The sequence below is a fragment of the Lonchura striata genome, chromosome 23 (assembly GCF_046129695.1).
Source record: "Lonchura striata isolate bLonStr1 chromosome 23, bLonStr1.mat, whole genome shotgun sequence".
In the NCBI taxonomy this organism is placed as follows: Eukaryota; Metazoa; Chordata; class Aves; order Passeriformes; family Estrildidae; genus Lonchura; species Lonchura striata.
The window spans coordinates 6,821,033-6,961,407 of NC_134625.1; positions in this window are offsets into that span (position 1 = coordinate 6,821,033).

Genomic DNA, 140,375 nt, shown 5'->3' on the forward strand with positions numbered 1-140,375 from the left:
CTTTTTCCATTTTCCCTGGGAAAGAAAACTCAGCAGTCCAGGTTCCTGATGTCAGTTTGTAGGGCTCCCTTGGGTCTATCAGGGTAGCACAAGTTTGAGGTGGGGACAACTTCGGTGTGGGGTCCATCCTTCGATATAAGGATTTTTTGTAGTGAGGGCCCTGTCCAGGGCTATGGAACCCTGGGCACAACCTTTTTCCATTTTCCCTGGGAAAGAAAACTCAGCAGTCCAGGTTCCTGATGTCAGTTTGTAGGGCTCCCTTGGGTCTATCAGGGCAGCACAAGTTTGAGGTGGGGACAACTTCGGTGTGGGGTCCATCCTTCGATATAAGGATTTTTTGCAGTCAGGGCCAGGAGCCCCTGGGCACATCCTTTTTCCATTTTCCCTGGGAAAGAAAACTCAGCAGTCCAGGTTCCTGATGTCAGTTTGTAGGGCTCCCTTGGGTGTATCAGGGCAGCACAAGTTTGAGGTGGGGACAACTTCGGTGTGGGGTGCATCCTTCGATATAAGGATTTTTTGCAGTCAGGGCCAGGGGCCCCAGGGCACATCCTTTTTCCATTTTCCCTGGGAAAGAAAACTCAGCAGTCCAGGTTCCTGATGTCAGTTTGTAGGGCTCCCTTGGGTGTATCAGGGCAGCACAAGTTTGAGGTGGGGACAACTTCGGTGTGGGGTGCATCCTTCGATATAAGGATTTTTTGCAGTCAGGGCCAGGGGCCCCAGGGCACATCCTTTTTCCATTTTCCCTGGGAAAGAAAACTCAGCAGTCCAGGTTCCTGATGTCAGTTTGTAGGGCTCCCTTGGGTCTATCAGGGCAGCACAAGTTTGAGGTGGGGACAACTTCGGTGTGGGGTCCATCCTTCGATATAAGGATTTTTTGCAGTCAGGGCCAGGGGCCCCTGGGCACATCCTTTTTCCATTTTCCCTGGGAAAGAAAACTCAGCAGTCCAGGTTCCTGATGTCAGTTTGTAGGGCTCCCTTGGGTCTATCAGGGCAGCACAAGTTTGAGGTGGGGACAACTTCGGTGTGGGATCCATCCTTCGATATAAGGATTTTTTGCAGTCATGGGAGGGGCCCCTGGGCACATCCTTTTTTCATTTTCCCTGAGAAAGAAAACTCATCAGTCCAGGTTCCTGATGTCAGTTTGTAGGGCTCCCTTGGGTCTATCAGGGCAGCACAAGTTATAGGTGGGGACAACTTCGGTGTGGGTTCCATCCTTCGATATAAGGATTCTTTGCAGTCAGGCCCCAGCCCAGGTCCAGGGGCCCCTGGGCACATCCTTTTTCCATTTTCCCTGGGAAAGAAAACTCAGCAGTCCAGGTTCCTGATGTCAGTTTGTAGGGCTCCCTTGGGTGTATCAGGGCAGCACAAGTTTGAGGTGGGGACAAATTCAGTGTGCGCTCCATCCTTCGATATAAGGATTTTTTGCAGTCAGGGCCAGGGGCCGCTGGGCACATCCTTTTTCCATTTTCCCTGAGAAAGAAAACTCAGCACTCCGAGTTCCTGATGTCAGTTTGTAGGGCTCCCTTGGGTCTATCAGGGCAGCACAAGTTATACGTGGGGACAACTTCGGTGTGGGGTCCATCCTTCGTTATAAGTATATTTTGCAGTCAGGGCCAGGGGCCCCTGGGCACATCCTTTTTCCATTTTCCCTGGGAAAGAAAACTCAGCAGTCCAGGTTCCTGATGTCAGCTTGTAGGGCTCCCTTGGGTGTATCAGGGCAGCACAAGTTTGAGGTGCGGACAACTTCGGTGTGGGGTCCATCCTTCGATATAAGGATTCTTTGCAGTGCGGCCCCAGCCCAGAGCCAGGGGCCCCTGGGCACATCCTTTTTCCATTTTCCCTGGGAAAGAAAACTCAGCAGTCCAGGTTCCTGATGTCAGTTTGTAGGGCTCCCTTGGGTCTATCAGGGCAGCAAAAGTTTGAGGTGGGGACAACTTCGGTGTGGGGTGCATCCTTCGATATAAGGATTTTTTGCAGTCAGGGCCAGGGGCCCCAGGGCACATCCTTTTTCCATTTTCCCTGGGAAAGAAAACTCAGCAGTCCAGGTTCCTGATGTCAGTTTGTAGGGCTCCCTTGGGTCTATCAGGGTAGCACAAGTTTGAGGTGGGGACAACTTCGGTGTGGGGTCCATCCTTCGATATAAGGATTTTTTGTAGTGAGGGCCCTGTCCAGGGCTATGGAACCCTGGGCACAACCTTTTTCCATTTTCCCTGGGAAAGAAAACTCAGCAGTCCAGGTTCCTGATGTCAGTTTGTAGGGCTCCCTTTGGTCTATCAGGGCAGCACAAGTTTGAGGTGGGGACAACTTCGGTGTGGGGTCCATCCTTCGATATAAGGATTTTTTGCAGTCAGGGCCAGGAGCCCCTGGGCACATCCTTTTTCCATTTTCCCTGGGAAAGAAAACTCAGCAGTCCAGGTTCCTGATGTCAGTTTGTAGGGCTCCCTTGGGTCTATCAGGGTAGCACAAGTTTGAGGTGGGGACAACTTCGGTGTGGGGTCCATCCTTCGATATAAGGATTTTTTTGCAGTCAGGGCCAGGGGCCCCAGGGCACATCCTTTTTCCATTTTCCCTGGGAAAGAAAACTCAGCAGTCCAGGTTCCTGATGTCAGTTTGTAGGGCTCCCTTGGGTGTATCAGGGCAGCACAAGTTTGAGGTGGGGACAACTTCGGTGTGGGGTCCATCCTTCGATATAAGGATTTCTTGTAGTGAGGTCCCTGCCCAAGGCCAGCCGCCCCTGGGCACAACCTTTTTCCATTTTCCCTGGGAAAGAAAACTCAGCAGTCCAGGTTCCTGATGTCAGTTTGTAGGGCTCCCTTGGGTCTATCAGGGCAGCACAAGTTTGAGGTAGGGACAACTTCGGTGTGGGCTCCATCCTTCGATATAAGGATTCTTTGCAGTGAGGCCCCAGCCCAGGTCCAGGGGCCCCTGGGCACATCCTTTTTCCATTTTCCCTGGGAAAGACAACTCAGCAGTCCAGGTTCCTGATGTCAGTTTGTAGGGCTCCCTTGGGTCTATCAGGGCAGCACAAGTTTGAGGTGGGGACAACTTCGGTGTGCGGTGCATCCTTCGATATAAGGATTTTTTGCAGTCAGGGCCAGGGGCCCCTGGGCACATCCTTTTTCCATTTTCCCTGGGAAAGAAAACTCAGCAGTCCAGGTTCCTGATGTCAGTTTGTAGGGCTCCCTTGGGTCTATCAGGGCAGCACAAGTTTGAGGTGGGGACAACTTCGGTGTGGGGTGCATCCTTCGATATAAGGATTTTTTGCAGTCAGGGCCAGGGGCCCCAGGGCACATCCTTTTTCCATTTTCCCTGGGAAAGAAAACTCAGCAGTCCAGGTTCCTGATGTCAGTTTGTAGGGCTCCCTTGGGTCTATCAGGGCAGCACAAGTTTGAGGTGGGGACAACTTCGGTGTGGGCTCCATCCTTCGATATAAGGATTCTTTGCAGTGAGGTCCCTGCCCAGGGCCAGGGCCCCTGGGCACATCCTTTTTCCATTTTCCCTGGGAAAGAAAACTCAGCAGTCCAGGTTCCTGATGTCAGTTTGTAGGGCTCCCTTGGGTCTATCAGGGCAGCACAAGTTTGAGGTGGGGACAACTTCGGTGTGGGCTCCATCCTTCGATATAAAGATTCTTTGCAGTCAGGCCCCAGCCCAGGTCCAGGGGCCCCTGGGCACATCCTTTTTCCATTTTCCCTGGAAAAGAAAACTCCGCAGTCCAGGTTCCTGATGTCAGTTTGTAGGGCTCCCTTGGGTCTATCAGGGCAGCACAAGTTTGAGGTGGGGACAACTTCGGTGTGAGGTCCATCCTTCGATATAAGGATTTTTTGCAGTCAGGGCCAGGGGCCCCTGGGCACATCCTTTTTCCATTTTCCCTGGGAAAGAAAACTCAGCAGTCCAGGTTCCTGATGTCAGTTTGTAGGGCTCCCTTGGGTCTATCAGGGCAGCAAAAGTTTGAGGTGGGGACAACTTCGGTGTGGGCTCCATCCTTCGATATAAGGATTCTTTGAAGTGAGGCCCCAGCCCAGGTCCAGGGGCCCCTGAGCACATCCTTTTTCCATTTTCCCTGGGAAAGACAACTCAGCAGTCCAGGTTCCTGATGTCAGCTTGTAGGGCTCCCTTGGGTCTATCAGGGCAGACAAGTTTGAGGTGGGGACAACTTCGGTGTGGGGTCCATCCTTCGATATAAAGATTTTTTGCAGTGAGGGCCAGGGGCCCCTGGGCACATCCTTTTTCCATTTTCCCTGGGAAAGAAAACTCAGCAGTCCAGGTTCCTGATGTCAGTTTGTAGGGCTCCCTTGGGTCTATCAGGACAGCACAAGTTTGAGGTGGGGACATCTTCGGTGTGGGGTCCATCCTTCGATATAAGGATTTTTTGCAGTCAGGGCCAGGGGCCCCCGGGCACATCCTTTTTCCATTTTCCCTGGGAAAGAAAACTCAGCAGTCCAGGTTCCTGATGTCAGTTTGTAGGGCTCCCTTGGGTCTATCAGGGCAGCACAAGTTTGAGGTGGGGACAACTTCGGTGTGGGCTCCATCCTTCGATATAAGGATTCTTTGCAGTGAGGCCCCAGCCCAGGTCCTGGGGCCCCTGGGCACATCCTTTTTCCATTTTCCCTGGGAAAGAAAACTCAGCAGTCCAGGTTCCTGATGTCAGTTTGTAGGGCTCCCTTGGGTCTATCAGGGCAGCACAAGTTTGAGGTGGGGACAACTTCGGTGTGGGGTCCATCCTTCGATATAAGGATTCTTTGCAGTCAGGGCCAGGGCCCCTCGGCACATCCTTTTTCCATTTTCCCTGGGAAAGAAAACTCAGCAGTCCAGGTTCCTGATGTCAGTTTGTAGGGCTCCCTTGGGTCTATCAGGGCAGCACAAGTTTGAGGTGGGGACAACTTCGGTGTGGGGTGCATCCTTCGATATAAGGATTTTTTTGCAGTCAGGGCCAGGGGCCCCAGGGCACATCCTTTTTCCATTTTCCCTGGGAAAGAAAACTCAGCAGTCCAGGTTCCTGATGTCAGTTTGTAGGGCTCCCTTGGGTCTATCAGGGCAGCACAAGTTTGAGGTGGGGACAACTTCGGTGTGGGGTCCATCCTTCGATATAAGGATTTCTCGTAGTGAGGTCCCTGCCCAAGGCCAGCCGCCCCTGGGCACAACCTTTTTCCATTTTCCCTGGGAAAGAAAACTCAGCAGTCCAGGTTCCTGATGTCAGTTTGTAGGGCTCCCTTGGGTCTATCAGGGCAGCACAAGTTTGAGGTGGGGACAACTTCGGTGTGGGGTCCATCCTTCGATATAAGGATTTTTTGCAGTCAGGGCCAGGGGCCCCCGAGCACATCCTTTTTCCATTTTCCCTGGGAAAGAAAACTCAGCAGTCCAGGTTCCTGATGTCAGTTTGTAGGGCTCCCTTGGGTCTATCAGGGCAGCACAAGTTTGAGGTGGGGACAACTTCGGTGTGGGGTCCATCCTTCGATATAAGGATTTTTTGCAGTCAGGGCCAGGGGCCCCTGGGCACATCCTTTTTCCATTTTCCCTGGGAAAGAAAACTCAGCAGTCCAGGTTCCTGATGTCAGTTTGTAGGGCTCCCTTGGGTCTATCAGGGCAGCACAAGTTTGAGGTGGGGACAACTTCGGTGTGGGCTCCATCCTTCGATATAAGGATTCTTTGCAGTGAGGCTCCAGCCCAGGTCCAGGGGCCCCTGGGCACATCCTTTTTCCATTTTCCCTGGGAAAGAAAACTCAGCAGTCCAGGTTCCTGATGTCAGTTTGTAGGGCTCCCTTGGGTCTATCAGGGCAGCACAAGTTTGAGGTGGGGACAACTTCGGTGTGGGGTGCATCCTTTGATATAAGGATTTTTTGCAGTCAGAGCCAGGGGCCCCAGGGCACATCCTTTTTCCATTTTCCCTGGGAAAGAAAACTCAGCAGTCCAGGTTCCTGATGTCAGTTTGTAGGGCTCCCTTGGGTCTATCAGGGCAGCACAAGTTTGAGGTGGGGACAACTTCAGTGTGGGGTCCATCCTTCGATATAAGGATTTTTTGCAGTCAGGGCCAGGGGCCCCTGGGCACATCCTTTTTCCATTTTCCCTGGGAAAGAAAACTCAGCACTCCAGGTTCCTGATGTCAGTTTGTAGGGTTCCCTTGGGTCTATCAGGGCAGCACAAGTTTGAGGTGGGGACAACTTCGGTCTGGGGTCCATCCTTCGATATAAGGATTCTTTGCAGTGAGGCCCCAGCCCAGGTCCAGGGGCCCCTGGGCACATCCTTTTTCCATTTTCCCTGGGAAAGAAAACTCAGCAGTCCAGGTTCCTGATGTCAGTTTGTAGGGCTCCCTTGGGTCTATCAGGGCAGCACAAGTTTGAGGTGGGGACAACTTCGGTGTGGGGTCCATCCTTCGATATAAGGATTCTTTGCAATGAGCTCCCTACCCAGGTCCAGGGGCCCCTGGGCACATCATTTGGCCATTTTCCCTGGGAAAGAAAACTCAGCAGTCCAGGTTCCTGATGTCAGTTTGTAGGGCTCCCTTGGGTCTATCAGGGCAGCACAAGTTTGAGGTGGGGACAACTTCGGTGTGGGGTCCATCCTTCGATATAAGGATTTTTTGCAGTGAGGTCCCTGCCCAAGGCCAGCCGCCCCTGGGCACAACCTTTTTCCATTTTCCCTGGGAAAGAAAACTCAGCAGTCCAGGTTCCTGATGTCAGTTTGTAGGGCTCCCTTGGGTCTATCAGGGCAGCACAAGTTTGAGGTGGGGACAACTTCGGTGTGGGGTCCATCCTTCGATATAAGGATTTTTTACAGTGAGGTCCCTGCCCACGGCCGGGGCCCCTGGGCACATCCTTTTTCCATTTTCCCTGGGAAAGACAACTCAGCAGTCCAGGTTCCTGATGTCAGCTTGTAGGGCTCCCTTGGGTCTATCAGGGCAGCACAAGTTTGAGGTGGGGACAACTTCGGTGTGGGGTCCATCCTTCGATATAAGGATTTTTTGCAGTCAGGGCCAGGGGCCCCTGGGCACATCCTTTTTCCATTTTCCCTGGGAAAGAAAACTCAGCAGTCCAGGTTCCTGATGTCAGTTTGTAGGGCTCCCTTGGGTCTATCAGGGCAGCACAAGTTTGAGGTGGGGACAACTTCGGTGTGGGGTCCATCCTTCGATATAAGGATTTTTTGTAGTGAAGGCCCTGTCCAGGGCTAGGGGACGCTGGGCACAACCTTTTTCCATTTTCCCTGGGAAAGAAAACTCAGCAGTCCAGGTTCCTGATCTCAGTTTGTAGGGCTCCCTTGGGTCTATCAGGGCAGCATAAGTATGAGGTGGGGACAACTTCGGTGTGGGTTCCATCCTTCGATATAAGGATTTTTTGCAGTCAGGGCCAGGGGCCCCTGGGCACATCCTTTTTCCATTTTCCCTGGGAAAGAAAACTCAGCAGTCCAGGTTCCTGATGTCAGTTTGTAGGGCTCCCTTGGGTCTATCAGGGCAGCACAAGTTTGAGGTGGGGACAACTTCGGTGTGGGGTGCATCCTTCGATATAAGGATTTTTTGCAGTCAGGGCCAGGGGCCCCAGGGCACATCCTTTTTCCATTTTCCCTGGGAAAGAAAACTCAGCAGTCCAGGTTCCTGATGTCAGTTTGTAGGGCTCCCTTGGGTCTATCAGGGCAGCACAAGTTTGAGGTGGGGACAACTTCGGTGTGGGGTCCATCCTTCGATATAAGGATTTTTTGCAGAGAGGCCCCAGCCCAGGGCCAGGGGCCCCTGGGCACATCCTTTTTCCATTTTCCCTGGGAAAGAAAACTCAGCAGTCCAGGTTCCTGATGTCAGTTTGTAGGGCTCCCTTGGGTCTATCAGGGCAGCATAAGTATGAGGTGGGGACAACTTCGGTGTGGGTTCCATCCTTCGATATAAGGATTTTTTGCAGTCAGGGCCAGGGGCCCCAGGGCACATCCTTTTTCCATTTTCCCTGGGAAAGAAAACTCAGCAGTCCAGGTTCCTGATGTCAGTTTGTAGGGCTCCCTTGGGTCTATCAGGGCAGCATAAGTATGAGGTGGGGACAACTTCGGTGTGGGTTCCATCCTTCGATATAAGGATTTTTTGCAGTCAGGGCCAGGGGCCCCAGGGCACATCCTTTTTCCATTTTCCCTGGGAAAGAAAACTCAGCAGTCCAGGTTCCTGATGTCAGTTTGTAGGGCTCCCTTGGGTCTATCAGGGCAGCACAAGTTTGAGGTGGGGACAACTTCGGTGTGGGGTCCATCCTTCGATATAAGGATTTTTTGCAGAGAGGCCCCAGCCCAGGGCCAGGGGCCCCTGGGCACATCCTTTTTCCATTTTCCCTGGGAAAGAAAACTCAGCAGTCCAGGTTCCTGATGTCAGTTTGTAGGGCTCCCTTGGGTCTATCAGGGCAGCACAAATTTGAGGTGGGGACAACTTCGGTGTGGGGTGCATCCTTCGATATAAGGATTTTTTGCAGTCAGAGCCAGGGGCCCCTGGGCACATCCTTTTTCCATTTTCCCTGGGAAAGAAAACTCAGCAGTCCAGGTTCCTGATGTCAGTTTGTAGGGCTCCCTTTGGTCTATCAGGGCAGCATAAGTATGAGGTGGGGACAACTTCGGTGTGGGGTCCATCCTTCGATATAAGGATTTTTTGCAGTCAGGGCCAGGGGCCCCTGGGCACATCCTTTTTCCATTTTCCCTGGGAAAGAAAACTCAGCAGTCCAGGTTCCTGATGTCAGTTTGTAGGGCTCCCTTGGGGGTATCAGGGCAGCACAATTTTGAGGTGGGGACAATTTCGGTGTGGGGTCCATCCTTCGATATAAGGATTCTTTGCAGTGAGGCTCCAGCCCAGGTCCAGGGGCCCCTGGGCACATCCTTTTTCCATTTTCCCTGGGAAAGACAACTCAGCAGTCCAGGTTCCTGATGTCAGCTTGTAGGGCTCCCTTGGGTCTATCAGGGCAGCACAAGTTTGAGGTGGGGACAACTTCGGTGTGGGGTCCATCCTTCGATATAAGGATTTTTTGCAGTCAGGGCCAGGGGCCCCTGGGCACATCCTTTTTCCATTTTCCCTGGGAAAGAAAACTCAGCAGTCCAGGTTCCTGATGTCAGTTTGTAGGGCTCCCTTGGGTCTATCAGGGCAGCACAAGTTTGAGGTGGGGACAACTTCGGTGTGGGGTGCATCCTTTGATATAAGGATTTTTTGCAGTCAGAGCCAGGGGCCCCAGGGCACATCCTTTTTCCATTTTCCCTGGGAAAGAAAACTCAGCAGTCCAGGTTCCTGATGTCAGTTTGTAGGGCTCCCTTGGGTCTATCAGGGCAGCACAAGTTTGAGGTGGGGACAACTTCGGTGTGGGGTCCATCCTTCGATATAAAGATTCTTTGCAGTCAGGCCCCAGCCCAGGTCCAGGGGCCCCTGGGCACATCCTTTTTCCATTTTCCCTGGAAAAGAAAACTCCGCAGTCCAGGTTCCTGATGTCAGTTTGTAGGGCTCCCTTGGGTCTATCAGGGCAGCACAAGTTTGAGGTGGGGACAACTTCGGTGTGGGTTCCATCCTTCGATATAAGGATTTTTTGCAGTCAGGGCCAGGGGCCCCTGGGCACATCCTTTTTCCATTTTCCCTGGGAAAGAAAACTCAGCAGTCCAGGTTCCTGATGTCAGTTTGTAGGGCTCCCTTGGGTCTATCAGGACAGTACAAGTTTGAGGTGGGCACAGCTTCGGTGTGGGGTCCATCCTTCAATATAAGGATTTTTTGCAGTCAGGGCCAGGGGCCCCTGGGCACATCCTTTTTCCATTTTCCCTGGGAAAGAAAACTCAGCAGTCCAGGTTCCTGATGTCAGTTTGTAGGGCTCCCTTGGGTCTATCAGGGCAGCACAAGTTTGAGGTGGGGACAACTTCGGTGTGGGGTCCATCCTTCGATATATGGATTCTTTGCAGTCAGAACCAGGGGCCCCCGGGCACATCCTTTTTCCATTTTCCCTGGGAAAGAAAACTCAGCAGTCCAGGTTCCTGATGTCAATTTGTAGGGCTCCCTTGGGTCTATCAGGGCAGCACAAGTTTGAGGTGGGGACAACTTCGGTGTGGGCTCCATCCTTCGATATAAGGATTTTTTGCAGTCAAGGCCAGGGGCCCCCGGGCACATCCTATATCCATTTTCCCTGGGAAAGAAAACTCAGCAGTCCAGGTTCCTGATGTCAGTTTGTAGGGCTCCCTTGGGTCTATCAGGGCAGCACAAGTTTGAGGTGGGGACAACTTCGGTGTGGGTTCCATCCTTCGATATAAGGATTTTTTGCAGTCAGGGCCAGGGGCCCCTGTGCACATCCTTTTTCCATTTTCCCTGGGAAAGAAAACTCAGCAGTCCAGGTTCCTGATGTCAGTTTGTAGGGCTCCCTTGGGTCTATCAGGGCAGTACAAGTTTGAGGTGGGGACAACTTCGGTGTGGGCTCCATCCTTCGATATAAGGATTTTTTGCAGTCAGGGCCAGGGGACCCAGGGCACATCCTTTTTCCATTTTCCCTGGGAAAGAAAACTCAGCAGTCCAGGTTCCTGATGTCAGTTTGTAGGGCTCCCTTGGGTCTATCAGGGTAGCACAATTTTGAGGTGGGGACAACTTCGGTGTGGGGTCCATCCTTCGATATAAGGATTCTTTGCAATGAGCTCCCTACCCAGGTCCAGGGGCCCCTGGGCACATCATTTGGCCATTTTCCCTGGGAAAGAAAACTCAGCAGTCCAGGTTCCTGATGTCAGTTTGTAGGGCTCCCTTGGGTCTATCAGGGCAGCACAAGTTTGAGGTGGGGACAACTTCGGTGTGGGCTCCATCCTTCGATATAAGGATTTTTTACAGTGAGGGCCCTGTCCAGGGCTATGGAACCCTGGGCACATCCTTTTTCCATTTTCCCTGGGAAAGAAAACTCAGCAGTCCAGGTTCCTGATGTCAGTTTGTAGGGCTCCCTTGGGTCTATCAGGGCAGCACAAGTTTGAGGTGGGGACAACTTCGGTGTGGGGTCCATCCTTCCATATAAGGATTTTTTGCAGTCAGGGCCAGGGGCCCCTGGGCACATCCTTTTTCCATTTTCCCTGGGAAAGAAAACTCAGCCGTCCAGGTTCCTGATGTCAGTTTGTAGGGCTCCCTTGGGTCTATCAGGGCAGCACAAGTTTGAGGTGGGGACAACTTCGGTGCGGGGTCCATCCTTCGATATAAGGATTTTTTTCAGTCAGGGCCAAGGGCCCCCGGGCACAAACTTTGGCCATTTTCCCTGGGAAAGAAAACTCAGCAGTCCAGGTTCCTGATTTCAGTTTGTAGGGCTCCCTTGGGTCTATCAGGGCAGCACAAGTTTGAGGTGGGGACAACTTCGGTGCGGGGTCCATCCTTCGATATAAGGTTTTTTTTCAGTCAGGGCCAGGGGCCCCCGGGCACAACCTTTGGGCATTTTCCCTGGGAAAGAAAACTCAGCAGTCCAGGTTCCTGATGTCAGTTTGTAGGGCTCCCTTGGGTCTATCAGGGCAGCACAAGTTTGAGGTGGGGACAACTTCGGTGTGGGGTCCATCCTTCGATATAAGGATTTCTTGTAGTGATGTCCCTGCCCAACGCCAGCCGCCCCAGGGCACAACCTTTTTCCATTTTCCCTGGGAAAGAAAACTCAGCAGTCCAGGTTCCTGATGTCAGTTTGTAGGGCTCCCTTGGGTCTATCAGGGCAGCACAAGTTTGAGGTGGGGACAACTTCGGTGTGGGGTCCATCCTTCGATATAAGGATTCTTTGCAGTCAGGGCCAGGGGCCCCAGGGCACATCCTTTTTCCATTTTCCCTGGGAAAGAAAACTCAGCAGTCCAGGTTCCTGATGTCAGTTTGTAGGGCTCCCTTGGGTCTATCAGGGCAGCACAAGTTTGAGGTGGGGACAACTTCGGTGTGGGGTCCATCCTTCGATATAAGGATTTCTTGTAGTGAGGTCCCTGCCCAAGGCCAGCGGCCCGTGGGCACAACCTTTTTCCATTTTCCCTGGGAAAGAAAACTCAGCAGTCCAGGTTCCTGATGTCAGTTTGTAGGGCTCCCTTGGGTCTATCAGGGCAGCACAAGTTTGAGGTGGGGACAACTTCGGTGTGGGGTCCATCCTTGGTTATAAGGATTTTTTGCAGTCAGGGCCAGGGGCCCCAGGGCACATCCTTTTTCCATTTTCCCTGGGAAAGAAAACTCAGCAGTCCAGGTTCCTGATGTCAGTTTGTAGGGCTCCCTTGGGTCTATCAGGGCAGTACAAGTTTGAGGTGGGGACAACTTCGGTGTGGGCTCCATCCTTCGATATAAGGATTTTTTGCAGTCAGGGCCAGGGGACCCAGGGCACATCCTTTTTCCATTTTCCCTGGGAAAGAAAACTCAGCAGTCCAGGTTCCTGATGTCAGTTTGTAGGGCTCCCTTGGGGGTATCAGGGCAGCACAAGTTTGAGGTGGGGACAACTTCGGTGTGGGCTCCATCCTTCGATATAAGGATTTTTTACAGTGAGGTCCCTGCCCACGGCCGGGGCCCCTGGGCACATCCTTTTTCCATTTTCCCTGGGAAAGAAAACTCAGCAGTCCAGGTTCCTGATGTCAGTTTGTAGGGCTCCCTTGGGTCTATCAGGGCAGCACAAGTTTGAGGTGGGGACAACTTTGGTGTGGGGTCCATCCTTCGATATAAGGATTTCTTGTAGTGAGGTCCCTGCCCAAGGCCAGCGGCCCGTGGGCACAACCTTTTTCCATTTTCCCTGGGAAAGAAAACTCAGCAGTCCAGGTTCCTGATGTCAGTTTGTAGGGCTCCCTTGGGTCTATCAGGGTAGCACAAGTTTGAGGTGGGGACAACTTCGGTGTGGGGTCCATCCTTCGATATAAGGATTTTTTGTAGTGAGGGCCCTGTCCAGGGCTATGGAACCCTGGGCACAACCTTTTTCCATTTTCCCTGGGAAAGAAAACTCAGCAGTCCAGGTTCCTGATGTCAGTTTGTAGGGCTCCCTTTGGTCTATCAGGGCAGCACAAGTTTGAGGTGGGGACAACTTCGGTGTGCGGTGCATCCTTCGATATAAGGATTTTTTGCAGTCAGGGCCAGGGGCCCCTGGGCACATCCTTTTTCCATTTTCCCTGGGAAAGAAAACTCAGCAGTCCAGGTTCCTGATGTCAGTTTGTAGGGCTCCCTTGGGTCTATCAGGGCAGCACAAGTTTGAGGTGGGGACAACTTCGGTGTGGGGTGCATCCTTCGATATAAGGATTTTTTGCAGTCAGGGCCAGGGGCCCCAGGGCACATCCTTTTTCCATTTTCCCTGGGAAAGAAAACTCAGCAGTCCAGGTTCCTGATGTCAGTTTGTAGGGCTCCCTTGGGTCTATCAGGGTAGCACAAGTTTGAGGTGGGGACAACTTCGGTGTGGGGTCCATCCTTCGATATAAGGATTTTTTGCAGTGAGGTCCCTGCCCAGGGCCAGGGCCCCTGGGCACATCCTTTTTCCATTTTCCCTGGGAAAGAAAACTCAGCAGTCCAGGTTCCTGATGTCAGTTTGTAGGGCTCCCTTGGGTCTATCAGGGCAGCACAAGTTTGAGGTGGGGACAACTTCGGTGTGGGGTCCATCCTTCGATATAAGGATTTTTTGCAGTGAGGTCCCTGCCCAGGGCCAGGGCCCCTGGGCACATCCTTTTTCCATTTTCCCTGGGAAAGAAAACTCAGCAGTCCAGGTTCCTGATGTCAGTTTGTAGGGCTCCCTTGGGTCTATCAGGGCAGCACAAGTTTGAGGTGGGGACAACTTCGGTGTGGGGTCCATCCTTCGATATAAGGATTTTTTTGCAGTCAGGGCCAGGGGCCCCAGGGCACATCCTTTTTCCATTTTCCCTGGGAAAGAAAACTCAGCAGCCCAGGTTCCTGATGTCAGTTTGTAGGGCTCCCTTGGGTCTATCAGGGCAGCACAAGTTTGAGGTGGGGACAACTTCGGTGTGGGGTCCATCCTTCGATATAAGGATTTCTCGTAGTGAGGTCCCTGCCCAAGGCCAGCCGCCCCTGGGCACAACCTTTTTCCATTTTCCCTGGGAAAGAAAACTCAGCAGTCCAGGTTCCTGATGTCAGTTTGTAGGGCTCCCTTGGGTCTATCAGGGCAGCACAAGTTTGAGGTGGGGACAACTTCGGTGTGGGCTCCATCCTTCGATATAAAGATTCTTTGCAGTCAGGCCCCAGCCCAGGTCCAGGGGCCCCTGGGCACATCCTTTTTCCATTTTCCCTGGAAAAGAAAACTCCGCAGTCCAGGTTCCTGATGTCAGTTTGTAGGGCTCCCTTGGGTCTATCAGGGCAGCACAAATTTGAGGTGGGGACAACTTCGGTGTGGGGTCCATCCTTCGATATAAGGATTTTTTGCAGTCAGGGCCAGGGGCCCCTGGGCACATCCTTTTTCCATTTTCCCTGGGAAAGAAAACTCAGCAGTCCAGGTTCCTGATGTCAGTTTGTAGGGCTCCCTTGGGTCTATCAGGGCAGCACAAGTTTGAGGTGGGGACAACTTCGGTGTGGGCTCCATCCTTCGATATAAGGATTCTTTGAAGTGAGGCCCCAGCCCAGGTCCAGGGGCCCCTGAGCACATCCTTTTTCCATTTTCCCTGGGAAAGACAACTCAGCAGTCCAGGTTCCTGATGTCAGCTTGTAGGGCTCCCTTGGGTCTATCAGGGCAGACAAGTTTGAGGTGGGGACAACTTCGGTGTGGGGTCCATCCTTCGATATAAAGATTTTTTGCAGTGAGGGCCAGGGGCCCCTGGGCACATCCTTTTTCCATTTTCCCTGGGAAAGAAAACTCAGCAGTCCAGGTTCCTGATGTCAGTTTGTAGGGCTCCCTTGGGTCTATCAGGGCAGCACAAGTTTGAGGTGGGGACAACTTCGGTGTGGGGTGCATCCTTCGATATAAGGATTTTTTGCAGTCAGGGCCAGGGGCCCCAGGGCACATCCTTTTTCCATTTTCCCTGGGAAAGAAAACTCAGCAGTCCAGGTTCCTGATGTCAGTTTGTAGGGCTCCCTTGGGTCTATCAGGGTAGCACAAGTTTGAGGTGGGGACAACTTCGGTGTGGGGTCCATCCTTCGATATAAGGATTTTTTTGCAGCCAGGGCCAGAGGCCCCAGGGCACATCCTTTTTCCATTTTCCCTGGGAAAGAAAACTCAGCAGTCCAGGTTCCTGATGTCAGTTTGTAGGGCTCCCTTGGGTCTATCAGGGCAGCACAAGTTTGAGGTGGGGACAAGTTCGGTGTGGGGTCCATCCTTCGATATAAGGATTTCTTGTAGTGAGGTCCCTGCCCAAGGCCAGCCGCCCCTGGGCACAACCTTTTTCCATTTTCCCTGGGAAAGAAAACTCAGCAGTCCAGGTTCCTGATGTCAGTTTGTAGGGCTCCCTTGGGTCTATCAGGACAGCACAAGTTTGAGGTGGGGACATCTTCGGTGTGGGGTCCATCCTTCGATATAAGGATTTTTTGCAGTCAGGGCCAGGGGCCCCCGGGCACATCCTTTTTCCATTTTCCCTGGGAAAGAAAACTCAGCAGTCCAGGTTCCTGATGTCAGTTTGTAGGGCTCCCTTGGGTCTATCAGGGCAGCACAAGTTTGAGGTGGGGACAACTTCGGTGTGGGCTCCATCCTTCGATATAAGGATTCTTTGCAGTGAGGCCCCAGCCCAGGTCCTGGGGCCCCTGGGCACATCCTTTTTCCATTTTCCCTGGGAAAGAAAACTCAGCAGTCCAGGTTCCTGATGTCAGTTTGTAGGGCTCCCTTGGGTCTATCAGGGCAGCACAAGTTTGAGGTGGGGACAACTTCGGTGTGGGGTCCATCCTTCGATATAAGGATTTTTTGCAGTGAGGTCCCTGCCCAGGGCCAGGGCCCCTCGGCACATCCTTTTTCCATTTTCCCTGGGAAAGAAAACTCAGCAGTCCAGGTTCCTGATGTCAGTTTGTAGGGCTCCCTTGGGTCTATCAGGGCAGCACAAGTTTGAGGTGGGGACAACTTCGGTGTGGGGTGCATCCTTCGATATAAGGATTTTTTTGCAGTCAGGGCCAGGGGCCCCAGGGCACATCCTTTTTCCATTTTCCCTGGGAAAGAAAACTCAGCAGTCCAGGTTCCTGATGTCAGTTTGTAGGGCTCCCTTGGGTCTATCAGGGCAGCACAAGTTTGAGGTGGGGACAACTTCGGTGTGGGGTCCATCCTTCGATATAAGGATTTCTCGTAGTGAGGTCCCTGCCCAAGGCCAGCCGCCCCTGGGCACAACCTTTTTCCATTTTCCCTGGGAAAGAAAACTCAGCAGTCCAGGTTCCTGATGTCAGTTTGTAGGGCTCCCTTGGGTCTATCAGGGCAGCACAAGTTTGAGGTGGGGACAACTTCGGTGTGGGGTCCATCCTTCGATATAAGGATTTTTTGCAGTCAGGGCCAGGGGCCCCCGAGCACATCCTTTTTCCATTTTCCCTGGGAAAGAAAACTCAGCAGTCCAGGTTCCTGATGTCAGTTTGTAGGGCTCCCTTGGGTCTATCAGGGCAGCACAAGTTTGAGGTGGGGACAACTTCGGTGTGGGGTCCATCCTTCGATATAAGGATTTTTTGCAGTCAGGGCCAGGGGCCCCTGGGCACATCCTTTTTCCATTTTCCCTGGGAAAGAAAACTCAGCAGTCCAGGTTCCTGATGTCAGTTTGTAGGGCTCCCTTGGGTCTATCAGGGCAGCACAAGTTTGAGGTGGGGACAACTTCGGTGTGGGCTCCATCCTTCGATATAAGGATTCTTTGCAGTGAGGCTCCAGCCCAGGTCCAGGGGCCCCTGGGCACATCCTTTTTCCATTTTCCCTGGGAAAGACAACTCAGCAGTCCAGGTTCCTGATGTCAGCTTGTAGGGCTCCCTTGGGTCTATCAGGGCAGCACAAGTTTGAGGTGGGGACAACTTCGGTGTGGGGTGCATCCTTTGATATAAGGATTTTTTGCAGTCAGAGCCAGGGGCCCCAGGGCACATCCTTTTTCCATTTTCCCTGGGAAAGAAAACTCAGCAGTCCAGGTTCCTGATGTCAGTTTGTAGGGCTCCCTTGGGTCTATCAGGGCAGCACAAGTTTGAGGTGGGGACAACTTCAGTGTGGGGTCCATCCTTCGATATAAGGATTTTTTGCAGTCAGGGCCAGGGGCCCCTGGGCACATCCTTTTTCCATTTTCCCTGGGAAAGAAAACTCAGCACTCCAGGTTCCTGATGTCAGTTTGTAGGGTTCCCTTGGGTCTATCAGGGCAGCACAAGTTTGAGGTGGGGACAACTTCGGTCTGGGGTCCATCCTTCGATATAAGGATTCTTTGCAGTGAGGCCCCAGCCCAGGTCCAGGGGCCCCTGGGCACATCCTTTTTCCATTTTCCCTGGGAAAGAAAACTCAGCAGTCCAGGTTCCTGATGTCAGTTTGTAGGGCTCCCTTGGGTCTATCAGGGCAGCACAAGTTTGAGGTGGGGACAACTTCGGTGTGGGGTCCATCCTTCGATATAAGGATTCTTTGCAATGAGCTCCCTACCCAGGTCCAGGGGCCCCTGGGCACATCATTTGGCCATTTTCCCTGGGAAAGAAAACTCAGCAGTCCAGGTTCCTGATGTCAGTTTGTAGGGCTCCCTTGGGTCTATCAGGGCAGCACAAGTTTGAGGTGGGGACAACTTCGGTGTGGGGTCCATCCTTCGATATAAGGATTTTTTGCAGTGAGGTCCCTGCCCAAGGCCAGCCGCCCCTGGGCACAACCTTTTTCCATTTTCCCTGGGAAAGAAAACTCAGCAGTCCAGGTTCCTGATGTCAGTTTGTAGGGCTCCCTTGGGGGTATCAGGGCAGCACAAGTTTGAGGTGGGGACAACTTCGGTGTGGGGTCCATCCTTCGATATAAGGATTTTTTACAGTGAGGTCCCTGCCCACGGCCGGGGCCCCTGGGCACATCCTTTTTCCATTTTCCCTGGGAAAGACAACTCAGCAGTCCAGGTTCCTGATGTCAGCTTGTAGGGCTCCCTTGGGTCTATCAGGGCAGCACAAGTTTGAGGTGGGGACAACTTCGGTGTGGGGTCCATCCTTCGATATAAGGATTTTTTGCAGTCAGGGCCAGGGGCCCCTGGGCACATCCTTTTTCCATTTTCCCTGGGAAAGAAAACTCAGCAGTCCAGGTTCCTGATGTCAGTTTGTAGGGCTCCCTTGGGTCTATCAGGGCAGCACAAGTTTGAGGTGGGGACAACTTCGGTGTGGGGTCCATCCTTCGATATAAGGATTTTTTGTAGTGAAGGCCCTGTCCAGGGCTAGGGGACGCTGGGCACAACCTTTTTCCATTTTCCCTGGGAAAGAAAACTCAGCAGTCCAGGTTCCTGATGTCAGTTTGTAGGGCTCCCTTGGGTCTATCAGGGCAGCATAAGTATGAGGTGGGGACAACTTCGGTGTGGGTTCCATCCTTCGATATAAGGATTTTTTGCAGTCAGGGCCAGGGGCCCCTGGGCACATCCTTTTTCCATTTTCCCTGGGAAAGAAAACTCAGCAGTCCAGGTTCCTGATGTCAGTTTGTAGGGCTCCCTTGGGTCTATCAGGGCAGCACAAGTTTGAGGTGGGGACAACTTCGGTGTGGGGTCCATCCTTCGATATAAGGATTCTTTGAAGTGAGGCCCCAGCCCAGGTCCAGGGGCCCCTGGGCACATCCTTTTTCCATTTTCCCTGGGAAAGACAACTCAGCAGTCCAGGTTCCTGATGTCAGCTTGTAGGGCTCCCTTGGGTCTATCAGGGCAGACAAGTTTGAGGTGGGGACAACTTCGGTGTGGGGTCCATCCTTCGATATAAAGATTTTTTGCAGTGAGGGCCAGGGGCCCCTGGGCACATCCTTTTTCCATTTTCCCTGGGAAAGAAAACTCAGCAGTCCAGGTTCCTGATGTCAGTTTGTAGGGCTCCCTTGGGTCTATCAGGGCAGCACAAGTTTGAGGTGGGGACAACTTCGGTGTGGGGTGCATCCTTCGATATAAGGATTTTTTGCAGTCAGGGCCAGGGGCCCCAGGGCACATCCTTTTTCCATTTTCCCTGGGAAAGAAAACTCAGCAGTCCAGGTTCCTGATGTCAGTTTGTAGGGCTCCCTTGGGTCTATCAGGGCAGCATAAGTATGAGGTGGGGACAACTTCGGTGTGGGTTCCATCCTTCGATATAAGGATTTTTTGCAGTCAGGGCCAGGGGCCCCAGGGCACATCCTTTTTCCATTTTCCCTGGGAAAGAAAACTCAGCAGTCCAGGTTCCTGATGTCAGTTTGTAGGGCTCCCTTGGGTCTATCAGGGCAGCACAAGTTTGAGGTGGGGACAACTTCGGTGTGGGGTCCATCCTTCGATATAAGGATTTTTTGCAGAGAGGCCCCAGCCCAGGGCCAGGGGCCCCTGGGCACATCCTTTTTCCATTTTCCCTGGGAAAGAAAACTCAGCAGTCCAGGTTCCTGATGTCAGTTTGTAGGGCTCCCTTGGGTCTATCAGGGCAGCACAAATTTGAGGTGGGGACAACTTCGGTGTGGGGTGCATCCTTCGATATAAGGATTTTTTGCAGTCAGAGCCAGGGGCCCCTGGGCACATCCTTTTTCCATTTTCCCTGGGAAAGAAAACTCAGCAGTCCAGGTTCCTGATGTCAGTTTGTAGGGCTCCCTTGGGTCTATCAGGGCAGCACAAGTTTGAGGTGGGGACAACTTCGGTGTGGGGTCCATCCTTCGATATAAAGATTCTTTGCAGTCAGGCCCCAGCCCAGGTCCAGGGGCCCCTGGGCACATCCTTTTTCCATTTTCCCTGGAAAAGAAAACTCCGCAGTCCAGGTTCCTGATGTCAGTTTGTAGGGCTCCCTTGGGTCTATCAGGGCAGCACAAATTTGAGGTGGGGACAACTTCGGTGTGGGTTCCATCCTTCGATATAAGGATTTTTTGCAGTCAGGGCCAGGGGCCCCTGGGCACATCCTTTTTCCATTTTCCCTGGGAAAGAAAACTCAGCAGTCCAGGTTCCTGATGTCAGTTTGTAGGGCTCCCTTGGGTCTATCAGGGCAGCACAAATTTGAGGTGGGGACAACTTCGGTGTGGGTTCCATCCTTCGATATAAGGATTTTTTGCAGTCAGGGCCAGGGGCCCCTGGGCACATCCTTTTTCCATTTTCCCTGGGAGAGAAAACTCAGCAGTCCAGGTTCCTGATGTCAGTTTGTAGGGCTCCCTTTGGTCTATCAGGGCAGCATAAGTATGAGGTGGGGACAACTTCGGTGTGGGGTCCATCCTTCGATATAAGGATTTTTTGCAGTCAGGGCCAGGGGCCCCTGGGCACATCCTTTTTCCATTTTCCCTGGGAAAGAAAACTCAGCAGTCCAGGTTCCTGATGTCAGTTTGTAGGGCTCCCTTGGGGGTATCAGGGCAGCACAATTTTGAGGTGGGGACAATTTCGGTGTGGGGTCCATCCTTCGATATAAGGATTCTTTGCAGTGAGGCTCCAGCCCAGGTCCAGGGGCCCCTGGGCACATCCTTTTTCCATTTTCCCTGGGAAAGACAACTCAGCAGTCCAGGTTCCTGATGTCAGCTTGTAGGGCTCCCTTGGGTCTATCAGGGCAGCACAAGTTTGAGGTGGGGACAACTTCGGTGTGGGGTCCATCCTTCGATATATGGATTCTTTGCAGTCAGAACCAGGGGCCCCCGGGCACATCCTTTTTCCATTTTCCCTGGGAAAGAAAACTCAGCAGTCCAGGTTCCTGATGTCAATTTGTAGGGCTCCCTTGGGTCTATCAGGGCAGCACAAGTTTGAGGTGGGGACAACTTCGGTGTGGGCTCCATCCTTCGATATAAGGATTTTTTGCAGTCAAGGCCAGGGGCCCCCGGGCACATCCTATATCCATTTTCCCTGGGAAAGAAAACTCAGCAGTCCAGGTTCCTGATGTCAGTTTGTAGGGCTCCCTTGGGTCTATCAGGGCAGCACAAGTTTGAGGTGGGGACAACTTCGGTGTGGGTTCCATCCTTCGATATAAGGATTTTTTGCAGTCAGGGCCAGGGGCCCCTGTGCACATCCTTTTTCCATTTTCCCTGGGAAAGAAAACTCAGCAGTCCAGGTTCCTGATGTCAGTTTGTAGGGCTCCCTTGGGTCTATCAGGGCAGTACAAGTTTGAGGTGGGGACAACTTCGGTGTGGGCTCCATCCTTCGATATAAGGATTTTTTGCAGTCAGGGCCAGGGGACCCAGGGCACATCCTTTTTCCATTTTCCCTGGGAAAGAAAACTCAGCAGTCCAGGTTCCTGATGTCAGTTTGTAGGGCTCCCTTGGGTCTATCAGGGTAGCACAATTTTGAGGTGGGGACAACTTCGGTGTGGGGTCCATCCTTCGATATAAGGATTCTTTGCAATGAGCTCCCTACCCAGGTCCAGGGGCCCCTGGGCACATCATTTGGCCATTTTCCCTGGGAAAGAAAACTCAGCAGTCCAGGTTCCTGATGTCAGTTTGTAGGGCTCCCTTGGGTCTATCAGGGCAGCACAAGTTTGAGGTGGGGACAACTTCGGTGTGGGCTCCATCCTTCGATATAAGGATTTTTTACAGTGAGGTCCCTGCCCACGGCCGGGGCCCCTGGGCACATCCTTTTTCCATTTTCCCTGGGAAAGAAAACTCAGCAGTCCAGGTTCCTGATGTCAGTTTGTAGGGCTCCCTTGGGTCTATCAGGGCAGCACAAGTTTGAGGTGGGGACAACTTCGGTGTGGGGTCCATCCTTCCATATAAGGATTTTTTGCAGTCAGGGCCAGGGGCCCCTGGGCACATCCTTTTTCCATTTTCCCTGGGAAAGAAAACTCAGCCGTCCAGGTTCCTGATGTCAGTTTGTAGGGCTCCCTTGGGTCTATCAGGGCAGCACAAGTTTGAGGTGGGGACAACTTCGGTGCGGGGTCCATCCTTCGATATAAGGATTTTTTTCAGTCAGGGCCAAGGGCCCCCGGGCACAAACTTTGGCCATTTTCCCTGGGAAAGAAAACTCAGCAGTCCAGGTTCCTGATTTCAGTTTGTAGGGCTCCCTTGGGTCTATCAGGGCAGCACAAGTTTGAGGTGGGGACAACTTCGGTGCGGGGTCCATCCTTCGATATAAGGTTTTTTTTCAGTCAGGGCCAGGGGCCCCCGGGCACAACCTTTGGGCATTTTCCCTGGGAAAGAAAACTCAGCAGTCCAGGTTCCTGATGTCAGTTTGTAGGGCTCCCTTGGGTCTATCAGGGCAGCACAAGTTTGAGGTGGGGACAACTTCGGTGTGGGGTCCATCCTTCGATATAAGGATTTCTTGTAGTGATGTCCCTGCCCAACGCCAGCCGCCCCAGGGCACAACCTTTTTCCATTTTCCCTGGGAAAGAAAACTCAGCAGTCCAGGTTCCTGATGTCAGTTTGTAGGGCTCCCTTGGGTCTATCAGGGCAGCACAAGTTTGAGGTGGGGACAACTTCGGTGTGGGGTCCATCCTTCGATATAAGGATTCTTTGCAGTCAGGGCCAGGGGCCCCCGGGCACATCCTTTTTCCATTTTCCCTGGGAAAGAAAACTCAGCAGTCCAGGTTCCTGATGTCAGTTTGTAGGGCTCCCTTGGGTCTATCAGGGCAGCACAAGTTTGAGGTGGGGACAACTTCGGTGTGGGGTCCATCCTTCGATATAAGGATTTCTTGTAGTGAGGTCCCTGCCCAAGGCCAGCGGCCCGTGGGCACAACCTTTTTCCATTTTCCCTGGGAAAGAAAACTCAGCAGTCCAGGTTCCTGATGTCAGTTTGTAGGGCTCCCTTGGGTCTATCAGGGCAGCACAAGTTTGAGGTGGGGACAACTTCGGTGTGGGGTCCATCCTTCCATATAAGGATTTTTTGCAGTCAGGGCCAGGGGCCCCAGGGCACATCCTTTTTCCATTTTCCCTGGGAAAGAAAACTCAGCAGTCCAGGTTCCTGATGTCAGTTTGTAGGGCTCCCTTGGGTCTATCAGGGCAGTACAAGTTTGAGGTGGGGACAACTTCGGTGTGGGCTCCATCCTTCGATATAAGGATTTTTTGCAGTCAGGGCCAGGGGACCCAGGGCACATCCTTTTTCCATTTTCCCTGGGAAAGAAAACTCAGCAGTCCAGGTTCCTGATGTCAGTTTGTAGGGCTCCCTTGGGTCTATCAGGGTAGCACAATTTTGAGGTGGGGACAACTTCGGTGTGGGGTCCATCCTTCGATATAAGGATTCTTTGCAATGAGCTCCCTACCCAGGTCCAGGGGCCCCTGGGCACATCATTTGGCCATTTTCCCTGGGAAAGAAAACTCAGCAGTCCAGGTTCCTGATGTCAGTTTGTAGGGCTCCCTTGGGTCTATCAGGGCAGCACAAGTTTGAGGTGGGGACAACTTCGGTGTGGGGTCCATCCTTCGATATAAGGATTTCTTGTAGTGAGGTCCCTGCCCAAGGCCAGCCGCCCCTGGGCACAACCTTTTTCCATTTTCCCTGGGAAAGAAAACTCAGCAGTCCAGGTTCCTGATGTCAGTTTGTAGGGCTCCCTTGGGGGTATCAGGGCAGCACAAGTTTGAGGTGGGGACAACTTCGGTGTGGGCTCCATCCTTCGATATAAGGATTTTTTACAGTGAGGTCCCTGCCCACGGCCGGGGCCCCTGGGCACATCCTTTTTCCATTTTCCCTGGGAAAGAAAACTCAGCAGTCCAGGTTCCTGATGTCAGTTTGTAGGGCTCCCTTGGGTCTATCAGGGCAGCACAAGTTTGAGGTGGGGACAACTTTGGTGTGGGGTCCATCCTTCGATATAAGGATTTCTTGTAGTGAGGTCCCTGCCCAAGGCCAGCGGCCCGTGGGCACAACCTTTTTCCATTTTCCCTGGGAAAGAAAACTCAGCAGTCCAGGTTCCTGATGTCAGTTTGTAGGGCTCCCTTGGGTCTATCAGGGCAGCACAAGTTTGAGGTGGGGACAACTTCGGTGTGGGGTCCATCCTTCCATATAAGGATTTTTTGCAGTCAGGGCCAGGGACCCCAGGGCACATCCTTTTTCCATTTTCCCTGGGAAAGAAAACTCAGCAGTCCAGGTTCCTGATGTCAGTTTGTAGGGCTCCCTTGGGTCTATCAGGGCAGCACAAGTTTGAGGTGGGGACAACTTCGGTGCGGGGTCCATCCTTCGATATAAGGATTTTTTTCAGTCAGGGCCAAGGGCCCCCGGGCACAAACTTTGGCCATTTTCCCTGGGAAAGAAAACTCAGCAGTCCAGGTTCCTGATGTCAGTTTGTAGGGCTCCCTTGGGTCTATCAGGGCAGCACAAGTTTGAGGTGGGGACAACTTCGGTGTGGGGTCCATCCTTCGATATAAGGATTTCTTGTAGTGAGGTCCCTGCCCAACGCCAGCCGCCCCAGGGCACAACCTTTTTCCATTTTCCCTGGGAAAGAAAACTCAGCAGTCCAGGTTCCTGATGTCAGTTTGTAGGGCTCCCTTGGGTCTATCAGGGCAGCACAAGTTTGAGGTGGGGACAACTTCGGTGTGGGGTCCATCCTTCCATATAAGGATTTTTTGCAGTCAGGGCCAGGGGCCCCTGGGCACATCCTTTTTCCATTTTCCCTGGGAAAGAAAAATCAGCACTCCAGGTTCCTGATGTCAGTTTGTAGGGCTCCCTTGGGTCTATCAGGGCAGCACAAGTTTGAGGTCGGGACAACTTCAGTGTGGGGTCCATCCTTCGATATAAGGATTTTTTGCAGTCAGGGCTAGGGGCCCGTGGGCACATCCTTTTTCCATTTTCCCTGAGAAAGAAAACTCAGCAGTCCAGGTTCCTGATGTCAATTTGTAGGGCTCCCTTGGGTCTATCAGGGCAGCACAATTTTGAGGTGGGGACAACTTCGGTGTGGGCTCCATCCTTCGATATAAGGATTTTTTGCAGTCAAGGCCAGGGGCCCCCGGGCACATCCTTTTTCCATTTTCCCTGGGAAAGAAAACTCAGCAGTCCAGGTTCCTGATGTCAGTTTGTAGGGCTCCCTTGGGTGTATCAGGGCAGCACAAGTTTGAGGTGGGGACAGCTTCGGTGTGGGGTCCATCGTTCGATATAAGGATTTCTTGTAGTGAGGTCCCTGCCCAAGACCAGCCGCCCCTGGGCACAACCTTTTTCCATTTTCCCTGGGAAAGAAAACTCAGCAGTCCAGGTTCCTGATGTCAGTTTGTAGGGCTCCCTTGGGTCTATCAGGGCAGCACAAATTTGAGGTGGGGACAACTTCGGTGTGGGGTCCATCCTTCCATATAAGGATTTTTTGCAGTCAGGGCCAGGGGCCCCTGGGCACATCCTTTTTCCATTTTCCCTGGGAAAGAAAACTCAGCAGTCCAGGTTCCTGATGTCAGTTTGTAGGGCTCCCTTGGGTCTATCAGGGCAGCACAAGTTTGAGGTGGGGACAACTTCGGTGTGGGGTCCATCCTTCCATATAAGGATTTTTTGCAGTCAGGGCCAGGGGCCCCTGGGCACATCCTTTTTCCATTTTCCCTGGGAAAGAAAACTCAGCAGTCCAGGTTCCTGATGTCAGTTTGTAGGGCTCCCTTGGGTCTATCAGGGCAGCACAAGTTTGAGGTGGGGACAACTTCGGTGTGGGGTCCATCCTTTCATATAAGGATTTTTTGCAGTGAGGTCCCTGCCCAGGGCCAGGGCCCCTGGGCACATCCTTTTTCCATTTTCCCTGGGAAAGAAAACTCAGCAGTCCAGGTTCCTGATGTCAGTTTGTAGGGCTCCCTTGGGTCTATCAGGGCAGCACAAGTTTGAGGTGGGGACAACTTCGGTGTGGGGTCCATCCTTCGATATAAGGATTTTTTGCAGTGAGGGCCAGGGGCCCCTGGGCACATCCTTTTTCCATTTTCCCTGGGAAAGAAAACTCAGCAGTCCAGGTTCCTGATGTCAGTTTGTAGGGCTCCCTTGGGTCTATCACGGCAGCACAAGTTTGAGGTGGGGACAACTTCGGTGTGGGCTCCATCCTTCGATATAAGGATTTTTTGCAGTCAGGGCCAGGGGCCCCCGGGCACATCCTTTTTCCATTTTCCCTGGGAAAGAAAACTCAGCAGTCCAGGTTCCTGATGTCAGCTTGTAGGGCTCCCTTGGGTCTATCAGGGCAGCACAAGTTTGAGGTGGGGACAACTTCGGTGTGGGGTCCATCCTTCGATATAAGGATTTTTTGCAGTCAGGGCCAGGGGCCCCTGGGCACATCCTTTTTCCATTTTCCCTGGGAAAGAAAACTCAGCAGTCCAGGTTCCTGATGTCAGTTTGTAGGGCTCCCTTGGGTCTATCAGGGCAGCACAAATTTGAGGTGGGGACAACTTCGGTGTGGGGTGCATCCTTCGATATAAGGATTTTTTGCAGTCAGAGCCAGGGGCCCCAGGGCACATCCTTTTTCCATTTTCCCTGGGAAAGAAAACTCAGCAGTCCAGGTTCCTGATGTCAGTTTGTAGGGCTCCCTTGGGTCTATCAGGGCAGCACAAGTTTGAGGTGGGGACAACTTCGGTGTGGGGTCCATCCTTCGATATAAGGATTTTTTGTAGTGAAGGCCCTGTCCAGGGCTAGGGGACGCTGGGCACAACCTTTTTCCATTTTCCCTGGGAAAGAAAACTCAGCAGTCCAGGTTCCTGATGTCAGTTTGTAGGGCTCCCTTGGGTCTATCAGGGCAGCACAAGTTTGAGGTGGGGACAACTTCGGTGTGGGGTCCATCCTTCGATATAAGGATTCTTTGAAGTGAGGCCCCAGCCCAGGTCCAGGGGCCCCGGGGCACATCCTTTTTCCATTTTCCCTGGGAAAGAAAACTCAGCAGTCCAGGTTCCTGATGTCAGCTTGTAGGGCTCCCTTGGGTCTATCAGGGCAGACAAGTTTGAGGTGGGGACAACTTCGGTGTGGGGTCCATCCTTCGATATAAGGATTTTTTGCAGTCAGGGCCAGGGGCCCCTGGGCACATCCTTTTTCCATTTTCCCTGGGAAAGAAAACTCAGCAGTCCAGGTTCCTGATGTCACTTTGTAGGGCTCCCTTGGGTCTATCAGGGCAGCACAAGTTTGAGGTGGGGACAACTTCGGTGTGGGGTCCATCCTTCGATATAAGGATTTTTTACAGTGAGGTCCCTGCCCACGGCCGGGGCCCCTGGGCACATCCTTTTTCCATTTTCCCTGGGAAAGACAACTCAGCAGTCCAGGTTCCTGATGTCAGCTTGTAGGGCTCCCTTGGGTCTATCAGGGCAGCACAAGTTTGAGGTGGGGACAACTTCGGTGTGGGGTCCATCCTTCGATATAAGGATTTTTTGCAGTCAGGGCCAGGGGCCCCTGGGCACATCCTTTTTCCATTTTCCCTGGGAAAGAAAACTCAGCAGTCCAGGTTCCTGATGTCAGTTTGTAGGGCTCCCTTGGGTCTATCAGGGCAGCACAAATTTGAGGTGGGGACAACTTCGGTGTGGGGTGCATCCTTCGATATAAGGATTTTTTGCAGTCAGAGCCAGGGGCCCCTGGGCACATCCTTTTTCCATTTTCCCTGGGAAAGAAAACTCAGCAGTCCAGGTTCCTGATGTCAGTTTGTAGGGCTCCCTTGGGTCTATCAGGGCAGCACAAGTTTGAGGTGGGGACAACTTCGGTGTGGGGTCCATCCTTCGATATAAAGATTCTTTGCAGTCAGGCCCCAGCCCAGGTCCAGGGGCCCCTGGGCACATCCTTTTTCCATTTTCCCTGGAAAAGAAAACTCCGCAGTCCAGGTTCCTGATGTCAGTTTGTAGGGCTCCCTTGGGTCTATCAGGGCAGCACAAATTTGAGGTGGGGACAACTTCGGTGTGGGTTCCATCCTTCGATATAAGGATTTTTTGCAGTCAGGGCCAGGGGCCCCTGGGCACATCCTTTTTCCATTTTCCCTGGGAAAGAAAACTCAGCAGTCCAGGTTCCTGATGTCAGTTTGTAGGGCTCCCTTGGGTCTATCAGGGCAGCACAAATTTGAGGTGGGGACAACTTCGGTGTGGGTTCCATCCTTCGATATAAGGATTTTTTGCAGTCAGGGCCAGGGGCCCCTGGGCACATCCTTTTTCCATTTTCCCTGGGAGAGAAAACTCAGCAGTCCAGGTTCCTGATGTCAGTTTGTAGGGCTCCCTTTGGTCTATCAGGGCAGCATAAGTATGAGGTGGGGACAACTTCGGTGTGGGGTCCATCCTTCGATATAAGGATTTTTTGCAGTCAGGGCCAGGGGCCCCTGGGCACATCCTTTTTCCATTTTCCCTGGGAAAGAAAACTCAGCAGTCCAGGTTCCTGATGTCAGTTTGTAGGGCTCCCTTGGGTCTATCAGGGCAGCACAAGTTTGAGGTGGGGACAACTTCGGTGTGGGGTGCATCCTTTGATATAAGGATTTTTTGCAGTCAGAGCCAGGGGCCCCAGGGCACATCCTTTTTCCATTTTCCCTGGGAAAGAAAACTCAGCAGTCCAGGTTCCTGATGTCAGTTTGTAGGGCTCCCTTGGGTCTATCAGGGCAGCACAAGTTTGAGGTGGGGACAACTTCGGTGTGGGGTCCATCCTTCGATATAAAGATTCTTTGCAGTCAGGCCCCAGCCCAGGTCCAGGGGCCCCTGGGCACATCCTTTTTCCATTTTCCCTGGGAAAGAAAACTCCGCAGTCCAGGTTCCTGATGTCAGTTTGTAGGGCTCCCTTGGGTCTATCAGGGCAGCACAAGTTTGAGGTGGGGACAACTTCGGTGTGGGTTCCATCCTTCGATATAAGGATTTTTTGCAGTCAGGGCCAGGGGCCCCTGGGCACATCCTTTTTCCATTTTCCCTGGGAAAGAAAACTCAGCAGTCCAGGTTCCTGATGTCAGTTTGTAGGGCTCCCTTGGGTCTATCAGGACAGTACAAGTTTGAGGTGGGCACAGCTTCGGTGTGGGGTCCATCCTTCAATATAAGGATTTTTTGCAGTCAGGGCCACGGGCCCCTGGGCACATCCTTTTTCCATTTTCCCTGGGAAAGAAAACTCAGCAGTCCAGGTTCCTGATGTCAGTTTGTAGGGCTCCCTTGGGTCTATCAGGGCAGCACAAGTTTGAGGTGGGGACAACTTCGGTGTGGGGTCCATCCTTCGATATATGGATTCTTTGCAGTCAGAACCAGGGGCCCCCGGGCACATCCTTTTTCCATTTTCCCTGGGAAAGAAAACTCAGCAGTCCAGGTTCCTGATGTCAATTTGTAGGGCTCCCTTGGGTCTATCAGGGCAGCACAAGTTTGAGGTGGGGACAACTTCGGTGTGGGCTCCATCCTTCGATATAAGGATTTTTTGCAGTCAAGGCCAGGGTCCCCCGGGCACATCCTATTTCCATTTTCCCTGGGAAAGAAAACTCAGCAGTCCAGGTTCCTGATGTCAGTTTGTAGGGCTCCCTTGGGTCTATCAGGGCAGCACAAGTTTGAGGTGGGGACAACTTCGGTGTGGGTTCCATCCTTCGATATAAGGATTTTTTGCAGTCAGGGCCAGGGGCCCCTGTGCACATCCTTTTTCCATTTTCCCTGGGAAAGAAAACTCAGCAGTCCAGGTTCCTGATGTCAGTTTGTAGGGCTCCCTTGGGTCTATCAGGGCAGTACAAGTTTGAGGTGGGGACAACTTCGGTGTGGGCTCCATCCTTCGATATAAGGATTTTTTGCAGTCAGGGCCAGGGGACCCAGGGCACATCCTTTTTCCATTTTCCCTGGGAAAGAAAACTCAGCAGTCCAGGTTCCTGATGTCAGTTTGTAGGGCTCCCTTGGGTCTATCAGGGTAGCACAATTTTGAGGTGGGGACAACTTCGGTGTGGGGTCCATCCTTCGATATAAGGATTCTTTGCAATGAGCTCCCTACCCAGGTCCAGGGGCCCCTGGGCACATCATTTGGCCATTTTCCCTGGGAAAGAAAACTCAGCAGTCCAGGTTCCTGATGTCAGTTTGTAGGGCTCCCTTGGGTCTATCAGGGCAGCACAAGTTTGAGGTGGGGACAACTTCGGTGCGGGGTCCATCCTTCGATATAAGGATTTTTTTCAGTCAGGGCCAAGGGCCCCCGGGCACAAGCTTTGGCCATTTTCCCTGGGAAAGAAAACTCAGCAGTCCAGGTTCCTGATTTCAGTTTGTAGGGCTCCCTTGGGTCTATCAGGGCAGCACAAGTTTGAGGTGGGGACAACTTCGGTGCGGGGTCCATCCTTCGATATAAGGTTTTTTTTCAGTCAGGGCCAGGGGCCCCCGGGCACAACCTTTGGGCATTTTCCCTGGGAAAGAAAACTCAGCAGTCCAGGTTCCTGATGTCAGTTTGTAGGGCTCCCTTGGGTCTATCAGGGCAGCACAAGTTTGAGGTGGGGACAACTTCGGTGTGGGGTCCATCCTTCGATATAAGGATTTCTTGTAGTGATGTCCCTGCCCAACGCCAGCCGCTCCAGGGCACAACCTTTTTCCATTTTCCCTGGGAAAGAAAACTCAGCAGTCCAGGTTCCTGATGTCAGTTTGTAGGGCTCCCTTGGGTCTATCAGGGCAGCACAAGTTTGAGGTGGGGACAACTTCGGTGTGGGGTCCATCCTTCGATATAAGGATTCTTTGCAGTCAGGGCCAGGGGCCCCCGGGCACATCCTTTTTCCATTTTCCCTGGGAAAGAAAACTCAGCAGTCCAGGTTCCTGATGTCAGTTTGTAGGGCTCCCTTGGGTCTATCAGGGCAGCACAAGTTTGAGGTGGGGACAACTTCGGTGTGGGGTCCATCCTTCGATATAAGGATTTCTTGTAGTGAGGTCCCTGCCCAAGGCCAGCGGCCCGTGGGCACAACCTTTTTCCATTTTCCCTGGGAAAGAAAACTCAGCAGTCCAGGTTCCTGATGTCAGTTTGTAGGGCTCCCTTGGGTCTATCAGGGCAGCACAAGTTTGAGGTGGGGACAACTTCGGTGTGGGGTCCATCCTTCCATATAAGGATTTTTTGCAGTCAGGGCCAGGGGCCCCAGGGCACATCCTTTTTCCATTTTCCCTGGGAAAGAAAACTCAGCAGTCCAGGTTCCTGATGTCAGTTTGTAGGGCTCCCTTGGGTCTATCAGGGCAGTACAAGTTTGAGGTGGGGACAACTTCGGTGTGGGCTCCATCCTTCGATATAAGGATTTTTTGCAGTCAGGGCCAGGGGACCCAGGGCACATCCTTTTTCCATTTTCCCTGGGAAAGAAAACTCAGCAGTCCAGGTTCCTGATGTCAGTTTGTAGGGCTCCCTTGGGTCTATCAGGGTAGCACAATTTTGAGGTGGGGACAACTTCGGTGTGGGGTCCATCCTTCGATATAAGGATTCTTTGCAATGAGCTCCCTACCCAGGTCCAGGGGCCCCTGGGCACATCATTTGGCCATTTTCCCTGGGAAAGAAAACTCAGCAGTCCAGGTTCCTGATGTCAGTTTGTAGGGCTCCCTTGGGTCTATCAGGGCAGCACAAGTTTGAGGTGGGGACAACTTCGGTGTGGGGTCCATCCTTCGATATAAGGATTTCTTGTAGTGAGGTCCCTGCCCAAGGCCAGCCGCCCCTGGGCACAACCTTTTTCCATTTTCCCTGGGAAAGAAAACTCAGCAGTCCAGGTTCCTGATGTCAGTTTGTAGGGCTCCCTTGGGGGTATCAGGGCAGCACAAGTTTGAGGTGGGGACAACTTCGGTGTGGGCTCCATCCTTCGATATAAGGATTTTTTACAGTGAGGTCCCTGCCCACGGCCGGGGCCCCTGGGCACATCCTTTTTCCATTTTCCCTGGGAAAGAAAACTCAGCAGTCCAGGTTCCTGATGTCAGTTTGTAGGGCTCCCTTGGGTCTATCAGGGCAGCACAAGTTTGAGGTGGGGACAACTTTGGTGTGGGGTCCATCCTTCGATATAAGGATTTCTTGTAGTGAGGTCCCTGCCCAAGGCCAGCGGCCCGTGGGCACAACCTTTTTCCATTTTCCCTGGGAAAGAAAACTCAGCAGTCCAGGTTCCTGATGTCAGTTTGTAGGGCTCCCTTGGGTCTATCAGGGCAGCACAAGTTTGAGGTGGGGACAACTTCGGTGTGGGGTCCATCCTTCCATATAAGGATTTTTTGCAGTCAGGGCCAGGGACCCCAGGGCACATCCTTTTTCCATTTTCCCTGGGAAAGAAAACTCAGCAGTCCAGGTTCCTGATGTCAGTTTGTAGGGCTCCCTTGGGTCTATCAGGGCAGCACAAGTTTGAGGTGGGGACAACTTCGGTGCGGGGTCCATCCTTCGATATAAGGATTTTTTTCAGTCAGGGCCAAGGGCCCCCGGGCACAAACTTTGGCCATTTTCCCTGGGAAAGAAAACTCAGCAGTCCAGGTTCCTGATGTCAGTTTGTAGGGCTCCCTTGGGTCTATCAGGGCAGCACAAGTTTGAGGTGGGGACAACTTCGGTGTGGGGTCCATCCTTCGATATAAGGATTTCTTGTAGTGAGGTCCCTGCCCAACGCCAGCCGCCCCAGGGCACAACCTTTTTCCATTTTCCCTGGGAAAGAAAACTCAGCAGTCCAGGTTCCTGATGTCAGTTTGTAGGGCTCCCTTGGGTCTATCAGGGCAGCACAAGTTTGAGGTGGGGACAACTTCGGTGTGGGGTCCATCCTTCGATATAAGGATTTCTTGTAGTGAGGTCCCTGCCCAAGGCCAGCGGCCCGTGGGCACAACCTTTTTCCATTTTCCCTGGGAAAGAAAACTCAGCAGTCCAGGTTCCTGATGTCAGTTTGTAGGGCTCCCTTGGGTCTATCAGGGCAGCACAAGTTTGAGGTGGGGACAACTTCGGTGTGGGGTCCATCCTTCCATATAAGGATTTTTTGCAGTCAGGGCCAGGGGTCCCAGGGCACATCCTTTTTCCATTTTCCCTGGGAAAGAAAACTCAGCAGTCCAGGTTCCTGATGTCAGTTTGTAGGGCTCCCTTGGGTCTATCAGGGTAGCACAATTTTGAGGTGGGGACAACTTCGGTGTGGGGTCCATCCTTCGATATAAGGATTTTTTGCAGTCAGGGCCAGGGGCCCCTGGGCACATCCTTTTTCCATTTTCCCTGGGAAAGAAAAATCAGCACTCCAGGTTCCTGATGTCAGTTTGTAGGGCTCCCTTGGGTCTATCAGGGCAGCACAAGTTTGAGGTGGGGACAACTTCAGTGTGGGGTCCATCCTTCGATATAAGGATTTTTTGCAGTCAGGGCCAGGGGCCCCTGGGCACATCCTTTTTCCATTTTCCCTGGGAAAGAAAACTCAGCAGTCCAGGTTCCTGATGTCAATTTGTAGGGCTCCCTTGGGTCTATCAGGGCAGCACAAGTTTGAGGTGGGGACAACTTCGGTGTGGGCTCCATCCTTCGATATAAGGATTTTTTGCAGTCAAGGCCAGGGGCCCCCGGGCACATCCTTTTTCCATTTTCCCTGGGAAAGAAAACTCAGCAGTCCAGGTTCCTGATGTCAGTTTGTAGGGCTCCCTTGGGTGTATCAGGGCAGCACAAGTTTGAGGTGGGGACAACTTCGGTGTGGGGTCCATCCTTCCATATAAGGATTTTTTGCAGTCAGGGCCAGGGGCCCCTGGGCACATCCTTTTTCCATTTTCCCTGGGAAAGAAAAATCAGCACTCCAGGTTCCTGATGTCAGTTTGTAGGGCTCCCTTGGGTCTATCAGGGCAGCACAAGTTTGAGGTCGGGACAACTTCAGTGTGGGGTCCATCCTTCGATATAAGGATTTTTTGCAGTCAGGGCTAGGGGCCCCTGGGCACATCCTTTTTCCATTTTCCCTGAGAAAGAAAACTCAGCAGTCCAGGTTCCTGATGTCAATTTGTAGGGCTCCCTTGGGTCTATCAGGGCAGCACAATTTTGAGGTGGGGACAACTTCGGTGTGGGCTCCATCCTTCGATATAAGGATTTTTTGCAGTCAAGGCCAGGGGCCCCCGGGCACATCCTTTTTCCATTTTCCCTGGGAAAGAAAACTCAGCAGTCCAGGTTCCTGATGTCAGTTTGTAGGGCTCCCTTGGGTCTATCAGGGCAGCACAAGTTTGAGGTGGGGACAACTTCGGTGTGGGTTCCATCCTTCGATATAAGGATTTTTTGCAGTCAGGTCCAGGGGCCCCTGGGCACATCCTTTTTCCATTTTCCCTGGGAAAGAAAACTCAGCAGTCCAGGTTCCTGATGTCAGTTTGTAGGGCTCCCTTGGGTCTATCAGGGCAGTACAAGTTTGAGGTGGGGACAACTTCGGTGTGGGCTCCATCCTTCGATATAAGGATTTTTTGCAGTCAGGGCCAGGGGACCCAGGGCACATCCTTTTTCCATTTTCCCTGGGAAAGAAAACTCAGCAGTCCAGGTTCCTGATGTCAGTTTGTAGGGCTCCCTTGGGTGTATCAGGGCAGCACAAGTTTGAGGTGGGGACAGCTTCGGTGTGGGGTCCATCGTTCGATATAAGGATTTCTTGTAGTGAGGTCACTGCCCAAGACCAGCCGCCCCTGGGCACAACCTTTTTCCATTTTCCCTGGGAAAGAAAACTCAGCAGTCCAGGTTCCTGATGTCAGTTTGTAGGGCTCCCTTGGGTCTATCAGGGCAGCACAAGTTTGAGGTGGGGACAACTTCGGTGTGGGGTCCATCCTTCCATATAAGGATTTTTTGCAGTCAGGGCCAGGGGCCCCTGGGCACATCCTTTTTCCATTTTCCCTGGGAAAGAAAACTCAGCAGTCCAGGTTCCTGATGTCAGTTTGTAGGGCTCCCTTGGGTCTATCAGGGCAGCACAAGTTTGAGGTGGGGACAACTTCGGTGTGGGGTCCATCCTTTCATATAAGGATTTTTTGCAGTGAGGTCCCTGCCCAGGGCCAGGGCCCCTGGGCACATCCTTTTTCCATTTTCCCTGGGAAAGAAAACTCAGCAGTCCAGGTTCCTGATGTCAGTTTGTAGGGCTCCCTTGGGTCTATCAGGGCAGCACAAGTTTGAGGTGGGGACAACTTCGGTGTGGGGTCCATCCTTCGATATAAGGATTCTTTGGAGTGAGGCCCCAGCCCAGGTCCAGGGGCCCCTGGGCACCTCCTTTTTCCATTTTCCCTGGGAAAGAAAACTCAGCAGTCCAGGTTCCTGATGTCAGTTTGTAGGGCTCCCTTGGGTCTATCGGGGCAGCACAAGTTTGAGGTGGGGACAACTTTGGTCAGGGCTCCATCCTTCGATTTAAGGATTTTTTGCAGTCAGGGCCCAGCCCAGGGCCACAAGCCCTTGGGCACATCCTTTTTCCATTTTCCCTGGGAAAGAAAACTCAGCAGTCCAGGTTCCTGATGTCAGTTTGTAGGGCTCCCTTGGGTCTATCAGGGCAGCACAAGTTTGAGGTGGGGACAACTTCGGTGTGGGGTCCATCCTTCGATATAAGGATTCTTTGCAATGAGGTCCCTACCCAGGTCCAGGGGCCCCTGGGCACATCATTTGGCCATTTTCCCTGGGAAAGAAAACTCAGAAGTCCAGGTTCCTGATGTCAATTTGTAGGGCTCCCTTGGGTCTATCAGGGCAGCACAAGTTTGAGGTGGGGACAGCTTCGGTGTGGGCTCCATCCTTCGATATAAGGATTTTTTGCAGTCAGGGCCAGGGGCCCCCGGGCACATCCTTTTTCCATTTTCCCTGGGAAAGAAAACTCAGCAGTCCAGGTTCCTGATGTCAGTTTGTAGGGCTCCCTTGGGTCTATCAGGGCAGCACAAGTTTGAGGTGGGGACAACTTCGGTGTGGGGTCCATCCTTCGATATAAGGATTTTTTGCAGTCAGGGCCAGGGGACCCTGGGCACATCCTTTTTCCATTTTCCCTGGGAAAGAAAACTCAGCAGTCCAGGTTCCTGATGTCAGTTTGTAGGGCTCCCTTGGGTCTATCAGGGCAGCACAAGTTTGAGGTGGGGACAACTTCGGTGTGGGGTCCATCCTTCGATATAAGGATTTTTTGCAGTGAGGTCCCTGCCCAGGGCCGGGGCCCCTGGGCACATCCTTTTTCCATTTTCCCTGGGAAAGAAAACTCAGCAGTCCAGGTTCCTGATGTCAGTTTGTAGGGCTCCCTTGGGTCTATCAGGGCAGCACAAGTTTGAGGTGGGGACAACTTCGGTGTGGGGTCCATCCTTCGATATAAGGATTCTTTGCAGTCAGGGCCAAGGGCCCCCGGGCACAACCTTTGGCCATTTTCCCTGGGAAAGAAAACGCAGCAGTCCAGGTTCCTGATGTCAGTTTGTAGGGCTCCCTTGGGTCTATCAGGGCAGCACAAGTTTGAGGTGGGGACAACTTCGGTGTGGGGTCCATCCTTCGATATAAGGATTTTTTGCAGTGAGGTCCCTGCCCAGGGCCGGGGCCCCTGGGCACATCCTTTTTCCATTTTCCCTGGGAAAGAAAACTCAGCAGTCCAGGTTCCTGATGTCAGTTTGTAGGGCTCCCTTGGGTCTATCAGGGCAGCACAAGTTTGAGGTGGGGACAACTTCGGTGTGGGGTCCATCCTTCGATATAAGGATTTTTTGCAGTCAGGGCCAGGGGCCCCCGGGAACATCCTTTTTCCATTTTCCCTGGGAAAGAAAACTCAGCAGTCCAGGTTCCTGATGTCCGTTTGTAGGGCTCCCTTGGGTCTATCAGGGCAGCACAAGTTTGAGGTGGGGACAACTTCGGTGTGGGGTCCATCCTTCGATATATGGTTTTTTTGCAGTCAGAACCAGGGGCCCCCGGGCACATCCTTTTTCCATTTTCCCTGGGAAAGAAAACTCAGCAGTCCAGGTTCCTGATGTCAGTTTGTAGGGCTCCCTTGGGTCTATCAGGGCAGCACAAGTTTGAGGTGGGGACAACTTCGGTGTGGGGTCCATCCTTCGATATAAGGATTTTTTGCAGTGATGACCCTGCCCAGGGCCAGGGGCCCCTGGGCACATCCTTTTTCCATTTTCCCTGGGAAAGAAAACTCAGCAGTCCAGGTTCCTGATGTCAGTTTGTAGGGCTCCCTTGGGTCTATCAGGGCAGCACAAGTTTGAGGTGGGGACAACTTCGCTGTGGGGTCCATTCTTCGATATAATGATTCTTTGCAGTGAGGTCGCAGCCCTGGGCCAGGGGCCCCTGGGCACATTCTTTTTCCATTTTCTCTGGGAAAGAAAACTCAGCAGTCCAGGTTCCTGATGTCAGTTTGTAGGGCTCCCTTGGGTCTATCAGGGCAGCACGAGTTTGAGGTGGGTGCTCTTTGGGCCTGGGTTATATTTTTCTATGTTCATATTTCCTGCACTCAGTTGTCCACGCATGGACGCAAGGTTCTGTGCGCTAATTCCAGATCTTTTCCCTAGGAAAGCACGCTCGCCAGTCTTGGTTCCTGAAGTCAGTTTGCGATTTGTGCTTGGGATCATCAAAGCAACCCCTCATCGACATGAAAGCAGCTTGGGTCCACAACACATCCTTCTCCATTCAGATTTTCAAGGGGCAACCCTTTTTTCGTGGCCCCTGGCTCTTGGGCTCTGTCGCTGGCCCTATTCTGTGTGAAACATGGCTCACTCTCTACACTTCCTGATGTCAGTGTCAAGGAGGTGCTTGTCTCTTCCAGGGCAGGGAGAATTCTTGCTGGCAGCAGTTTTTCTCCTGGATAAATCCTGTGCCATTCAGAACAAAAAGATGTAGAAAGTCACTTGGGGCCACAGGCCTTGTGACCCGACCTCTGCCCATTTTCCGTGTAAAACCAACCTCACTCTCCCTGTGTGTTGATGTGTGTTTACTGGAGGCGTGCTGCTCTCCAAAGGCAGTGAGAGTTCCTGGTGGTGGCAGATGTGGTCTGCGAGAAATCATTCACTGTTTGCAATTTTGGTAGCACAATTCCTGTTTGGCCAGGGGAAAGATTGTTAATTATCTTGGCAATGAAAATCTGGCACCCCATTGTTTAAGGGTCTGGCAAAGGCCTGCGTAGGGAAGGGAACACCCCACAGGACCTTTCTTCACCTCATCCCCCGCTCCTAGGTGTAGCAGCTCCCCGTGTGAGCAGCTGCTTTCAGTGCAGCTACCTGGGCACACCTGCACAGGGAGCTGCTAATCCAGAGGGGCTAACAGGGGTATCCCAAGTGTCCCTCCAGGAGCTATGGCTGGAACATCCAGCAGGGATCGGGGAGCAGCCGGACCCACCCGGGCACGGAGCATCCCTTTGAGAAAATGCCGAGGGAAGAGCCCTCTTGCCAAGGGGCAGCACCTGAGTAGGCCGGGCAGCATGTGGGGTTCCACGGGAGAGCTTTCAACTTTCCCCTTTTATTGTGTCAGTCCCTCCTTAGAACCCCCAGACCTTCCACAGCGCTCCCAGAAAAATGAGGGGTTATGGAGAGAAAAGGGGTTTAACTTGTGGGAAAAAGCTTCCTTTTCCATTATTTCTTGTGTTCAAATCATGAAGGAATCCATTTCCCCTGCAATTTGTAATGCATGGTGTATTCAATATATATTCAAGTACTGTTTATAGAAAGATTTTTTTTTTGTTTTTGTTTTTATTTGGTTAGAGGCAGGGCATTAATGGAAAAAATATGTATATACATTTTATTTTGATATCGTTCTAAATATGGAAATATATATTCAATATATACAGATATATATAAAAATATAAAATAGAAATAAAAATAGTATTAGGAAGAGATAGACTATAAATAACACCATACATCAATCTACATTTAAAATGTAAATTTGACTATAAATGCTAAAAATAGAAATAAATTTAAATGGAGTTTAAATAAAGGGTTTTTTTAAAAGATTTTTACTTGGATAGAGTCAGGTTTTTATTTTAATCAATATAAACCTTTTAGAACTCTAAATCTAACTATAGAAATATGTAAGCAATCTATTAAGATATGTATAAAAATATAAAATATAATAAAATATAATAAATGGAATAAATGTAAGGAATTATGAAAATACAATTATATATCAATATACATTATAAATCCGAATGTGAATATAAATGTGAAAAATGTAAAAATAAACTCTGTTGAAATGCAGTTTAAGAGGAAAGGTTTTTTCTTTCGGTTCCTATCGGGTCAGAGGCAGGGTTTTTGTTCCGTTCTTTCCCGCGCGGATCTTTGGGGCATTCGCTGCTGACGGCTCAGTGCTGCCGCCGTGTGGGCAGAGAGCGGCACTGCAGCCCGCCGCCCGCGGCCGCCATCTTAGGAGTGGCGAGGACGTTGAAATTCGAGGACCCGTGTCTGTTTTTTACACTGCCTGAATTGCCCGCACCGCCGGCGCCCCGCAACGGGATTTTCCGCGGCGTTTCTGGTATCGTGCACACGGGCCGTGGGGTCAGCAGCGCCGCAAGCGTGCGGGTTTTTGGCGGGAGCCGACAGGCATCAGCAGAAACGCCTGTCACCATCACGGTCCCCACGGGCCGCCATCTTGTCACGGACTCACTTGACAAGTGCTGCCGCCTTGTGGACACAGGGCGGTACTGCAGCCCCGCAGCCAGCGCGACCCCAAAACCATCGGGACGGCCCTGGAACGCCCAAAATTCCTTTCGGGACCCCAAAAACACCCCTGGGACCCCCAAAATTCCCTTCGGGACCCAGAACACCCCCTGGGACCCCCAAAATTCCCTTCAGAACCCAGAAAACCCCCCTGGGACCACCAAAATTCCCTTCAGGACCCCGAAAACCCCCCTGGGACCCCCAAAATTCCAAGCAGGGTCCCCGAAATTCATCCTGGGAAGCCCCAAAACTCTTTGAGACCCCAAAATTCCCTTCAAGATGCCAAAATTCCTCATGGGACCCCCCAAAACCCCACTGAGACCCCCAAAATTCCCATCAGGGTCACCAAAATTATTTCTGGGACTCCCAAAAACTTGGTGAGACCCCAAAATTCTTTTCAGGACCCCAAAACCTCACCCAGGACCCAAAAAATTCTACTCCGGACCCCCAAAATTCCCCCCAAAAACCCCCAGAGACCCTCAAAATTCTCCCCAGGACTCCAAAAACCCCCTTGGACGCTCAAAATTCCCTTCGGGATGCCAAACGCCCCCCCTGGGACTCCCAAAATTCCATTCGGGCCCCCAAAAACCCCACTGGGACCCCCAAAATTCCCATCAGGGTCCCCAAAATTCCTTCTGGGACCTCCCAAAAACTTCGTGAGACACCAAAACTTCCTTCAGGACCCCAAAAGTCCTCATGGGACCCTCCAAAAAGTCCCAGAGACCCCAAAATTCTCTTCAGTAACCAAACTCCCCCCTGGGACTCCCAAAATTCTACACGGGACCCCCAAAATTCCTCCCAAAAACCGCCTGGGACGCCCAAAATTCTCCCCAGGACTCCAAAACCCCCCCTGGGACCCAAAAAAACCTATCAGGGACCCCGAAATTCCACCTGGGACCCCCAAAAACCCCCTGAGACCCCTAAAATTCCCTTCAGGACCCCAACCCACCCCCGTGGGATCCCCAAAATTCTACCCGGGACCCCCAAAATTCCTCCCAAAAACCCCCTGGGACGCCCAAAATTCCCTTCAGCACCACAAAACCCCCCCTGGGACTCCCAAAATTCCCATTAGGACCCCAAAACCCCCCCTGGGACCCCCAAAATTCCCTTCAAAACCCCAAACCCTCCCCCAGGACCCACAAAATTCTACTCGGGACCCCCAAAATTCCTCCCAAAAAAACCCTGAGACCCTGAAAATTCTCCCCAGGACTCCAAAACTCCCCCTGGGACAGCCAAAATTCCCTTTGCGACCCCAAAACCCCCCATGGGACCCACAAAATTCTATCCGGGACTCCCAAAATTCCTCCCAAAACCCCCCTAGAACTCCCAAAATTCCCTTCGGGACCCCAAAACCCCCCCTGGGACCCCCAAAATTCCCTTCAGGACCCCAAAATTCCTCCTGGGAGCCCACAAATACTTCCAGAGACCCCCAAAATTCTCTTCAGAACCCCAAACCCGCCCCAAGACCCACAAAATTCTACTCTGGACCCCCAAAATTCCTCCCAAAAAACCCCTGAGACCCACAAAATTCTCCCCAGGACTCCAAAACCCCCCTTGGGACTCCCAAAATTCCCTTCAGAACCCCAAACCCACCCCCAGGACCCCCAAAATTATAATCGGGACCCCCGAAATTCCTCCCAAAAAACCCCTGAGACCATCAAAATTCTCCCCAGGACTCCAAAACCCCCCCTGGGACTCCCAAAATTCCCTTCGGGACCCCAAAACCCCCCCTGGGACCCAAAAAATTCTACCCGGGACCCCAAAAATTCCTCCCAAAAAACGCCTGACACCATCAAAACTCTCCCCAGGACTCCAAAACCCCCTGTGGGACCCCCAAAATTCCCATCACGGTCCCCAAAATTCCCTCCTGGGATGCCCCAAAAACTCCCTGAGACCCAAAAATTCCTTTCAGGACCTCAAAACCTCTCCCAGGACCCACAAAATTCTCCCCAGGACTCCAAAACTCCCCCTGGGATGGCCAAAATTCCCTTTGTGACCCCAAAAGCCCCCCTGGGACACCCAAAATTCTACCCGGGACTCCCAAAATTCCTCCCAAAACCCCCCTGGGACGTCCAAAATTCCCTTTGGGACCACAAAACACACACTTGGACCCCCAAAATTCCCTTCAGGACCCCAAAATTCCTCCTGGGACCCCCCAAAAACTTGGTGAGACCCCCAAAATTCTCTTCAGAACCCCAAACCCCCCCTGGGACCCAAAAAATTCTACCCGGGACCCCCAAAATTCCTCCCAAAAAATCCCTGAGACCCTCAAAATTCTCCCCAGGACTCCAAAACTCCCCCTGGAACGCCTAAAATTCCCTTTGGGACACCAAAAACCCCCCTCGGGGAACCTAAAAATTCCCATCAGGGTCCCCGAAATTCCTCCAGGGACCCCCCAAAACTCCTTGAGACCCCCAAAGTTCCCTTCAGGTCCCCAAACCCACCCCCAGAACCCCCAAAATTCTACTCGGGACCCCAGAAATTCCTCCCAAAAAAACCCTGAGACCATCAAAATTCTCCCCAGGACTACAATCCCCCCCCCCGGGACTCCCAAAATTCCCTTCGGGACCCCAAAACACCCCTGGGATCCCCAGAATTCCCATCAGGGTCCCCGAAATATCTCCTGGGACCCCCCAAAAACTCCCAGAGACTCCAAAATTCCCTTCAGGACCATAAACCCCCCCCCAGGACCCCCAAAATTCTCCCCAGGACTCCAAAACCCCCCATCAGGGTCCCACAAAATTCCCTTCAGGACCCCAAACCCTCCCCAGGACACACAAAATTCTACCCGGGACCCCCAAAATTCCTCCCAAAAAACCACTGAGACCCCTAAAATTCTCCCCAGGACAACACAAGCCCCCCTGGGACACCCAAAATTCCCATCAGGGTCCCTGAAATTCCTCCTGGGAGACCCAAAACCCCACTGAGACCCCCAAAATTCCCTTCGGGACCCCAAAACCCTCCACTGGGAGCCCCAAAATTCCCATCAGGGTCCCCGAAATTCTTTCTGGGACCCCCCAAAAACTTCCTGAGACCCCAAAATTCACTTCAGGACCCCAAACCCCCCCACCCCCAGGACCCCGAAAATTCTACTCGGGACCCCCAAAATTCCTCCCAAAAACTCCCTGAGACCCTCAAAATTCTCCCCAGGACTCCAAAACCCCCCCTGGGACCCAAAAAAACCTATCAGGGACCCCGAAATTCCACCTGGGACCCCCCAAAACCCCCTGAGACCTCTAAAATTCCCTTCAGGACCCCAACCCACCGCCGTGGGATCCCCAAAATTCTACCCGGGACCCCCAAAATTCCTCCCAAAAAACCCCTGGGACGCCCAAAATTCCCTTCAGCACCACAAAACCCCCCCGGGGACTCCCAAAATTCCCATTAGGACCCCAAAACCCCCCCTGGGACCCCCAAAATTCCCTTCAAAACCCCAAACCCTCCCCCAGAACCCACAAAATTCTACTCGGGACCCCCAAAATTCCTCCCAAAAAAACCCTGAGACCCTGAAAATTCTCCCCAGGACTCCAAAACTCCCCCTGGGACAGCCAAAATTCCCTTTGCGACCCCAAAACCCCCCGTGGGACCCACAAAATTCTACCCGGGACTCCCAAAATTCCTCCCAAAACCCCCCTGGGACTCCCAAAATTCCCTTCGGGACCCCAAAACCCACCTGGGAGCCCCAAAATTCCCTTCAGGACCCCAAAATTCCTCCTGGGACCCCCCAAATACTTCCAGAGACCCCCAAAATTCCCTTCAGAACCCCAAACCCGCCCCAAGACCCACAAAATTCTACTCGGGACACCCAAAATTCCTCCCAAAAAACCCCTGAGACCCACAAAATTCTCCCCAGGACTCAAAAACCCCCCTTGGGACTCCCAAAATTCCCTTCAGAACCCCAAACCCACCCCCAGGACCCCCAAAATTATAATCGGGACCCCCGAAATTCCTCCCAAAAAAACCCTGAGACCATCAAAATTCTCCCCAGGACTCCAAAACCCCCCTGGGACTCCCAAAATTCCCTTCGGGACCCCAAAACCCACCTGGGAGCCCCAAAATTCCCTTCAGGACCCCAAAATTCCTTCTGTGACCGCCCCCCACAAACTCCCAGAGACCCAAAAATTCACTTCAGGACCCCAAACCCCCCCTGGGACCCAAAAAATTCTACCCGGGACCCCAAAAATTCCTCCCAAAAAACGCCTGACACCATCAAAACTCTCCCCAGGACTCCAAAACCCCCCGTGGGACCCCCAAAATTCCCATCACGGTCCCCAAAATTCCCTCCTGGGATGCCCCAAAAACTCCCTGAGACCCAAAAATTCCTTTCAGGACCTCAAAACCTCTCCCAGGACCCACAAAATTCTCCCCAGGACTCCAAAACTCCCCCTGGGATGGCCAAAATTCCCTTTGGGACACCAAAAACCCCCCTCGGGGAACCTAAAAATTCCCATCAGGGTCCCCGAAATTCCTCCAGGGACCCCCCAAAACTCCTTGAGACCCCCAAAGTTCCCTTCAGGTCCCCAAACCCACCCCCAGAACCCCCAAAATTCTACTCGGGACCCCAGAAATTCCTCCCAAAAAAACCCTGAGACCATCAAAATTCTCCCCAGGACTACAATCCCCCCCCCTGGGACTCCCAAAATTCCCTTCGGGACCCCAAAACACCCCTGGGATCCCCAGAATTCCCATCAGGGTCCCCGAAATATCTCCTGGGACCCCCCAAAAACTCCCAGAGACTCCAAAATTCCCTTCAGGACCATAAACCCCCCCCCAGGACCCCCAAAATTCTCCCCAGGACTCCAAAACCCCCCATCAGGGTCCCACAAAATTCCCTTCAGGACCCCAAACCCTCCCCAGGACACACAAAATTCTACCCGGGACCCCCAAAATTCCTCCCAAAAAAACCCTGAGACCCCTAAAATTCTCCCCAGGACAACACAAGCCCCCCTGGGACACCCAAAATTCCCATCAGGGTCCCTGAAATTCCTCCTGGGAGACCCAAAACCCCACTGAGACCCCCAAAATTCCCTTCGGGACCCCAAAACCCTCCACCGGGAGCCCCAAAATTCCCATCAGGGTCCCCAAAATTCTTCCTGGGACCCCCCCAAAAACTTCCTGAGACCCCAAAATTCACTTCAGGACCCCAAACCCCCCCACCCCCAGGACCCCGAAAATTCTACTCGGGACCCCCAAAATTCCTCCCAAAAACTCCCTGAGACCCTCAAAATTCTCCCCAGGACTCCAAAACCCCCCCTATGACTCCCAAAATTCCCTTCGGGACCTCAAAACTTCCCCCAGGACCCACAAAATTCTACTCGGGACCCCAAAATTCCTCCCCCAAAACCCCCCCTGGGACGCCCACAATTCCCTTTGGGACCCCAAAACCCCCACTGGGGGCCTCAAAATTCCCTTCAGAACCCCAAACCCTCCCCAGGACCCACAAAATTCTAGTCGGGACCCCCAAAATTCCTCCCAAAACCCCCCTGAGACCCTCAAAATTCTCCCCAGGACTCCAAAACCCCCCCTGGGACTCCCAAAATTCCCTTTGGGACCCCAAAACTTCCACTGGGACCCGCCAAATTCCCATCAGAGTCCCCAAAATTCTTTCTGGGACCCCCCAAAAACTTCGTGAGACCCCAAAATTCCCTTCAGAACCCCAAAACCTCTCCCAGGACCCACAAAATTCTCCCCGGGACCCCCAAAATTCCTCCCAAAAACCCTCCCCAGGACCCCCAAAATTCTCCCCAGGACTCCAATACCCCCCCCGGGACCCCCAAAATTTCCATCAGGGTCCTTGAAATTCCTCCTGGGAGACCCAAAACCCCACTGAGACCCCCAAAATTCCCTTTGGGACCCCAAAACCCCCTGCCCGGGAGCCCCAAAATTCTCATCAGGGTCCCCAAAATTCTTTCTGGGACCCCCAAAAACTTCGTGAGACTCCAAAATTCCCTTCAGGACCCCAAACCCACCTCCTGGGACTCCCAAAATTCTCTTCAGGACACCAAAACCCCCCCTGGGACTCCCAAAATTCCCTTTGGGACCACAAAACCCCCCCTGGGACCCCCAAATTTCCCTTCAGGACCCCTGTGGGAACTCATAATGTCTCTCAGACATTTTTAGTGGTTCCAGGCCTTGGTCAGAAGCATTTGGGACCCTGGCAGGCAGCTGAAAAACAGCTGTGATTTTGAGTTTGAGCCATGGAATGATTTACCAACTTTGGAGGTGGAACAAGCAGTCACAAAAGGTTAGATAGTACAGTAAAAGTAATTACAAAGTAGAGGGGAAATTTTTTTAGTATTGTACAGGGGGGTTTTAGCACCTGTACAGGGGGGTTTTCACTTTGTACATGGAGGTCAGAAGTTCTAAGATGGAGGAAAGTGGGCTGATCCTGTTCTTCCTCCTTCTTTTTCCTTACCTCCATGTTCTTGGTGATGTTGGCACTCACAGATTGGTTTAGAGTAGAAAAACACTTGGCAACGTAGGTAGTAGGTACTGGAGAATAATTGTAAACATGTTATACGTAATATATCTTATAAAAGATAGCAGCAGCCCTGGGCGGGGGGAGAGATGAAGAAGACAGCAGATAGAGAGGATGTCAGGGTGTGTGTGTGCCTCTACCCAGGCCGCTGATCAAACAGCCGCAGTCCAAGAACATAATCTGTTAGATAACTAGCGATAAACTGCCTTGAGACCGAACAGCTAAAGCCTGCGGAGTTTTTCTTTGGAAGCAGGGGTTGGAGGAGGAATTTCACCACATGAGACCCCAGAGAAAGGCTGGGGTTCTCACAAACCCCAAATTCCTCCTGGGACCCCCCACAAACTCCCAGAGACCTCCAAAATTCCCTTCGGGACCCCAAACCCCCCCCAGGACCCTCAAAATTCTAGTCGGGACCCCCAAAATTCCTCCCAAAAACCCCCTGAGACCATCAAAATTGCCTTCGGGACACCAAAACCCCTCCTGGAATGCCCAGAATTCCATTTGGGACCCCAAAAACCCCCCTAGGGCCTCCAAAATTCCCATCAGGGTCCCCGAAATCCCTCCTGGGACCCCCCAAGATTACTTGAGACCCCAAATTTCCCTTCAGGACTCCAAAATTTCTACTGGAACCCCCCAAAAACTCCCAGAGACCCCCAAAATTCCCTTCAGAACCCCAAACCCTCCCCAGGACCCACAAAATTCCACTCGGGACCCCCAAAATTCTACCCAAAAACCCCCTGAGACCCTCAAAATTCTCCCCAGGACTCCAAAACTCCCCCTGGGACGCCCAAAATTCCATTTGGAACCCCAAACCCCCCCCTGGGACCCCCAAAATTCCTATCAGGGTCCCCGAAATTCCTCCTGGGACACCCCAAAACCCCCTGAGACCCCCAAAGTTCCCTTCAGGACCTAAACCCTCCCCAGGACCCACAAAATTCTCTTTGGGACCCCAAAATTCCTCCCAAAAACCTCCTGAGATCCCCAAAATTCTCCCCAGGACTCCAAAACCCCCCCTGGGACGCCCAAAATTCCCTTTGGGACCCCAAAACCCCCCCTGGGACCCCCAAAATTCTCATCAAGGTCCCCAAAATTCCTTCTGGGATCCCCCAAAAACCCCTGAGACCCTAAAATTCCCTTCCGAAACCCAAAACCTCCCCCAGGACCCCCAAAATTCTACTCGGGACCACCAAAATTTCTCCCAAAAACCCCTGAGACCCTCAAAATTTTCCCCAGGACTCCAAAACCCCCCCGGGAGGCCCAAAATTCCCTTCAGGACCCCAAAACCCCCCTGGGACTTCCAAATTTCCCTTTAGGACCCCTGAAATTCCTCCTGGGACCCCAAAAACTCCCTGAGAACCCCCCAAAAACCTCTCCAGGACCTCAAAACCACCCCGGGACCCCCAAAATTCCCATCAGGATCCCCAAAATTCCTCCTGGGACCCCCCCAAAACTCCCTGAGACCCCAAAATTCCCTTCAGGACCCCCAAACCCCCCATGGGACCCCCAAAATTCCCTTCGGGACCCCAGAACACCCCCTAGACCCCCAAAATTCTACTCGTCACCCCAAAACACCTTCTGGGACCTCCAAATTTCTCTTTAGGACCCCTGAAATTTTTCCTGGGTCCCCAAAAACTCCCTGAGACCCCCCCAAAAACCTCTCCAGGACCTCAAAACACCCCCTGGGACCCCCAAAATTCCCATCAAGGTCCCCAAAATTCCTTCTGGGACCCCCCAAAAACTCTCTGAGACCCCCTAAATTCCCTTCATGACTCCCCAAAAACCCCCTGACACCCCAAAATTCCTCCTGGGATGCTGCAAAGACCTTCCAGAGCCCCCCAGGCCCCCCCCAATTTTGGGTCCCCCCCCAATTCGGGGTTCCCCCCGATTTTTAGGTCCCCAGGCTGGTGGCTCATGAGGACGACCCCAACTCGGACCCCGAACGCCCCCCGGATTCAGCCCTCCATGTGTCCTTGGTATCAGAGGCTGGAATTGCAGAGTTGCCACTTTACCCCCAGACGTAATTTTTGATGTGGTTGTGCCACTTGAACAGTATTTGAAATCTGTTTGTGCTCTTGCAGCAGCATTTCCGAACCACAATGGAAATTTAGCCCTTCTGCCTGGGGCTGCTCACAGAATCGTGGAATCCCAGAAGGGTTTGGATGGGAAGGCACCTTTATTTAAAGCTCGTCCCGTTCCACCCCTGCCATGGGCAGGGACACCTTCCACCATGCCAGGGTGCTCCAAGCCCTGTCCAGCCTGGCCTTGGACACTTCCAGGGATCCAGGGGCAGCCACAGCTTCTGTGGGCAACCTGTGCTGGACAGCAGCTTTGAAAGGCAGAGTGAAGTACAGCTGTGATTTTTGTGCTGCCCCTAACTTTGTATTGCCTGGCAAATGTGCCTTTGGGGTTTTTTGGGGTTTTTTGGGGTTTTTTTTTTAGTTTTTTTGGGTGTTTTTTTTTTTTTAAATTTTTGTGACTAAAAAGCTACCTTGTGTTCCTGGAATGTTGCATTCTACCTCTGTTGTTTTCCCAGTCAGTCTGGATCCTCTGCTTACATTTTTTCCTTCACTTATTAGATGTCATGGATGTGCTGGCTGTTCTGATGGAGGGCAGTGATGGCTTAGATGAAGGAACTGGGTTCTCTTTAAATGAAGACGTGATTATCCAAACATTTCCCTTCAGTGCTGTTGTCCCTGCTGCATGAGCAGCCAGGAATATGCTGTTGTTTCAGTCTGAAAATGGAACAGGTACAGGGGTTTTTTTATGTTTTATGTGTCATTTCTAGCAGTGGAGTGAAAGCGGCATCATTTCTACCCTCTTGTAATAATTTTTTACCATTTATCATTTTTTACCTTGAGGCATTTTATTATCTTCCCTGCAAGCAGCAGGAGGTGCAGATTCACGGTGCTTTGTGCTCAGGAGGGGCATTGAAGCTCTGTAGGTGCTTCTGCCCTTTTTCCCTGACCCTGAAGAGAAGGGACACTGTCCCTGCATGGACAGTCTTGGTGTGGAAGTAGCTGGCCTCAGTAACAGCGTTTTAAGGGCAGAGCGTGGCGATCAGGAGAGGAAGGTGGTTCCCGTGCCTGTGGGCAGCTCTTCCCGAGAGCAGGGAGAGGGGACTGCCTTGTTAAGTAGGAAATGGGTGCGTTTCCCAAGGAAAACTTCAGAAATTAAGCTCCAGGGGCAAACACTGTGAGGTTCTACCACCTCCTTGAGGACATCCTTAAAACCACAGGGGCATCAGCAGGGCTTGGAGCAGGACTGGCCAACCCCAGAGCACCTCACGAAGCCCTCTGTGTGTCTGTGGCAGTCGAGTAGCACCTGGGGGGTGCTGAAAGTCCCAGTTCTGAGAGAAAATTCTGTTTAACTCGTACACGTTGGCTGGGTGTGTCCCCCCAGTACAGCTCGGTTCTTCTCTGAGGCGGTGCCTGGCAGGGTCTCTCCCTGTTAAGGGCTGGGCGTGTTTTTGGCACAACACAGTGAAGGTGGATTATTTGCTTAAGCAAGAGCTGATGATGTCTGGAGGGTTTTTCAGGTACCTCAGCGGCCAGGAGCACCTGTCTAGGTCACTAGGAACACTTTTTGATCTCGATCAGTTCTTTTCTGCGTGAGGCTCTGTCGGCTGCTGGCAAGGCCCAAAGTAAGGAAGGTTGCCCCAGTGTCCGTGCTCATGTCAATAGTTTAATTTATTTGGCTTTTCTAGGAGCAGACATCGTGGAGGACCTTGGTGCTGTTTTCACTGGCCTCCTGCACTCTCTGAGAGAACCCCTTGCTCCCTGCGTGACGTTCCAGCTCTCTGACAAAGCTGCTAAGTATCCTCAGCTCTACCAGTTTAACCAATACTATAGACTCTGGATGCCCAAGCAGTCCCAGGCACCTGTGGTATGGAATCCCTGAAGTCACTGAATTCTTGAGCCAGTATTCCTATAAAATCCTCGCAGTCGACAGAGGTAACATTTCCATCAGAAACAGCGTTTTTATTGAGGAGGTAATTCTGCATCTCTTGTTGATCGTGCTGGGGACACATGTTTGCTCCAGGGCTTTTCTCTGATGACACAAGAGGTCTCTGTGGTGTTTGGGAGGCGATGCCAGGGCTCAGGGCTCATACAGAGACTCCTCACTGGGCACAGCAGAGCCTGGTGTGCGCTGTGGCCTCTGTTTACAGCGACCGGAGTTCCCCCGGGTGGGTGGAGGATCACAGGCCCCTGGGCTGGGTTTGGTGAGTTTTTCTCAGCTCAGCAGTGTGAACACTCCAGATGCCCCTGGGGACACTGCTGGACAGCATCCATCCACTCTCTCCATCCACTCATTTGTACCCAGGAATGTAGGAAACTCTGACTGGGGACGGGCAGTAGTTCTGAAAATCATGCCCTAGCCTTTTTCTTCAGGAACAAACCAAGCGAGTGCCCTGAAACCAGCGGAGCAGCTGCAGGGGCTGAAGGGAACAGAAAGGGCTCCCCGGCACCTTTTGCCTCCGTTCTCTGCCATTCCCCAAAAGGCGTCGCAGTCCCTGAAGAGGTGTTTGTCATGCAGCCTGCCAAAATAAAGACCTGTAAAATCCTAGCTCTGCCTTTTGTTTAACGTGTTCTTACTTCCTATTTATGTCATCACAGAAAGCAAGGAAAGAAGAAATGTGTCTGGTTCCCACTATTGCTCCGTGCAGGCATTTTTAAAGGCTGCTGTACTTCTGTCCTCTTTTTCCACTCCAAGCTTGACTTTTCCCCTCCTTTTTTGAGGTCTGCTGCTTTGGGTGTCCCAGGCAGGGCTGGGTTCCTCTGCAGGGGTCTTAGGAGTTGGTGCAGATTCTGCTTTTTCCGAAGGTGTATCAAAGTGTGCCGGCAAAAGGACTGTTTTCTCCAGGGGAAAGCTTTCTCTCAAAGACCATCAATGCATGTATGTGTTTTAATCGTGTAACCAGGTGGATTAAGAAAAGCCGACACCTGTAGCAGATTTTTGTTGGATCTGTGTCTGTGAGAAGTCGGCTGTGTGCTGGAGAGGGAGAGACCAAGAGACGCTGTTGGAGAGTGGATACAGTGCCAGGTGTGAGCTGTTAGCAGGATGAGGGCTCAGAGCAGCCACAGGTGTGAGCTGTTAAGTTGATGAGGGCTCAGAGCAGCCACAGGTGTGAGCTGTCAGGATGATGACGAGGGGCGGGGTCCCTCCGGGGGGAGGTTAATTAAGGGCGAGGCTTTGCCCCAGCCCGTTTTCGCATGGAGCTGCTGGAGAAGAGGAGTTTATGGGGAGCTCCCGGGACTGTCTCATGGAAGGACGGTGAGTGCTTTGGACTGGGTCCGGGGGATCACCTGGACACATCCTTTGCCACTTTCCCTGGGAAAGAAAACTCAGCAGTCCAGGTTCCTGATGTCAGTTTGTAGGGCTCCCTTGGGTGTATCAGGGCAGCACAAGGTTGAGGTGAGGACAACTTAGGTGTGGGGACCATCATTTGATATAAGGACTTTTTGCTGTCAGTCCCAGCCGAGTGTGGGGGGCCCCTGGGCACATCCTTTTTCCATTTTCCCTGGGAAAGAAAACTCAGCAGTCCAGGTTCCTGATGTCAGTTTGTAGGGCTCCCTTGGGTCTATCAGGGCAGCACAAGTTTGAGGTGGGGACAACTTCGGTGTGGGGTCCATTCTTCGATATAAGGATTTCTTGTAGTGAGGTCCCTGCCCAGGGCCAGGGGCCCCTGGGCACATCCTTTTTCCATTTTCCCTGGGAAAGAAAACTCAGCAGTCCAGGTTCCTGATGTCAGTTTGTAGGGCTCCCTTGGGTCTATCAGGGCAGCACAAGTTTGAGGTGGGGACAACTTCGGTGTGGGCTCCATCCTTCGATATAAGGATATTTTGCAGTCAGGGCCAGGAACCCCTGGGCACATCCTTTTTCCATTTTCCCTGGGAAAGAAAACTCAGCAGTCCAGGTTCCTGATGTCAGTTTGTAGGGCTCCCTTGGGTCTATCAGGGCAGCACAAGTTTGAGGTGGGGACAAGTTCGGTGTGGGGGGCATCCTTCGATATAAGGATTTCTTGTAGTGAGGTCCCTGCCCAGGGCCAGGGGACCCTGTGCACATCCTTTTTCCATTTTCCCTGGGAAAGAAAACTCAGCAGTCCAGGTTCCTGATGTCAGTTTGTAGGGCTCCCTTGGGTCTATCAGGGCAGCACAAGTTTGAGGTGGGGACAACTTCGGTGTGGGCTCCATCCTTCTATATAAGGATTTTTTGCAGTCAGGGCCAGGGGCCCCTGGGCACATCCTTTTTCCATTTTCCCTGGGAAAGAAAACTCAGCAGTCCAGGTTCCTGATGTCAGTTTGTAGGGCTCCCTTGGGTCTATCAGGGCAGCACAAGTTTGAGGTGGGGACATCTTCGGTGTGGGCTCCATCCTTCGATATAAGGATTCTTTGCAGTCAGAGCCCTGACCAGGGCCAGGGGCCCCTGGGCACATCCTTTTTCCATTTTCCCTGGGAAAGAAAACTCAGCAGTCCAGGTTCCTGATGTCAGTTTGTAGGGCTCCCTTGGGTCTATCAGGGCAGCACAAGTTTGAGGTGGGGACAACTTCGGTGTGGGGTCCATCCTTCGATATAATGATTTTTTGCAGTCAGGGCCAGGGGCCCCTGGGCACATCCTTTTTCCATTTTCCCTGGGAAAGAAAACTCAGCAGTCCAAGTTCCTGATGTCAGCTTGTAGGGCTCCCTTGGGTCTATCAGGGCAGCACAAGTTTGAGGTGGGGACAACTTCAGTGTGGGCTCCATCCTTCTATATAAGGATTTTTTGCAGTCAGGGCCAGGGGCCCCTGGGCACATCCTTTTTCCATTTTCCCTGGGAAAGAAAACTCAGCAGTCCAGGTTCCTGATGTCAGTTTGTAGGGCTCCCTTGGGTCTATCAGGGCAGCACAAGTTTGAGGTGGGGACATCTTCGGTGTGGGCTCCATCCTTCGATATAAGGATTCTTTGCAGTCAGAGCCCTGACCAGGGCCAGGGGCCCCTGGGCACATCCTTTTTCCATTTTCCCTGGGAAAGAAAACTCAGCAGTCCAGGTTCCTGATGTCAGTTTGTAGGGCTCCCTTGGGTCTATCAGGGCAGCACAAGTTTGAGGTGGGGACAACTTCGGTGTGGGGTCCATCCTTCGATATAAGGATTTTTTGCAGTCAGGGCCAGGGGCCCCTGGGCACATCCTTTTTCCATTTTCCCTGGGAAAGAAAACTCAGCAGTCCAAGTTCCTGATGTCAGCTTGTAGGGCTCCCTTGGGTCTATCAGGGCAGCACAAGTTTGAGGTGGGGACAACTTCAGTGTGGGGTCCATCCTTCGATATAAGGATTTTTTGCAATGAGGCCCAGCCCAGGGCAAGGGGCCCCTGGGCACATCCTTTTTCCATTTTCCCTGGGAAAGAAAACTCAGCAGTCCAGGTTCCTGATGTCAGTTTGTAGGGCTCCCTTGGGTCTATGAGGGCAGCACAAGTTTGAGGTGGGGACAACTTCGGTGTGGGGTCCATTCTTCGATATAAGGATTTCTTGTAGTGAGGTCCCTGCCCAGGGCCAGGGGCCCCTGGGCACATCCTTTGGCCATTTTCCCTGGGAAAGAAAACTCAGCAGTCCAGGTTCCTGATGTCAGTTTGTAGGGCTCCCTTGGGTCTATCAGGGCAGCACAAGTTTGAGGTGGGGACAACTTCGGTGTGGGCTCCATCCTTCGATATAAGGATATTTTGCAGTCAGGGCCAGGAACCCCTGGGCACATCCTTTTTCCATTTTCCCTGGGAAAGAAAACTCAGCAGTCCAGGTTCCTGATGTCAGTTTCTAGGGCTCCCTTGGGTCTATCAGGGCAGCACAAGTTTGAGGTGGGGACAAGTTCGGTGTGGGGGGCATCCTTCGATATAAGGATTTCTTGTAGTGAGGTCCCTGCCCAGGGCCAGGGGACCCTGTGCACATCCTTTTTCCATTTTCCCTGGGAAAGAAAACTCAGCAGTCCAGGTTCCTGATGTCAGTTTGTAGGGCTCCCTTGGGTCTATCAGGGCAGCACAAGTTGGAGGTGGGGACAACTTCGGTGTGGGCTCCATCCTTCGATATAAGGATATTTTGCAGTCAGGGCCAGGGGCCCCTGGGCACATCCTTTTTCCATTTTCCCTGGGAAAGAAAACTCAGCAGTCCAGGTTCCTGATGTCAGTTTGTAGGGCTCCCTTGGGTCTATCAGGGTACCACAAGTTTGAGGTGGGGACAACTTCGGTGTGGGGTCCATCCTTCGATATAAGGATTTCTTGTAGTGAGGCCCCTGCCCAGGGCCAGGGGCCCCTGGGCACATCCTTTTTCCATTTTCCCTGGGAAAGAAAACACAGCAGTCCAGGTTCCTGATGTCAGTTTGTAGGGCTCCCTTGGGTCTATCAGGGCAGCACAAGTTTGAGGTGGGGACATCTTCGGTGTGGGCTCCATCCTTCGATATAAGGATTCTTTGCAGTCAGAGCCCTGACCAGGGCCAGGGGACCCTGGGCACATCCTTTGGCCATTTTCCCTGCGAAAGAAAACTCAGCAGTCCAGGTTCCTGATGTCAGTTTGTAGGGCTCCCTTGGGTCTATCAGGGCAGCACAAGTTTGAGGTGGGGACAACTTCGGTGTGGGCTCCATCCTTCTATATAAGGATTTTTTGCAGTCAGGGCCAGGGGCCCCTGGGCACATCCTTTTTCCATTTTCCCTGGGAAAGAAAACTCAGCAGTCCAGGTTCCTGATGTCAGTTTGTAGGGCTCCCTTGGGTCTATCAGGGCAGCACAAGTTTGAGGTGGGGACATCTTCGGTGTGGGCTCCATCCTTCGATATAAGGATTCTTTGCAGTCAGAGCCCTGACCAGGGCCAGGGGCCCCTGGGCACATCCTTTTTCCATTTTCCCTGGGAAAGAAAACTCAGCAGTCCAGGTTCCTGATGTCAGTTTGTAGGGCTCCCTTGGGTCTATCAGGGCAGCACAAGTTTGAGGTGGGGACAACTTCGGTGTGGGCTCCATCCTTCGATATAATGATTTTTTGCAGTCAGGGCCAGGGGCCCCTGGGCACATCCTTTTTCCATTTTCCCTGGGAAAGAAAACTCAGCAGTCCAAGTTCCTGATGTCAGCTTGTAGGGCTCCCTTGGGTCTATCAGGGCAGCACAAGTTTGAGGTGGGGACAACTTCAGTGTGGGGTCCATCCTTCGATATAAGGATTTTTTGCAATGAGGCCCAGCCCAGGGCAAGGGGCCCCTGGGCACATCCTTTTTCCATTTTCCCTGGGAAAGAAAACTCAGCAGTCCAGGTTCCTGATGTCAGTTTGTAGGGCTCCCTTGGGTCTATCAGGGCAGCACAAGTTTGAGGTGGGGACAACTTCGGTGTGGGGTCCATTCTTCGATATAAGGATTTCTTGTAGTGAGGTCCCTGCCCAGGGCCAGGGGCCCCTGGGCACATCCTTTGGCCATTTTCCCTGGGAAAGAAAACTCAGCAGTCCAGGTTCCTGATGTCAGTTTGTAGGGCTCCCTTGGGTCTATCAGGGCAGCACAAGTTTGAGGTGGGGACAACTTCGGTGTGGGCTCCATCCTTCGATATAAGGATATTTTGCAGTCAGGGCCAGGAACCCCTGGGCACATCCTTTTTCCATTTTCCCTGGGAAAGAAAACTCAGCAGTCCAGGTTCCTGATGTCAGTTTGTAGGGCTCCCTTGGGTCTATCAGGGCAGCACAAGTTTGAGGTGGGGACAAGTTCGGTGTGGGGGGCATCCTTCGATATAAGGATTTCTTGTAGTGAGGTCCCTGCCCAGGGCCAGGGGACCCTGTGCACATCCTTTTTCCATTTTCCCTGGGAAAGAAAACTCAGCAGTCCAGGTTCCTGATGTCAGTTTGTAGGGCTCCCTTGGGTCTATCAGGGCAGCACAAGTTGGAGGTGGGGACAACTTCGGTGTGGGCTCCATCCTTCTATATAAGGATTTTTTGCAGTCAGGGCCAGGGGCCCCTGGGCACATCCTTTTTCCATTTTCCCTGGGAAAGAAAACTCAGCAGTCCAGGTTCCTGATGTCAGTTTGTAGGGCTCCCTTGGGTCTATCAGGGCAGCACAAGTTTGAGGTGGGGACATCTTCGGTGTGGGCTCCATCCTTCGATATAAGGATTCTTTGCAGTCAGAGCCCTGACCAGGGCCAGGGGACCCTGGGCACATCCTTTGGCCATTTTCCCTGCGAAAGAAAACTCAGCAGTCCAGGTTCCTGATGTCAGTTTGTAGGGCTCCCTTGGGTCTATCAGGGTAGCACAAGTTTGAGGTGGGGACAACTTCGGTGTGGGGTCCATCCTTCGATATAAGGATTTTTTGCAGTCAGGGCCAGGGGCCCCTGAGCACATCCTTTTTCCATTTTCCCTGGGAAAGAAAACTCAGCAGTCCAGGTTCCTGATGTCAGTTTGTAGGGCTCCCTTGGGTCTATCAGGGCAGCACAAGTTTGAGGTGGGGACAACTTCGGTGTGGGGTCCATCCTTCGATATAAGGATTTTTTGCAGTCAGGGCCAGGGGCCCCTGGGCACATCCTTTTTCCATTTTCCCTGGGAAAGAAAACTCAGCAGTCCAAGTTCCTGATGTCAGCTTGTAGGGCTCCCTTGGGTCTATCAGGGCAGCACAAGTTTGAGGTGGGGACAGCTTCAGTGTGGGGTCCATCCTTCGATATAAGGATTTTTTGCAATGAGGCCCAGCCCAGGGCAAGGGGCCCCTGGGCACATCCTTTTTCCATTTTCCCTGGGAAAGAAAACTCAGCAGTCCAGGTTCCTGATGTCAGTTTGTAGGGCTCCCTTGGGTGTATCAGGGCACCAAAAGTTTGAGGTGGGGACAACTTTGGTGTGGGGTCCATCCTTCGATATACGGATTCTTTGCAGTCAGGCCCCAGCCCAGGGCCAGGGGCCCCTGTGCACATCCTTTTTCCATTTTCCCTGGGAAAGAAAACTCAGCAGTCCAGGTTCCTGATGTCAGTTTGTAGGGCTCCCTTGGGTCTATCAGGGCAGCACACGTTTGAGGTGGGGACAATTTCGGTGTGGGGTCCATTCTTCGATATAAGGATTTCTTGTAGTGAGGTCCCTGTCCAGGGCAAGGGGCCCCTGGGCCCATCCTTTTTCCATTTTCCCTGGGAAAGGAAACTCAGCAGTCCAGGTTCCTGATGTCAGTTTTTAGTGCTCCCTTGGGTGTATCAGGGCAGCACAAGTTTGAGGTGGGGACAACTTCGGTGTGGGGTCCATCCTTCGATATAAGGATTCTTTGCAGTCAGGCCCCAGCCCAGGGCCAGGGGCCCCTGGGCGCATCCTTTTTCCATTTTCCCTGGGAAAGAAAACTCAGCAGTCCAGGTTCCTGATGTCAGTTTGTAGGGCTCCCTTGGGTCTATCAGGGCAGCACAAGTTTGAGGTGGGGACAGCTTCGGTGTGGGGTCCATCGTTCGATATAAGGAATTTTGCAGTCAGGGCCAGGGGCCCCTGGGCACATCCTTTTTCCATTTTCCCTGGGAAAGAAAACTCAGCAGTCCAGGTTCCTGATGTCAGTTTGTAGGGCTCCCTTGGGTCTATCAGGGCAGCACAAGTTTGAGGTGGGGACAACTTCGGTCTGGGGTCCATCCTTTGATATAAGGATTTTTTGCAGTGAGGCCCAGCCCAGGGCCAGGGGCCCCTCTGCACATCCTTTTTCCATTTTCCCTGGGAAAGAAAACTCAGCAGTCCAGGTTCCTGATGTCAGTTTGTAGGGCTCCCTTGGGTCTATCAGGGCAGCACAAGTTTGAGGTGGGGACAACTTCGGTGTGGGGTCCATCCTTCGATATAAGGATTTTTTGCAGTCAGGGCCAGGGGCCCCTGGGCACATCCTTTTTCCATTTTCCCTGGGAAAGAAAACTCAGCAGTCCAGGTTCCTGATGTCAGTTTGTAGAGCTCCCTTGGGTCTATCAGGGCAGCACAAGTTTGAGGTGGGGACAACTTCGGTGTGGGCTCCATCCTTCGATATAAGGATTTTTTGCAGTGAGGCCCCTGCCCAGGGCCAGGGGCCCCTGGGCACATCCTTTTTCCATTTTCCCTGGGAAAGAAAACTCAGCAGTCCAGGTTCCTGATGTCAGTTTGTAGGGCTCCCTTGGGTCTATCAGGGCAGCACACGTTTGAGGTGGGGACAATTTCGGTGTGGGGTCCATTCTTCGATATAAGGATTTCTTGTAGTGAGGTCCCTGTCCAGGGCAAGGGGCACCTGGGCCCATCCTTTTTCCATTTTCCCTGGGAAAGGAAACTCAGCAGTCCAGGTTCCTGATGTCAGTTTGTAGGGCTCCCTTGGGTGTATCAGGGCAGCACAAGTTTGAGGTGGGGACAACTTCGGTGTGGGGTCCATCCTTCGATATAAGGATTCTTTGCAGTCAGGCCCCAGCCCAGGGCCAGGGGCCCCTGGGCACATCCTTTTTCCATTTTCCCTGGGAAAGAAAACTCAGCAGTCCAGGTTCCTGATGTCAGTTTGTAGGGCTCCCTTGGGTCTATAAGGGCAGCACAAGTTTGAGGTGGGGACAACTTCGGTGTGGGGTCCATCCTTCGATATAAGGATTTTTTGCAGTCAGGGCCAGGGGCCCCTGGGCACATCCTTTTTCCATTTTCCCTGGGAAAGAAAACTCAGCAGTCCAGGTTCCTGATGTCAGTTTGTAGGGCTCCCTTGGGTCTATCAGGGCAGCACAAGTTTGAGGTGGGGACAAATTTGGTGTGGGGTCCATCCTTCGATATAAGGATTCTTTGCAGTCAGGGCCAGGGGCCCCTGGGCACATCCTTTTTCCATTTTCCCTGGGAAAGAAAACTGAGCAGTCCAGGTTCCTGATGTCAGTTCGTAGGGCTCCCTTGGGTGTATCAGGGCAGCACAAGTTTGAGGTGGGGACAACTTCGGTGTTGGGTCCATCCTTCGATATAAGGATTTTTTACAGTCAGGGCCAGGGGCCCCTGGGCACATCCTTTTTCCATTTTCCCTGGGAAAGGAAACTCAGCAGTCCAGGTTCCTGATGTCAGTTTGTAGGGCTCCCTTGGGTGTATCAGGCCAGCACAAGTTTGAGATGGGGACAACTTTGGTGTGGGGTCCATCCTTCGATATAGGGATTTTTTGCAGTGAGGCCCCAGCCCAGGGCCAGGGGCCCCTGGGCACATCCTTTTTCCATTTTCCCTGGGAAAGGAAACTCAGCAGTCCAGGTTCCTGATGTCAGTTTGTAGGGCTCCCTTGGGTCTATCAGGCCAGCACAAATTTGAGGTGGGGACAACTTCAGTGTGGGCTCCATCCTTCGATATAAGGATTTTTTTCAGTGAGGTCTCCGCCCAGGGCCAGGGGCCCCAGAGAACATGCTTTTTCCATTTTCCCTGGGAAAGAAAACTCAGCAGTCCAGGTTCCTGATGTCAGTTTGTAGGGCTCCCTTGGGTCTATCAGGGCAGCACAAGTTTGAGGTGGGGACAACTTCGCTGTGGGGTGCATCCTTCGATATAAGGATTTTTTGTAGTGAGGTCCCTGCCCAGGGCCAGGGGCCCCTGGGCACATCCTTTTTCCATTTTCCCTGGGAAAGAAAACTCAGCAGTCCAGGTTCCTGATGTCCGTTTGTAGGGCTCCCTTGGGTCTATCAGGGTAGCACAAGTTTGAGGTTTCAACAACTTTGGTGTGGGGTCCATCCTTCGATATAAGGATTTTTTGCAATCAGGGCCAGGGGCCCCTGGGCACATCCTTTTTCCATTTTCCCTGGGAAAGAAAACTCAGCAATCCAGGTTCCTGATGTCAGTTTGTAGGGCTCCCTTGGGTCAATCAGGGTAGCACAAGTTTGAGGTTTCAACAACTTCGGTGTGGGGTCCATCCTTCGATATAAGGATTTTTTGCAGTGAGGTCCCTGTCCAGCGCCAGGGGCCCCTGGGCACATCCTTTTTCCATTTTCCCTGGGAAAGAAAACTCAGCAGTCCAGGTTCCTGATGTCAGTTTGTAGGGCTCCCTTGGGTCTATCAGGGCAGCACAAGTTTGAGGTGGGGACAACTTTGGTGTGGGGTGCATCCTTCGATATAAGGATTCTTTGCAGTCAGGGCCAGGGGCCCCTGTGCACATCCTTTTTCCATTTTCCCTGGGAAAGAAAACTCAGCAGTCCAGGTTCCTGATGTCAGTTTGTAGGGCTCCCTTGGGTGTATCAGGGCAGCACAAGTTTGAGGTGGGGACAACTTCGGTGTGGGGTGCATCCTTCGATATAAGGATTTTTTGCAGTCAGGGCCAGGGGCCCCTGGGCACATCCTTTTTCCATTTTCCCTGGGAAAGAAAACTCAGCAGTCCAGGTTCCTGATGTCAGTTTGTAGGGCTCCCTTGGGTCTATCAGGGTAGCACAAGTTTGAGGTTTCAACAACTTCGGTGTGGGGTCCATCCTTCGATATAAGGATTTTTTACAGTGAGGTCCCTGTCCAGCGCCAGGGGCCCCTGGGCACATCCTTTTTCCATTTTCCCTGGGAAAGAAAACTCAGCAGTCCAGGTTCCTGATGTCAGTTTGTAGGGCTCCCTTGGGTCTATCAGGGCAGCACAAGTTTGAGGTGGGGACAACTTCGGTGTGGGGTGCATCCTTCGATATAAGGATTTTTTGCAGTCAGGGCCAGGGGCCCCTGGGCACATCCTTTTTCCATTTTCCCTGGGAAAGAAAACTCAGCAGTCCAGGTTCCTGATGTCAGTTTGTAGGGCTCCCTTGGGTCTATCAGGGCAGCACAAGTTTGAGGTGAGGACAACTTCGGTGTGGGCTCCATCCTTCGATATAAGGATTTTTTGCAGTCAGGGCCAGGGGTCCCCGGGCACATCCTTTTTCCATTTTCCCTGGGAAAGAAAACTCAGCAGTCCAGGTTCCTGATGTCAGTTTGTAGGGCTCCCTTGGGTCTATCAGGCCAGCACAAATTTGAGGTGGGGACAACTTTGGTGTGGGGTCCATCCTTCGATATAAGGATTTTTTGAAGTGAGGCCCCAGCCCAGGGCCAGGGGCCCCTGGGCACATCCTTTTTCCATTTTCCCTGGGAAAGAAAACTCAGCAGTCCAGGTTCCTGATGTCAGTTTGTAGGGCTGCCTTGGGTCTATCAGGGCAGCACAAGTTTGAGGTGGGGACAACTTCGGTGTGGGGTCCATCCTTCGATATAAGGATTCTTTGCAGTCAGGGCCAGGGGCCCCTGGGCACATCCTTTTTCCATTTTCCCTGGGAAAGAAAACTGAGCAGTCCAGGTTCCTGATGTCAGTTTGTAGGGCTCCCTTGGGTGTATCAGGGCAGCACAAGTTTGAGGTGGGGACAACTTTGGTGTGGGGTCCATTCTTTGATATAAGGATTTTTTACAGTCAGGGCCAGGGGCCCCTGGGCACATCCTTTTTCCATTTTCCCTGGGAAAGAAAACTCAGCAGTCCAGGTTCCTGATGTCAGTTTGTAGGGCTCCCTTGGGTCTATCAGGGCAGCACAAGTTTGAGGTGGGGACAACTTCGGTGTGGGGTGCATCCTTCGATATAAGGATTCTTTGCAGTCAGGTCTAGGGGTCCCCGGGCACATCCTTTTTCCATTTTCCCTGGGAAAGGAAACTCAGCAGTCCAGGTTCCTGATGTCAGTTTGTAGGGCTCCCTTGGGTCTATCAGGCCAGCACAAATTTGAGGTGGGGACAACTTCAGTGTGGGCTCCATCCTTCGATATAAGGATTTTTTGCAGTGAGGTCTCCGCCCAGGGCCAGGGGCCCCAGAGAACATGCTTTTTCCATTTTCCCTGGGAAAGAAAACTCCGCAGTCCAGGTTCCTGATGTCAGTTTGTAGGGCTCCCTTGGGTCTATCAGGGCAGCACAAGTTTGAGGTGGGGACAACTTCGGTGTGGGGTGCATCCTTCGATATAAGGATTTTTTGTAGTGAGGCCCCTGACCAGGGCCAGGGGCCCCTGGGCACATCCTTTTTCCATTTTCCCTGGGAAAGAAAACTCAGCAGTCCAGGTTCCTGATGTCAGTTTGTAGGGCTCCCTTGGGTCTATCAGGGCAGCACAAGTTTGTGGTGGGGACAACTTCGGTGTGGGCTCCATCCTTCGATATAAGGATTTTTTGCAGTCAGGGCCAGGGGCCCAGGGCCAGGGGCCCCCGGGCACATCCTTTTTCCATTTTCCCTGGGAAAGAAAACTCAGCAGTCCAGGTTCCTGATGTCAGTTTGTAGGGCTCCCTTGGGTCTATCAGGGCAGCACAAGTTTGAGGTGGGGACAACTTCGGTGCGGGGTCCATCCTTCGATATAAGGATTTTTTGCAGTCAGGGCCAGGGGCCCAGGGCCAGGGGCCCCCGGGCACATCCTTTGGCCATTTTCCCTGGGAAAGAAAACTCAGCAGTCCAGGTTCCTGATGTCAGTTTGTAGGGCTCCCTTGGGTGTATCAGGGCAGCACAAGTTTGAGGTGGGGACAACTTCAGTGTGGGGTCCATCCTTCGATATAAGGATTTTTTGCAATGAGGCCCAGCCCAGGGCCAGGGGCCCCTGTGCACATCCTTTTTCCATTTTCCCTGGGAAAGAAAACTCAGCAGTCCAGGTTCCTGATGTCAGTTTGTAGGGCTGCCTTGGGTCTATCAGGGCAGCACAAGTTTGAGGTGGGGACAACTTCGGTGTGGGGTCCATCCTTCGATATAAGGATTTTTTGCAGTGAGGCCCCTGCCCAGGGCCAGGGGCCCCTGGGCACATCCTTTTTCCATTTTCCCTGGGAAAGAAAACTCAGCAGTCCAGGTTCCTGATGTCAGTTTGTAGGGCTCCCTTGGGTGTATCAGAGCAGCACAAGTTTGAGGTGGGGACAACTTCGGTGTGGGGTCCATCCTTCGATATAAGGAGTTTTTGCAGTCAGGGCCAGGGGCCCCTGGGCACATCCTTTTTCCATTTTCCCTGGGAAAGAAAACTCAGCAGTCCAGGTTCCTGATGTCAGTTTGTAGGGCTCCCTTGGGTCTATCAGGGCAGCACAAGTTTGAGGTGGGGACATCTTCGGTGTGGGGTCCATCCTTCGATATAAGGATTTTTTGCAGTCAGGGCCAGGGGCCCCTGGGCACATCCTTTTTCCATTTTCCCTGGGAAAGAAAACTCAGCAGTCCAGGTTCCTGATGTCAGTTTGTAGGGCTCCCTTGGGTCTATCAGGGCAGCACAAGTTTGAGGTGGGGACATCTTCGGTGTGGGGTCCATCCTTCGATATAAGGATTTTTTGCAGTCAGGGCCAGGGGCCCCTGGGCACATCCTTTTTCCATTTTCCCTGGGAAAGAAAACTCAGCAGTCCAGGTTCCTGATGTCAGTTTGTAGGGCTGCCTTGGGTCTATCAGGGCAGCACAAGTTTGAGGTGGGGACAAATTCAGTGTGGGCTCCATCCTTCGATATAAGGATTTTTTGCTGTCAGGGGCAGGGGCCCCTGGGCACATCCTTTTCCCATTTTCCCTGGGAAAGAAAATTCAGCAGTCCAGGTTCCTGATGTCTGTTTGTAGGGCTCCCTTGGGTCTATCAGGGCAGCACAAGTTTGAGGTGGTCACAACTTCGGTGTGGGCTCCATCCTTCGATATAAGGATTTTTTGCAGTCAGGGCCAGGGGCCCCTGGGCACAACCTTTTTCCATTTTCCCTGGGAAAGAAAACTCAGCAGTCCAGGTTCCTGATGTCCGTTTGTAGGGCTCCCTTGGGTCTATCAGGGCAGCACAAGTTTGAGGTGGGGACAACTTCGGTGTGGGGTCCATCCCTCGATATAAGGATTTTTTGCAGTCAGGGGCAGGGGCCCCTGGGCACATCCTTTTTCCATTTTCCCTGGGAAAGAAAACTCAGCAGTCCAGGTTCCTGATGTCAGTTTGTAGGGCTCCCTTGGGTCTATCAGGGCAGCACAAGTTTGAGGTGGGGACAACTTCGGTGTGGGGTCCATCCTTCGATATAAGGATTTTTTGCAGTCAGGGCCAGGGGCCCCTGGGCACACCCTTTTTCCATTTTCCCTGGGAAAGAAAACTCAGCAGTCCAGGTTCCTGATGTCAGTTTGTAGGGCTCCCTTGGGTCTATCAGGGCAGCACAAGTTTGAGGTGGCAACAACTTCGGTGTGGGTTCCATCCTTCGATATAAGGATTTTTTGCAGTCAGGTCCACGGGCCCCTGGGCACAACCTTTGGCCATTTTCCCTGGGAAAGAAAACTCAGCAGTCCAGGTTCGTGATGTCAGCTTGTAGGGCTCCCTTGGGTCTATCAGGGCAGCACAAGTTTGAGGTGGGGACAACTTCGGTGTGGGGTCCATCCTTCGATATAAGGAGTTTTTGGAGTCAGGGCCAAGGGCCCCTGGGCACATCCTTTTTCCATTTTCCCTGGGAAAGAAAACTCAGCAGTCCAGGTTCCTGATGTCAGTTTGTAGGGCTCCCTTGGGTCTATCAGGGCAGCACAAGTTTGAGGTGGGGACATCTTCGGTGTGGGGTCCATCCTTCGATATAAGGATTTTTTGCAGTCAGGGCCAGGGGCCCCTGGGCACATCCTTTTTCCATTTTCCCTGGGAAAGAAAACTCAGCAGTCCAGGTTCCTGATGTCAGTTTGTAGGGCTCCCTTGGGTCTATCAGGGTAGCACAAGTTTGAGGTGGGGACATCTTCGGTGTGGGGTCCATCCTTCGATATAAGGATTTTTTGCAGTCAGGGCCAGGGGCCCCTGGGCACATCCTTTTTCCATTTTCCCTGGGAAAGAAAACTCAGCAGTCCAGGTTCGTGATGTCAGCTTGTAGGGCTCCCTTGGGTCTATCAGGGCAGCACAAGTTTGAGGTGGGGACAACTTCGGTGTGGGGTCCATCCTTCGATATAAGGATTCTTTGCAGTGAGGTCCCAGCCCAGGTCCAGGGGCCCCTGGGCACATCCTTTTTCCATTTTCCCTGGGAAAGAAAACTCAGCAGTCCAGGTTCCTGATGTCAGTTTGTAGGGTTCCCTTCGATGTATCAGGGAAGCACAAGTTTGAGGTGGGGACATCTTCGGTGTGGGGTCCATCCTTCGATATAAGGATTTTTTGCAGTCAGGGCCAGGGGCCCCTGGGCACATCCTTTTTCCATTTTCCCTGGGAAAGAAAACTCAGCAGTCCAGGTTCCTGATGTCAGTTTGTAGGGCTCCCTTGGGTGTATCAGGGCAGCACAAGTTTGAGTTGGGGACAACTTCGGTGTGGGGTCCATCCTTCGATATAAGGAGTTTTTGGAGTCAGGGCCAGGGGCCCAGGGCCAGGGGCCCCTGGGCACATCCTTTTTCCATTTTCCCTGGGAAAGAAAACTCAGCAGTCCAGGTTCCTGATGTCAGTTTGTAGGGCTCCCTTGGGTCTATCAGGGCAGCACAAGTTTGAGGTGGGGACAAATTCAGTGTGGGCTCCATCCTTCGATATAAGGATTTTTTGCTGTCAGGGCCAGGGGCCCCTGGGCACATCCTTTTTCCATTTTCCCTGGGAAAGAAAACTCAGCAGTCCAGGTTCCTGATGTCAGTTTGTAGGGCTCCCTTGGGTCTATCAGGGCAGCACAAGTTTGAGGTGGGGACATCTTCGGTGTGGGGTCCATCCTTCGATATAAGGATTTTTTGCAGTCAGGGCCAGGGGCCCCTGGGCACATCCTTTTTCCATTTTCCCTGGGAAAGAAAACTCAGCAGTCCAGGTTCCTGATGTCAGTTTGTAGGGCTCCCTTGGGTGTATCAGAGCAGCACAAGTTTGAGGTGGGGACAACTTCGGTGTGGGGTCCATCCTTCGATATAAGGATTTTTTGCAGTCAGGTCCAGGGGCCCCTGGGCACATCCTTTTTCCATTTTCCCTGGGAAAGAAAACTCAGCAGTCCAGGTTCCTGATGTCAGTTTGTAGGGCTCCCTTGGGTCTATCAGGGCAGCACAAGTTTGAGGTGGGGACAACTTCGGTGTGGGGTCCATCCTTCGATATAAGGAGTTTTTGCAGTCAGGGCCAGGGGCCCAGGGCCAGGGGCCCCTGGGCACATCCTTTTTCCATTTTCCCTGGGAAAGAAAACTCAGCAGTCCAGGTTCCTGATGTCAGTTTGTAGGGCTCCCTTGGGTCTATCAGGGCAGCACAAGTTTGAGGTGGGGACAACTTCGGTGTGGGCTCCATCCTTCGATATAAGGATTCTTTGCAGTGAGGCATCAGCCCAGGGCCAGGGGCCCCTGGGCACATCCTTTTTCCATTTTCCCTGGGAAAGAAAACTCAGCAGTCCAGGTTCCTGATGTCAGTTTGTAGGGCTCCCTTGGGTCTATCAGGGCAGCACAAGTTTGAGGTGGGGACAACTACGGTTTGGGGTTCATCCTTCGATATAAGGAATTTTGCAGTCATGGCCAGGGGCCCCTGGGCACATCCTTTTTCCATTTTCCCTGGGAAAGAAAACTCAGCAGTCCAGGTTCCTGATGTCAGTTTGTAGGGCTCCCTTGGGTCTATCAGGGCAGCACAAGTTTGAGGTGGGGACATCTTCGGTGTGGGGTCCATCCTTCGATATAAGGATTTTTTGCAGTCAGGGCCAGGGGCCCCTGGGCACATCCTTTTTCCATTTTCCCTGGGAAAGAAAACTCAGCAGTCCAGGTTCCTGATGTCTGTTTGTAGGGCTCCCTTGGGTCTATCAGGGCAGCACAAGTTTGAGGTGGGGACAACTTCGGTGTGGGGTGCATCCTTCGATATAAGGATTTTTTGCAGTCAGGGCCAGGGGCCCCTGAACACATCCTTTTTCCATTTTCCCTGGGAAAGAAAACTCAGCAGTCCAGGTTCCTGATGTCCGTTTCTAGGGCTCCCTTGGGTCTATCAGGGCAGCACAAGTTTGAGGTGGGGACAACTTCGGTGTGGGGTCCATCCTTCGATATAAGGATTTTTTGCAGTGAGTTCCCTGCCCAGGGCCAGGGGCCCCTGGGCACATCCTTTTTCCATTTTCCCTGGGAAAGAAAACTCAGCAGTCCAGGTTCCTGATGTCAGTTTGTAGGGCTCCCTTGGGTGTATCAGAGCAGCACAAGTTTGAGGTGGGGACAACTTCTGTGTGGGGTCCATCCTTCGATATAAGGAGTTTTTGCAGTCAGGGCCAAGGGCCCAGGGCCAGCGGCCCCTGGGCACATCCTTTTTCCATTTTCCCTGGGAAAGAAAACTCAGCAGTCCAGGTTCCTGATGTCAGTTTGTAGGGCTGCCTTGGGTCTATCAGGGCAGCACAAGTTTGAGGTGGGGACAACTACGGTTTGGGGTTCATCCTTCGATATAAGGAATTTTGCAGTCATGGCCAGGGGCCCCTGGGCACATCCTTTTTCCATTTTCCCTGGGAAAGAAAACTCAGCAGTCCAGGTTCCTGATGTCAGTTTGTAGGGCTCCCTTGGGTTTATCAGGGCAGCACAAGTTTGAGGTGGGGACAACTTCGGTGTGGGGTCCATCCTTCGATATAAGGATTTTTTGCAGTCAGGGCCAGGGGCCCAGGGCCAGGGGCCCCTGGGCACATCCTTTTTCCATTTTCCCTGGGAAAGAAAACTCAGCAGTCCAGGTTCCTGATGTCAGTTTGTAGGGCTGCCTTGGGTCTATCAGGGCAGCACAAGTTTGAGGTGGGGACAACTTCGGTGTGGGGTCCATCCTTCGATATAAGGATTTTTTGCAGTCAGGGCCAGGGACCCCTGGGCACATCCTTTTTCCATTTTCCCTGGGAAAGAAAACTCAGCAGTCCAGGTTCCTGATGTCAGTTTGTAGGGCTCCCTTGGGTCTATCAGGGCAGCACAAGTTTGAGGTGGGGACAACTTCGGTGTGGGGTCCATCCTTCGATATAAGGATTTTTTGCAGTCAGGGCCAGGGGCCCAGGGCCAGGGGCCCCTGGGCACATCCTTTTTCCATTTTCCCTGGGAAAGAAAACTCAGCAGTCCAGGTTCCTGATGTCAGTTTGTAGGGCTCCCTTGGGTCTATCAGGGCAGCACAAGTTTGATTTGGGGACAACTTCGGTGTGGGGTCCATCCTTCGATATAAGGAGTTTTTGCAGTCAGGGCCAGGGGCCCAGGGCCAGGGGCCCCTGGGCACATCCTTTTTCCATTTTCCCTGGGAAAGAAAACTCAGCAGTCCAGGTTCCTGATGTCAGTTTGTAGGGCTCCCTTGGGTGTATCAGGGCAGCACAAGTTTGAGGTGGGGACAAATTCAGTGTGGGGTCCATCCTTCGATATAAGGATTTTTTGCAGTCAGGGCCAGGGGCCCCTGGGCACATCCTTTTTCCATTTTCCCTGGGAAAGAAAACTCAGCAGTCCAGGTTCCTGATGTCAGTTTGTAGGGCTTCCTTGGGTCTATCAGGGCAGCACAAGTTTGAGGTGGGGACAACTTCGGTGTGGGGTCCATCCTTCGATATAAGGATTTTTTGCAGTCAGGGCCAGGGGCCCAGGGCCAGGGGCCCCTGGGCACATCCTTTTTCCATTTTCCCTGGGAAAGAAAACTCAGCAGTCCAGGTTCCTGATGTCAGTTTGTAGGGCTGCCTTGGGTCTATCAGGGCAGCACAAGTTTGAGGTGGTCACAACTTCGGTGTGGGCTCCATCCTTCGATATAAGGATTTTTTGCAGTCAGGGCCAGGGGCCCCTGGGCACATCCTTTTTCCATTTTCCCTGGGAAAGAAAACTCAGCAGTCCAGGTTCCTGATGTCAGTTTGTAGGGCTCCCTTGGGTGTATCAGGGCAGCACAAGTTTGAGGTGGGGACAACTTCGGTGTGGGGTCCATCCTTCGATATAAGGATTTTTTGCAGTCAGGGCCAGGGGCCCCTGGGCACATCCTTTTTCCATTTTCCCTGGGAAAGAAAACTCAGCAGTCCAGGTTCCTGATGTCAGTTTGTAGGGCTCCCTTGGGTCTATCAGGGCAGCACAAGTTTGAGGTGGGGACATCTTCGGTGTGGGGTCCATCCTTCGATATAAGGATTTTTTGCAGTGAGGCCCCAGCCCAGGGCCAGGGGCCCCTGGGCACATCCTTTTTCCATTTTCCCTGGGAAAGAAAACTCAGCAGTCCAGGTTCCTGATGTCAGTTTGTAGGGCTCCCTTGGGTCTATCAGGGCAGCACAAGTTTGAGGTGGGGACAACTTCGGTGTGGGCTCCATCCTTCGATATAAGGATTCTTTGCAGTCAGGGCCAGGGGCCCCTGGGCACATCCTTTTTCCATTTTCCCTGGGAAAGAAAACTCAGCAGTCCAGGTTCCTGATGTCAGTTTGTAGGGCTCCCTTGGGTCTATCAGGGCAGCACAAGTTTGAGGTGGGGACATCTTCGGTGTGGGGTCCATCCTTCGATATAAGGATTTTTTGCAGTCAGGGCCAGGGGCCCAGGGCCAGGGGCCCCTGGGCACATCCTTTTTCCATTTTCCCTGGGAAAGAAAACTCAGCAGTCCAGGTTCCTGATGTCAGTTTGTAGGGCTCCCTTGGGTCTATCAAGGCAGCACAAGTTTGAGGTGGGGACAACTACGGTTTGGGGTTCATCCTTCGATATAAGGAGTTTTGCAGTCATGGCCAGGGGCCCCTGGGCACATCCTTTTTCCATTTTCCCTGGGAAAGAAAACTCAGCAGTCCAGGTTCCTGATGTCAGTTTGTAGGGCTCCCTTGGGTGTATCAGGGCAGCACAAGTTTGAGGTGGGGACATCTTCGGTGTGGGGTCCATCCTTCGATATAAGGATTTTTTGCAGTGAGGCCCCAGCCCAGGGCCAGGGGCCCCTGGGCACATCCTTTTTCCATTTTCCCTGGGAAAGAAAACTCAGCAGTCCAGGTTCCTGATGTCAGTTTGTAGGGCTCCCTTGGGTCTATCAGGGCAGCACAAGTTTGAGGTGGGGACAACTTCGGTGTGGGGTCCATCCTTCGATATAAGGATTTTTTGCAGTCAGGGCCAGGGGCCCAGGGCCAGGGGCCCCTGGGCACATCCTTTTTCCATTTTCCCTGGGAAAGAAAACTCAGCAGTCCAGGTTCCTGATGTCAGTTTGTAGGGCTGCCTTGGGTCTATCAGGGCAGCACAAGTTTGAGGTGGGGACAACTTCCGTGTGGGGTCCATCCTTCGATATAAGGATTTTTTGCAGTCAGGGCCAGGGGCCCCTGGGCACATCCTTTTCCCATTTTCCCTGGGAAAGAAAACTCAGCAGTCCAGGTTCCTGATGTCAGTTTGTAGGGCTGCCTTGGGTCTATCAGGGCAGCACAAGTTTGAGGTGGGGACAAATTCAGTGTGGGCTCCATCCTTCGATATAAGGATTTTTTGCAGTCAGGGCCAGGGGCCCAGGGCCAGGGGCCCCTGGGCACATCCTTTTTCCATTTTCCCTGGGAAAGAAAACTCAGCAGTCCAGGTTCCTGATGTCAGTTTGTAGGGCTCCCTTGGGTCTATCAGGGCAGCACAAGTTTGAGGTGGGGACAACTTCGGTGTGGGGTCCATCCTTCGATATAAGGATTTTTTGCAGTCAGGGCCAGGGGCCCCTGGGCACATCCTTTTTCCATTTTCCCTGGGAAAGAAAACTCAGCAGTCCAGGTTCGTGATGTCAGTTTGTAGGGCTCCCTTGGGTCTATCAGGGCAGCACAAGTTTGAGCTGGGGACAACTTCGGTGTGGGGTTCATCCTTCGATATAAGGATTCTTTGCAGTCAGGGCCAGGGGCCCCTGGGCACATCCTTTTTGCATTTTCCCTGGGAAAGAAAACTCAGCAGTCCAGGTTCCTGATGTCAGTTTGTAGGGCTCCCTTGGGTCTATCAGGGCAGCACAAGTTTGAGGTGGGGACAACTTCGGTGTGGGGTCCATCCTTCGATATAAGGATTTTTTGCAGTCAGGGCCAGGGGCCCCTGGGCACATCCTTTTTCCATTTTCCCTGGGAAAGAAAACTCAGCAGTCCAGGTTCCTGATGTCAGTTTGTAGGGCTCCCTTGGGTCTATCAGGGCAGCACAAGTTTGAGGTGGGGACAACTTCGGTGTGGGGTCCATCCTTCGATATAAGGATTTTTTGCAGTCAGGGCCAGGGGCCCCTGGGCACATCCTTTTTCCATTTTCCCTGGGAAAGAAAACTCAGCAGTCCAGGTTCCTGATGTCAGTTTGTAGGGCTCCCTTGGGTGTATCAGGGCAGCACAAGTTTCAGGTGGGGACAAATTCGGTGTGGGCTCCATCCTTCGATATAAGGATTTTTTGCAGTCAGGGCCAGGGGCTTCTGGCCACATCCTTTTTCCATTTTCCCTGGGAAAGAAAACTCAGCAGTCCAGGTTCCTGATGTCAGTTTGTAGGGCTCCCTTGGGTCTATCAGGGCAGCACAAGTTTGAGGTGGGGACAACTTCGGTGTGGGGTCCATCCTTCGATATAAGGATTTTTTGCAGTCAGGGCCAGGGGCCCCCGGGCACATCCTTTTTCCATTTTCCCTGGGAAAGAAAACTCAGCAGTCCAGGTTCCTGATGTCAGTTTGTAGGGCTCCCTTGGGTCTATCAGGGCAGCACAAGTTTGAGGTGGCAACAACTTCGGTGTGGGGTCCATCCTTCGATATAAGGATTTTTTGCAGTCAGGGCCAGGGGCCCCTGGGCACATCCTTTTTCCATTTTCCCTGGGAAAGAAAACTCAGCAGTCCAGGTTCCTGATGTCATTTTGTAGGGCTCCCTTGGGTCTATCAGGGCAGCACAAGTTTGAGGTGGGGACAACTTCGGTGTGGGGTCCATCCTTCGATATAAGGATTTTTTGCAGTCAGGGCCAGGGGCCCCTGGGCACATCCTTTTTACATTTTCCCTGGGAAAGAAAACTCAGCAGTCCAGGTTCCTGATGTCAGTTTGTAGGGCTCCCTTGGGTCTATCAGGGCAGCACAAGTTTGAGGTGGGGACAATTTCGGTGGTGGGTCCATCCTTCGATATAAGGATTTTTTCTAGTGAGGCCCTAGCGCAGGGCCAGGGGCCCCTGGGCACATCCTTTTTCCATTTTCCCTGGGAAAGAAAACTCAGCAGTCCAGGTTCCTGATGTCAGTTTGTAGGGCTCCCTTGGGTCTATCAGGGCAGCACAAGTTTGAGGTGGGGACAACTTCGGTGTGGGCTCCATCCTTCGATATAACGATTTTTTGCAGTCAGGGCCAGGGGCCCCTGGGCACATCCTTTTTCCATTTTCCCTGGGAAAGAAAACTCAGCAGTCCAGGTTCCTGATGTCAGTTTGTAGGCCTCCCTTGGGTCTATCAGGGCAGCACAAGTTTGAGGTGGGGACAACTTCGGTGTGGGGTCCATCCTTCGATATAAGGATTCTTTACAGTGAGGCCCCAGCCGAGGTCCAGGGGCCCCTGGGCACATCCTTTTTCCATTTTCCCTGGGAAAGAAAACTCAGCAGTCCAGGTTCCTGCTGTCAGTTTGTAGGGCTCCCTTGGGTCTATCAGGGCAGCACAAGTTTGAGGTGGGGACAACTTCGGTGTGGGGTCCATCCTTCGATATAAGGATTTTTTGCAGTCAGGGCCAGGGGCCCCTGGGCACATCCTTTTTACATTTTCCCTGGGAAAGAAAACTCAGCAGTCCAGGTTCCTGATGTCAGTTTGTAGGGCTCCCTTGGGTCTATCAGGGCAGCACAAGTTTGAGGTGGGGACAATTTCGGTGGTGGGTCCATCCTTCGATATAAGGATTTTTTGTAGTGAGGCCCTAGCGCAGGGCCAGGGGCCCCTGGGCACATCCTTTTTCCATTTTCCCTGGGAAAGAAAACTCAGCAGTCCAGGTTCCTGATGTCAGTTTGTAGGGCTCCCTTGGGTGTATCAGGGCAGCACAAGTTTGAGGTGGGGACAACTTCGGTGTGGGGTCCATCCTTCGATATAAGGATTCTTTGCAGTGAGGCCCCAGCCCAGGTCCAGGGTCCCCTGGGCACATCCTTTTTCCATTTTCCCTGGGAAAGAAAACTCAGCATTCCAGGTTCCTGATGTCAGTTTGTAGGGCTCCCTTGGGTCTATCAGGGCAGCACAAGTTTGAGGTGGGGACAACTTCGGTGTGGGGTCCATCCTTCGATATAAAGATTCTTTGCAGTGAGGCCCCAGCCGAGGTCCAGGGGCCCCTGGGCACATCCTTTTTCCATTTTCCCTGGGAAAGAAAACTCAGCAGTCCAGGTTCCTGATGTCAGTTTGTAGGCCTCCCTTGGGTCTATCAGGGCAGCACAAGTTTGAGGTGGGGACAACTTCGGTGTGGGGTCCATCCTTCGATATAAGGATTCTTTACAGTGAGGCCCCAGCCGAGGTCCAGGGGCCCCTGGGCACATCCTTTTTCCATTTTCCCTGGGAAAGAAAACTCAGCAGTCCAGGTTCCTGATGTCAGTTTGTAGGGCTCCCTTGGGTCTATCAGGGCAGCACAAGTTTGAGGTGGGGACAACTTCGGTGTGGGGTCCATCCTTCGATATAAGGATTTATTGTAGTGAGGCCCCAGCCCAGGGCCAGGGGCCCCCGGGCACATCCTTTTTCCATTTTCCCTGGGAAAGAAAACTCAGCAGTCCAGGTTCCTGATGTCAGTTTGTAGGGCTCCCTTGGGTCTATCAGGGCAGCACAAGTTTGAGGTGGGGACAACTTCGGTGTGGGGTCCATCCTTCGATATAAGGATTTTTTGCAGTCAGGGCCAGGGGCCCCTGGGCACATCCTTTTTCCATTTTCCCTGGGAAAGAAAACTCAGCAGTCCAGGTTCCTGATGTCAGTTTGTAGGGCTCCCTTGGGTCTATCAGGGCAGCACAAGTTTGAGGTGGGGACAACTTCGGTGTGGGGTCCATCCTTCGATATAAGGATTCTTTGCAGTGAGGCCCCAGCCCTGGTCCAGGGGCCCCTGGGCACAACCTTTTTCCATTTTCCCTGGGAAAGAAAACTCAGCATTCCAGGTTCCTGATGTCAGTTTGTAGGGCTCTCTTGGGTCTATCAGGGCAGCACAAGTTTGAGGTGGGGACAACTTCGGTGTGGGGTCCATGCTTCGATATAAGGATTCTTTGCAGTCAGGGCCAGGGGCCCCTGGGCACATCCTTTTTCCATTTTCCCTGGGAAAGAAAACTCAGCAGTCCAGGTTCCTGATATCAGTTTGTAGGGCTCCCTTGGGTGTATCAGGGCAGCACAAGTTAGAGGTGGGGACATCTTCGGTGTGGTGTCCATCCTTCGATATAAGGATTCTTTCCAGAGAGGCTCCAGCCAAGGGCCAGGGGCCCCTGGGCACATCCTTTTTCCATTTTCCCTGGGAAAGAAAACTCAGCAGTCCAGGTTCCTGATGTCAGTTTGTAGGGCTCCCTTGGGTCTATCAGGGCAGCACAAGTTTGAGGTGGGGACAACATCGGTGTGGGGTCCATCCTTCGATATAAGGATTCTTTGCAGTGCGGCCCCAGCCCAGAGCCAGGGGCCCCTGGGCACATCCTTTTTCCATTTTCCCTGGGAAAGAAAACTCAGCAGTCCAGGTTCCTGATGTCAGTTTGTAGGGCTCCCTTGGGTCTATCAGGGCAGCACAAGTTTGAGGTGGGGACAACTTCGGTGTGGGGTCCATCCTTCGATATAAGGATTTTTTGCAGTCAGGGCCAGGGGCCCCTGGGCACATCCTTTTTCCATTTTCCCTGGGAAAGAAAACTCAGCAGTCCAGGTTCCTGATATCAGTTTGTAGGGTTCCCTTGGGTGTATCAGGGCAGCACAAGTTTGAGGTGGGGACAACTTCGGTGTGGGGTCCATCCTTCGATATAAGGATTCTTTGCAGTCAGGGCCAGGGGCCCCTGGGCACATCCTTTTTCCATTTTCCCTGGGAAAGAAAACTCAGCAGTCCAGGTTCCTGATGTCAGTTTGTAGGGCTCCCTTGGGTCTATCAGGGCAGCACAAGTTTGAGGTGGGGACAACTTCGGTGTGGGGTCCATCCTTCGATATAAGGATTTTTTGCAGTGAGGGCCAGGGGCCCCTGGGCACATCCTTTTTCCATTTTCCCTGGGAAAGAAAACTCAGCACTCCGAGTTCCTGATGTCAGTTTGTAGGGTTCCCTTGGGTCTATCAGGGCAGCACAAGTTTGAGGTGGGGACAACTTCGGTGTGGGGTCCATCCTTCGATATAAGGATTCTTTGCAGTGAGGCCCCAGCCGAGGGCCAGGGGCCCCTGGGCACATCCTTTTTCCATTTTCCCTGGGAAAGAAAACTCAGCAGTCCAGGTTCCTGATGTCAGTTTGTAGGGCTCCCTTGGGTCTATCAGGGCAGCACAAGTTTGAGGTGGGGACAACTTCGGTGTGGGGTCCATCCTTCGATATAAGGATTTTTTGCAGTCAGGGCCAGGGGCCCCTGGGCTCATCCCTTTTCCATTTTCCCTGGGAAAGAAAACTCAGCAGTCCAGGTTCCTGATGTCAGTTTGTAGGGCTCCCTTGGGTCTATCAGGGCAGCACAAGTTTGAGGTGGGGACAACTTCGGTGTGGGGTCCATCCTTCGATATAAGGATTTTTTGCAGTCAGGGCCAGGGGCCCCTGGGCACATCCTTTTTCCATTTTCCCTGGGAAAGAAAACTCAGCAGTCCAGGTTCCTGATGTCAGTTTGTAGGGCTCCCTTGGGTCTATCAGGGCAGCACAAGTTTGAGTTGGGGACAACTTCGGTGTGGGGTCCATCCTTCGATATAAGGATTCTTTGCAGTGAGGCCCCAGCCCAGGTCCAGGGGCCCCTGGCACATCCTTTTTCCATTTTCCCTGGGAAAGAAAACTCAGCAGTCCAGGTTCCTGATGTCAGTTTGTAGGGCTCCCTTGGGTCTATCAGGGCAGCACAAGTTTGTGGTGGGGACAATTTCGGTGTGGGGTCCATCCTTCGATATAAGGATTTTTTGCAGTCAGGGCCAGGGGCCCCTGGGCACATCCTTTTTCCATTTTCCCTGGGAAAGAAAACTCAGCAGTCCAGGTTCCTGATGTCAGTTTGTAGGGCTCCCTTGGGTCTATCAGGGCAGCACAAGTTTGAGGTGGGGACAACTTCGGTGTGGGGTCCATCCTTCGATATAAGGATTTTTTGCAGTGAGACCCCAGCCCAGGGCCATGAGCCCCTGGGCACATCCTTTTTCCATTTTGCCTGGGAAAGAAAACTCAGCAGTCCAGGTTCCTGATGTCAGTTTGTAGGGCTCCCTTGGGTCTATCAGGGCAGCACAAGTTTGAGGTGGGGACAACTTCGGTGTGGGGTCCATCCTTCGATATAAGGATTTTTTGCAGTCAGGGCCAGGGGCCCCTGGGCACATCCTTTTTCCATTTTCCCTGGGAAAGAAAACTCAGCAGTCCAGGTTCCTGATTTCAGCTTGTAGGGCTCCCTTGGGTCTATCAGGGCAGCACAAGTTTGAGTTGGGGACAACTTCGGTGTGGGGTCCATCCTTCGATATAAGCATTCTTTGCAGTGAGGCCCCAGCCCAGGTCCAGGGGCCCCTGGCACATCCTTTTTCCATTTTCCCTGGGAAAGAAAACTCAGCAGTCCAGGTTCCTGATGTCAGTTTGTAGGGCTCCCTTGGGTCTATCAGGGCAGCACAAGTTTGAGGTGGGGACAACTTCGGTGTGGGGTCCATCCTTCGATATAAGGATTTTTTGCAGTCAGGGCCAGGGGCCCCTGGGCACACCCTTTTTCCATTTTCCCTGGGAAAGAAAACTCAGCAGTCCAGGTTCCTGATGTCAGTTTGTAGGGCTCCCTTGGGTCTATCAGGGCAGCACAAGTTTGAGGTGGGGACAAATTCAGTGTGGGCTCCATCCTTCGATATAAGGATATTTTGCAGTCAGGGCCAGGGGCCCCTGGGCACATCCTTTTTCCATTTTCCCTGGGAAAGAAAACTCAGCAGTCCAGGTTCCTGATGTCAGTTTGTAGGGCTCCCTTGGGTCTATCAGGGCAGCACAAGTTTGAGGTGGGGACAACTTCGGTGTGGGGTCCATCCTTCGATATAAGGATTTTTTGCAGTCAGGGCCAGGGGCCCCTGGGCACATCCTTTTTCCATTTTCCCTGGGAAAGAAAACTCAGCAGTCCAGGTTCCTGATGTCAGTTTGTAGGGCTCCCTTGGGTCTATCAGGGCAGCACAAGTTTGAGGTGGGGACAACTTCGGTGTGGGGTCCATCCTTCGATATAAGGATTCTTTGCAGTGAGGCCCCAGCCCAGGTCCAGGGGCCCCTGGGCACATCCTTTTTCCATTTTCCCTGGGAAAGAAAACTCAGCAGTCCAGGTTCCTGATGTCAGTTTGTAGGGCTCCCTTGGGTGTATCAGGGCAGCACAAGTTTGAGGTGGGGACAACTTCGGTGTGGGGTCCATCCTTCGATATAAGGATTTTTTGCAGTCAGGGCCAGGTGCCCCTGGGCACATCCTTTTTCCATTTTCCCTGGGAAAGAAAACTCAGCAGTCCATGTTCCTGATGTCAGTTTGTAGGGCTCCCTTGGGTCTATCAGGGCAGCACAAGTTTGAGGTGGGGACAACTTCGGTGTGGGGTCCATCCTTCGATATAAAGATTCTTTGCAGTGAGGCCCCAGCCGAGGGCCAGGGGCCCCTGGGCACATCCTTTTTCCATTTTCCCTGGGAAAGAAAACTCAGCAGTCCAGGTTCCTGATGTCAGTTTGTAGGGCTCCCTTGGGTCTATCAGGGCAGCACAAGTTTGAGGTGGGGACAACTTCGGTGTGGGGTCCATCCTTCGATATAAGGATTTTTTGCAGTCAGGGCCAGGGGCCCCTGGGCTCATCCCTTTTCCATTTTCCCTGGGAAAGAAAACTCAGCAGTCCAGGTTCCTGATGTCAGTTTGTAGGGCTCCCTTGGGTCTATCAGGGCAGCACAAGTTTCAGGTGGGGACAACTTCGGTGTGGGGTCCATCCTTCGATATAAGGATTCTTTACAGTGAGGCCCCAGCCCAGGTCCAGGGGCCCCTGGCACATCCTTTTTCCATTTTCCCTGGGAAAGAAAACTCAGCAGTCCAGGTTCCTGATGTCGGCTTGTAGGGCTCCCTTGGGTCTATCAGGGCAGCACAAGTTTGAGGTGGGGACAACTTCGGTGTGGGGTCCATCCTTCGATATAAGGATTTTTTGCAGTCAGGGCCAGGGGCCCCTGGGCACATCCTTTTTCCATTTTCCCTGGGAAAGAAAACTCAGCAGTCCAGGTTCCTGATGTCAGTTTGTAGGGCTCCCTTGGGTCTATCAGGGCAGCACAAGTTTGAGGTGGGGACAACTTCGGTGTGGGGTCCATCCTTCGATATAAAGATTCTTTGCAGTGAGGCCCCAGCCGAGGGCCAGGGGCCCCTGGGCACATCCTTTTTCCATTTTCCCTGGGAAAGAAAACTCAGCAGTCCAGGTTCCTGATGTCAGTTTGTAGGGCTCCCTTGGGTCTATCAGGGCAGCACAAGTTTGAGGTGGGGACAACTTCAGTGTGGGGTCCATCCTTCGATATAAGGATTTTTTGCAGTCAGGGCCAGGGGCCCCTGGGCTCATCCCTTTTCCATTTTCCCTGGGAAAGAAAACTCAGCAGTCCAGGTTCCTGATGTCAGTTTATAGGGCTCCCTTGGGTCTATCAGGGCAGCACAAGTTTGACTTGGGGACAACTTCGGTGTGGGGTCCATCCTTCGATATAAGGATTCTTTGCAGTGAGGCCCCAGCCCAGGTCCAGGGGCTCCTGGCACATCCTTTTTCCATTTTCCCTGGGAAAGAAAACTCAGCAGTCCAGGTTCCTGATGTCAGTTTGTAGGGCTCCCTTGGGTCTATCAGGGCAGCACAAGTTTGAGGTGGGGACAACTTCGGTGTGGGGTCCATCCTTCGATATAAGGATTTTTTGCAGTCAGGGCCAGGGGCCCCTGGGCACATCCTTTTTCCATTTTCCCTGGGAAAGAAAACTCAGCAGTCCAGGTTCCTGATGTCAGTTTGTAGGGCTCCCTTGGGTCTATCAGGGCAGCACAAGTTTGAGGTGGGGACAACTTCGGTGTGGGGTCCATCCTTCGATATAAGGATTTTTTGCAGTCAGGGCCAGGGGCCCCTGGGCACATCCTTTTTCCATTTTCCCTGGGAAAGAAAACTCAGCAGTCCAGGTTCCTGATGTCAGTTTGTAGGGCTCCCTTGGGTGTATCAGGGCAGCACAAGTTTGAGGTGGGGACATCTTCGGTGTGGTGTCCATCCTTCGATATAAGGATTCTTTGCAGAGAGGCTCCAGCCAAGGGCCAGGGGCCCCTGGGCACATCCTTTTTCCATTTTCCCTGGGAAAGAAAACTCAGCAGTCCAGGTTCCTGATGTCAGTTTGTAGGGCTCCCTTGGGTCTATCAGGGCAGCACAAGTTTGAGGTCGGGACAAATTCAGTGTGGGCTCCATCCTTCGATATAAGGATTTTTTGCAGTCAGGGCCAGGGGCCCCTGGGCACATCCTTTTTCCATTTTCCCTGGGAAAGAAAACTCAGCAGTCCAGGTTCCTGATGTCAGTTTGTAGGGCTCCCTTGGGTCTATCAGGGCAGCACAAGTTTGAAGTGGGGACAACTTCGGTGTGGGCTCCATCCTTCGATATAAGGATTCTTTGCAGTGAGGCCCCAGCCCAGGTCCAGGGGCCCCTGGGCACATCCTTTTTCCTTTTCCCTGGGAAAGAAAACTCAGCAGTCCAGGGTCCTGATGTCAGCTTGTACGGCTCCCTTGGGTCTATCAGGGCAGCACAAGTTTGAGGTGGGGACAATTTCGGTGTGGGGTCCATCCTTCGATATAAGGATTCTTTGCAGTGAGGCCCCAGCCCAGGTCCAGGGGCCCCTGGGCACATCCTTTTTCCATTTTCCCTGGGAAAGAAAACTCAGCAGTCCAGGTTCCTGATGTCAGTTTGTAGCGCTCCCTTGGGTCTATCAGGGCAGCACAAGTTTGAGGTGGGGACAACATCGGTGTGGGGTCCATCCATCGATATAAGGATTCTTTGCAGTGCGGCCCCAGCCCAGAGCCAGGGGCCCCTGGGCACATCCTTTTTCCATTTTCCCTGGGAAAGAAAACTCAGCAGTCCAGGTTCCTGATGTCAGTTTGTAGGGCTCCCTTGGGTCTATCAGGGCAGCACAAGTTTGAGGTGGGGACAACTTCGGTGTGGGGTCCATCCTTCGATATAAAGATTCTTTGCAGTGAGGCCCCAGCCGAGGGCCAGGGGCCCCTGGGCACATCCTTTTTCCATTTTCCCTGGGAAAGAAAACTCAGCAGTCCAGGTTCCTGATGTCAGTTTGTAGGGCTCCCTTGGGTCTATCAGGGCAGCACAAGTTTGAGGTGGGGACAACTTCGGTGTGGGGTCCATCCTTCGATATAAGGATTTTTTGCAGTCAGGGCCAGGGGCCCCTGGGCTCATCCCTTTTCCATTTTCCCTGGAAAAGAAAACTCAGCAGTCCAGGTTCCTGATGTCAGTTTGTAGGGCTCCCTTGGGTCTATCAGGGCAGCACAAGTTTGAGGTGGGGACATGTTCGTTGTGGGGTCCATCCTTCGATATAAGGATTTTTTGCAGTGAGGCCCCAGCCCAGGGCCATGAGCCCCTGGGCACATCCTTTTTCCATTTTCCCTGGGAAAGAAAACTCAGCAGTCCAGGTTCCTGATGTCAGTTTGTAGGGCTCCCTTGGGTCTATCAGGGCAGCACAACTTTGAGGTGGGGACAACTTCGGTGTGGGGTCCATCCTTCGATATAAGGATTTTTTGCAGTCAGGGCCAGGGGCCCCTGGGCACATCCTTTTTCCATTTTCCCTGGGAAAGAAAACTCAGCAGTCCAGGTTCCTGATGTCAGTTTGTAGGGCTCCCTTGGGTCTATCAGGGCAGCACAAGTTTGAGTTGGGGACAACTTCGGTGTGGGGTCCATCCTTCGATATAAGGATTCTTTGCAGTGAGGCCCCAGCCCAGGTCCAGGGGCCCCTGGCACATCCTTTTTCCATTTTCCCTGGGAAAGAAAACTCAGCAGTCCAGGTTCCTGATGTCAGTTTGTAGGGCTCCCTTGGGTCTATCAGGGCAGCACAAGTTTGAGGTGGGGACAACTTCGGTGTGGGGTCCATCCTTCGATATAAGGATTTTTTGCAGTCAGGGCCAGGGGCCCCTGGGCACATCCTTTTTCCATTTTCCCTGGGAAAGAAAACTCAGCAGTCCAGGTTCCTGATGTCAGTTTGTAGGGCTCCCTTGGGTCTATCAGGGCAGCACAAGTTTGAGTTGGGGACAAATTCGGTGTGGGGTCCATCCTTCGATATAAGGAGTTTTTGCAGTCAGGTCCAGGGGCCCAGGGCCAGGGGCCCCTGGGCACATCCTTTTTCCATTTTCCCTGGGAAAGAAAACTCAGCAGTCCAGGATCCTGATGTCAGTTTGTAGGGTTCCCTTCGGTCTATCAGGGCAGCACAAGTTTGAGGTGGGGACAACTTCGGTGTGGGGTCCATCCTTCGATATAAGAATTTTTTGTAGTGAGGCCCCAGCGCAGGGCCAGGGGCCCCTGGGCACATCCTTTTTCCATTTTCCCTGGGAAAGAAAACTCAGCAGTCCAGGTTCCTGATGTCAGTTTGTAGGGCTCCCTTGGGTGTATCAGGGCAGCACAAGTTTGAGGTGCGGACAACTTCGGTGTGGGGTCCATCCTTAGATATAAGGATTTTTTGCAGTCAGGGCCAGGGGCCCCTGGGCACATCCTTTTTCCATTTTCCCTGGGAAAGAAAACTCAGCAGTCCAGGTTCCTGATGTCAGTTTGTAGGGTTCCCTTGGGTCTATCAGGGCAGCACAAGTTTGAGGTGGGGACAACTTCGGTGTGGGGTCCATCCTTCGATATAAAGATTCTTTGCAGTGAGGCCCCAGCCGAGGGCCAGGGGCCCCTGGGCACATCCTTTTTCCATTTTCCCTGGGAAAGAAAACTCAGCAGTCCAGGTTCCTGATGTCAGTTTGTAGGGCTCCCTTGGGTCTATCAGGGCAGCACAAGTTTGAGGTGGGGACAACTTCGGTGTGGGGTCCATCCTTCGATATAAGGATTCTTTACAGTGAGGCCCCAGCCGAGGTCCAGTGGCCCTGGGCACATCCTTTTTCCATTTTCCCTGGGAAAGAAAACTCAGCAGTCCAGGTTCCTGATGTCAGTTTGTAGGGCTCCCTTGGGTCTATCAGGGCAGCACAAGTTTGAGGTGGGGACAACTTCGGTGTGGGGTCCATCCTTCGATATAAGGATTTATTGTAGTGAGGCCCCAGCCCAGGGCCAGGGGCCCCCGGGCACATCCTTTATCCATTTTCCCTGGGAAAGAAAACTCAGCAGTCCAGGTTCCTGATGTCAGTTTGTAGGGCTCCCTTGGGTCTATCAGGGCAGCACAAGTTTGAGGTGGGGACAACTTCGGTGTGGGGTCCATCCTTCGATATAAGGATTTTTTGCAGTCAGGGCCAGGGGCCCCTGGGCACATCCTTTTTCCATTTTCCCTGGGAAAGAAAACTCAGCAGTCCAGGTTCCTGATGTCAGCTTGTACGGCTCCCTTGGGTCTATCAGGGCAGCACAAGTTTGAGGTGGGGACAATTTCGGTGTGGGGTCCATCCTTCGATATAAGGATTCTTTGCAGTGAGGCCCCAGCCCAGGTCCAGGGGCCCCTGGGCACGTCCTTTTTCCATTTTCCCTGGGAAAGAAAACTCAGCAGTCCAGGTTCCTGATGTCAGTATGTAGGGCTCCCTTGGGTCTATCAGGACAGCACAAGTTTGAGGTGGGGACATTTTCGGTGTGGGGTCCATCCTTCAATATAAGGATTTATTGTAGTGAGGCCCCAGCCCAGGGCCAGGGGCCCCCGGGCACATCCTTTTTCCATTTTCCCTGGGAAAGAAAACTCAGCAGTCCAGGTTCCTGATATCAGTTTGTAGGGCTCCCTTGGGTGTATCAGGGCAGCACAAGTTTGAGGTGGGGACAACTTCGGTGTGGGGTCCATCCTTCGATATAAGGATTTTTTGCAGTCAGGGCCAGGGGCCCCTGGGCACATCCTTTTTCCATTTTCCCTGGGAAAGAAAACTCAGCAGTCCAGGTTCCTGATATCAGTTTGTAGGGCTCCCTTGGGTGTATCAGGGCAGCACAAGTTTGAGGTGGGGACAACTTCGGTGTGGGGTCCATCCTTCGATATAAGGATTCTTTGCAGTCAGGGCCAGGGGCCCCTGGGCACATCCTTTTTCCATTTTCCCTGGGAAAGAAAACTCAGCAGCCCAGGTTCCTGATGTCAGTTTGTAGGGCTCCCTTGGGTCTATCAGGGCAGCACAAGTTTGAGGTGGGGACAACTTCGGTGTGGGGTCCATCCTTCGATATAAGGATTTTTTGCAGTGAGGGCCAGGGGCCCCTGGGCACATCCTTTTTCCATTTTCCCTGGGAAAGAAAACTCAGCACTCCGAGTTCCAGATGTCAGTTTGTAGGGTTCCCTTGGGTCTATCAGGGCAGCACAAGTTTGAGGTGGGGACAACTTCGGTGTGGGATCCATCCTTCGATATAAGGAGTTTTTGCAGTCAGGGCCAGGGGCCCAGGTCCAGGGGCCCCTGGGCACATCCTTTTTCCATTTTCCCTGGGAAAGAAAACTCAGCAGTCCAGGTTCCTGATGTCAGTTTGTAGGGCTCCCTTGGGTCTATCAGGGCAGCACAAGTTTGAGGTGGGGACAATTTCGGTGTGGGGTCCATCCTTCGATATAAGGATTTTTTGTAGTGAGGCCCCAGCCCAGGGCCAGGGGCCCCTGGGCACATCCTTTTTCCATTTTCCCTGGGAAAGAAAACTCAGCAGTCCAGGTTCCTGATGTCAGTTTGTAGGGCTCCCTTGGGTCTATCAGGGCAGCACAAGTTTGAGGTGGGGACAACTTCGGTGTGGGGTGCATCCTTCGATATAAGGATTTTTTGCAGTCAGGGCCAGGGGCCCCAGGGCACATCCTTTTTCCATTTTCCCTGGGAAAGAAAACTCAGCAGTCCAGGTTCCTGATGTCAGTTTGTAGGGCTCCCTTGGGTCTATCAGGGCAGCACAAGTTTGAGGTGGGGACAACTTCGGTGTGGGTTCCATCCTTCGATATAAGGATTCTTTGCAGTGAGGCCACAGCCCAGAGCCAGGGGACCCTGGGCACATCCTTTTTCCATTTTGCCTGGGAAAGAAAACTCAGCAGTCCAGGTTCCTGATGTCAGTTTGTAGGGCTCCCTTGGGGGTATCAGGGCAGCATAAGTATGAGGTGGGGACAACTTCGGTGTGGGGTCCATCCTTCGATATAAGGTTTTTTTTCAGTCAGGGCCAGGGGCCCCCGGGCACAACCTTTGGGCATTTTCCCTGGGAAAGAAAACTCAGCAGTCCAGGTTCCTGATGTCAGTTTGTAGGGCTCCCTTGGGTCTATCAGGGCAGCACAAGTTTGAGGTGGGGACAACTTCGGTGTGGGGTCCATCCTTCGATATAAGGATTTCTTGTAGTGAGGTCCCTGCCCAACGCCAGCCGCCCCTGGGCACAACCTTTTTCCATTTTCCCTGGGAAAGAAAACTCAGCAGTCCAGGTTCCTGATGTCAGTTTGTAGGGCTCCCTTGGGTCTATCAGGGCAGCACAAGTTTCAGGTGGGGACAACTTCGGTGTGGGGTCCATCCTTCGATATAAGGATTTTTTCCAGTCAGGGCCAGGGGCCCCTGGGCTCATCCCTTTTCCATTTTCCCTGGGAAAGAAAACTCAGCAGTCCAGGTTCCTGATGTCAGTTTGTAGGGCTCCCTTGGGTCTATCAGGGCAGCACAAGTTTCAGGTGGGGACAACTTCGGTGTGGGGTCCATCCTTCGATATAAGGATTCTTTACAGTGAGGCCCCAGCCCAGGTCCAGGGGCCCCTGGCACATCCTTTTTCCATTTTCCCTGGGAAAGAAAACTCAGCAGTCCAGGTTCCTGATGTCGGCTTGTAGGGCTCCCTTGGGTCTATCAGGGCAGCACAAGTTTGAGGTGGGGACAACTTCGGTGTGGGGTCCATCCTTCGATATAAGGATTTTTTGCAGTCAGGGCCAGGGGCCCCTGGGCACATCCTTTTTCCATTTTCCCTGGGAAAGAAAACTCAGCAGTCCAGGTTCCTGATGTCAGTTTGTAGGGCTCCCTTGGGTCTATCAGGGCAGCACAAGTTTGAGGTGGGGACAACTTCGGTGTGGGGTCCATCCTTCGATATAAAGATTCTTTGCAGTGAGGCCCCAGCCGAGGGCCAGGGGCCCCTGGGCACATCCTTTTTCCATTTTCCCTGGGAAAGAAAACTCAGCAGTCCAGGTTCCTGATGTCAGTTTGTAGGGCTCCCTTGGGTCTATCAGGGCAGCACAAGTTTGAGGTGGGGACAACTTCAGTGTGGGGTCCATCCTTCGATATAAGGATTTTTTGCAGTCAGGGCCAGGGGCCCCTGGGCTCATCCCTTTTCCATTTTCCCTGGGAAAGAAAACTCAGCAGTCCAGGTTCCTGATGTCAGTTTATAGGGCTCCCTTGGGTCTATCAGGGCAGCACAAGTTTGACTTGGGGACAACTTCGGTGTGGGGTCCATCCTTCGATATAAGGATTCTTTGCAGTGAGGCCCCAGCCCAGGTCCAGGGGCTCCTGGCACATCCTTTTTCCATTTTCCCTGGGAAAGAAAACTCAGCAGTCCAGGTTCCTGATGTCAGTTTGTAGGGCTCCCTTGGGTCTATCAGGGCAGCACAAGTTTGAGGTGGGGACAACTTCGGTGTGGGGTCCATCCTTCGATATAAGGATTTTTTGCAGTCAGGGCCAGGGGCCCCTGGGCACATCCTTTTTCCATTTTCCCTGGGAAAGAAAACTCAGCAGTCCAGGTTCCTGATGTCAGTTTGTAGGGCTCCCTTGGGTCTATCAGGGCAGCACAAGTTTGAGGTGGGGACAACTTCGGTGTGGGGTCCATCCTTCGATATAAGGATTTTTTGCAGTCAGGGCCAGGGGCCCCTGGGCACATCCTTTTTCCATTTTCCCTGGGAAAGAAAACTCAGCAGTCCAGGTTCCTGATGTCAGTTTGTAGGGCTCCCTTGGGTGTATCAGGGCAGCACAAGTTTGAGGTGGGGACATCTTCGGTGTGGTGTCCATCCTTCGATATAAGGATTCTTTGCAGAGAGGCTCCAGCCAAGGGCCAGGGGCCCCTGGGCACATCCTTTTTCCATTTTCCCTGGGAAAGAAAACTCAGCAGTCCAGGTTCCTGATGTCAGTTTGTAGGGCTCCCTTGGGTCTATCAGGGCAGCACAAGTTTGAGGTCGGGACAAATTCAGTGTGGGCTCCATCCTTCGATATAAGGATTTTTTGCAGTCAGGGCCAGGGGCCCCTGGGCACATCCTTTTTCCATTTTCCCTGGGAAAGAAAACTCAGCAGTCCAGGTTCCTGATGTCAGTTTGTAGGGCTCCCTTGGGTCTATCAGGGCAGCACAAGTTTGAAGTGGGGACAACTTCGGTGTGGGCTCCATCCTTCGATATAAGGATTCTTTGCAGTGAGGCCCCAGCCCAGGTCCAGGGGCCCCTGGGCACATCCTTTTTCCTTTTCCCTGGGAAAGAAAACTCAGCAGTCCAGGGTCCTGATGTCAGCTTGTACGGCTCCCTTGGGTCTATCAGGGCAGCACAAGTTTGAGGTGGGGACAATTTCGGTGTGGGGTCCATCCTTCGATATAAGGATTCTTTGCAGTGAGGCCCCAGCCCAGAGCCAGGGGCCCCTGGGCACATCCTTTTTCCATTTTCCCTGGGAAAGAAAACTCAGCAGTCCAGGTTCCTGATGTCAGTTTGTAGGGCTCCCTTGGGTCTATCAGGGCAGCACAAGTTTGAGGTGGGGACAACTTCGGTGTGGGGTCCATCCTTCGATATAAAGATTCTTTGCAGTGAGGCCCCAGCCGAGGGCCAGGGGCCCCTGGGCACATCCTTTTTCCATTTTCCCTGGGAAAGAAAACTCAGCAGTCCAGGTTCCTGATGTCAGTTTGTAGGGCTCCCTTGGGTCTATCAGGGCAGCACAAGTTTGAGGTGGGGACAACTTCGGTGTGGGGTCCATCCTTCGATATAAGGATTTTTTGCAGTCAGGGCCAGGGGCCCCTGGGCTCATCCCTTTTCCATTTTCCCTGGAAAAGAAAACTCAGCAGTCCAGGTTCCTGATGTCAGTTTGTAGGGCTCCCTTGGGTCTATCAGGGCAGCACAAGTTTGAGGTGGGGACATGTTCGTTGTGGGGTCCATCCTTCGATATAAGGATTTTTTGCAGTGAGGCCCCAGCCCAGGGCCATGAGCCCCTGGGCACATCCTTTTTCCATTTTCCCTGGGAAAGAAAACTCAGCAGTCCAGGTTCCTGATGTCAGTTTGTAGGGCTCCCTTGGGTCTATCAGGGCAGCACAACTTTGAGGTGGGGACAACTTCGGTGTGGGGTCCATCCTTCGATATAAGGATTTTTTGCAGTCAGGGCCAGGGGCCCCTGGGCACATCCTTTTTCCATTTTCCCTGGGAAAGAAAACTCAGCAGTCCAGGTTCCTGATGTCAGTTTGTAGGGCTCCCTTGGGTCTATCAGGGCAGCACAAGTTTGAGTTGGGGACAACTTCGGTGTGGGGTCCATCCTTCGATATAAGGATTCTTTGCAGTGAGGCCCCAGCCCAGGTCCAGGGGCCCCTGGCACATCCTTTTTCCATTTTCCCTGGGAAAGAAAACTCAGCAGTCCAGGTTCCTGATGTCAGTTTGTAGGGCTCCCTTGGGTCTATCAGGGCAGCACAAGTTTGAGGTGGGGACAACTTCGGTGTGGGGTCCATCCTTCGATATAAGGATTTTTTGCAGTCAGGGCCAGGGGCCCCTGGGCACATCCTTTTTCCATTTTCCCTGGGAAAGAAAACTCAGCAGTCCAGGTTCCTGATGTCAGTTTGTAGGGCTCCCTTGGGTCTATCAGGGCAGCACAAGTTTGAGTTGGGGACAAATTCGGTGTGGGGTCCATCCTTCGATATAAGGAGTTTTTGCAGTCAGGTCCAGGGGCCCAGGGCCAGGGGCCCCTGGGCACATCCTTTTTCCATTTTCCCTGGGAAAGAAAACTCAGCAGTCCAGGATCCTGATGTCAGTTTGTAGGGTTCCCTTCGGTCTATCAGGGCAGCACAAGTTTGAGGTGGGGACAACTTCGGTGTGGGGTCCATCCTTCGATATAAGAATTTTTTGTAGTGAGGCCCCAGCGCAGGGCCAGGGGCCCCTGGGCACATCCTTTTTCCATTTTCCCTGGGAAAGAAAACTCAGCAGTCCAGGTTCCTGATGTCAGTTTGTAGGGCTCCCTTGGGTGTATCAGGGCAGCACAAGTTTGAGGTGCGGACAACTTCGGTGTGGGGTCCATCCTTAGATATAAGGATTTTTTGCAGTCAGGGCCAGGGGCCCCTGGGCACATCCTTTTTCCATTTTCCCTGGGAAAGAAAACTCAGCAGTCCAGGTTCCTGATGTCAGTTTGTAGGGTTCCCTTGGGTCTATCAGGGCAGCACAAGTTTGAGGTGGGGACAACTTCGGTGTGGGGTCCATCCTTCGATATAAAGATTCTTTGCAGTGAGGCCCCAGCCGAGGGCCAGGGGCCCCTGGGCACATCCTTTTTCCATTTTCCCTGGGAAAGAAAACTCAGCAGTCCAGGTTCCTGATGTCAGTTTGTAGGGCTCCCTTGGGTCTATCAGGGCAGCACAAGTTTGAGGTGGGGACAACTTCGGTGTGGGGTCCATCCTTCGATATAAGGATTCTTTACAGTGAGGCCCCAGCCGAGGTCCAGTGGCCCCTGGGCACATCCTTTTTCCATTTTCCCTGGGAAAGAAAACTCAGCAGTCCAGGTTCCTGATGTCAGTTTGTAGGGCTCCCTTGGGTCTATCAGGGCAGCACAAGTTTGAGGTGGGGACAACTTCGGTGTGGGGTCCATCCTTCGATATAAGGATTTATTGTAGTGAGGCCCCAGCCCAGGGCCAGGGGCCCCCGGGCACATCCTTTTTCCATTTTCCCTGGGAAAGAAAACTCAGCAGTCCAGGTTCCTGATGTCAGTTTGTAGGGCTCCCTTGGGTCTATCAGGGCAGCACAAGTTTGAGGTGGGGACAACTTCGGTGTGGGGTCCATCCTTCGATATAAGGATTTTTTGCAGTCAGGGCCAGGGGCCTCTGGGCACATCCTTTTTCCATTTTCCCTGGGAAAGAAAACTCAGCAGTCCAGGTTCCTGATGTCAGCTTGTACGGCTCCCTTGGGTCTATCAGGGCAGCACAAGTTTGAGGTGGGGACAATTTCGGTGTGGGGTCCATCCTTCGATATAAGGATTCTTTGCAGTGAGGCCCCAGCCCAGGTCCAGGGGCCCCTGGGCACGTCCTTTTTCCATTTTCCCTGGGAAAGAAAACTCAGCAGTCCAGGTTCCTGATGTCAGTATGTAGGGCTCCCTTGGGTCTATCAGGACAGCACAAGTTTGAGGTGGGGACATTTTCGGTGTGGGGTCCATCCTTCAATATAAGGATTTATTGTAGTGAGGCCCCAGCCCAGGGCCAGGGGCCCCCGGGCACATCCTTTTTCCATTTTCCCTGGGAAAGAAAACTCAGCAGTCCAGGTTCCTGATATCAGTTTGTAGGGCTCCCTTGGGTGTATCAGGGCAGCACAAGTTTGAGGTGGGGACAACTTCGGTGTGGGGTCCATCCTTCGATATAAGGATTTTTTGCAGTCAGGGCCAGGGGCCCCTGGGCACATCCTTTTTCCATTTTCCCTGGGAAAGAAAACTCAGCAGTCCAGGTTCCTGATATCAGTTTGTAGGGCTCCCTTGGGTGTATCAGGGCAGCACAAGTTTGAGGTGGGGACAACTTCGGTGTGGGGTCCATCCTTCGATATAAGGATTCTTTGCAGTCAGGGCCAGGGGCCCCTGGGCACATCCTTTTTCCATTTTCCCTGGGAAAGAAAACTCAGCAGCCCAGGTTCCTGATGTCAGTTTGTAGGGCTCCCTTGGGTCTATCAGGGCAGCACAAGTTTGAGGTGGGGACAACTTCGGTGTGGGGTCCATCCTTCGATATAAGGATTTTTTGCAGTGAGGGCCAGGGGCCCCTGGGCACATCCTTTTTCCATTTTCCCTGGGAAAGAAAACTCAGCACTCCGAGTTCCAGATGTCAGTTTGTAGGGTTCCCTTGGGTCTATCAGGGCAGCACAAGTTTGAGGTGGGGACAACTTCGGTGTGGGATCCATCCTTCGATATAAGGAGTTTTTGCAGTCAGGGCCAGGGGCCCAGGTCCAGGGGCCCCTGGGCACATCCTTTTTCCATTTTCCCTGGGAAAGAAAACTCAGCAGTCCAGGTTCCTGATGTCAGTTTGTAGGGCTCCCTTGGGTCTATCAGGGCAGCACAAGTTTGAGGTGGGGACAATTTCGGTGTGGGGTCCATCCTTCGATATAAGGATTTTTTGTAGTGAGGCCCCAGCCCAGGGCCAGGGGCCCCTGGGCACATCCTTTTTCCATTTTCCCTGGGAAAGAAAACTCAGCAGTCCAGGTTCCTGATGTCAGTTTGTAGGGCTCCCTTGGGTCTATCAGGGCAGCACAAGTTTGAGGTGGGGACAACTTCGGTGTGGGGTGCATCCTTCGATATAAGGATTTTTTGCAGTCAGGGCCAGGGGCCCCAGGGCACATCCTTTTTCCATTTTCCCTGGGAAAGAAAACTCAGCAGTCCAGGTTCCTGATGTCAGTTTGTAGGGCTCCCTTGGGTCTATCAGGGCAGCACAAGTTTGAGGTGGGGACAACTTCGGTGTGGGGTCCATCCTTCGATATAAGGATTCTTTGCAGTGAGGCCACAGCCCAGAGCCAGGGGACCCTGGGCACATCCTTTTTCCATTTTGCCTGGGAAAGAAAACTCAGCAGTCCAGGTTCCTGATGTCAGTTTGTAGGGCTCCCTTGGGGGTATCAGGGCAGCATAAGTATGAGGTGGGGACAACTTCGGTGTGGGGTCCATCCTTCGATATAAGGTTTTTTTTCAGTCAGGGCCAGGGGCCCTCGGGCACAACCTTTGGGCATTTTCCCTGGGAAAGAAAACTCAGCAGTCCAGGTTCCTGATGTCAGTTTGTAGGGCTCCCTTGGGTCTATCAGGGCAGCACAAGTTTGAGGTGGGGACAACTTCGGTGTGGGGTCCATCCTTCGATATAAGGATTTCTTGTAGTGAGGTCCCTGCCCAACGCCAGCCGCCCCTGGGCACAACCTTTTTCCATTTTCCCTGGGAAAGAAAACTCAGCAGTCCAGGTTCCTGATGTCAGTTTGTAGGGCTCCCTTGGGTCTATCAGGGCAGCACAAGTTTCAGGTGGGGACAACTTCGGTGTGGGGTCCATCCTTCGATATAAGGATTTTTTGCAGTCAGGGCCAGGGGCCCCTGGGCACATCCTTTTTCCATTTTCCCTGGGAAAGAAAACTCAGCAGTCCAGGTTCCTGATGTCAGTTTGTAGGGCTCCCTTGGGTGTATCAGAGCAGCACAAGTTTAAGGTTGGGACAAATTCGGTGTGGGCTCCATCCTTCGATATAAGGATTTTTTGCAGTCAGGGCCAGGGGCCCCTGGGCACATCCTTTTTCCATTTTCCCTGGGAAAGAAAACTCAGCAATCCAGGTTCCTGATGTGAGTTTGTAGGGCTCCCTTGGGTCTATCAGGGCAGCACAAGTTTGAGGTGGGGACAACTTCGGTGTGGGGTCCATCCTTCGATATAAGGATTTTTTGCAGTCAGGGCCAGGGGCCCCTGGGCACATCCTTTTTCCATTTTCCCTGGGAAAGAAAACTCAGCAGTCCAGGTTCCTGCTGTCAGTTTGTAGGGCTCCCTTTGGTCTATCAGGGCAGCACAAGTTTGAGGTGGGGACAACTTCGGTGTGGGGTCCATCCTTCGATATAAGGATTTTTTGCAGTCAGGGCCAGGGGCCCCTGGGCACATCCTTTTTCCATTTTCCCTGGGAAAGAAAACTCAGCAGTCCAGGTTCCTGCTGTCAGTTTGTAGGGCTCCCTTTGGTCTATCAGGGCAGCACAAGTTTGAGGTGGGGACAACATCGGTGTGGGGTCCATCCTTCGATATAAGGATTTTTTTCAGTCAGGGCCAGGGGCCCCTGGGCACAACCTTTGGCCATTTTCCCTGGGAAAGAAAACTCAGCAGTCCAGGTTCCTGATGTCAGTTTGTAGGGCTCCCTTGGGTCTATCAGGGCAGCACAAGTTTGAGGTGGGGACAACTTCGGTGTGGGATCCATCCTTCGATATAAGGAGTTTTTGCAGTCAGGGCCAGGGGCCCCTGGGCACATCCTTTTTCCATTTTCCCTGGGAAAGAAAACTCAGCAGTCCAGGTTCCTGATGTCAGTTTGTAGGGCTCCCTTGGGTCTATCAGGGCAGCACAAGTTTGAGGTGGGGACAACTTCGGTGTGGGGTCCATCCTTCGATATAAGGAGTTTTTGCAGTGAGGCCCCAGCCCAGGTCCAGGGGCCCCTGGGCACATCCTTTTTCCATTTTCCCTGGGAAAGAAAACTCAGCAGTCCAGGTTCCTGATGTCAGTTTGTAGGGCTCCCTTGGGTGTATCAGAGCAGTACAAGTTTAAGGTGGGGACAAATTCGGTGTGGGCTCCATCCTTCGATATAAGGATTTTTTGCAGTCAGGGCCAGGGGCCCCTGGGCACATCCTTTTTCCATTTTCCCTGGGAAAGAAAACTCAGCAATCCAGGTTCCTGATGTCAGTTTGTAGGGCTCCCTTGGGTCTATCAGGGCAGCACAAGTTTGAGGTGGGGACAACTTCGGTGTGGGGTCCATCCTTCGATATAAGGATTTTTTGCAGTCAGGGCCAGGGGCCTCTGGGCACATCCTTTTTCCATTTTCCCTGGGAAAGAAAACTCAGCAGTCCAGGTTCCTGATGTCAGTTTGTAGGGCTCCCTTGGGTCTATCAGGGCAGCACAAGTTTGAGGTGGGGACAACTTCGGTGTGGGATCCATCCTTCGATATAAGGAGTTTTTGCAGTCAGGGCCAGGGGCCCAGGGCCAGGGGCCCCTGGGCACATCCTTTTTCCATTTTCCCTGGGAAAGAAAACTCAGCAGTCCAGGTTCCTGATGTCAGTTTGTAGGGCTCCCTTGGGTCTATCAGGGCAGCACAAGTTTCAGGTGGGGACAACTTCGGTGTGGGGTCCATCCTTCGATATAAGGATTTTTCGCAGTCAGGGCCAGGGGCCCCTGGGCACATCCCTTTTCCATTTTCCCTGGGAAAGAAAACTCAGCAGTCCAGGTTCCTGATGTCAGTTTGTAGGGCTCCCTTGGGTCTATCAGGGCAGCACAAGTTTGAGGTGGGGACAACTTCGGTGTGGGGTCCATCCTTCGATATAAGGATTCTTTGCAGTGAGGCACCAGCCCAGGGCCAGGGGCCCCTGGGCACATCCTTTTTCCATTTTCCCTGGGAAAGAAAACTCAGCAGCCCAGGTTCCTTATGTCAGTTTGTAGGGCTCCCTTGGGTCTATCAGGGCAGCACAAGTTTGAGGTGGGGACAACTTCGGTGTGGGATCCATCCTTCGATATAAGGAGTTTTTGCAGTCAGGGCCAGGGGCCCAGGGCCAGGGGCCCCTGGGCACATCCTTTTTCCATTTTCTCTGGGAAAGAAAACTCAGCAGTCCAGGTTCCTGATGTCAGTTTGTAGGGCTCCCTTGGGTCTATCAGGGCAGCACAAGTTTGAGGTGCGGACAACTTTGGTGTGGGGTCCATCCTTCGATATAAGGAGTTTTTGCAGTGAGGCCCCAGCCCAGGTCCAGGGGCCCCTGGGCACACCCTTTTTCCATTTTCCCTGGGAAAGAAAACTCAGCAGTCCAGGTTCCTGATGTCAGTTTGTAGGGCTCCCTTGGGTCTATCAGGGCAGCACAAGTTTGAGGTGGGGACAACTTCGGTGTGGGGTCCATTCTTCGATATAAGGATTTTTTGCAGTCAGGGCCAGGGGCCCCTGGGCACATCCTTTTTCCATTTTCCCTGGGAAAGAAAACTCAGCAGTCCAGGTTCCTGATGTCAGTTTGTAGGGCTCCCTTGGGTCTATCAGGGCAGCACAAGTTTGAGGTGGGGACAACTTCGGTGTGGGATCCATCCTTCGATATAAGGATTTTTTGCAGTCATGGGAGGGGCCCCTGGGCACATCCTTTTTTCATTTTCCCTGAGAAAGAAAACTCATCAGTCCAGGTTCCTGATGTCAGTTTGTAGGGCTCCCTTGGGTCTATCAGGGCAGCACAAGTTATAGGTGGGGACAACTTCGGTGTGGGGTCCATCCTTCGTTATAAGGATATTTTGCAGTCAGGGCCAGGGGCCCCTGGGCACATCCTTTTTCCATTTTCCCTGGGAAAGAAAACTCAGCAGTCCAGGTTCCTGATGTCAGTTTGTAGGGCTCCCTTGGGTCTATCAGGGCAGCACAAGTTTCAGGTGGGGACAACTTCGGTGTGGGTTCCATCCTTCGATATAAGGATTCTTGGCAGTCAGGCCCCAGCCCAGGTCCAGGGGCCCCTGGGCACATCCTTTTTCCATTTTCCCTGGGAAAGAAAACTCAGCAGTCCAGGTTCCTGATGTCAGTTTGTAGGGCTCCCTTGGGTGTATCAGGGCAGCACAAGTTTGAGGTGGGGACAAATTCAGTGTGGGGTCCATCCTTCGATATAAGGATTTTTTGCAGTCAGGGCCAGGGGCCGCTGGGCACATCCTTTTTCCATTTTCCCTGAGAAAGAAAACTCAGCACTCCGAGTTCCTGATGTCAGTTTGTAGGGCTCCCTTGGGTCTATCAGGGCAGCACAAGTTATACGTGGGGACAACTTCGGTGTGGGGTCCATCCTTCGATATAAGGATTCTTTGCAGTCAGGGCCAGGGGCCCCTGGGCACATCCTTTTTCCATTTTCCCTGGGAAAGAAAACTCAGCAGTCCAGGTTCCTGATGTCAGCTTGTAGGGCTCCCTTGGGTCTATCAGGGCAGCACAAGTTTGAGGTGCGGACAACTTCGGTGTGGGGTCCATCCTTCGATATAAGGATTCTTTGCAGTGCGGCCCCAGCCCAGAGCCAGGGGCCCCTGGGCACATCCTTTTTCCATTTTGCCTGGGAAAGAAAACTCAGCAGTCCAGGTTCCTGATGTCAGTTTGTAGGGCTCCCTTGGGTCTATCAGGGCAGCAAAAGTTTGAGGTGGGGACAACTTCGGTGTGGGGTGCATCCTTCGATATAAGTATATTTTGCAGTCAGGGCCAGGGGCCCCAGGGCACATCCTTTTTCCATTTTGCCTGGGAAAGAAAACTCAGCAGTCCAGGTTCCTGATGTCAGTTTGTAGGGCTCCCTTGGGGGTATCAGGGCAGCATAAGTATGAGGTGGGGACAACTTCGGTGTGGGGTCCATCCTTCGATATAAGGTTTTTTTTCAGTCAGGGCCAGGGGCCCCCGGGCACAACCTTTGGGCATTTTCCCTGGGAAAGAAAACTCAGCAGTCCAGGTTCCTGATGTCAGTTTGTAGGGCTCCCTTGGGTCTATCAGGGCAGCACAAGTTTGAGGTGCGGACAACTTCGGTGTGGGGTCCATCCTTAGATATAAGGATTTTTTGCAGTCAGGGCCAGGGGCCCCTGGGCACATCCTTTTTCCATTTTCCCTGGGAAAGAAAACTCAGCAGTCCAGGTTCCTGATGTCAGTTTGTAGGGTTCCCTTGGGTCTATCAGGGCAGCACAAGTTTGAGGTGGGGACAACTTCGGTGTGGGGTCCATCCTTCGATATAAAGATTCTTTGCAGTGAGGCCCCAGCCGAGGGCCAGGGGCCCCTGGGCACATCCTTTTTCCATTTTCCCTGGGAAAGAAAACTCAGCAGTCCAGGTTCCTGATGTCAGTTTGTAGGGCTCCCTTGGGTCTATCAGGGCAGCACAAGTTTGAGGTGGGGACAACTTCGGTGTGGGGTCCATCCTTCGATATAAGGATTCTTTACAGTGAGGCCCCAGCCGAGGTCCAGTGGCCCCTGGGCACATCCTTTTTCCATTTTCCCTGGGAAAGAAAACTCAGCAGTCCAGGTTCCTGATGTCAGTTTGTAGGGCTCCCTTGGGTCTATCAGGGCAGCACAAGTTTGAGGTGGGGACAACTTCGGTGTGGGGTCCATCCTTCGATATAAGGATTTATTGTAGTGAGGCCCCAGCCCAGGGCCAGGGGCCCCCGGGCACATCCTTTTTCCATTTTCCCTGGGAAAGAAAACTCAGCAGTCCAGGTTCCTGATGTCAGTTTGTAGGGCTCCCTTGGGTCTATCAGGGCAGCACAAGTTTGAGGTGGGGACAACTTCGGTGTGGGGTCCATCCTTCGATATAAGGATTTTTTGCAGTCAGGGCCAGGGGCCCCTGGGCACATCCTTTTTCCATTTTCCCTGGGAAAGAAAACTCAGCAGTCCAGGTTCCTGATGTCAGCTTGTACGGCTCCCTTGGGTCTATCAGGGCAGCACAAGTTTGAGGTGGGGACAATTTCGGTGTGGGGTCCATCCTTCGATATAAGGATTCTTTGCAGTGAGGCCCCAGCCCAGGTCCAGGGGCCCCTGGGCACGTCCTTTTTCCATTTTCCCTGGGAAAGAAAACTCAGCAGTCCAGGTTCCTGATGTCAGTATGTAGGGCTCCCTTGGGTCTATCAGGACAGCACAAGTTTGAGGTGGGGACATTTTCGGTGTGGGGTCCATCCTTCAATATAAGGATTTATTGTAGTGAGGCCCCAGCCCAGGGCCAGGGGCCCCCGGGCACATCCTTTTTCCATTTTCCCTGGGAAAGAAAACTCAGCAGTCCAGGTTCCTGATATCAGTTTGTAGGGCTCCCTTGGGTGTATCAGGGCAGCACAAGTTTGAGGTGGGGACAACTTCGGTGTGGGGTCCATCCTTCGATATAAGGATTTTTTGCAGTCAGGGCCAGGGGCCCCTGGGCACATCCTTTTTCCATTTTCCCTGGGAAAGAAAACTCAGCAGTCCAGGTTCCTGATATCAGTTTGTAGGGCTCCCTTGGGTGTATCAGGGCAGCACAAGTTTGAGGTGGGGACAACTTCGGTGTGGGGTCCATCCTTCGATATAAGGATTCTTTGCAGTCAGGGCCAGGGGCCCCTGGGCACATCCTTTTTCCATTTTCCCTGGGAAAGAAAACTCAGCAGCCCAGGTTCCTGATGTCAGTTTGTAGGGCTCCCTTGGGTCTATCAGGGCAGCACAAGTTTGAGGTGGGGACAACTTCGGTGTGGGGTCCATCCTTCGATATAAGGATTTTTTGCAGTGAGGGCCAGGGGCCCCTGGGCACATCCTTTTTCCATTTTCCCTGGGAAAGAAAACTCAGCACTCCGAGTTCCAGATGTCAGTTTGTAGGGTTCCCTTGGGTCTATCAGGGCAGCACAAGTTTGAGGTGGGGACAACTTCGGTGTGGGATCCATCCTTCGATATAAGGAGTTTTTGCAGTCAGGGCCAGGGGCCCAGGTCCAGGGGCCCCTGGGCACATCCTTTTTCCATTTTCCCTGGGAAAGAAAACTCAGCAGTCCAGGTTCCTGATGTCAGTTTGTAGGGCTCCCTTGGGTCTATCAGGGCAGCACAAGTTTGAGGTGGGGACAATTTCGGTGTGGGGTCCATCCTTCGATATAAGGATTTTTTGTAGTGAGGCCCCAGCCCAGGGCCAGGGGCCCCTGGGCACATCCTTTTTCCATTTTCCCTGGGAAAGAAAACTCAGCAGTCCAGGTTCCTGATGTCAGTTTGTAGGGCTCCCTTGGGTCTATCAGGGCAGCACAAGTTTGAGGTGGGGACAACTTCGGTGTGGGGTGCATCCTTCGATATAAGGATTTTTTGCAGTCAGGGCCAGGGGCCCCAGGGCACATCCTTTTTCCATTTTCCCTGGGAAAGAAAACTCAGCAGTCCAGGTTCCTGATGTCAGTTTGTAGGGCTCCCTTGGGTCTATCAGGGCAGCACAAGTTTGAGGTGGGGACAACTTCGGTGTGGGGTCCATCCTTCGATATAAGGATTCTTTGCAGTGAGGCCACAGCCCAGAGCCAGGGGACCCTGGGCACATCCTTTTTCCATTTTGCCTGGGAAAGAAAACTCAGCAGTCCAGGTTCCTGATGTCAGTTTGTAGGGCTCCCTTGGGGGTATCAGGGCAGCATAAGTATGAGGTGGGGACAACTTCGGTGTGGGGTCCATCCTTCGATATAAGGTTTTTTTTCAGTCAGGGCCAGGGGCCCCCGGGCACAACCTTTGGGCATTTTCCCTGGGAAAGAAAACTCAGCAGTCCAGGTTCCTGATGTCAGTTTGTAGGGCTCCCTTGGGTCTATCAGGGCAGCACAAGTTTGAGGTGGGGACAACTTCGGTGTGGGGTCCATCCTTCGATATAAGGATTTCTTGTAGTGAGGTCCCTGCCCAACGCCAGCCGCCCCTGGGCACAACCTTTTTCCATTTTCCCTGGGAAAGAAAACTCAGCAGTCCAGGTTCCTGATGTCAGTTTGTAGGGCTCCCTTGGGTCTATCAGGGCAGCACAAGTTTCAGGTGGGGACAACTTCGGTGTGGGGTCCATCCTTCGATATAAGGATTTTTTGCAGTCAGGGCCAGGGGCCCCTGGGCACATCCTTTTTCCATTTTCCCTGGGAAAGAAAACTCAGCAGTCCAGGTTCCTGATGTCAGTTTGTAGGGCTCCCTTGGGTGTATCAGAGCAGCACAAGTTTAAGGTTGGGACAAATTCGGTGTGGGCTCCATCCTTCGATATAAGGATTTTTTGCAGTCAGGGCCAGGGGCCCCTGGGCACATCCTTTTTCCATTTTCCCTGGGAAAGAAAACTCAGCAATCCAGGTTCCTGATGTGAGTTTGTAGGGCTCCCTTGGGTCTATCAGGGCAGCACAAGTTTGAGGTGGGGACAACTTCGGTGTGGGGTCCATCCTTCGATATAAGGATTTTTTGCAGTCAGGGCCAGGGGCCCCTGGGCACATCCTTTTTCCATTTTCCCTGGGAAAGAAAACTCAGCAGTCCAGGTTCCTGCTGTCAGTTTGTAGGGCTCCCTTTGGTCTATCAGGGCAGCACAAGTTTGAGGTGGGGACAACTTCGGTGTGGGGTCCATCCTTCGATATAAGGATTTTTTGCAGTCAGGGCCAGGGGCCCCTGGGCACATCCTTTTTCCATTTTCCCTGGGAAAGAAAACTCAGCAGTCCAGGTTCCTGCTGTCAGTTTGTAGGGCTCCCTTTGGTCTATCAGGGCAGCACAAGTTTGAGGTGGGGACAACTTCGGTGTGGGGTCCATCCTTCGATATAAGGATTTTTTTCAGTCAGGGCCAGGGGCCCCTGGGCACAACCTTTGGCCATTTTCCCTGGGAAAGAAAACTCAGCAGTCCAGGTTCCTGATGTCAGTTTGTAGGGCTCCCTTGGGTCTATCAGGGCAGCACAAGTTTGAGGTGGGGACAACTTCGGTGTGGGATCCATCCTTCGATATAAGGAGTTTTTGCAGTCAGGGCCAGGGGCCCCTGGGCACATCCTTTTTCCATTTTCCCTGGGAAAGAAAACTCAGCAGTCCAGGTTCCTGATGTCAGTTTGTAGGGCTCCCTTGGGTCTATCAGGGCAGCACAAGTTTGAGGTGGGGACAACTTCGGTGTGGGGTCCATCCTTCGATATAAGGAGTTTTTGCAGTGAGGCCCCAGCCCAGGTCCAGGGGCCCCTGGGCACATCCTTTTTCCATTTTCCCTGGGAAAGAAAACTCAGCAGTCCAGGTTCCTGATGTCAGTTTGTAGGGCTCCCTTGGGTGTATCAGAGCAGTACAAGTTTAAGGTGGGGACAAATTCGGTGTGGGCTCCATCCTTCGATATAAGGATTTTTTGCAGTCAGGGCCAGGGGCCCCTGGGCACATCCTTTTTCCATTTTCCCTGGGAAAGAAAACTCAGCAATCCAGGTTCCTGATGTCAGTTTGTAGGGCTCCCTTGGGTCTATCAGGGCAGCACAAGTTTGAGGTGGGGACAACTTCGGTGTGGGGTCCATCCTTCGATATAAGGATTTTTTGCAGTCAGGGCCAGGGGCCTCTGGGCACATCCTTTTTCCATTTTCCCTGGGAAAGAAAACTCAGCAGTCCAGGTTCCTGATGTCAGTTTGTAGGGCTCCCTTGGGTGTATCAGAGCAGCACAAGTTTAAGGTTGGGACAAATTCGGTGTGGGCTCCATCCTTCGATATAAGGATTTTTTGCAGTCAGGGCCAGGGGCCCCTGGGCACATCCTTTTTCCATTTTCCCTGGGAAAGAAAACTCAGCAATCCAGGTTCCTGATGTGAGTTTGTAGGGCTCCCTTGGGTCTATCAGGGCAGCACAAGTTTGAGGTGGGGACAACTTCGGTGTGGGGTCCATCCTTCGATATAAGGATTTTTTGCAGTCAGGGCCAGGGGCCCCTGGGCACATCCTTTTTCCATTTTCCCTGGGAAAGAAAACTCAGCAGTCCAGGTTCCTGCTGTCAGTTTGTAGGGCTCCCTTTGGTCTATCAGGGCAGCACAAGTTTGAGGTGGGGACAACTTCGGTGTGGGGTCCATCCTTCGATATAAGGATTTTTTGCAGTCAGGGCCAGGGGCCCCTGGGCACATCCTTTTTCCATTTTCCCTGGGAAAGAAAACTCAGCAGTCCAGGTTCCTGCTGTCAGTTTGTAGGGCTCCCTTTGGTCTATCAGGGCAGCACAAGTTTGAGGTGGGGACAACTTCGGTGTGGGGTCCATCCTTCGATATAAGGATTTTTTTCAGTCAGGGCCAGGGGCCCCTGGGCACAACCTTTGGCCATTTTCCCTGGGAAAGAAAACTCAGCAGTCCAGGTTCCTGATGTCAGTTTGTAGGGCTCCCTTGGGTCTATCAGGGCAGCACAAGTTTGAGGTGGGGACAACTTCGGTGTGGGATCCATCCTTCGATATAAGGAGTTTTTGCAGTCAGGGCCAGGGGCCCCTGGGCACATCCTTTTTCCATTTTCCCTGGGAAAGAAAACTCAGCAGTCCAGGTTCCTGATGTCAGTTTGTAGGGCTCCCTTGGGTCTATCAGGGCAGCACAAGTTTGAGGTGGGGACAACTTCGGTGTGGGGTCCATCCTTCGATATAAGGAGTTTTTGCAGTGAGGCCCCAGCCCAGGTCCAGGGGCCCCTGGGCACATCCTTTTTCCATTTTCCCTGGGAAAGAAAACTCAGCAGTCCAGGTTCCTGATGTCAGTTTGTAGGGCTCCCTTGGGTGTATCAGAGCAGTACAAGTTTAAGGTGGGGACAAATTCGGTGTGGGCTCCATCCTTCGATATAAGGATTTTTTGCAGTCAGGGCCAGGGGCCCCTGGGCACATCCTTTTTCCATTTTCCCTGGGAAAGAAAACTCAGCAATCCAGGTTCCTGATGTCAGTTTGTAGGGCTCCCTTGGGTCTATCAGGGCAGCACAAGTTTGAGGTGGGGACAACTTCGGTGTGGGGTCCATCCTTCGATATAAGGATTTTTTGCAGTCAGGGCCAGGGGCCTCTGGGCACATCCTTTTTCCATTTTCCCTGGGAAAGAAAACTCAGCAGTCCAGGTTCCTGATGTCAGTTTGTAGGGCTCCCTTGGGTCTATCAGGGCAGCACAAGTTTGAGGTGGGGACAACTTCGGTGTGGGATCCATCCTTCGATATAAGGAGTTTTTGCAGTCAGGGCCAGGGGCCCAGGGCCAGGGGCCCCTGGGCACATCCTTTTTCCATTTTCCCTGGGAAAGAAAACTCAGCAGTCCAGGTTCCTGATGTCAGTTTGTAGGGCTCCCTTGGGTCTATCAGGGCAGCACAAGTTTCAGGTGGGGACAACTTCGGTGTGGGGTCCATCCTTCGATATAAGGATTTTTCGCAGTCAGGGCCAGGGGCCCCTGGGCACATCCCTTTTCCATTTTCCCTGGGAAAGAAAACTCAGCAGTCCAGGTTCCTGATGTCAGTTTGTAGGGCTCCCTTGGGTCTATCAGGGCAGCACAAGTTTGAGGTGGGGACAACTTCGGTGTGGGGTCCATCCTTCGATATAAGGATTCTTTGCAGTGAGGCACCAGCCCAGGGCCAGGGGCCCCTGGGCACATCCTTTTTCCATTTTCCCTGGGAAAGAAAACTCAGCAGCCCAGGTTCCTTATGTCAGTTTGTAGGGCTCCCTTGGGTCTATCAGGGCAGCACAAGTTTGAGGTGGGGACAACTTCGGTGTGGGATCCATCCTTCGATATAAGGAGTTTTTGCAGTCAGGGCCAGGGGCCCAGGGCCAGGGGCCCCTGGGCACATCCTTTTTCCATTTTCTCTGGGAAAGAAAACTCAGCAGTCCAGGTTCCTGATGTCAGTTTGTAGGGCTCCCTTGGGTCTATCAGGGCAGCACAAGTTTGAGGTGCGGACAACTTTGGTGTGGGGTCCATCCTTCGATATAAGGAGTTTTTGCAGTGAGGCCCCAGCCCAGGTCCAGGGGCCCCTGGGCACACCCTTTTTCCATTTTCCCTGGGAAAGAAAACTCAGCAGTCCAGGTTCCTGATGTCAGTTTGTAGGGCTCCCTTGGGTCTATCAGGGCAGCACAAGTTTGAGGTGGGGACAACTTCGGTGTGGGGTCCATTCTTCGATATAAGGATTTTTTGCAGTCAGGGCCAGGGGCCCCTGGGCACATCCTTTTTCCATTTTCCCTGGGAAAGAAAACTCAGCAGTCCAGGTTCCTGATGTCAGTTTGTAGGGCTCCCTTGGGTCTATCAGGGCAGCACAAGTTTGAGGTGGGGACAACTTCGGTGTGGGATCCATCCTTCGATATAAGGATTTTTTGCAGTCATGGGAGGGGCCCCTGGGCACATCCTTTTTTCATTTTCCCTGAGAAAGAAAACTCATCAGTCCAGGTTCCTGATGTCAGTTTGTAGGGCTCCCTTGGGTCTATCAGGGCAGCACAAGTTATAGGTGGGGACAACTTCGGTGTGGGGTCCATCCTTCGTTATAAGGATATTTTGCAGTCAGGGCCAGGGGCCCCTGGGCACATCCTTTTTCCATTTTCCCTGGGAAAGAAAACTCAGCAGTCCAGGTTCCTGATGTCAGTTTGTAGGGCTCCCTTGGGTCTATCAGGGCAGCACAAGTTTCAGGTGGGGACAACTTCGGTGTGGGTTCCATCCTTCGATATAAGGATTCTTTGCAGTCAGGCCCCAGCCCAGGTCCAGGGGCCCCTGGGCACATCCTTTTTCCATTTTCCCTGGGAAAGAAAACTCAGCAGTCCAGGTTCCTGATGTCAGTTTGTAGGGCTCCCTTGGGTGTATCAGGGCAGCACAAGTTTGAGGTGGGGACAAATTCAGTGTGGGGTCCATCCTTCGATATAAGGATTTTTTGCAGTCAGGGCCAGGGGCCGCTGGGCACATCCTTTTTCCATTTTCCCTGAGAAAGAAAACTCAGCACTCCGAGTTCCTGATGTCAGTTTGTAGGGCTCCCTTGGGTCTATCAGGGCAGCACAAGTTATACGTGGGGACAACTTCGGTGTGGGGTCCATCCTTCGATATAAGGATTCTTTGCAGTCAGGGCCAGGGGCCCCTGGGCACATCCTTTTTCCATTTTCCCTGGGAAAGAAAACTCAGCAGTCCAGGTTCCTGATGTCAGCTTGTAGGGCTCCCTTGGGTCTATCAGGGCAGCACAAGTTTGAGGTGCGGACAACTTCGGTGTGGGGTCCATCCTTCGATATAAGGATTCTTTGCAGTGCGGCCCCAGCCCAGAGCCAGGGGCCCCTGGGCACATCCTTTTTCCATTTTGCCTGGGAAAGAAAACTCAGCAGTCCAGGTTCCTGATGTCAGTTTGTAGGGCTCCCTTGGGTCTATCAGGGCAGCAAAAGTTTGAGGTGGGGACAACTTCGGTGTGGGGTGCATCCTTCGATATAAGTATATTTTGCAGTCAGGGCCAGGGGCCCCAGGGCACATCCTTTTTCCATTTTGCCTGGGAAAGAAAACTCAGCAGTCCAGGTTCCTGATGTCAGTTTGTAGGGCTCCCTTGGGGGTATCAGGGCAGCATAAGTATGAGGTGGGGACAACTTCGGTGTGGGGTCCATCCTTCGATATAAGGATTTCTTGTAGTGAGGTCCCTGCCCAACGCCAGCCGCCCCTGGGCACAACCTTTTTCCATTTTCCCTGGGAAAGAAAACTCAGCAGTCCAGGTTCCTGATGTCAGTTTGTAGGGCTCCCTTGGGTCTATCAGGGCAGCACAAGTTTCAGGTGGGGACAACTTCGGTGTGGGGTCCATCCTTCGATATAAGGATTTTTTGCAGTCAGGGCCAGGGGCCCCTGGGCACATCCTTTTTCCATTTTCCCTGGGAAAGAAAACTCAGCAGTCCAGGTTCCTGATGTCAGTTTGTAGGGCTCCCTTGGGTGTATCAGAGCAGCACAAGTTTAAGGTTGGGACAAATTCGGTGTGGGCTCCATCCTTCGATATAAGGATTTTTTGCAGTCAGGGCCAGGGGCCCCTGGGCACATCCTTTTTCCATTTTCCCTGGGAAAGAAAACTCAGCAATCCAGGTTCCTGATGTCAGTTTGTAGGGCTCCCTTGGGTCTATCAGGGCAGCACAAGTTTGAGGTGGGGACAACTTCGGTGTGGGGTCCATCCTTCGATATAAGGATTTTTTGCAGTCAGGGCCAGGGGCCCCTGGGCACATCCTTTTTCCATTTTCCCTGGGAAAGAAAACTCAGCAGTCCAGGTTCCTGCTGTCAGTTTGTAGGGCTCCCTTTGGTCTATCAGGGCAGCACAAGTTTGAGGTGGGGACAACTTCGGTGTGGGGTCCATCCTTCGATATAAGGATTTTTTGCAGTCAGGGCCAGGGGCCCCTGGGCACATCCTTTTTCCATTTTCCCTGGGAAAGAAAACTCAGCAGTCCAGGTTCCTGCTGTCAGTTTGTAGGGCTCCCTTTGGTCTATCAGGGCAGCACAAGTTTGAGGTGGGGACAACTTCGGTGTGGGGTCCATCCTTCGATATAAGGAGTTTTTGCAGTCAGGGCCAGGGGCCCCTGGGCACATCCTTTTTCCATTTTCCCTGGGAAAGAAAACTCAGCAGTCCAGGTTCCTGATGTCAGTTTGTAGGGCTCCCTTGGGTCTATCAGGGCAGCACAAGTTTCAGGTGGGGACAACTTCGGTGTGGGGTCCATCCTTCGATATAAGGAGTTTTTGCAGTGAGGCCCCAGCCCAGGTCCAGGGGCCCCTGGGCACACCCTTTTTCCATTTTCCCTGGGAAAGAAAACTCAGCAGTCCAGGTTCCTGATGTCAGTTTGTAGGGCTCCCTTGGGTCTATCAGGGCAGCACAAGTTTGAGGTGGGGACAACTTCGGTGTGGGGTCCATCCTTCGATATAAGGATTTTTTGCAGTCAGGGCCAGGGGCCCCTGGGCACATCCTTTTTCCATTTTCCCTGGGAAAGAAAACTCAGCAGTCCAGGTTCCTGATGTCAGTTTGTAGGGCTCCCTTGGGTCTATCAGGGCAGCACAAGTTTGAGGTGGGGACAACTTCGGTGTGGGATCCATCCTTCGATATAAGGATTTTTTGCAGTCATGGGAGGGGCCCCTGGGCACATCCTTTTTTCATTTTCCCTGAGAAAGAAAACTCATCAGTCCAGGTTCCTGATGTCAGTTTGTAGGGCTCCCTTGGGTCTATCAGGGCAGCACAAGTTATAGGTGGGGACAACTTCGGTGTGGGGTCCATCCTTTGTTATAAGGATATTTTGCAGTCAGGGCCAGGGGCCCCTGGGCACATCCTTTTTCCATTTTCCCTGGGAAAGAAAACTCAGCAGTCCAGGTTCCTGATGTCAGTTTGTAGGGCTCCCTTGGGTCTATCAGGGCAGCACAAGTTTCAGGTGGGGACAACTTCGGTGTGGGCTCCATCCTTCGATATAAGGATTTTTTGCAGTCAAGGCCAGGGGCCCCCGGGCACATCCTTTTTCCATTTTCCCTGGGAAAGAAAACTCAGCAGTCCAGGTTCCTGATGTCAGCTTGTAGGGCTCCCTTGGGTCTATCAGGGCAGCACAAGTTTCAGGTGGGGACAACTTCGGTGTGGGGTCCATCCTTCAATATAAGGATTTTTTGCAGTCAGGGCCAGGGGCCCCTGGGCACATCCTTTTTCCATTTTCCCTGGGAAAGGAAACTCAGCAGTCCAGGTTCCTGATGTCAGTTTGTAGGGCTCCCTTGGGTCTATCAGGGCAGCACAAGTTTGAGGTGGGGACAACTTCGGTGTGGGGTCCATCCTTCGATATAAGGATTTTTTGTAGTGAAGGCCCTGTCCAGGGCTAGGGGACGCTGGGCACAACCTTTTTCCATTTTCCCTGGGAAAGACAACTCAGCAGTCCAGGTTCCTGATGTCAGCTTGTAGGGCTCCCTTGGGTCTATCAGGGCAGCACAAGTTTGAGGTGGGGACAACTTCGGTGTGGGGTCCATCCTTCGATATAAGGATTTTTTGCAGTCAGGGCCAGGGGCCCCTGGGCACATCCTTTTTCCATTTTCCCTGGGAAAGAAAACTCAGCAGTCCAGGTTCCTGATGTCAGTTTGTAGGGCTCCCTTGGGTCTATTAGGGCAGCACAAGTTTGAGGTGGGGACAACTTCGGTGTGGGGTGCATCCTTTGATATAAGGATTTTTTGCAGTCAGAGCCAGGGGCCCCAGGGCACATCCTTTTTCCATTTTCCCTGGGAAAGAAAACTCAGCAGTCCAGGTTCCTGATGTCAGTTTGTAGGGCTCCCTTGGGTCTATCAGGGCAGCACAAGTTTGAGGTGGGGACAACTTCGGTGTGGGGTCCATCCTTCGATATAAAGATTCTTTGCAGTCAGGCCCCAGCCCAGGTCCAGGGGCCCCTGGGCACATCCTTTTTCCATTTTCCCTGGAAAAGAAAACTCCGCAGTCCAGGTTCCTGATGTCAGTTTGTAGGGCTCCCTTGGGTCTATCAGGGCAGCACAAGTTTGAGGTGGGGACAACTTCGGTGTGGGTTCCATCCTTCGATATAAGGATTTTTTGCAGTCAGGGCCAGGGGCCCCTGGGCACAACCTTTTTCCATTTTCCCTGGGAAAGAAAACTCAGCAGTCCAGGTTCCTGATGTCAGTTTGTAGGGCTCCCTTGGGTCTATCAGGACAGCACAAGTTTGAGGTGGGGACAACTTCGGTGTGGGTTCCATCCTTCGATATAAGGATTTTTTGCAGTCAGGGCCAGGGGCCCCTGGGCACATCCTTTTTCCATTTTCCCTGGGAAAGAAAACTCAGCAGTCCAGGTTCCTGATGTCAGTTTGTAGGGCTCCCTTGGGTCTATCAGGGCAGCACAAGTTTGAGGTGGGGACAACTTCGGTGTGGGGTCCATCCTTCGATATAAGGATTTTTTACAGTGAGGTCCCTGCCCACGGCCGGGGCCCCTGGGCACATCCTTTTTCCATTTTCCCTGGGAAAGAAAACTCAGCAGTCCAGGTTCCTGATGTCAGTTTGTAGGGCTCCCTTGGGTCTATCAGGGCAGCACAAGTTTGAGGTGGGGACAACTTCGGTGTGGGGTCCATCCTTCCATATAAGGATTTTTTGCAGTCAGGGCCAGGGGCCCCAGGGCACATCCTTTTTCCATTTTCCCTGGGAAAGAAAACTCAGCAGTCCAGGTTCCTGATGTCAGTTTGTAGGGCTGCCTTGGGTCTATCAGGACAGTACAATTTTGAGGTGGGCACTGCTTCGGTGTGGGGTCCATCCTTCGATATAAGGATTTTTTGCAGTCAGGGCCAGGGGCCCCTGGGCACATCCTTTTTCCATTTTCCCTGGGAAAGAAAACTCAGCAGTCCAGGTTCCTGATGTCAGTTTGTAGGTCTGCCTTGGGTCTATCAGGGCAGCACAAGTTTGAGGTGGGGACAACTTCGGTGCGGGGTCCATCCTTCGATATAAGGTTTTTTTTCAGTCAGGGCCAGGGGCCCCCGGGCACAACCTTTGGGCATTTTCCCTGGGAAAGAAAACTCAGCAGTCCAGGTTCCTGATGTCAGTTTGTAGGGCTCCCTTGGGTCTATCAGGGCAGCACAAGTTTGAGGTGGGGACAACTTCGGTGTGGGGTCCATCCTTCGATATAAGGATTTCTTGTAGTGATGTCCCTGCCCAACGCCAGCCGCCCCAGGGCACAACCTTTTTCCATTTTCCCTGGGAAAGAAAACTCAGCAGTCCAGGTTCCTGATGTCAGTTTGTAGGGCTCCCTTGGGTCTATCAGGGCAGCACAAGTTTGAGGTGGGGACAACTTCGGTGTGGGGTCCATCCTTCGATATAAGGATTCTTTGCAGTCAGGGCCAGGGGCCCCCGGGCACATCCTTTTTCCATTTTCCCTGGGAAAGAAAACTCAGCAGTCCAGGTTCCTGATGTCAGTTTGTAGGGCTCCCTTGGGTCTATCAGGGCAGCACAAGTTTGAGGTGGGGACAACTTCGGTGTGGGTTCCATCCTTCGATATAAGGATTTTTTGCAGTCAGGGCCAGGGGCCCCTGTGCACATCCTTTTTCCATTTTCCCTGGGAAAGAAAACTCAGCAGTCCAGGTTCCTGATGTCAGTTTGTAGGGCTCCCTTGGGTCTATCAGGGCAGTACAAGTTTGAGGTGGGGACAACTTCGGTGTGGGCTCCATCCTTCGATATAAGGATTTTTTGCAGTCAGGGCCAGGGGACCCAGGGCACATCCTTTTTCCATTTTCCCTGGGAAAGAAAACTCAGCAGTCCAGGTTCCTGATGTCAGTTTGTAGGGCTCCCTTGGGTCTATCAGGGTAGCACAATTTTGAGGTGGGGACAACTTCGGTGTGGGGTCCATCCTTCGATATAAGGATTCTTTGCAATGAGCTCCCTACCCAGGTCCAGGGGCCCCTGGGCACATCATTTGGCCATTTTCCCTGGGAAAGAAAACTCAGCAGTCCAGGTTCCTGATGTCCGTTTCTAGGGCTCCCTTGGGTCTATCAGGGCAGCACAAGTTTGAGGTGGGGACAACTTCGGTGCGGGGTCCATCCTTCGATATAAGGATTTTTTTCAGTCAGGGCCAAGGGCCCCCGGGCACAAACTTTGGCCATTTTCCCTGGGAAAGAAAACTCAGCAGTCCAGGTTCCTGATGTCAGTTTGTAGGGCTCCCTTGGGTCTATCAGGGCAGCACAAGTTTGAGGTGGGGACAACTTCGGTGTGGGGTCCATCCTTCGATATAAGGATTTCTTGTAGTGAGGTCCCTGCCCAACGCCAGCCGCCCCAGGGCACAACCTTTTTCCATTTTCCCTGGGAAAGAAAACTCAGCAGTCCAGGTTCCTGATGTCAGTTTGTAGGGCTCCCTTGGGTCTATCAGGGCAGCACAAGTTTGAGGTGGGGACAACTTCGGTGTGGGGTCCATCCTTCGATATAAGGATTTCTTGTAGTGAGGTCCCTGCCCAAGGCCAGCGGCCCGTGGGCACAACCTTTTTCCATTTTCCCTGGGAAAGAAAACTCAGCAGTCCAGGTTCCTGATGTCAGTTTGTAGGGCTCCCTTGGGTCTATCAGGGCAGCACAAGTTTGAGGTGGGGACAACTTCGGTGTGGGGTCCATCCTTCCATATAAGGATTTTTTGCAGTCAGGTCCAGGGGCCCCAGGGCACAACCTTTTTCCATTTTCCCTGGGAAAGAAAACTCAGCAGTCCAGGTTCCTGATGTCAGTTTGTAGGGCTCCCTTGGGTCTATCAGGGTAGCACAATTTTGAGGTGGGGACAACTTCGGTGTGGGGTCCATCCTTCGATATAAGGATTTTTTGCAGTCAGGGCCAGGGGCCCCTGGGCACATCCTTTTTCCATTTTCCCTGGGAAAGAAAAATCAGCACTCCAGGTTCCTGATGTCAGTTTGTAGGGCTCCCTTGGGTCTATCAGGGCAGCACAAGTTTGAGGTGGGGACAACTTCGGTGTGGGGTCCATCCTTCGATATAAGGATTTTTTGCAGTCAGGGCCAGGGGCCCCTGGGCACATCCTTTTTCCATTTTCCCTGGGAAAGAAAACTCAGCAGTCCAGGTTCCTGATGTCAATTTGTAGGGCTCCCTTGGGTCTATCAGGGCAGCACAAGTTTGAGGTGGGGACAACTTCGGTGTGGGCTCCATCCTTCGATATAAGGATTTTTTGCAGTCAAGGCCAGGGGCCCCCGGGCACATCCTTTTTCCATTTTCCCTGGGAAAGAAAACTCAGCAGTCCAGGTTCCTGATGTCAGTTTGTAGGGCTCCCTTGGGTCTATCAGGGCAGCACAAGTTTGAGGTGGGGACAACTTCGGTGTGGGCTCCATCCTTCGATATAAGGATTTTTTGCAGTCAGGGCCAGGGGACCCAGGGCACATCCTTTTTCCATTTTCCCTGGGAAAGAAAAATCAGCACTCCAGGTTCCTGATGTCAGTTTGTAGGGCTCCCTTGGGTCTATCAGGGCAGCACAAGTTTGAGGTGGGGACAACTTCGGTGTGTGGTCCATCCTTCGTTATAAGGATTTTTTGCAGTCAGGGCCAGTGGCCCCTGGGCACATCCTTTTTCCATTTTCCCTGGGAAAGAAAACTCAGCAGTCCAGGTTCCTGATGTCAGTTTGTAGGTCTGCCTTGGGTCTATCAGGACAGTACAAGTTTGAGGTGGGCACAGCTTCGGTGTGGGGTCCATCCTTCAATATAAGGATTTTTTGCAGTCAGGGCCAGGGGCCCCTGGGCACATCCTTTTTCCATTTTCCCTGGGAAAGAAAACTCAGCAGTCCAGGTTCCTGATGTCAGTTTGTAGGGCTCCCTTGGGTCTATCAGGGCAGCACAAGTTTGAGGTGGGGACAACTTCGGTGTGGGGTCCATCCTTCGATATATGGATTCTTTGCAGTCAGAACCAGGGGCCCCCGGGCACATCCTTTTTCCATTTTCCCTGGGAAAGAAAACTCAGCAGTCCAGGTTCCTGATGTCAGTTTGTAGGGCTCCCTTGGGTCTATCAGGGCAGCACAAGTTTGAGGTGGGGACAACTTCGGTGTGGGGTCCATCCTTCCATATAAGGATTTTTTGCAGTCAGGGCCAGGGGCCCCTGGGCACATCCTTTTTCCATTTTCCCTGGGAAAGAAAAATCAGCACTCCAGGTTCCTGATGTCAGTTTGTAGGGCTCCCTTGGGTCTATCAGGGCAGCACAAGTTTGAGGTCGGGACAACTTCAGTGTGGGGTCCATCCTTCGATATAAGGATTTTTTGCAGTCAGGGCCAGGGGCCCCTGGGCACATCCTTTTTCCATTTTCCCTGGGAAAGAAAACTCAGCAGTCCAGGTTCCTGATGTCAATTTGTAGGGCTCCCTTGGGTCTATCAGGGCAGCACAAGTTTGAGGTGGGGACAACTTCGGTGTGGGCTCCATCCTTCGATATAAGGATTTTTTGCAGTCAAGGCCAGGGGCCCCCGGGCACATCCTTTTTCCATTTTCCCTGGGAAAGAAAACTCAGCAGTCCAGGTTCCTGATGTCAGTTTGTAGGGCTCCCTTGGGTCTATCAGGGCAGCACAAGTTTGAGGTGGGGACAACTTCGGTGTGGGTTCCATCCTTCGATATAAGGATTTTTTGCAGTCAGGTCCAGGGGCCCCTGGGCACATCCTTTTTCCATTTTCCCTGGGAAAGAAAACTCAGCAGTCCAGGTTCCTGATGTCAGTTTGTAGGGCTCCCTTGGGTCTATCAGGGCAGTACAAGTTTGAGGTGGGGACAACTTCGGTGTGGGCTCCATCCTTCGATATAAGGATTTTTTGCAGTGAGGGCCAGGGGACCCAGGGCACATCCTTTTTCCATTTTCCCTGGGAAAGAAAACTCAGCAGTCCAGGTTCCTGATGTCAGTTTGTAGGGCTCCCTTGGGTGTATCAGGGCAGCACAAGTTTGAGGTGGGGACAGCTTCGGTGTGGGGTCCATCGTTCGATATAAGGATTTCTTGTAGTGTGGTCCCTGCCCAAGACCAGCCGCCCCTGGGCACAACCTTTTTCCATTTTCCCTGGGAAAGAAAACTCAGCAGTCCAGGTTCCTGATGTCAGTTTGTAGGGCTCCCTTGGGTCTATCAGGGCAGCACAAGTTTGAGGTGGGGACAACTTCGGTGTGGGCTCCATCCTTCGATATAAGGATTTTTTGCAGTCAGGGCCAGGGGCCCCTGGGCACATCCTTTTTCCATTTTCCCTGGGAAAGAAAACTCAGCAGTCCAGGTTCCTGATGTCAGTTTGTAGGGCTCCCTTGGGTCTATCAGGGCAGCACAAGTTTGAGGTGGGGACAACTTCGGTGTGGGGTCCATCCTTCGATATAAGGATTCTTTGGAGTGAGGCCCCAGCCCAGGTCCAGGGGCCCCTGGGCACCTCCTTTTTCCATTTTCCCTGGGAAAGAAAACTCAGCAGTCCAGGTTCCTGATGTCAGTTTGTAGGGCTCCCTTGGGTCTATCGGGGCAGCACAAGTTTGAGGTGGGGACAACTTTGGTCAGGGCTCCATCCTTCGATTTAAGGATTTTTTGCAGTCAGGGCCCAGCCCAGGGCCACAAGCCCTTGGGCACATCCTTTTTCCATTTTCCCTGGGAAAGAAAACTCAGCAGTCCAGGTTTCTGATGTCAGTTTGTAGGGCTCCCTTGGGTCTATCAGGGCAGCACAAGTTTGAGGTGGGGACAACTTCGGTGTGGGGTCCATCCTTCGATATAAGGATTCTTTGCAGTCAGGGCCAGGGGGCCCCCGGCACATCCTTTTTCCATTTTCCCTGGGAAAGAAAACTCAGCAGTCCAGGTTCCTGATGTCAGTTTGTAGGGCTCCCTTGGGTCTATCAGGGCAGCACAAGTTTGAGGTGGGGACAACTTCGGTGTGGGGTCCATCCTTCGATATAAGGATTTTTTGCAGTCAGGGCCAGGGGCCCCTGGGCACGTCCTTTTTCCATTTTCCCTGGGAAAGAAAACTCAGCAGTCCAGGTTCCTGATGTCAGTTTGTAGGGCTCCCTTGGGTCTATCAGGGCAGCACAAGTTTGAGGTGGGGACAACTTCGGTGTGGGCTCCATCCTTCGATATAAGGATTTCTTGTAGTGAGGTCCCTGCCCAAGACCAGCCGCCCCTGGGCACATCCTTTTTCCATTTTCCCTGGGAAAGAAAACTCAGCAGTCCAGGTTCCTGATGTCAGTTTGTAGGGCTCCCTTGGGTCTATCAGGGCAGCACAAGTTTGAGGTGGGGACAACTTCGGTGTGGGGTCCATCCTTCCATATAAGGATTTTTTGCAGTCAGGGCCAGGGGCCCCTGGGCACATCCTTTTTCCATTTTCCCTGGGAAAGAAAACTCAGCAGTCCAGGTTCCTGATGTCAGTTTGTAGGGCTCCCTTGGGTCTATCAGGGCAGCACAAGTTTGAGGTGGGGACAACTTCGGTGTGGGCTCCATCCTTCCATATAAGGATTTTTTGCAGTCAGGGCCAGGGGCCCCTGGGCACATCCTTTTTCCATTTTCCCTGGGAAAGAAAACTCAGCAGTCCAGGTTCCTGATGTCAGTTTGTAGGGCTCCCTTGGGTCTATCAGGGCAGCACAAGTTTGAGGTGGGGACAACTTCGGTGTGGGGTCCATCCTTTCATATAAGGATTTTTTGCAGTGAGGTCCCTGCCCAGGGCCAGGGCCCCTGGGCACATCCTTTTTCCATTTTCCCTGGGAAAGAAAACTCAGCAGTCCAGGTTCCTGATGTCAGTTTGTAGGGCTCCCTTGGGTCTATCAGGGCAGCACAAGTTTGAGGTGGGGACAACTTCGGTGTGGGGTCCATCCTTCGATATAAGGATTCTTTGGAGTGAGGCCCCAGCCCAGGTCCAGGGGCCCCTGGGCACCTCCTTTTTCCATTTTCCCTGGGAAAGAAAACTCAGCAGTCCAGGTTCCTGATGTCAGTTTGTAGGGCTCCCTTGGGTCTATCGGGGCAGCACAAGTTTGAGGTGGGGACAACTTTGGTCAGGGCTCCATCCTTCGATTTAAGGATTTTTTGCAGTCAGGGCCCAGCCCAGGGCCACAAGCCCTTGGGCACATCCTTTTTCCATTTTCCCTGGGAAAGAAAACTCAGCAGTCCAGGTTCCTGATGTCAGTTTGTAGGGCTCCCTTGGGTCTATCAGGGCAGCACAAGTTTGAGGTGGGGACAACTTCGGTGTGGGGTCCATCCTTCGATATAAGGATTCTTTGCAGTCAGGGCCAGGGGGCCCCCGGCACATCCTTTTTCCATTTTCCCTGGGAAAGAAAACTCAGCAGTCCAGGTTCCTGATGTCAGTTTGTAGGGCTCCCTTGGGTCTATCAGGGCAGCACAAGTTTGAGGTGGGGACAACTTCGGTGTGGGGTCCATCCTTCGATATAAGGATTCTTTGCAATGAGGTCCCTACCCAGGTCCAGGGGCCCCTGGGCACATCATTTGGCCATTTTCCCTGGGAAAGAAAACTCAGCAGTCCAGGTTCCTGATGTCAGTTTGTAGGGCTCCCTTGGGTCTATCAGGGCAGCACAAGTTTGAGGTGGGGACAACTTCGGTGTGGGGTCCATCCTTCGATATAAGGATTTTTTGCAGTCAGGGCCAGGGGCCCCCGGGAACATCCTTTATCCATTTTCCCTGGGAAAGAAAACTCAGCAGTCCAGGTTCCTGATGTCCGTTTCTAGGGCTCCCTTGGGTCTATCAGGGCAGCACAAGTTTGAGGTGGGGACAACTTCGGTGTGGGGTCCATCCTTCGATATATGGATTCTTTGCAGTCAGAACCAGGGGCCCCCGGGCACATCCTTTTTCCATTTTCCCTGGGAAAGAAAACTCAGCAGTCCAGGTTCCTGATGTCAGTTTGTAGGGCTCCCTTGGGTCTATCAGGGCAGCACAAGTTTGAGGTGGGGACAACTTCGGTGTGGGGTCCATCCTTCGATATAAGGATTTTTTACAGTCAGGGCCAGGGGCCCCTAGGCACATCCTTTTTCCATTTTCCCTGGGAAAGAAAACTCAGCAGTCCAGGTTCCTGATGTCAGTTTGTAGGGCTCCCTTGGGTCTATCAGGGCAGCACAAGTTTGAGGTGGGGACAAGTTCGGTGTGGGCTCCATCCTTCGATATAAGGATTTTTTTCAGTCAGGGCCAAGGGCCCCCGGGCACAACCTTTGGCCAATTTCCCTGGGAAAGAAAACGCAGCAGTCCAGGTTCCTGATGTCAGTTTGTAGGGCTCCCTTGGGTCTATCAGGGCAGCACAAGTTTGAGGTGGGGACAACTTCGGTGTGGGGTCCATCCTTCGATATAAGTATTCTTTGCAGTCAGGGCCAGGGGCCCCTGGGCACATCCTTTTTCCATTTTCCCTGGGAAAGAAAACTCAGCAGTCCAGGTTCCTGATGTCAGTTTGTAGGGCTCCCTTGGGTCTATCAGGGCAGCACAAGTTTGAGGTGGGGACAACTTCGGTGTGGGGTCCATCCTTCGATATAAGGATTTTTTGCAGTGATGACCCTGCCCAGGGCCAGGGGCCCCTGGGCACATCCTTTTTCCATTTTCCCTGGGAAAGAAAACTCAGCAGTCCAGGTTCCTGATGTCAGTTTGTAGGGCTCCCTTGGGTCTATCAGGGCAGCACAAGTTTGAGGTGGGGACAACTTCGCTGTGGGGTCCATTCTTCGATATAATGATTCTTTGCAGTGAGGTCGCAGCCCTGGGCCAGGGGCCCCTGGGCACATTCTTTTTCCATTTTCTCTGGGAAAGAAAACTCAGCAGTCCAGGTTCCTGATGTCAGTTTGTAGGGCTCCCTTGGGTCTATCAGGGCAGCACGAGTTTGAGGTGGGTGCTCTTTGGGCCTGGGTTATATTTTTCTATGTTCATATTTCCTGCACTCAGTTGTCCACGCATGGACGCAAGGTTCTGTGCGCTAATTCCAGATCTTTTCCCTAGGAAAGCACGCTCGCCAGTCTTGGTTCCTGAAGTCAGTTTGCGATTTGTGCTTGGGATCATCAAAGCAACCCCTCATCGACATGAAAGCAGCTTGGGTCCACAACACATCCTTCTCCATTCAGATTTTCAAGGGGCAACCCTTTTTTCGTGGCCCCTGGCTCTTGGGCTCTGTCGCTGGCCCTATTCTGTGTGAAACATGGCTCACTCTCTACACTTCCTGATGTCAGTGTCAAGGAGGTGCTTGTCTCTTCCAGGGCAGGGAGAATTCTTGCTGGCAGCAGTTTTTCTCCTGGATAAATCCTGTGCCATTCAGAACAAAAAGATGTAGAAAGTCACTTGGGGCCACAGGCCTTGTGACCCGACCTCTGCCCATTTTCCGTGTAAAACCAACCTCACTCTCCCTGTGTGTTGATGTGTGTTTACTGGAGGCGTGCTGCTCTCCAAAGGCAGTGAGAGTTCCTGGTGGTGGCAGATGTGGTCTGCGAGAAATCATTCACTGTTTGCAATTTTGGTAGCACAATTCCTGTTTGGCCAGGGGAAAGATTGTTAATTATCTTGGCAATGAAAATCTGGCACCCCATTGTTTAAGGGTCTGGCAAAGGCCTGCGTAGGGAAGGGAACACCCCACAGGACCTTTCTTCACCTCATCCCCCGCTCCTAGGTGTAGCAGCTCCCCGTGTGAGCAGCTGCTTTCAGTGCAGCTACCTGGGCACACCTGCACAGGGAGCTGCTAATCCAGAGGGGCTAACAGGGGTATCCCAAGTGTCCCTCCAGGAGCTATGGCTGGAACATCCAGCAGGGACCGGGGAGCAGCTGGACCCACCCGGGCACGGAGCATCCCTTTGAGAAAATGCCGAGGGAAGAGCCCTCTTGCCAAGGGGCAGCACCTGAGCAGGCCGGGCAGCATGTGGGGTTCCACGGGAGAGCTTTCAACTTTCCCCTTTTATTGTGTCAGTCCCTCCTTAGAACCCCCAGACCTTCCACAGCGCTCCCAGAAAAATGAGGGGTTATGGAGAGAAAAGGGGTTTAACTTGTGGGAAAAAGCTTCCTTTTCCATTATTTCTTGTGTTCAAATCATGAAGGAATCCATTTCCCCTGCAATTTGTAATGCATGGTGTATTCAATATATATTCAAGTACTGTTTATAGAAAGATTTTTTTTTTGTTTTTGTTTTTATTTGGTTAGAGGCAGGGCATTAATGGAAAAAATATGTATATACATTTTATTTTGATATCGTTCTAAATATGGAAATATATATTCAATATATACAGATATATATAAAAATATAAAATAGAAATAAAAATAGTATTAGGAAGAGATAGACTATAAATAACACCATACATCAATCTACATTTAAAATGTAAATTTGACTATAAATGCTAAAAATAGAAATAAATTTAAATGGAGTTTAAATAAAGGGTTTTTTTAAAAGATTTTTACTTGGATAGAGTCAGGTTTTTATTTTAATCAATATAAACCTTTTAGAACTCTAAATCTAACTATAGAAATATGTAAGCAATCTATTAAGATATGTATAAAAATATAAAATATAATAAAATATAATAAATGGAATAAATGTAAGGAATTATGAAAATACAATTATATATCAATATACATTATAAATCCGAATGTGAATATAAATGTGAAAAATGTAAAAATAAACTCTGTTGAAATGCAGTTTAAGAGGAAAGGTTTTTTTCTTTCGGTTCCTATCGGGTCAGAGGCAGGGTTTTTGTTCCGTTCTTTCCCGCGCGGATCTTTGGGGCATTCGCTGCTGACGGCTCAGTGCTGCCGCCGTGTGGGCAGAGAGCGGCACTGCAGCCCGCCGCCCGCGGCCGCCATCTTAGGAGTGGCGAGGACGTTGAAATTCGAGGACCCGTGTCTGTTTTTTACACTGCCTGAATTGCCCGCACCGCCGGCGCCCCGCAACGGGATTTTCCGCGGCGTTTCTGGTATCGTGCACACGGGCCGTGGGGTCAGCAGCGCCGCAAGCGTGCGGGTTTTTGGCGGGAGCCGACAGGCATCAGCAGAAACGCCTGTCACCATCACGGTCCCCACGGGCCGCCATCTTGTCGCGGACTCACTTGACAAGTGCTGCCGCCTTGTGGACACAGGGCGGTACTGCAGCCCCGCAGCCAGCGCGACCCCAAAACCATCGGGACGGCCCTGGAACGCCCAAAATTCCTTTCGGGACCCCAAAAACACCCCTGGGACCCCCAAAATTCCCTTCGGGACCCAGAACACCCCCTGGGACCCCCAAAATTCCCTTCAGAACCCAGAAAACCCCCCTGGGACCACCAAAATTCCCTTCAGGACCCCGAAAACCCCCCTGGGACCCCCAAAATTCCAAGCAGGGTCCCCGAAATTCATCCTGGGAAGCCCCAAAACTCTTTGAGACCCCAAAATTCCCTTCAAGATGCCAAAATTCCTCATGGGACCCCCCAAAACCCCACTGAGACCCCCAAAATTCCCATCAGGGTCACCAAAATTATTTCTGGGACTCCCAAAAACTTGGTGAGACCCCAAAATTCTTTTCAGGACCCCAAAACCTCACCCAGGACCCAAAAAATTCTACTCCGGACCCCCAAAATTCCCCCCAAAAACCCCCAGAGACCCTCAAAATTCTCCCCAGGACTCCAAAAACCCCCTTGGACGCTCAAAATTCCCTTCGGGATGCCAAACGCCCCCCCTGGGACTCCCAAAATTCCATTCGGGCCCCCAAAAACCCCACTGGGACCCCCAAAATTCCCATCAGGGTCCCCAAAATTCCTTCTGGGACCTCCCAAAAACTTCGTGAGACACCAAAACTTCCTTCAGGACCCCAAAAGTCCTCATGGGACCCTCCAAAAAGTCCCAGAGACCCCAAAATTCTCTTCAGTAACCAAACTCCCCCCTGGGACTCCCAAAATTCTACACGGGACCCCCAAAATTCCTCCCAAAAACCGCCTGGGACCCCCAAAATTCTCCCCAGGACTCCAAAACCCCCCCTGGGACCCAAAAAAACCTATCAGGGACCCCGAAATTCCACCTGGGACCCCCAAAAACCCCCTGAGACCCCTAAAATTCCCTTCAGGACCCCAACCCACCCCCGTGGGATCCCCAAAATTCTACCCGGGACCCCCAAAATTCCTCCCAAAAACCCCCTGGGACGCCCAAAATTCCCTTCAGCACCACAAAACCCCCCCTGGGACTCCCAAAATTCCCATTAGGACCCCAAAACCCCCCCTGGGACCCCCAAAATTCCCTTCAAAACCCCAAACCCTCCCCCAGAACCCACAAAATTCTACTCGGGACCCCCAAAATTCCTCCCAAAAAAACCCTGAGACCCTGAAAATTCTCCCCAGGACTCCAAAACTCCCCCTGGGACAGCCAAAATTCCCTTTGCGACCCCAAAACCCCCCGTGGGACCCACAAAATTCTATCCGGGACTCCCAAAATTCCTCCCAAAACCCCCCTAGAACTCCCAAAATTCCCTTCGGGACCCCAAAACCCCCCTGGGACCCCCAAAATTCCCTTCAGGACCCCAAAATTCCTCCTGGGAGCCCACAAATACTTCCAGAGACCCCCAAAATTCTCTTCAGAACCCCAAACCCGCCCCAAGACCCACAAAATTCTACTCTGGACCCCCAAAATTCCTCCCAAAAAACCCCTGAGACCCACAAAATTCTCCCCAGGACTCCAAAACCCCCCTTGGGACTCCCAAAATTCCCTTCAGAACCCCAAACCCACCCCCAGGACCCCCAAAATTATAATCGGGACCCCCGAAATTCCTCCCAAAAAACCCCTGAGACCATCAAAATTCTCCCCAGGACTCCAAAACCCCCCCTGGGACTCCCAAAATTCCCTTCGGGACCCCAAAACCCCCCCTGGGACCCAAAAAATTCTACCCGGGACCCCAAAAATTCCTCCCAAAAAACGCCTGACACCATCAAAACTCTCCCCAGGACTCCAAAACCCCCTGTGGGACCCCCAAAATTCCCATCACGGTCCCCAAAATTCCCTCCTGGGATGCCCCAAAAACTCCCTGAGACCCAAAAATTCCTTTCAGGACCTCAAAACCTCTCCCAGGACCCACAAAATTCTCCCCAGGACTCCAAAACTCCCCCTGGGATGGCCAAAATTCCCTTTGTGACCCCAAAAGCCCCCCTGGGACACCCAAAATTCTACCCGGGACTCCCAAAATTCCTCCCAAAACCCCCCTGGGACGTCCAAAATTCCCTTTGGGACCACAAAACACACACTTGGACCCCCAAAATTCCCTTCAGGACCCCAAAATTCCTCCTGGGACCCCCCAAAAACTTGGTGAGACCCCCAAAATTCTCTTCAGAACCCCAAACCCCCCCTGGGACCCAAAAAATTCTACCCGGGACCCCCAAAATTCCTCCCAAAAAATCCCTGAGACCCTCAAAATTCTCCCCAGGACTCCAAAACTCCCCCTGGAACGCCTAAAATTCCCTTTGGGACACCAAAAACCCCCCTCGGGGAACCTAAAAATTCCCATCAGGGTCCCCGAAATTCCTCCAGGGACCCCCCAAAACTCCTTGAGACCCCCAAAGTTCCCTTCAGGTCCCCAAACCCACCCCCAGAACCCCCAAAATTCTACTCGGGACCCCAGAAATTCCTCCCCAAAAAACCCTGAGACCATCAAAATTCTCCCCAGGACTACAATCCCCCCCCCTGGGACTCCCAAAATTCCCTTCGGGACCCCAAAACACCCCTGGGATCCCCAGAATTCCCATCAGGGTCCCCGAAATATCTCCTGGGACCCCCCAAAAACTCCCAGAGACTCCAAAATTCCCTTCAGGACCATAAACCCCCCCCAGGACCCCCAAAATTCTCCCCAGGACTCCAAAACCCCCCATCAGGGTCCCACAAAATTCCCTTCAGGACCCCAAACCCTCCCCAGGACACACAAAATTCTACCCGGGACCCCCAAAATTCCTCCCAAAAAACCACTGAGACCCCTAAAATTCTCCCCAGGACAACACAAGCCCCCCTGGGACACCCAAAATTCCCATCAGGGTCCCTGAAATTCCTCCTGGGAGACCCAAAACCCCACTGAGACCCCCAAAATTCCCTTCGGGACCCCAAAACCCTCCACTGGGAGCCCCAAAATTCCCATCAGGGTCCCCGAAATTCTTTCTGGGACCCCCCAAAAACTTCCTGAGACCCCAAAATTCACTTCAGGACCCCAAACCCCCCCACCCCCAGGACCCCGAAAATTCTACTCGGGACCCCCAAAATTCCTCCCAAAAACTCCCTGAGACCCTCAAAATTCTCCCCAGGACTCCAAAACCCCCCCTGGGACCCAAAAAAACCTATCAGGGACCCCGAAATTCCACCTGGGACCCCCCAAAACCCCCTGAGACCTCTAAAATTCCCTTCAGGACCCCAACCCACCGCCGTGGGATCCCCAAAATTCTACCCGGGACCCCCAAAATTCCTCCCAAAAAACCCCTGGGACGCCCAAAATTCCCTTCAGCACCACAAAACCCCCCCGGGGACTCCCAAAATTCCCATTAGGACCCCAAAACCCCCCCTGGGACCCCCAAAATTCCCTTCAAAACCCCAAACCCTCCCCCAGAACCCACAAAATTCTACTCGGGACCCCCAAAATTCCTCCCAAAAAAACCCTGAGACCCTGAAAATTCTCCCCAGGACTCCAAAACTCCCCCTGGGACAGCCAAAATTCCCTTTGCGACCCCAAAACCCCCCGTGGGACCCACAAAATTCTACCCGGGACTCCCAAAATTCCTCCCAAAACCCCCCTGGGACTCCCAAAATTCCCTTCGGGACCCCAAAACCCACCTGGGAGCCCCAAAATTCCCTTCAGGACCCCAAAATTCCTCCTGGGACCCCCCAAATACTTCCAGAGACCCCCAAAATTCCCTTCAGAACCCCAAACCCGCCCCAAGACCCACAAAATTCTACTCGGGACACCCAAAATTCCTCCCAAAAAACCCCTGAGACCCACAAAATTCTCCCCAGGACTCAAAAACCCCCCTTGGGACTCCCAAAATTCCCTTCAGAACCCCAAACCCACCCCCAGGACCCCCAAAATTATAATCGGGACCCCCGAAATTCCTCCCAAAAAAACCCTGAGACCATCAAAATTCTCCCCAGGACTCCAAAACCCCCCTGGGACTCCCAAAATTCCCTTCGGGACCCCAAAACCCACCTGGGAGCCCCAAAATTCCCTTCAGGACCCCAAAATTCCTTCTGTGACCGCCCCCCACAAACTCCCAGAGACCCAAAAATTCACTTCAGGACCCCAAACCCCCCCTGGGACCCAAAAAATTCTACCCGGGACCCCAAAAATTCCTCCCAAAAAACGCCTGACACCATCAAAACTCTCCCCAGGACTCCAAAACCCCCCGTGGGACCCCCAAAATTCCCATCACGGTCCCCAAAATTCCCTCCTGGGATGCCCCAAAAACTCCCTGAGACCCAAAAATTCCTTTCAGGACCTCAAAACCTCTCCCAGGACCCACAAAATTCTCCCCAGGACTCCAAAACTCCCCCTGGGATGGCCAAAATTCCCTTTGGGACACCAAAAACCCCCCTCGGGGAACCTAAAAATTCCCATCAGGGTCCCCGAAATTCCTCCAGGGACCCCCCAAAACTCCTTGAGACCCCCAAAGTTCCCTTCAGGTCCCCAAACCCACCCCCAGAACCCCCAAAATTCTACTCGGGACCCCAGAAATTCCTCCCAAAAAAACCCTGAGACCATCAAAATTCTCCCCAGGACTACAATCCCCCCCCCTGGGACTCCCAAAATTCCCTTCGGGACCCCAAAACACCCCTGGGATCCCCAGAATTCCCATCAGGGTCCCCGAAATATCTCCTGGGACCCCCCAAAAACTCCCAGAGACTCCAAAATTCCCTTCAGGACCATAAACCCCCCCCAGGACCCCCAAAATTCTCCCCAGGACCCCAAAACCCCCCATCAGGGTCCCACAAAATTCCCTTCAGGACCCCAAACCCTCCCCAGGACACACAAAATTCTACCCGGGACCCCCAAAATTCCTCCCAAAAAAACCCTGAGACCCCTAAAATTCTCCCCAGGACAACACAAGCCCCCCTGGGACACCCAAAATTCCCATCAGGGTCCCTGAAATTCCTCCTGGGAGACCCAAAACCCCACTGAGACCCCCAAAATTCCCTTCGGGACCCCAAAACCCTCCACCGGGAGCCCCAAAATTCCCATCAGGGTCCCCAAAATTCTTCCTGGGACCCCCCCAAAAACTTCCTGAGACCCCAAAATTCACTTCAGGACCCCAAACCCCCCCACCCCCAGGACCCCGAAAATTCTACTCGGGACCCCCAAAATTCCTCCCAAAAACTCCCTGAGACCCTCAAAATTCTCCCCAGGACTCCAAAACCCCCCCTGGGACCCAAAAAAACCTATCAGGGACCCCGAAATTCCACCTGGGACCCCCAAAAACCCCTGAGACCCCTAAAATTCCCTTCAGGACCCCAACCCACCGCCGTGGGATCCCCAAAATTCTACCCGGGACCCCCAAAATTCCTCCCAAAAAAACCCTGAGACCCTCAAAATTCTCCCCATGACTCCAAAACTCCCCCTATGACTCCCAAAATTCCCTTCGGGACCTCAAAACTTCCCCCAGGACCCACAAAATTCTACTCGGGACCCCAAAATTCCTCCCCCAAAACCCCCCCTGGGACGCCCAGAATTCCCTTTGGGACCCCAAAACCCCCACTGGGGGCCTCAAAATTCCCTTCAGAACCCCAAACCCTCCCCAGGACCCACAAAATTCTAGTCGGGACCCCCAAAATTCCTCCCAAAACCCCCCTGAGACCCTCAAAATTCTCCCCAGGACTCCAAAACCCCCCCTGGGACTCCCAAAATTCCCTTTGGGACCCCAAAACTTCCACTGGGACCCGCCAAATTCCCATCAGAGTCCCCAAAATTCTTTCTGGGACCCCCCAAAAACTTCGTGAGACCCCAAAATTCCCTTCAGAACCCCAAAACCTCTCCCAGGACCCACAAAATTCTCCCCGGGACCCCCAAAATTCCTCCCAAAAACCCTCCCCAGGACCCCCAAAATTCTCCCCAGGACTCCAATACCCCCCCCGGGACCCCCAAAATTTCCATCAGGGTCCTTGAAATTCCTCCTGGGAGACCCAAAACCCCACTGAGACCCCCAAAATTCCCTTTGGGACCCCAAAACCCCCTGCCCGGGAGCCCCAAAATTCTCATCAGGGTCCCCAAAATTCTTTCTGGGACCCCCAAAAACTTCGTGAGACTCCAAAATTCCCTTCAGGACCCCAAACCCACCTCCTGGGACTCCCAAAATTCTCTTCAGGACACCAAAACCCCCCCTGGGACTCCCAAAATTCCCTTTGGGACCACAAAACCCCCCCTGGGACCCCCAAATTTCCCTTCAGGACCCTTGTGGGAACTCATAATGTCTCTCAGACATTTTTAGAGGTTCCAGGCCTTGGTCAGAAGCATTTGGGACCCTGGCAGGCAGCTGAAAAACAGCTGTGATTTTGAGTTTGAGCCATGGAATGATTTACCAACTTTGGAGGTGGAACAAGCAATCACAAAAGGTTAGATAGTATAGTAAAAGTAATTACAAAGTAGAGGGGAAATTTTTTTAGTATTGTACAGGGGGGTTTTAGCACCTGTACAGGGGGGTTTTCACTTTGTACATGGAGGTCAGAAGTTCTAAGATGGAGGAAAGTGGGCTGATCCTGTTCTTCCTCCTTCTTTTTCCTTACCTCCATGTTCTTGGTGATGTTGGCACTCACAGATTGGTTTAGAGTAGAAAAACACTTGGCAACGTAGGTAGTAGGTACTGGAGAATAATTGTAAACATGTTATACGTAATATATCGTATAAAAGATAGCAGCAGCCCTGGGCGGGGGGAGAGACGAAGAAGACAGCAGATCGAGAGGATGTCAGGGGGTGTGTGTGCCTCTACCCAGGCCGCTGATCAAACAGCCGCAGTCCAAGAACATAATCTGTTAGATAACTAGCGATAAACTGCCTTGAGACTGAACAGCTAAAGCCTGCGGAGTTTTTCTTTGGAAGCAGGGGTTGGAGGAGGAATTTCACCACATGAGACCCCAGAGAAAGGCTGGGGTTCTCACAAACCCCAAATTCCTCCTGGGACCCCCCACAAACTCCCAGAGACCCCCAAAATTCCCTTCGGGACCCCAAACCCCCCCCAGGACCCTCAAAATTCTAGTCGGGACCCCCAAAATTCCTCCCAAAAACCCCCTGAGACCATCAAAATTGCCTTCGGGACACCAAAACCCCTCCTGGAATGCCCAGAATTCCATTTGGGACCCCAAAAACCCCCCTAGGGCCTCCAAAATTCCCATCAGGGTCCCCGAAATCCCTCCTGGGACCCCCCAAGATTACTTGAGACCCCAAATTTCCCTTCAGGACTCCAAAATTTCTACTGGAACCCCCAAAAAACTCCCAGAGACCCCCAAAATTCCCTTCAGAACCCCAAACCCTCCCCAGGACCCACAAAATTCCACTCGGGACCCCCAAAATTCTACCCAAAAACCCCCTGAGACCCTCAAAATTCTCCCCAGGACTCCAAAACTCCCCCTGGGACGCCCAAAATTCCATTTGGAACCCCAAACCCCCCCCTGGGACCCCCAAAATTCCTATCAGGGTCCCCGAAATTCCTCCTGGGACACCCCAAAACCCCCTGAGACCCCCAAAGTTCCCTTCAGGACCTAAACCCTCCCCAGGACCCACAAAATTCTCTTTGGGACCCCAAAATTCCTCCCAAAAACCTCCTGAGATCCCCAAAATTCTCCCCAGGACTCCAAAACCCCCCCTGGGACGCCCAAAATTCCCTTTGGGACCCCAAAACCCCCCCTGGGACCCCCAAAATTCTCATCAAGGTCCCCAAAATTCCTTCTGGGATCCCCCAAAAACCCCTGAGACCCTAAAATTCCCTTCCGAAACCCAAAACCTCCCCCAGGACCCCCAAAATTCTACTCGGGACCACCAAAATTTCTCCCAAAAACCCCTGAGACCCTCAAAATTTTCCCCAGGACTCCAAAACCCCCCCGGGAGGCCCAAAATTCCCTTCAGGACCCCAAAACCCCCCTGGGACTTCCAAATTTCCCTTTAGGACCCCTGAAATTCCTCCTGGGACCCCAAAAACTCCCTGAGAACCCCCCAAAAACCTCTCCAGGACCTCAAAACCACCCCGGGACCCCCAAAATTCCCATCAGGATCCCCAAAATTCCTCCTGGGACCCCTCCAAAACTCCCTGAGACCCCAAAATTCCCTTCAGGACCCCCAAACCCCCCATGGGACCCCCAAAATTCCCTTCGGGACCCCAGAACACCCCCTAGACCCCCAAAATTCTACTCGTCACCCCAAAACACCTTCTGGGACCTCCAAATTTCTCTTTAGGACCCCTGAAATTTTTCCTGGGTCCCCAAAAACTCCCTGAGACCCCCCCAAAAACCTCTCCAGGACCTCAAAACACCCCCTGGGACCCCCAAAATTCCCATCAAGGTCCCCAAAATTCCTTCTGGGACCCCCCAAAAACTCTCTGAGACCCCCTAAATTCCCTTCATGACTCCCCAAAAACCCCCTGACACCCCAAAATTCCTCCTGGGATGCTGCAAAGACCTTCCAGAGCCCCCCAGGCCCCCCCCAATTTTGGGTCCCCCCCCAATTCGGGGTTCCCCCCGATTTTTAGGTCCCCAGGCTGGTGGCTCATGAAGACGACCCCGACTCGGACCCCGAACTCCCCCCGGATTCAGCCCTCCATGTGTCCTTGGTATCAGAGGCTGGAATTGCAGAGTTGCCACTTTACCCCCAGACGTAATTTTTGATGTGGTTGTGCCACTTGAACAGTATTTGAAATCTGTTTGTGCTCTTGCAGCAGCATTTCCGAACCACAATGGAAATTTAGCCCTTCTGCCTGGGGCTGCTCACAGAATCGTGGAATCCCAGAAGGGTTTGGATGGGAAGGCACCTTTATTTAAAGCTCGTCCCGTTCCACCCCTGCCATGGGCAGGGACACCTTCCACCATGCCAGGGTGCTCCAAGCCCTGTCCAGCCTGGCCTTGGACACTTCCAGGGATCCGGGGGCAGCCACAGCTTCTGTGGGCAACCTGTGCTGGACAGCAGCTTTGAAAGGCAGAGTGAAGTACAGCTGTGATTTTTGTGCTGCCCCTAACTTTGTATTGCCTGGCAAATGTGCCTTTGGGGTTTTTTGGGGTTTTTTGGGGTTTTTTTTTTAGTTTTTTTGGGTGTTTTTTTTTTTTTAAATTTTTGTGACTAAAAAGCTACCTTGTGTTCCTGGAATGTTGCATTCTACCTCTGTTGTTTTCCCAGTCAGTCTGGATCCTCTGCTTACATTTTTTCCTTCACTTATTAGATGTCATGGATGTGCTGGCTGTTCTGATGGAGGGCAGTGATGGCTTAGATGAAGGAACTGGGTTCTCTTTAAATGAAGACGTGATTATCCAAACATTTCCCTTCAGTGCTGTTGTCCCTGCTGCATGAGCAGCCAGGAATATGCTGTTGTTTCAGTCTGAAAATGGAACAGGTACAGGGGTTTTTTTATGTTTTATGTGTCATTTCTAGCAGTGGAGTGAAAGCGGCATCATTTCTACCCTCTTGTAATAATTTTTTACCATTTATCATTTTTTACCTTGAGGCATTTTATTATCTTCCCTGCAAGCAGCAGGAGGTGCAGATTCACGGTGCTTTGTGCTCAGGAGGGGCATTGAAGCTCTGTAGGTGCTTCTGCCCTTTTTCCCTGACCCTGAAGAGAAGGGACACTGTCCCTGCATGGACAGTCTTGGTGTGGAAGTAGCTGGCCTCAGTAACAGCGTTTTAAGGGCAGAGCGTGGCGATCAGGAGAGGAAGGTGGTTCCCGTGCCTGTGGGCAGCTCTTCCCGAGAGCAGGGAGAGGGGACTGCCTTGTTAAGTAGGAAATGGGTGCGTTTCCCAAGGAAAACTTCAGAAATTAAGCTCCAGGGGCAAACACTGTGAGGTTCTACCACCTCCTTGAGGACATCCTTAAAACCACAGGGGCATCAGCAGGGCTTGGAGCAGGACTGGCCAACCCCAGAGCACCTCACGAAGCCCTCTGTGTGTCTGTGGCAGTCGAGTAGCACCTGGGGGGTGCTGAAAGTCCCAGTTCTGAGAGAAAATTCTGTTTAACTCGTACACGTTGGCTGGGTGTGTCCCCCCAGTACAGCTCGGTTCTTCTCTGAGGCGGTGCCTGGCAGGGTCTCTCCCTGTTAAGGGCTGGGCGTGTTTTTGGCACAACACAGTGAAGGTGGATTATTTGCTTAAGCAAGAGCTGATGATGTCTGGAGGGTTTTTCAGGTACCTCAGCGGCCAGGAGCACCTGTCTAGGTCACTAGGAACACTTTTTGATCTCGATCAGTTCTTTTCTGCGTGAGGCTCTGTCGGCTGCTGGCAAGGCCCAAAGTAAGGAAGGTTGCCCCAGTGTCCGTGCTCATGTCAATAGTTTAATTTATTTGGCTTTTCTAGGAGCAGACATCGTGGAGGACCTTGGTGCTGTTTTCACTGGCCTCCTGCACTCTCTGAGAGAACCCCTTGCTCCCTGCGTGACGTTCCAGCTCTCTGACAAAGCTGCTAAGTATCCTCAGCTCTACCAGTTTAACCAATACTATAGACTCTGGATGCCCAAGCAGTCCCAGGCACCTGTGGTATGGAATCCCTGAAGTCACTGAATTCTTGAGCCAGTATTCCTATAAAATCCTCGCAGTCGACAGAGGTAACATTTCCATCAGAAACAGCGTTTTTATTGAGGAGGTAATTCTGCATCTCTTGTTGATCGTGCTGGGGACACATGTTTGCTCCAGGGCTTTTCTCTGATGACACAAGAGGTCTCTGTGGTGTTTGGTAGGCGATGCCAGGGCTCAGGGCTCATACAGAGACTCCTCACTGGGCACAGCAGAGCCTGGTGTGTGCTGTGGCCTCTGTTTACAGCGCCCGGAGTTCCCCCGGGTGGGTGGAGGATCACAGGCCCCTGGGCTGGGTTTGGTGAGTTTTTCTCAGCTCAGCAGTGTGAACACTCCAGATGCCCCTGGGGACACTGCTGGACAGCATCCATCCACTCTCTCCATCCACTCATTTGTACCCAGGAATGTAGGAAACTCTGACTGGGGACGGGCAGTAGTTCTGAAAATCATGCCCTAGCCTTTTTCTTCAGGAACGAACCAAGCGAGTGCCCTGAAACCAGCGGAGCAGCTGCAGGGGCTGAAGGGAACAGAAAGGGCTCCCCGGCACCTTTTGCCTCCGTTCTCTGCCATTCCCCAAAAGGCGTCGCAGTCCCTGAAGAGGTGTTTGTCATGCAGCCTGCCAAAATAAAGACCTGTAAAATCCTAGCTCTGCCTTTTGTTTAACGTGTTCTTACTTCCTATTTATGTCATCACAGAAAGCAAGGAAAGAAGAAATGTGTCTGGTTCCCACTATTGCTCCGTGCAGGCATTTTTAAAGGCTGCTGTACTTCTGTCCTCTTTTTCCACTCCAAGCTTGACTTTTCCCCTCCTTTTTTGAGGTCTGCTGCTTTGGGTGTCCCAGGCAGGGCTGGGTTCCTCTGCAGGGGTCTTAGGAGTTGGTGCAGATTCTGCTTTTTCCGAAGGTGTATCAAAGTGTGCCGGCAAAAGGACTGTTTTCTCCAGGGGAAAGCTTTCTCTCAAAGACCATCAATGCATGTATGTGTTTTAATCGTGCAACCAGGTGGATTAAGAAAAGCCGACACCTGTAGCAGATTTTTGTTGGATCTGTGTCTGTGAGAAGTCGGCTGTGTGCTGGAGAGGGAGAGACCAAGAGACGCTGTTGGAGAGTGGATACAGTGCCAGGTGTGAGCTGTTAGCAGGATGAGGGCTCAGAGCAGCCACAGGTGTGAGCTGTTAAGTTGATGAGGCCTCAGAGCAGCCACAGGTGTGAGCTGTCAGGATGATGACGAGGGGCGGGGTCCCTCCGGGGGGAGGTTAATTAAGGGCGAGGCTTTGCCCCAGCCCGTTTTCGCATGGAGCTGCTGGAGAAGAGGAGTTTATGGGGAGCTCCCGGGACTGTCTCATGGAAGGACGGTGAGTGCTTTGGACTGGGTCCGGGGGATCACCTGGACACATCCTTTGCCACTTTCCCTGGGAAAGAAAACTCAGCAGTCCAGGTTCCTGATGTCAGTTTGTAGGGCTCCCTTGGGACTATCAAGGCAGCACAAGGTTGAGGTGAGGACAACTTAGGTGTGGGGACCATCATTTGATATAAGGACTTTTTGCTGTCAGTCCCAGCCGAGTGTGGGGGGCCCCAGGGCACATCCTTTTTCCATTTTCCCTGGGAAAAAAAACTCAGCAGTCCAGGTTCCTGATGTCAGTTTGTAGGGCTCCCTTGGGTCTATCAGGGCAGCACAAGTTTGAGGTGGGGACAACTTCGGTGTGGGGTCCATCCTTCGATATAAGGATTTCTTGTAGTGAGGTCCCTGCCCAGGGCCAGGGGCCCCTGGGCACATCCTTTGGCCATTTTCCCTGGGAAAGAAAACTCAGCAGTCCAGGTTTCTGATGTCAGTTTGTAGGGCTCCCTTGGGTCTATCAGGGCAGCACAAGTTTGAGATGGGGACAACTTCGGTGTGGGGTCCATCCTTCGATATAAGGATTTTTTGTAGTGGGGCCCCGGGGCACATCCTTTTTTCATTTTCCCTGGGAAAGAAAACTCAGCAGTCCAGGTTCCTGATGTCAGTTTCTAGGGCTCCCTTGGGTCTATCAGGGCAGAACAAGTTTGAGGTGGGGACAACTTCCGTGTGGGCTCCATCCTTCGATATAAGGATTTTTTGCAGTCAGGGCCAGGGGCCCCTGGGCACATCCTTTTTCCATTTTCCCTGGGAAAGAAAACTCAGCAGTCCAGGTTCCTGATGTCAGTTTGTAGGGCTCCCTTGGGTCTATCAGGGCAGCACAAGTTTGAGGTGGGGACAACTTCGGTGTGGGGTCCATCCTTCGATATAAGGATTTTTTGCAGTGAGTCCCAGCCCAGGGCCAGGGGCCCCTGGGCACATCCTTTTTCCATTTTCCCTGGGAAAGAAAACTCAGCAGTCCAGGTTCCTGATGTCAGTTTGTAGGGCTCCCTTGGGTGTATCAGGGCAGCACAAGTTTGAGGTGGGGACAACTTCGGTTTGGGGTCCATCCTTCGATATAAGGATTTTTTGCAGTCAGGGCCAGGGGCCCCTGGGCACATCCTTTTTCCATTTTCCCTGGGAAAGAAAACTCAGCAGTCCAGGTTCCTGATGTCAGTTTGTAGGGCTCCCTTGGGTCTATCAGGGCAGCACAAGTTTGAGGTGGGGACAACTTCGGTGTGGGGTCCATCCTTCGATATAAGGATTTTTTGCAGTCAGGCCCCAGCCCGGGGCCAGGGGCCCCTGTGCACATCCTTTTTCCATTTTCCCTGGGAAAGAAAACTCAGCAGTCCAGGTTCCTGATGTCAGTTTGTAGGGCTCCCTTGGGTCTATCAGGGCAGCACAAGTTTGAGGTGGGGACAAATTCAGTGTGGGCTCCATCCTTCGATATAAGGATTTTTTGCAGTCAGGGCCAGGGGCCCCTGGGCACATCCTTTTTCCATTTTCCCTGGGAAAGAAAACTCAGCAGTCCAGGTTCCTGCTGTCAGTTTGTAGGGCTCCCTTGGGTCTATCAGGGCAGCACAAGTTTGAGGTGGGGACAACTTCGGTGTGGGGTCCATCCTTCGATATAAGGATTTTTTGCAGTGAGGTCCCTGCCCAGGGCCAGGGGCCCCTGGGCACATCCTTTTTCCATTTTCCCTGGGAAAGAAAACTCAGCAGTCCAGGTTCCTGATGTCACTTTGTAGGGCTCCCTTGGGTCTATCAGGGCAGCACAAGTTTGAGGTGGGGACAAATTCAGTGTGGGCTCCATCCTTCGATATAAGGATTTTTTGCAGTCAGGGCCAGGGGCCCCTGGGCACATCCTTTTTCCATTTTCCCTGGGAAAGAAAACTCAGCAGTCCAGGTTCCTGATGTCAGTTTGTAGGGCTCCCTTGGGTCTATCAGGGCAGCACAAGTTTGAGTTGGGGACAACTTCGGTGTGGGGTCCATCCTTCGATATAAGGATTCTTTGCAGTGAGGCCCCAGCCCAGGTCCAGGGGCCCCTGGCACATCCTTTTTCCATTTTCCCTGGGAAAGAAAACTCAGCAGTCCAGGTTCCTGATGTCAGTTTGTAGGGCTCCCTTGGGTGTATCAGGGCAGCACAAGTTTGAGGTGGGGACATCTTCGGTGTGGGGTCCATCCTTCGATATATGGATTTTTTGCAGTCAGGGCCAGGGGCCCCTGGGCACATCCTTTTTCCATTTTCCCTGGGAAAGAAAACTCAGCAGTCCAGGTTCCTGATGTCAGTTTGTAGGGCTCCCTTGGGTCTATCAGGGCAGTACAAGTTTGAGGTGGGGACAACTTCGGTGTGGGGTCCATCCTTCGATATAAGGATTTTTTGCAGTCAGGGCCAGGGGCCCCTGGGCACAACCTTTGGCCATTTTCCCTGGGAAAGAAAACTCAGCAGTCCAGGTTCCTGATGTCAGTTTGTAGGGCTCCCTTGGGTCTATCAGGGCAGCACAAGTTTGAGGTGGCAACAACTTCGGTGTGGGGTCCATCCTTCGATATAAGGAGTTTTTGCAGTCAGGGCCAGGGGCCCAGGGCCAGGGGCCCCTGGGCACATCCTTTTTCCATTTTCCCTGGGAAAGAAAACTCAGCAGTCCAGGTTCCTGATGTCAGTTTGTAGGGCTCCCTTGGGTCTATCAGGGCAGCACAAGTTTGAGGTGGGGACAACTTCGGTGTGGGGTCCATCCTTCGATATAAGGATTCTTTGCAGTCAGAGCCCTGACCAGGGCCAGGGGACCCTGGGCACATCCTTTGGCCATTTTCCCTGCGAAAGAAAACTCAGCAGTCCAGGTTCCTGATGTCAGTTTGTAGGGCTCCCTTGGGTCTATCAGGGTAGCAAAAGTTTGAGGTGGGGACAACTTCGGTGTGGGGTCCATCCTTCGATATAAGGATTCTTTGCAGTCAGGGCCAGGGGCCCCTGGGCACATCCTTTTTCCATTTTCCCTGGGAAAGAAAACTCAGCAGTCCAGGTTCCTGATGTCAGTTTGTAGGGCTCCCTTGGGTGTATCAGGGCAGCACAAGTTTGAGGTGGGGACAACTTTGGTGTGGGGTCCATCCTTCGATATAAGGATTTTTTGCAGTCAGGGCCAGGGGCCCCTGGGCACATCCTTTTTCCATTTTCCCTGGGAAAGAAAACTCAGCAGTCCAGGTTCCTGATGTCAGTTTGTAGGGCTCCCTTGGGTTTATCAGGGCAGCACAAGTTTGAGGTGAGGACAAATTCAGTGTGGGGTCCATCCTTCGATATAAGGATTTTTTGCAGTCAGGGCCAGGGGCCCCTGGGCACATCCTTTTTCCATTTTCCCTGGGAAAGAAAACTCAGCAGTCCAGGTTCCTGATGTCAGTTTGTAGGGCTCCCTTGGGTCTATCAGGGCAGCACAAGTTTGAGGTGGGGACAACTTCGGTGTGGGGTCCATCCTTGGATATAAGGATTTTTTGCAGTGAGGTCCCTGCTCAGGGCCAGGGGACCCTGGGCACATCCTTTTTCCATTTTCCCTGGGAAAGAAAACTCAGCAGTCCAGGTTCCTGATGTCAGTTTGTAGGGCTCCCTTGGGTCTATCAGGGCAGCACAAGTTTGAGGTGGGGACAACTTCGGTGTGGGGTCCATCCTTCGATATAAGAATTTTTTGCAGTCAGGGCCAGGGGCCCCTGGGCACATCCTTTTTCCATTTTCCCTGGGAAAGAAAACTCAGCAGTCCAGGTTCCTGATGTCAGTTTCTAGGGCTCCCTTGGGTCTATCAGGGCAGCACAAGTTTGAGGTGGGGACATCTTCGGTGTGGGCTCCATCCTTCGATATAAGGATTTTTTGCAGTCAGGGCCAGGGGCCCCTGGGCCCATCCTTTTTCCATTTTCCCTGGGAAAGAAAACTCAGCAGTCCAGGTTCCTGATGTCAGTTTGTAGGGCTCCCTTGGGTCTATCAGGGCAGTACAAGTTTGAGGTGGTCACAACTTCGGTGTGGGCTCCATCCTTCGATATAAGGATTTTTTGCAGTCAGGGCCAGGGGCCCCTGGGCACATCCTTTTTCCATTTTCCCTGGGAAAGAAAACTCAGCAGTCCAGGTTCCTGCTGTCAGTTTGTAGGGCTCCCTTGGGTCTATCAGGGCAGCACAAGTTTGAGGTGGCGACATCTTCGGTGTGGGGTCCATCCTTCGATATAAGGATTTTTTGCAGTCAGGGCCAGGGGCCCCTGGGCACATCCTTTTTCCATTTTCCCTGGGAAAGAAAACTCAGCAGTCCAGGTTCCTGATGTCAGTTTGTAGGGCTCCCTTGGGTCTATCAGGGCAGCACAAGTTTGAGGTGGGGACAACTTCGGTGTGGGGTCCATCCTTCGCTATAAGGATTTTTTGCAGTCAGGGCCAGGGGCCCAGGGCCAGGGGCCCCTGGGCACATCCTTTTTCCATTTTCCCTGGGAAAGAAAACTCAGCAGTCCAGGTTCCTGATGTCAGTTTGTAGGGCTCCCTTGGGTCTATCAGGGCAGCACAAGTTTGAGGTGGGGACATCTTCGGTGGGGGGTCCATCCTTCGATATAAGGATTTTTTGCAGTCAGGGCCAGGGGCCCCTGGGCACATCCTTTTTCCATTTTCCCTGGGAAAGAAAACTCAGCAGTCCAGGTTCCTGATGTCAGTTTGTAGGGCTCCCTTGGGTCTATCAGGGCAGCACAAGTTTGAGGTGGGGACAACTTCGGTGTGGGCTCCATCCTTCGATATAACGATTTTTTGCAGTCAGGGCCAGGGGCCCCTGGGCACATCCTTTTTCCATTTTCCCTGGGAAAGAAAACTCAGCAGTCCAGGTTCCTGATGTCAGTTTGTAGGGCTCCCTTGGGTCTATCAGGGCAGCACAAGTTTGAGGTGGCAACAACTTCGGTGTGGGGTCCATCCTTCGATATAAGGATTTTTTGCAGTCAGGGCCAGGGGCCCAGGGCCAGGGGCCCCTGGGCACATCCTTTTTCCATTTTCCCTGGGAAAGAAAACTCAGCAGTCCAGGTTCCTGATGTCAGTTTGTAGGGCTCCCTTGGGTCTATCAGGGCAGCACAAGTTTGAGGTGGGGACATCTTCCGTGTGGGGTCCATCCTTCGATATAAGGATTCTTTGCAGTGAGGCCCCAGCCCAGGTCCAGGGGCCCCTGGGCACATCCTTTTTCCATTTTCCCTGGGAAAGAAAACTCAGCAGTCCAGGTTCCTGATGTCAGTTTGTAGGGCTCCCATGGGTCTATCAGGGCAGCACAAGTTTGAGGTGGGGACAAATTCAGTGTGGGCTCCATCCTTCGATATAAGGATTTTTTGCAGTCAGGGCCAGGGGCCCCTGGGCACAACCTTTGGCCATTTTCCCTGGGAAAGAAAACTCAGCAGTCCAGGTTCCTGATGTCAGTTTGTAGGGCTCCCTTGGGTCTATCAGGGCAGCACAAGTTTGAGGTGGGGACAACTTCGGTGTGGGGTCCATCCTTCGATATAACGATTTTTTGCAGTCAGGGCCAGGGGCCCCTGGGCACATCCTTTTTCCATTTTCCCTGGGAAAGAAAACTCAGCAGTCCAGGTTCCTGATGTCAGTTTGTAGGGCTCCCTTGGGTCTATCAGGGCAGCACAAGTTTGAGGTGGGGACAACTTCGGTGTGGGGTCCATCCTTCGATATAAGGATTCTTTGCAGTCAGGCACCAGCCCAGGGCCAGGGGCCCCTGGGCACATCCTTTTTCCATTTTCCCTGGGAAAGAAAACTCAGCAGTCCAGGTTCCTGATGTCACTTTGTAGGGCTCCCATGGGTCTATCAGGGCAGCACAAGTTTGAGGTGGGGACAACTTTGGTGTGGGGTCCATTCTTCGATATAAGGATTTCTTACAGTCAGGGCCAGGGGCCCCTGGGCACATCCTTTTTCCATTTTCCCTGGGAAAGAAAACTCAGCAGTCCAGGTTCCTGATGTCAGTTTGTAGGGCTCCCTTGGGTCTATCAGGGCAGCACAAGTTTGAGGTGGCAACAACTTCGGTGTGGGGTCCATCCTTCGATATAAGGATTTTTTGCAGTCAGGGCCAGGGGCCCCTGGGCACATCCTTTTTCCATTTTCCCTGGGAAAGAAAACTCAGCAGTCCAGGTTCGTGATGTCAGTTTGTAGGGCTCCCTTGGGTCTATCAGGGCAGCACAAGTTTGAGGTGGGGACAACTTCGGTGTGGGGTTCATCCTTCAATATAAGGATTCTTTGCAGTGAGGCCCCAGCCCAGGTCCAGGGGCCCCTGGGCACATCCTTTTTCCATTTTCCCTGGGAAAGAAAACTCAGCAGTCCAGGTTCCTGATGTCAGTTTGTAGGGCTCCCTTGGGTCTATCAGGGCAGCACAAGTTTGAGGTGGGGACAACTTCGGTGTGGGGTCCATCCTTCGATATAAGGATTTTTTGCAGTCAGGGCCAGGGGCCCCTGGGCACATCCTTTTTCCATTTTCCCTGGGAAAGGAAACTCAGCAGTCCAGGTTCCTGATGTCAGTTTGTAGGGCTCCCTTGGGTGTATCAGGGCAGCACAAGTTTGAGGTGGGGACAACTTCGGTGCGGGGTCCATCCTTCGATATAAGGATTTTTTGCAGTCAGGGCCAGGGGCCCAGGGCCAGGGGCCCCTGGGCACATCCTTTTTCCATTTTCCCTGGGAAAGAAAACTCAGCAGTCCAGGTTCCTGATGTCAGTTTGTAGGGCTCCCTTGGGTGTATCAGGGCAGCACAAGTTTGAGGCGGGGACAGCTTCGGTGTGGGGTCCATCCTTCGATATAAGGATTTTTTGCAGTCAGGGCCAGGGGCCCCCGGGCACATCCTTTTTCCATTTTCCCTGGGAAAGAAAACTCAGCAGTCCAGGTTCCTGATGTCAGTTTGTAGGGCTCCCTTGGGTCTATCAGGGCAGCACAAGTTTGAGGTGGGGACAACTTCGGTGTGGGGTCCATCCTTCGATATAACGATTTTTTGCAGTCAGGGCCAGGGGCCCCTGGGCACATCCTTTTTCCATTTTCCCTGGGAAAGAAAACTCAGCAGTCCAGGTTCCTGATGTCAGTTTGTAGGGCTCCCTTGGGTGTATCAGGGCAGCACAAGTTTGAGGCGGGGACAGCTTCGGTGTGGGGTCCATCCTTCGATATAAGGATTTTTTGCAGTCAGGGCCAGGGGCCCCCGGGCACATCCTTTTTCCATTTTCCCTGGGAAAGAAAACTCAGCAGTCCAGGTTCCTGATGTCAGTTTGTAGGGCTCCCTTGGGTCTATCAGGGCAGCACAAGTTTGAGGTTGCAACAACTTTGGTGTGGGGTCCATCCTTCGATATAAGGATTTTTTGCAGTGAGGCCCAGCCCAGGGCCAGGGGCCCCTGGGCACATCCTTTTTCCATTTTCCCTGGGAAAGAAAACTCAGCAGTCCAGGTTCCTGATGTCAGTTTGTAGGGCTCCCTTGGGTCTATCAGGGCAGCACAAGTTTGAGGTGGGGACAACTTCGGTGTGGGGTCTATCCTTCGATATAAGGATTCTTTGCAGTCAGGGCCAGGGGCCCCTGGGCACATCCTTTTTCCATTTTCCCTGGGAAAGAAAACTCAGCAGTCCAGGTTCCTGATGTCAGTTTGTAGGGCTCCCTTGGGTCTATCAGGGCAGCACAAGTTTGAGGTGGGGACAACTTCGGTGTGGGGTCCATCCTTCGATATAAGGATTTTTTGCAGTCAGGGCCAGGGGCCCAGGGCCAGGGGCCCCTGGGCACATCCTTTTTCCATTTTCCCTGGGAAAGAAAACTCAGCAGTCCAGGTTCCTGATGTCAGTTTGTAGGGCTCCCTTGGGTGTATCAGGGCAGCACAAGTTTGAGGTGGGGACATCTTCGGTGTGGGCTCCATCCTTCGATATAAGGATTTTTTGCAGTCAGGGCCAGGGGCCCCTGGGCACATCCTTTTTCCATTTTCCCTGGGAAAGAAAACTCAGCAGTCCAGGTTCCTGATGTCAGTTTCTAGGGCTCCCTTGGGTCTATCAGGGCAGCACAAGTTTGAGGTGGGGACAACTTCGGTGTGGGCTCCATCCTTCGATATAAGGAGTTTTTGCAGTCAGGGCCAGGGGCCCAGGGCCAGGGGCCCCTGGGCACATCCTTTTTCCATTTTCCCTGGGAAAGAAAACTCAGCAGTCCAGGTTCCTGATGTCAGTTTGTAGGGCTCCCATGGGTCTATCAGGGCAGCACAAGTTTGAGGTGGGGACAACTTCGGTGTGGGGTCCATCCTTGGATATAAGGATTTCTTGCTGTCAGGGCCAGGGGCCCCTGGGCCCATCCTTTTTCCATTTTCCCTGGGAAAGAAAACTCAGCAGTCCAGGTTCCTGATGTCAGTTTGTAGGGCTCCCTTGGGTCTATCAGGGCAGCACAAGTTTGAGGTGGGGACAACTTCGGTGTGGGGTCCATCCTTCGATATAAGGATTCTTTGCAGTGAGGCACCAGCCCAGGGCCAGGGGCCCCTGGGCACATCCTTTTTCCATTTTCCCTGGGAAAGAAAACTCAGCAGTCCAGGTTCCTGATGTCAGTTTGTAGGGCTCCCATGGGTCTATCAGGGCAGCACAAGTTTGAGGTGGGGACAACTTCGGTGTGGGGTCCATCCTTCGATATAAGGATTTCTTGCAGTCAGGGCCAGGGGCCCCTGGGCACATCCTTTTTCCATTTTCCCTGGGAAAGAAAACTCAGCAGTCCAGGTTCCTGATGTCAGTTTGTAGGGCTCCCTTGGGTCTATCAGGGCAGCACAAGTTTGAGGTGGGGACAACTTCGGTGTGGGGTTCATCCTTCAATATATGGATTCTTTGCAGTGAGGCCCCAGCCCAGGTCCAGGGGCCCCTGGGCACATCCTTTTTCCATTTTCCCTGGGAAAGAAAACTCAGCAGTCCAGGTTCCTGATGTCAGTTTGTAGGGCTCCCTTGGGTCTATCAGGGCAGCACAAGTTTGAGGTGGCAACAACTTCGGTGTGGGGTCCATCCTTCGATATAAGGATTTTTTGCAGTCAGGGCCAGGGGCCCCTGGGCCCATCCTTTTTCCATTTTCCCTGGGAAAGAAAACTCAGCAGTCCCGGTTCCCGATGTCAGTTTGTAGGGCTCCCTTGGGTCTATCAGGGCAGTACAAGTTTGAGGTGGTCACAACTTCGGTGCGGGCTCCATCCTTCGATATAAGGATTTTTTGGAGTCAGGGCCAGGGGCCCCTGGGCACATCCTTTTTCCATTTTCCCTGGGAAAGAAAACTCAGCAGTCCAGGTTCCTGATGTCAGTTTGTAGGGCTCCCTTGGGTCTATCAGGGCAGCACAAGCTTGAGGTGGGGACAAATTCGGTGTGGGCTCCATCCTTCGATATAAGGATTTTTTGCAGTCAGGGCCAGGGGCCCCTGGGCACATCCTTTTTCCATTTTCCCTGGGAAAGAAAACTCAGCAGTCCAGGTTCCTGCTGTCAGTTTGTAGGGCTCCCTTGGGTCTATCAGGGCAGCACAAGTTTGAGGTGGCGACATCTTCGGTGTGGGGTCCATCCTTCGATATAAGGATTTTTTGCAGTCAGGGCCAGGGGCCCCTGGGCACATCCTTTTTCCATTTTCCCTGGGAAAGAAAACTCAGCAGTCCAGGTTCCTGATGTCAGTTTGTAGGGCTCCCTTGGGTCTATCAGGGCAGCACAAGTTTGAGGTGGGGACAACTTCGGTGTGGGCTCCATCCTTCGATATAACGATTTTTTGCAGTCAGGGCCAGGGGCCCCTGGGCACATCCTTTTTCCATTTTCCCTGGGAAAGAAAACTCAGCAGTCCAGGTTCCTGATGTCAGTTTGTAGGGCTCCCTTGGGTCTATCAGGGCAGCACAAGTTTGAGGTGGGGACATCTTCCGTGTGGGGTCCATCCTTCGATATAAGGATTCTTTGCAGTGAGGCCCCAGCCCAGGTCCAGGGGCCCCTGGGCACATCCTTTTTCCATTTTCCCTGGGAAAGAAAACTCAGCAGTCCAGGTTCCTGATGTCAGTTTGTAGGGCTCCCATGGGTCTATCAGGGCAGCACAAGTTTGAGGTGGGGACAAATTCAGTGTGGGCTCCATCCTTCGATATAAGGATTTTTTGCAGTCAGGGCCAGGGGCCCCTGGGCACAACCTTTGGCCATTTTCCCTGGGAAAGAAAACTCAGCAGTCCAGGTTCCTGATGTCAGTTTGTAGGGCTCCCTTGGGTCTATCAGGGCAGCACAAGTTTGAGGTGGGGACAACTTCGGTGTGGGGTCCATCCTTCGATATAAGGAGTTTTTGCAGTCAGGGCCAGGGGCCCAGGGCCAGGGGCCCCTGGGCACATCCTTTTTCCATTTTCCCTGGGAAAGAAAACTCAGCAGTCCAGGTTCCTGATGTCAGTTTGTAGGGCTCCCTTGGGTCTATCAGGGCAGCACAAGTTTGAGGTGGGGACAACTTCGGTGTGGGGTCCATCCTTCGATATAACGATTTTTTGCAGTCAGGGCCAGGGGCCCCTGGGCACATCCTTTTTCCATTTTCCCTGGGAAAGAAAACTCAGCAGTCCAGGTTCCTGATGTCAGTTTGTAGGGCTCCCTTGGGTCTATCAGGGCAGCACAAGTTTGAGGTGGGGACAACTTCGGTGTGGGGTCCATCCTTCGATATAAGGATTCTTTGCAGTGAGGCACCAGCCCAGGGCCAGGGGCCCCTGGGCACATCCTTTTTCCATTTTCCCTGGGAAAGAAAACTCAGCAGTCCAGGTTCCTGATGTCACTTTGTAGGGCTCCCATGGGTCTATCAGGGCAGCACAAGTTTGAGGTGGGGACAACTTTGGTGTGGGGTCCATCCTTCGATATAAGGATTTCTTACAGTCAGGGCCAGGGGCCCCTGGGCACATCCTTTTTCCATTTTCCCTGGGAAAGAAAACTCAGCAGTCCAGGTTCCTGATGTCAGTTTGTAGGGCTCCCTTGGGTCTATCAGGGCAGCACAAGTTTGAGGTGGCAACAACTTCGGTGTGGGGTCCATCCTTCGATATAAGGATTTTTTGCAGTCAGGGCCAGGGGCCCCTGGGCACATCCTTTTTCCATTTTCCCTGGGAAAGG